Consider the following 144,179-nt stretch of genomic DNA (forward strand, 5'->3'; position numbering starts at 1 on the left):
GACCTGGTCTATGACAGGGTCCCCCTAATCCCTGCCACCCTGACCTCCCCTATGACAGGGTCCACCTCCTCCCTGCCTCCCGACCCACTCTATGACAAGGTCCACCTAATCCCTGCCCCCCGCCCCCCTCTATGACCCCCTCTATGACAGAGTCTACCTAATCCCTCCTCCCCTGACACCCTCTATGACAGGGTCCACCTCCTCCCTGCCCCCCTGCCCTCCCCTATGACAGGGTCCACCTCCTCCTTCTGACCCCCTGACCCCCACTATGACAGGGTCACCTCCTCCCTGCCCCCTTATCCCCACCACGTGAGGATTCACCTCCCCCTCCAATGTATGCCTCATGGGCCTGCAGTTTCATGAGCCTGTAGTGCGCCTGGAAATAGCAAACTACTGTTTCCTCCTGACACTGCACTGACAGCTAGCTTCCTTCTGGCAGGAGCTCCCCATGGCCAGGTGAGTATTTGAGCTCCCATTAGGTGGAATATTCTCCAAGCTTGTTCAGAGGCCTTGGGCCAAGTGCTTTTCGAATCACACCACCTGGTCCTCCATGCATCCCCTTTAAGTCAAGAAATACTGTCTTCCTCAATGGATCAGAATTAATTTCCAGGATTGGAAACCAACCATTTTCATATAAAGCTTCAATAAGGGACGGAAGTTTCCATTGGAAGAAGATGCTGACCAAGAGCTTTATTAATTTTTATTGGAGTGTATTTGCTTTACAATATTGTGTTATTTTCTGATGTACAGCAAAGTGAATCAGCTATACATATACATGTATCTCCTCTTTTTTGGATTTCCTTCCTATTTTGGTCACCACCTAGCACTGAGTAGAGTTCCCTCAAGAGCCTTAACTCTTAAATTGGGCATGGGAGGATGGAGTGGTCCAGACACTGATCTCTTCTTCCTCCTACTCCTCCTCCTCTTTTTTAAAAATTGAAGTCTAGTTGATTTATAATGTTGTGTTACCTTCAGGTGTACAGCAAAGTGATTCAGTTATACACATGTATCTCTATCCTTTTTCAGATTCTTTTCCCTTATAGTTTATTACAGAATATTTTGTATAGTTTCCTGGGCTATACAGTAGGTCCTTGTTAGTTATCTATTTAATATATATTTGTGTGTACCTGTTACCACTAATTTATCCCTCCCCATTCTTTCCCTTTTGGTAACCATAGATTTGTTTTCTATGTCTGTGAGTCTGTTTCTGTTTTGTAGATAAGTTCCTTTGTATCATTTTTTCAGATTCCACATGTAAGTGATATCATGGTATTTGTCTTTCTCTGTCTTACTTCACTTAGTATGATAATGTCTCAGGTCTATCCATGTTGCTGCAAATGGCATTATTTCATTCTTTTTTATGGCTGAATACTATTTTGTTGTATATATGTACCACATCTTCTTTATCCATTCATCTGTTGATTGACATTTAGGTTGTTTCCACGTCTTGGCTGTTGTAAAGAGTACTGCAGTGGACACTGAGGTGCATGTATCTTTATGAATTAAAGTTTTTATCTTTTCCAGATATATGCCCAGGAGTGGGATTGCTGAGTCATATGGTAGTTCTATTTTTAGGTTTTTTAAGGAACCTCCATACTGTTCTCCATAGTGGCTGCACCAGTTTACATTTCCACCAGCAGTGTAGAAGAGTTCCCTTTTCTCCACACCCTCTCCAGCATTCATTATTTGTAGACTTTTTGATGATGGCCCTTCTGACTGGAGTGAGGTGACACCTCATTGTAGTTTTGATTTGCATCTCTCTGATAATTAGTGATGTTGAGCATTTTTTCATGTGCTTGTTGGACATCCTTTGGTTTCTTTGGAGTAATGTCTATTTAGAACTTCTGCCCATTTTTTAATTGGGTTATTATTATTTTTGCAATTGAGCTGTATGAGCTGTTGATATATCAATATTTTGGAAATTAATCCATTGTTGGTTACATCATTTGCAAATGATATTTGCAAATATTTCTCACATTCTGTAGGTTGTTTTTTTTTGTTTATGGTTTCCTTTGCTGTGCAAAAGCTTTTAAGTTTAATTCAGTCCCATTTGTTTGTTTTTGTTTTCATTACTCTAGGAGGTGGATCCAAAAAGATACTCTACTTATGTCCTGTATAAAGTATCCAGTCTTACATTTAGGTCTTTAATCTATTTTGAGCTTATTTTTGTATATGGTGTTAGAGAATGTTGTAATTTCATTCTTTTACATGTAGCTGTCCAGTTTTCCCAGCACCATTTATTGAAGAGGCTGTCTTTTCTCCATTGTATGCTCTTGCCTCCTTTGTCATAGATTAGGTGACCATATGTGCATGGGTTTATCTCTGGGATTTCTATCCTGTTCCATTGATCTGTATTTCTGGTTTTGTGCCAGTACCATACTGTCTTGATTACTGTAGCTTGGTAGTATAGTCTGAAGTCAGGGAGCCTGATTCCTCCAGCTCCATTTTTCTTAAGATTGCTTTGGCTATTCAGGGTCTTTTGTGTCTCCATACAAGCTAAAATTTTTTCGTTCTGGTTCTGTGAAAAATGCCATTGGTAATTTGATAGAGATTGCACTGAATCTGTAGATTTCCTTGGATAGTATAGTCATTTTGACAATATTGACAATATTAACTCTTCCAATCCAAGAACATAGTATATCTTTCCATCTATTTATTTCGTCTTTGATTTCTTTCATCAGCATCTCACAGTTTTCAGAGTACAGGTCTATTTCCTCCTTAGGTAGGTTTATTCTTAGGTATTTCATTCACTTGGATGCCATGGTAAGTGGGATTGTTTCCTTAATTTCTCCTTCTGGTCTTGTTTTAAGTGTATAGAAATGCAACAGATTTCTGTGTATTAATTTTGTATCTGCAACTTTACTGAATTCATTGATGAACTCTAGTAGTTTTCTGGTTGCACCTTTAGGATTTTCTATGTATAGTATCATGTCATCTGCAAACAGTGACAGATTTACTTCTTCTTTTCCAATTTGGATTCCCTTTCTTTCTTTTTCTTCTGATTGCCATGGCTAGGACTTCCAAAACTATATTGAGGAAAAGTGGCGAGAGTGGACATCCTTGTCTTGTTCCTGATCTTAGAGGAAATGCTTTCAGCTTTTCACTGTTGACTATGATGTGTGCTGTGGGTTTGTAATATATGGCCTTTATTATGTTGAGGTAGGTTCCCTCTAAGCCCACTTTCTGGAGAGTTGTTATCATCAATGGGTGTTGAAACTTGTCGAGAGCTTTTTCTGCATCTATTGAGATGATCATATGGTTTTTATTCTTCAATTTGTTGTGGTGTATCATCACCCTGAGTTGTGGATACTGAAAAATCCTGCAGCCTTGGGATAAATCCCACTTGATCATGGTGTATGATCCTTTTAATGTGTTGTTGGGTTCCGTTTGCTAGTATTTTGTTGAGTGTTTTCTGCATCTATGTTCGTCAGTGATATTCACCTGTAATTTTCTCTTTTTGTGGTATCTTTGGTTTTGGTATCAGGGTGATGGTGGCCTCATAGAATGAGTTTGGGAGTGTTCCTTCCTCTACAATTTTTGGAAGAGTTTTTGAAGGATACGTGTTAATTCTTCTCTAAATGTTTGATAGAATTTGGCTGTGAAGCCATCTGGTCATGGACTTTTGTCTGGAGTTTTTTAATCAGTTTCAATTTCAGTACTTGTGATTGGTCTGTTCATATTTTCTATTTCTTCCAGATTCAGTCTTCGGAGATTGTACCTTTCTAAGAATTTGTCCGTTTCTTCTAGGTTGTCCATTTTATTGGCAGTCTCTTATGATCCTTTGTATTTCTGTGGTATCCATTGTAACGTCTCCCTTTTCATTTCTAATTTTATTGATTTGAGCCCTCTCCCTCTTTTTCTTGATGAGCCTGGCTAAAGGTTTATCAATTTTATCTTCTCAAAGAACCAGCTTTTTAGTTTTATTGATCTTTTCTGTTGTTTTCTTAGTCTCTATGTCATTTATTTCTAGTCCGACCTTTATGATTTCTTTCCTTCTACTAACTTTAGGTTTTATTTTTTCCTCTTTCTCTAGGTGCTTTAGGTGTAAGGTTAGGTTAAGATTTTTCTTCTTTCCTGAGGTAAGACTGTATTGCTATAAACTTCCCTCTTAGAACTGCATTTGCTGTGTCTCAGGTTTTGGATCATCGTGTTTTCATTGTCATCTGTCTCTAGGTATTTCTTGATTTCCTCTTTGATTTCTTCAGTGATCCATTGGTAGTTTAGTAACATTGTTTAGCCTCCATGTGTTTGTGTTTTTTAGTTTTTTTCTTGTAGTAGATTTCTAATCTCATAGTGTTGTGGTCGGAAAAGATGCTTGATATGATTTCAATTTTCTTAAATTTACTGAGGCTCGCTTTGTGGTCCAGCATGTGATCAATCCTGGAGAATGTTCTGTGTGCACTTGAGAAGAAAGTGTATTCTGCTTTCAGATGGAAGTTCTATAAACATCAATTAAGTACATCTGGTCTAATGTGTCATTTAAGGCCTATGTTTCCTTATTTTCTGTCTGGATGATCTGTCCATTGATGAAAGTGGGGTGTTAAAGTCCCCCACTGTTATTGTGTTACTGTCAATTTCTCCTTTTATGGCTGTTAGCATTTGCCTTATATATTAAGGTGCTCCTGTGCTGTGTGCATATGTATTTACAGTTGTTATGTCTTCTTCTTGGATTGATCCCTTGATCATTATGTAGTGTGCTTCCTTGTCTCTGGTAACATTGTTTTAAAGTCTATTTTATCTGATATGAGTATTGCTACTCCAGCTTTCTTTTGATTTCCATTTGCATGGAATGCCTTTTTCCATCCCCTCTCAGTCTGTATGTGTCCCTAGATCTGAAGTGGGTCTCGTAGGCAGCATATATACTGTCTTGTTTTTGTATCCATTCAGCCAATCTATTTCTTTTGGTTGGAGCATTTAATCTGTTTACTTTTAAGGTGATTATCAATATATATGTTCTTATTACCATTTTGTTAATTGTCTTGTCTTTGGAGGTGTTTTTTCTTCCCTTCTCTTTTGTTCTCTTGTGATTTGATGACCAACTTTAGTGTTGTGTTTGGATTTTTTTTGTGTGTGTATCATCTATTATAGATTTTGGGTTTGCAGTTACCATGAAGTTTTGATATTGCAGTCTGTAGATAAACAGGATTGTTTTAAGTTGCTGGTCTTTTAATTTCAGATGCATTTCCAATATCCTGTATTTGTGGTCTCCTCTTGTCATGATTGCTAGTTTTGATATATTTGTGTGTGGATGATTTCCTACCTGTACTGTATGTTTGCCTTTACCAGTGAACTTTTCCATTCATAGTTTTCTTGTTTCTAGTTGTGTCCTTTTCTTTTGTGCCTAAAGAACTTCCTTTAGCATTTGTTGCGAAGCTGGTCTGGTGGTCCTGAATTCTCTTAGCTTTGGCTTGTCTGTAAATCTTTCGCTTTCTCTGTTTAATCTGAATGAGAGCCTTGCTGGGTAGAGTATTCTTGGTTTAGGTTCTTCCCTTTCATCACTTTAAATACATCATGCCACTCCTTTCTGGTATGCAGCGTTTCTGCTGAGAAATCAGCTGATAACTGATAACCTTATAGGAATTCCCTTGTATGTTACTTGTTGCTTTTACCTTGTTGCTTTTAATATTTTTACTTTGTCTTTAATCTTTGTCAATTTGATTACTATGTGTCTCAATGTGTTTTCCTCCTTGGGCTTATCCTGCCTGGGACTCTCTGTGCTTCCTGGACTTTGATGACTGTTTCCTTTCCCATGTTAAGAGAATTTTTCAGCTATTATCACTTCAAATATTTTCTCAGGTCCTCTCTCTCTTCTCCTGGGACCCCTAAGTGCAAATGTTGGTATATCTAATGTTGTCCCAGAGGTGTCTTAAACTGTCCTCTTTTTCATTCTTTTTTCTTTATTCTGTTCTGCAGCACTGATTTCCGCCATTCTGTCTTCCAGGTCACTTATCCATTCTTCTGCCTCAGTTATTTGCTATTGATTCCTTCTAGTGTATTTTTCATTTCAGTTATTGTACTGTTTGTCTGTTTTTTAGTTCTTCTAGATCTTTGTCATACATTTCTTCTGTCTTCTTAATCTGTGCCTCCATTCTTTTTTCCGAGATCTTGGATCATCTTTACTATCATTTCTTTGACTTCTTTTTCAGGTAGATGGCCACTTCATCTAGTTGTTCTTCTGGGGTTTTATCTTGTTCCTTCATCTGGGACATATTTCTCTGCCATCTCATCTTGTCTCATTTTCTGTGATTGTGGTTTCTGTTCTGCAGGTTGTAGCGTTGTAGTTCTTGCTTCTGCTGTCTGCCCCATGGTGGAGGAGGCTGTCTAAGAGGCTTCTGCAGGCTTCCTGGTGCCTCCATTTAATGTATTATGTTAAGCCTTAAATGTGCCATTTTACTTTTTGTTTTCTGCTTGTCTTTTGTTTCTATTTTTTCCTCCCTTCACGTAGTTTAAATTAAAAAAATAATCTTTTTTTTTTTTTTTAGAATTCTGTTTGGGCATTGGTACAGATTTTTAGTGGATGCTCCAGGTATTACAGTATATATACACATAACTTCTCAAAATCTACTGGTGTCAAGTTTTACCAGTTTGGAAACATTACTTTTACTCTTCCATATCTATAATATAGTTATTTTATTTCATTTATATACATTAAAACCCATAAAACATAATTTTTGCATCAACCATCAAATATAATTTAGAAAACTTTGAGAGGAGAAAGAAAACCCATTATATTTACCCATATTTTTGCTCTTTCCTTGTTCTTTTTTCCTTTCTGATGTCCCAAGTTTCCATATTTTAGTGTTTCCTTTTTGTTTAGAGAATTTTACTTTAGTCATACTTCTAAGGTAGGTCTGCTGGTGAAAACTTTTCAGTTTTACTTCATATGAGAATGTCTTGATTTCCCCTCCATTTCTGAAGGATATTTTCGTGGGATATAGAATTCTGGATTGACAGTTCTTTTAGCCCATGAAAAATGTGCCACGTACTTCTGGGGCCCTGGTTTCTGAGGAACTTGCTGCCATTCTGATTGTTTTGAATCTGGAGATCATGTGTCATTTCCCTCTGGCTACTTCTGAGATTCTTTTCTTACAGCTTTAGTTTTGAGTTTAACTATGACGTCTTGGTGTGGATTTCTTTGGTTTTATCTCATTTGGGGTTCACTCAGCATTTTGAATCTGAACCTTTATGTTGCTTTGCCAAATTCAGGAAACTGTCAGCCCTTTTCCTAGGAATACTTTTTTCAGCTCCCCCCTCTCTTCCTTGTTCCATGAGTATATTTTATGAAAACTGGGGGGAAGAAAGTCGAAGGAGAGAATCTCAGAGGAATTCTAGATATTCCTATATTCCAGAAATAGCATGTAACGAGGTAAGAGAATTCTGGAGCCTGGGGCTTTGGGGCTCTCCCTACCTGTACTGCACAGCTGAGCTCCACCAAACTCCCTCCATGCCTACGCTCTTTCCTCAGTGCCTGGCCATCACCGTTAGTGGTTCCCAAACAAGTTTCCATTCACCCCCTCTCAGTAAATGGTGTCACTTAGTTCAGGCCCAAATAATGACAACTAAATATAAGAAGGCATCCTGAGTCCTCTCCTTCTCACACACCATGCCCACTCTAGCATCGACCTTCAGTTCCAGAATCTTTTGGGGACCTTAGCACAACAAATAAAACAAAACCACAGCTTCCTTGGTCTGACCCCACAGATTCTGATTGGAAAAACATGTCCAATTAAAAAAATAGATAGCCCTAGGAGATTTAGAAGGACAGACAGGCAAGCCTAGTTTTTACCCTGGTTAGTATGGAAACGAGCACAGTGCCCCGTTTGATGCTTTTATCCCCTTGGTGTCCTTGCAGCATTTGTCACTACCACATGGAGCCAACTGACTCGAAAATGTGTAGCTTTAACTTCCTATGTGTTCTTCCATTTGTTATAAAAGGAATTTAAAAACCCTACCAGTAAGCCCTACCACTAAACCTTGAAAGAATTCTTAGTGAAAATGAAAGCTCTCAGTTTCTACTCCACAGGTCACTAACGACACTTCCTTTTCTCCATCTGATCCGTGCTTCCAGGGGAGGACACACAATGATTCTAACCCTGGGTGAGACCTGAAAATCTCTCCACACTGCAGTGAACACTGTTTGCACAGATTCAGCCCCAGCAGCACAGAAATGTTTCCACTATCCACTCATCAAGTTACATATTATACCAACCTGGATAGTTACCGAATTTTCTTTAAAATTAAATTCTCCAATATTTTTCTTAGCCATCCGATGATGCACCATGCAAAGCAGAAAGCCAACCTTTAAAACTGAGTTTCAATATTTTATTAAAATAGCATATTTAACCACTGTTAACCAAGAATATGTTAACTTCCCACCCCCACCATATGCAGCACAACACAGTAGTGATTGATTTCAAATATCCTGGATTGTGATAACAGAAACATTTCAAAGTCAAGTCTGCAACTAAAAACTAGACCTTGGAAAAATTCTGAATTAGAAGAAACATAAAGCTCTCAAACAGAATTTTTTTATCTGCCTGAGAATTAATGCGGTATGCCACCTACCTACCTGACAATACTGCTGGTCTGCTTTTTCTCCTCTGTGCATAGTATAACGTCTCATTTATAAGTACCCACTTTATAAATAAATTGGCATTTAATCACCCCATTTAATGTTCCTTTTCAGCTTCACAAAGAAACCAGTAAATAAAACTGTCGATGACAGTCACGACATAGGCTCTCACGGCAAGGTAAAAAATTTGAAAATACACAGAGATGCATCAATGCTATTTTACATAAAAAGACAGATTTAAAAAGTGCAAGGCAAAATCTGCAGTTTTTTTAGGGGAGTTTTTAGGCACATCCATTTCTTAAAGCAAGCTTCAGAATGAATTCCAGTTTGTTCTTCATGATACCTGTTTAAGTAAGTCTTTCTTTAAAAAAAAAAAAAATACATCTTGTCAAGTGTGAAACAGGGCATCTCCTGTCCCAAAAGGCGAGGTTTTCAGTTATGGCGTGTCCGTCCTTTTTTTATTCTTGCGGGCTTTGGTTTGGGGATGTACTGATTATTTGCCTGATACTCGAGTTCTTTCCGGAAGTAGTGAATTGCTTTGTTTAACCCTTCCTCCAGTGGGACCTATTTAAAGAGAGAGCGAGAATGAGGGGCACAGCCGGGTCCCCCGAGGCTGTCTGCGCCTGTGCACCCCGACAGACTGCACTTGAAGAAGCTGCAGCCCCAGAGACCCACACTTCCTTGTGCAGGTTAGGAGTCTGTTCCAGTTTGAATCAGTCACAAAAGGCACCCTTAAAATAATGCCCGCGTGCGCCCTTCTCTCAGAAGTCTCCATGGAGGAAGATGCTTGGAAGCATCTGTATCCAATCCACATGGCTGATTCTCTGGGTGACACTTACTCTCTGTACTTTCACCCCCGGAGACCTACAAGGGACCCATGACCTGGGAAGCCTCATAATTTAGAGCTGCCCTGCAGCAAACAGGAAACAGAAACCGAATCAGCTGACATGATCTCTAAACTGAAACCTGGAGAAAAGGAATGCAGCAGCCACGCCCAGCCCCGGGGGCGGGGGGGACCATCAGCCTGGGGGACAGGCATCCCCAGTGAGGCCACACCAACTAGCCTGATGGACTCCAAGGGCAACAGAAAGGAGGGGAGGCCCACCGTTTCCCCCCTTCAGCCTCTCACACTCCCACCCTGCTCCACCTGCGTGGGAACTGGGGTGGATGAGCTCGCCCACATCACAGGCATCATGGCCGGCCCTGCACATCCATGACACCCTGGCTAAGTAGATGGAGGCCGAGCAGGGCTACCTGGGACCAAGCCATTTCCTGTAACAGAGAATAAGGGACACAGGCTACAAGCCCTGTGTGGGCCTGGAGAGGACACTGCTGGGGCCACCCAAGCCCCCAGGCCACCCCACGTGGCAGCACCCCCAAGGAACAGACAAGGTGTGGGGGGGGAGGCCTCCACAGGGCAGTGGGGCACCCCCGGGACCTGACCCCCACTTACCACGGGCTCCCACCCCAGCATCAGCTTCGCTTTCTTGATGTCTGGTTTCCTTTTCTGGGGGTCATCCTGGGCTTCGGAGAGAAACTGAATTTCACTCCCACTGCCTGTGTTGTTGATAAAAAAAAAAAGGTAAGAAGAGAATCAGGAACCACTGGGATGCGACTCACCACATACATCAAAGTCAAGGCCCACTAGTGCAGGTATACAGGTGCAGAGGGAGTGCTGTGTCCCAAGTCACCTCCCACACCACCCCCCACCCCGGGACTGTGCTGCTGGCTGCACAGCACTTGGCAAGGGCAGGACACCAGCCTGAGCCACCCTGAGGGGAAGGAGAGGGCAGGCCCCACGCACACCATCCCCCTCAGCAACACAGCCTTGTGCCCATTGCTGCCAGGGGGGCTGTGACCCTGCTGCCCCGACAAGCCCCCCCACAGGTGTTCACGCCCTGTGGGAGCCCCTCACCTGCAGCCAGGCTCCGTTCAGCCCGTCTAACAGGCAGAGTGCCGGGGAGTGACCGTCAGCCAGCCCAGGCTGACACCTTACAAGGGCCTGCCACCTACGCCCTGCTGGAGCCACCCTGCTGGACAGACCTCAAGCAGAAGGACAGAAGCCTGGCCGGTCCGGCTTCTTAGGACCAACAGAATGAAGCCAGCCCAGTGACCAGGCCTGCAGAGGGAGCCCCTAGCCCTGGTCACAGAATCTGGAGCGAATAAAACAGCTGCTGTCTGAAGCCAGTGGTCTGGGTTGATGTGTTGCACAATCATCCACCCAGGCTTCAGACAAACTTCTCAACTTCAACGTGAGCACGACCACCTGAGGAGTCTGGCAAAACGCAGATTCTGATCCGGGAGACATGGGCAGGGGGTGTGATTCTGCATTTCTAACAAGTGCCTGTGCTGTGGTTTTCATCCCAGGAGGACCATCCCGTTCTGTCCGACTGTCCAGGCTGGACAGTGCCAGGAAGGACAACTGCAGAGAATCCAGCCTGCTAAGCATAGGGTCTAGACAGGCCCACATCATGCTCGCCTGGTCTAGCCAACCCCACTCCAATCTGGTTGTGTCTGGACTCTGATTTCTTGATCAACCCTGGGAAGCAGACACCCCCCCAACCCGAGCCCCAGGAACCTGACCCTGTGACCAAGGGCACAGCTCGTAGACACCAGCAGCCCATGGCTGGCTGAAAACGCACAGACTTCTCATGGCTTAAGAGCACGCCCTCTCGGGGGCCACGCCCAGTGTCCACACTGCCTGCAACTCCCCGCGGCCAGGTTGGCCAGAACCGCACATGGAACCTAAAACTCACCACCAGATTCCACCAGAATCACACAAGCCCTGGTGTCGCTCTCCTGCTCCCTGAAATCCTGTGCTTGGCCCAGCTGGCGTCCGGAACCAGACAGTGGTCACCTGGGCAGAACTGCCGACCACAATCACGTCTCGAGCACAGACGTACCATTTCTGCTCCACACAGACCTTCTGTCACAAGGGTGAACAAAGCTGGGCCCCTCCCCGCACCCCTTCATCTTTCCGTCACTTAGAATCACAAAACGGTGAGGCACTCCTGATCGAGTTCTGCTTTTCATCCAATTCAATTAGCGTGTATTAATTACCCACCGTCCAGGCGAGGCATTATTAACCGACAGGGTAAGCGCGGCCGGTCACACGCAGGAAGGCCTCTGTCCTACTTACCAACGAGGTTTTTAATTAGCTGAGCGAATTCCAGGATCGTATGTTCTTCTGGGTTCCCCTAAGGAAGAAAGGTCCCTGGTTAGAGATGTAAACGCGACAGCAACGCCACGCCCTCCCGCACCACATGCACGCCGTCCCTGACGCCGGGGGTGGGGGGGTCAGCAGACGCCCGCCTGTGTAGCAGCGCATCAGGGTGCTGTGTCCCCTGGCCCAGGTATGGGATGGTTTCCAGGTACTGTAGGCTCAGTGTTGCTCTGCAGGAAAGCCTGGCTCTGCGAGCTCAGCTCTCCCAGGACACTCTTGCTTCCCCCTGGGGGCGCCGTGCTCGCCCCCTCGGTAATGAAGACGCGTGAGCCTTGACAGGAGTCCCAACAGACGCGAAACGCGCTCGCAGGGGGGCCCTGGGCAGCCCGTGTGAGAGACAGGATGTGGCTCTATGGCGGGCTTACTTTGGGGGGCCTCTGAACGCCCCCCTCCTCTTCCTGCCACGGTACCTTCCAGAAGCCACGGCCCCTCCCCTCCCCGAGCCTGCTCGTCCCTTGAGAGAGCACCATGAAGTCTGGCAACTGTACGTCCCAACACTCTTCGTCCCCAATCTCCTGGTTTCGTCTGAGACCAAAGGTAAAAGAGGCAAGTAGGGACCCTAGGCCTAATTATGAGCACCCCGGGGCTACCGGCAGACACGCCCCTGAAACAAGACAGGTTTCTACAGGAGCTGGACACTCCTGCACGGCCCCGTGCAGAGGGGCAAGAATGACGCGGCTTAAGACGTGCACTTGGAAGGGCGAGAGGTGAAAACACAGGGTAAGGGCGGTGAAGGCTCAAGATGAAGTGAGGACCACGAGACAGGGCTTATGCTGTTTAACCGCCTGTTTCTTCGAAAATGCATGAAAACAGCGCTGGCTGGGTGCTTCCGGCCGCCAGTAGTCGGTACCCATGAATTGGTCAAAGTTCCCACAGGGAGTGACCTCTCCAGGGCCCGTCCTTTGCTGTTGGTAGAAACTGCCGCCCAACCCAGGAGAAATGCACGTTCCGGAGCGTGCTTCAGACTGCTGGCCGTGAAGAAAAGTACAAGGAACGGTTTGCGAGTGAAGTGCTTTCAAGTAACTAGCAGGCACGTCCACACCTGTGAGCTTAGCCCCTCCTAGGGAGGGGAGGTGGCCAAGGAGACCGAGGTGGTGAGAGGGGAGGGGCTCCCCCGATGAGCAGAGTGGGGGGGGGGCCTCAGGTCAGCTACCATCGGCAGATGCGGACCGTCTAGAATGACAGGCAGTCTACACTGGACACCTCACATTTTAAACGGGATGGAATGAAACCTTTCAGGAGACAGTGACCGCAAGGGTCAGAGGGCTGTAGCCCAACCTGACCCCTGGAAGAGCTGGAGAGGAGCCTGGGGAAGCTGTCACGTCACAGGGGCGCAGGCCAGCTCTGGGGGCGTCCCCACGGAGAAGGCAGGACAGCGGGCGGGCACCCCCAGGACGAGGTTTTACCTCTCAACAGAAGGAAAAACGTTCTGCCAGGGAGAACCGGCCAAACTGCTCTGCAAAGAAACACATCCCCTCTAGCGCCAAGAGTGAGCGAGGCTGGACCAGAGGTCAGGCCAAGCCAGCTCCCGATCCCTCCCGGGAGCATCTGGGCTGCAGGAAGTGAGGGAGGAAGCGGCGCGAAGCGGGTCTGGGCGCTCACAGACGTGACAGTGAGGGACACTGTCCTCGCCACTCCGTCGTCTACAGCCCCAGAGAGCAAGCCTTACCGAGACCAACTGCACATTCAGTGATGGACAGAGGACCCACAGAACGTCACCTACAACCACCAAAGGCTTCACGAATTTCTAGACCCGGCCCTTCCGCTGGATGGAGCAGGGTTACTTTATCATGTAGCTCAGCCACGTGTCCCACATCTTACTTCTTTGTGGACTCCTGTCTTGTTCTATTCCGTGTATCTCCCTCTAGTACTGGGCAAGCAACAGACAGGCACGTGCCCTGAGCGTGCTGCCGGCGAACGAGCCAAGCAGGAACCGGCCCGCTGGGGAGGAAGTGGGTGGAGGGAGGGACTCACCAGGTTGACGGGGCTGCTGACGTTGCTGTTCATGAGTGCCACGAGGCCATTCACCAGGTCGCTGGAAGAGAGGGGAGGCTGCTCAGGTGCCCGCCGAGGCCCGCAGGTGCCGAGCAGCGGACACAAGCTGGCCACCTCCCGGAAAGAAACCAAAACCTCCGTGGGAGCCTGGACGTCAAAATAAAACCCTGCACATAAGAGGGCACAGATGGAATGACGTGGCGTCTGGGATCTGCCTTCTGTGGGAGCGTGTAGGCAGATGGCTGAGCAGGATGGAAGCTGAGTGATGGGCTGAGTTCCCTACTATGTATATTTCTGAAATCCTTCGGCAATTAGAAAATGAAAATAAAGTAGGCACACATCCAAAAAAAGATGGCGTGTATGCAAGTTTCTGAGCAAAGTCCATGTTTAACGGGAACCCAGGTAGCCGGCCCATATGGAAAAGCAGATGGTTTTTAAAAAAATACCGTCTCCTGCAATGGAAGAACTCCAGTATGTAAGTCTCATACTGGCAAATCACAGGGAAAGCCAGACAGCCCTGAGTGTTGAAACCAGCTCCCTGGACCTCCAGCCCCTCACCTCCCTCCAGGAACCCCCACACCCGATGGGACGGGCGGGGGCGTCTGGGTGTTGCAGACAGATGGCGAGTGAGCGGGCCGTGAGGGTGATGGTCAAGAGGCAAACTTCTGCTTACCAAGGTTTGGTTCTTATTTTCAGAAGCGTTAAAGGGTGGTTCTGTCAAAAAAAAGTGACTTCGTAAAAATGACACCTGGCTGCTACACGAGCACTTTTACTAAGTCACTTTCACCAGCTGTGTCTCACGAGGCCGGGAGGGTTCTTTCTGCTCCGGGGATGCAAATGCGGCCGTCTGGAACCCTCTCCCCTCCTCCGCAGTAACCAGCGAGGAGCAGGTTACTGTGCTAAACTTCCAAAAGAAAACCTCAGGTTTTGCTTTCCTTTTCACTGAGAAACAATTCGGGGGGGTGGGGGGAGCGGTATTTAGCAAACAAATGATTTTCTGGGTTTTTGCTTTCAACCAATGGGCATTTTATAGAAACACGCCTAAAGTCCGTTCTGCTCTCACGGATCAAGCACAGATGCAAAGAACCGCTGACTTCAGATGATTCCTCGCTTCTAGAAACTGGCAAAAAGCCCCTTCATCACTATGGCCATTAACGACCACATCCCAACACGTCCTCTGACAGCAGACGTCTCTGCATATTTGGAAAAGACGTTAACATGTGCCATTCAGTAGCATCCACAAACATTTTTAATGCGGGGGGTCCATATTAAGCTGGCAGGTGATGGGCACTTATGTAATCATCCTGAGGGGGAGGGGCATGCACCTTTTATGCAAAAAACTGGCAACTTTTAATGCCAAAAGTGCACAGATCACATCCATTTAACCTGAAGCTCTTTTAAAGTGTCATTTTGACAAAGTGACTTTTTAAGACAACAAAGCATGCCTCCGTGATGGGGTGAGGACGTACCCTGGCCATGAGAGCGCACCAAGCACCGTCATGCCAGGACGTCAGCACACACGCCACCCAGAGACCGCAACGGTCACCCAGAAACGGTGCAACGCTGCCACAGGGCAACTGTGGATTTTGGAGATGGGTAATTTAGTTCAGTAAGTACAGATCTGAACATTGTGCATTTTTAACTGTGAAGTAAAAGAGCCTCAGTTTCTACAAAATAGCTTGTTTAAAACAGCCCAGCATTGGTAAGTTAACTCTCTGGGCCAAGCCTTGAACAATGGAGACCGAAAGCCGGGAAAACTCCTTCCCTGAGTCTGGTGAAGTCGGGGAGCCTCAGCACGTCAGAGCCCACTAACTCGAGATGTGAGACCAGCAGACAGCACGGCCTCACGAAGAGAGGATTTGCCCGAAGGGCCCCCAACACCACTTCTAGTGACACCACTGAGGTCCCTTCCAGGGTGCACCCTGGCATCTGGGTCAGTGATGGGGCGCGTGGACCACGCAGGCCGGCCAGCGAGGCACGTCCTGTCAGGGATGGAATGCAGCCTGTGCATCGCTCGATGCCTAAAGGATTTTAATCACCAGCATAAAACAAGCACCTGAGAGGCTACTTTAAATGAATTTTGTATCTATCTGATGCCTTTGAAATAGTAAGAACGGGTTGTAACTGATGCCCCTTTCACTGCACACTCTCTCGAATACTCCACGAGGTGGTACGGCTGGAGGAGTCTGGGGGCCTTGATGAGGCTGTTGGAGGAGATTCAACGTGACTAAGACATCAAGACCCCCCCGACCTCGAGAAAGTGCACAGATCGGGGCCAGGTGAGGGCAGGCGGGGTGGACACGTGTCACGATGAAAAGATGGTACCCGAGCGCAGGATCCCAGGAGCACGGTCCCCACACAGACACGGGCCGCAATCGCTTCCTTGCAGCGCACAGCTCCCGGGTGAAGTGCTCTGACATGAGAACAGGCAGGCTAGCTCCTGGCTGAATCCCTTCTTAGACTATTTGGGCAACAAAGTGGGCCAGTGACATGATGGTCCCAGGCTTTTGCCCTGCTGGGCAAGATACTAACCGATGGGGAGAGAAAAACCACTGTTCCTTATAAGACACTTACTCAGCTTTCTTTTGGACTAAATGTGAAAATTCACAAACACTTATAGGAAAAAAAAAATCTACAGTGGTTGTGTTTAATTTTTTTTTTTTCTTTTAAACCAGGCAAAAATCGGTGTGGTTGCTCGGGCCGAGGTGGGGTGGGAGCCCCCCAGGACCTGCCACCACTTCGCCTGACAGCATCCCGCAGGCACCAGGGACAGCATTTTCTGATGGACAGGCACTCCAGGGTATTTGTACTGAAAAGTGCAAATATACGGTCCCAAAACATACAACTAGATTTCCCAATGATTTAGGTAGGACACCACAAACCTATGCAGAATTCACCACTGTGCCACGTGGGAAATATTTTGGTAGATGTAACTGCTCAGATAATAACTCTTCTCTCAGAACCCAAACCGCACTTTAAAACTTGCCACCAACTGAACTAGCCGACAAAAAACTAGACTGAGGAGGACTACCAAGAAAACAGTAAATATGACCGTGCGAGACTATTCAACAAAGTTCTTAAGATATTTTTATCTGCATTTGGTTTGGGCACCAGATTTGTCAGCATTAGGCCACTTGACCTCTCAATGATGACAACCCCGTCCACCCCAGAAGGCGCGTCTAAAGGGACTGATTTCGGCATCTGCAGGTGTGCTGTGTACCTGAGGCCGTCACCTCAGTGGCCTGAACTGGAGGCCCTGGGTGACCCTCGGGGCCGGCAGGTTGGCCGACAAGACACTAGGTGGCAGCAGGAGACCAGCACATCCGACCTCTATTGGCAGAGAAGCGGGAGGGGGGGGCGCCCGCGGGAAGAGCAGAACTAACTGTCAACCCAGCTGCTTCACCGGAATGAAAACAGCAAAACGAACAAGTGACCCAGATGGGGCTGGACGGCCCTTGCCCGCCTGGGGGTCTTACCTGACGTACTGGAAGGCCCTTGTCTGCGACCCGGATCCGTACACCTGGGGGGAGACCACACGGAGGGTCCCGGAACCGCGGACTGCACGGGAGCCTTCAACCACCAGGGGCGTAGCCTGACCTCAGCCCTGACAACGCCAGGGTCCGGCCGTGCCAGGCCCTCCACCAGGCCCAGGGCCTCACCCAGGGGCACCCTGAGGCGCCCTGTGGACAGAGACGCCCCTGGGCACAGTCATGGGCCAAGAGCACGGTGGGAGAGGCCTTTGCAGGCAGGCCCTGAGCCCGAGGCACCAGGGTGTCTGCAGCTTGGGGAGCAGGGTGACATGAGCCCTGTCCAGGGTCACGGCTCCCGTGTGTTCCCTCCACGCACCGCCCCCTCCCTCCCAGGGCAGCGGGGACTTCCGACTTCAGGGCAGGCCCCCCCAACCCCGCGCCCGCCCGCCACCCACCGTGAGCGGCTCCCCCTGCAGCGCCTGCAGGATGAAGTTGCTGACCACCCGGCCGTCGTTCATGTGCATTCGGGGTCCGAAAGTGTTGAATATCCTGGCCACGCGCACCTCCACGCCTTCCTGCAACACAGAGGAGGGTGAGCCCTGCGGCCCCGGCGCCCTGCATGTACCTCTGCTCTTCCTTCCAGATGCAGGCGCTTCTCCGTCCTGATGAGATGCTCTGTTCTCTGTAAACAAATCTGGAGGCTGCAAGTTACACCAAACTCACATGAGCCCCGATTCCCACCACCTTCAGGCCCCCGGCATGAAACGTGCTGCAGAAACCTGAGAGACAGTTAAAACAGTGCAAGGGGTTAATGATGGGTATACATTTTTTCCCCAGTAAGTAAATATCTACTTTCTTAACTGGGACCGTGCTATGCATCTCTTTCATCATCTCTTTCACATAATATTTTGTATAAATTTATCACTCAACAGAGATTTAAATGTTAGTGAATGTTTAATGGCTGATTTGAAGAAAAACAAGAGAGCACTTTGTCCTGGGAAAAGAGGGGCAGGTGAGCGTTCCGGAAGGGCTACATTGTACCTACTACACATCCCCAATCTGTTCTGCTGGAAAACTCATCCGTTCAGTGAAAAACCAAAGACAATCTGGCACCTGATACAGGCTATATATAGCTAAACAGCCTGGGATGATGCCAACGTACATTGTTTACAAAAACGGGTGTTCCAGACCTTCCCAGACTTTCCCACTTGTACTTTTAATGTTTCCATTTTTATTACAATAAACATCTCTTACTTTTGTAATCGGGGAAAGCATATTTTCAAACATGTAGTCAAGGAAAGTATATTTTTTTAAACCCCAAAAGCCTTCTGCAAATTATCTTGTTTAATTATCAATTTCACAGACTGCTTTGTCAGTGATAAGAAGTTAAATGTTTCTATCACACTCTGAATCAGCGGACTCTTACAGCAATCCATCACCCATCAGACAACAGGAGCGCATTTCCGGGTGTCAGAGGGCTGGGGGGGTGGGCTGTGAGCCCCGGGGCTCAGTGGCCAGGCCGCGCCGTCTGTCTCTCCTCACCGGGAAAGTGGGAGAGGGCGGGGCTCGCATGCAAGTCAGCCTCAGCACAGGCCCGGTGATGACAGCTTAGCTGCTGCCGGGGTCCTGCCAGTCGGTACAGTTCTTTCCTGACTCTACGTATCACAGCCGGTACAGGCTGGGAACCTGAGGGACCCGTAGCCAATGGGGCTGATTTAGCACAAAATTTCTCCACCGTAAGTACGGCGAGTGAACGGCTGTGGGCTGCGGCATCCCTAGGGCCCCACCAGGCCTCCCAGTGGCTGGAGCTGCCAGCCACCTCTGCCCCCAGCGGCCTCATCTAGGTCTCCACGTGTGCCAACGTGCAGTGGCTGGCAGGTGTGGATCCAGCGCACAGTTAGCTTTCAGAAACCGGAGCTGCCACATTTCTGCCAAGCCCCAGCAATATGCCATCAAGCCTTCCCATGGGCATTCAGACTCCTAGGCCTAAGATGTGAGCTATAATTCCAGGTCCAGGAATAAACCAACCCTGTTCTCTACTGAACTGACCAGGTAGCATTTCAAAAACGGGGGGCTGGGGCAGGGAGGGGCAGAGATGCTGCTCTCACTAGAAAACAACTCCCAAGTTCCGCCTGCATTTACTTGTTAAGATGAGAAAATCCCAAGTGGGTGAAGGTGGCTTTATTCCAAGAAGAGATGAAAAGCTCAGCACATTCGCAGCGGTCAGGCCATGTGCTGGCAGGGCGCTTGGGGGGCTGTGCTTTGCTCCCTCCCCGCCCCCCCAGGAACGCTGGGCTCTGCACACATGAACTGCAGCACAGAGGGAACTGGCTGTGTGACCTGTCCACCTGGGTCCGGGGCCTCAGGGGACGGGCAGCTCCTCCCAACTACCAGGTGCGCTGACACGTGCTTCCCAGGAGCCCCGGCTCTCAAGCTCATTCACACCCTCTCCGCTGTGCCAGGCCTACCCTCAGGGAGGCGCCCAGCACACGTTCGCCTGCAGGGAGCAGGACACCCAGAGAGCGGGAAGCCCCCAGAGATGGCAGGCCCCCAGGAGAAGGACATGCCATCCCTAAAGTAAGGGGGTCACACAGCCCCGAAGGCCGAACCACACGATCCCCCCCGGCTTCGCATAAACATACCTTCGTGGGGTCCACTCCCCGCCTGGGGACGAGACCGAGGCCATTACAGAAGGAAGAGCTCAGCTGCTGAGCAAGATGCCCGAAGGTGCAGAGAAGTTCCCGTTCACGCTCGGTGGTGGCAGAGGGAGGCCACACAGGTTTGGGGACAGCGGGATGCCTGCCTGGCAACTGCCCTCAACGGTCCCGCCAGACCCTTAACATTCAGACCAGAGTGGTCACTAGGCCCAGGTCACGCCCAGGCTCAGCGCACGGCCAGTGGGGAGTGGGCACCAGAAACAGGCCTGCACTGGGGGTTCCAGGCCACGGGCTTAATTAGCCCCTTGGGGTGAACCCCGCTCATTGGACAACCATCCTTTAGCTGGTTGCTGAACACTTTTTTGTTAACTAAGGTATAATATGCATACCAGGCATTTAAGTATTCTAATGCCAGAAAATAAAACAAAACCATACCCTCAAGGCCCTGGACTAGAGGGTTTCTGAGTTTCCTTTCTTTCTGCTCTGCGGTCTGTGTTTTTAGGAATGGCGGCCTGTTTCGCAGACCCAGCCCCGTGGGTGGGGCTCAGACCCCTGAGGGTCAGACGCAGGCGGGGCCATGAGCTCCAAAGCACACAAGCGCTGACCGCAGCCTTCTGGACAAGTCTGCACGTTTACGAAACCACCACGTCCAAGGGCTCGGACGAGCCCAATGTAACTTCTCTGACAAGTTCAAGTGTTCCTGAAAGATGCGATGCCCTTTGATCCCAACTGCCAGCTCAATCCAGCCCCTGGAAGAAGACTCCAGGGAGCCCCTCTTTATGTAAGAAACGTGCCCTGAAACGTACCTGCGATAGATTTTCCTGGGAAATCAAATTCTATTTTGAATACATTTTAGGATATTTAATTCACTACAACAAACCCAGAAGAGAATCCTTTAAAATCTTTTATAAAATGTGTATTCATCCCTGGATTTATCTTGTTTATATTCTCAATCCTTATATATTAGATTTATTCAGAGAAAGATACATCCACATACCATATATGGTCTTTTCAATAAAATGATGATTTATGCTTAAGAGGGGACATGCCTTTATGTATTAAAAAAATTAAATTATTAAAATAATTAACTGAAAATATGCCAAAGGCATTCTATTCCACCTGGTTCATCATTTTACTGGCCATTATTTTTTCATTTGCCTCCAGATAGCAAAAACTAACACCCAAAGTTTTGAAGCAGGAGAGCTGGAATACTGAAAATCAGTCGCTCTGCTGTTTGAACTCCAAAGATGGTCTGATCTGCCCCAGACCGGGCTGTGCCCACAGGGGCCAGCCCAGTGTGGCAGGAGGGGCTCTGACTCACCCCCTGCCACAGCTAATGTAAAATCCCAAGTGAAAGAATTGCCCTATTTTTCCCTTCCGTTTATCTCTGAATGGGACCATGGGTGGTAGTATTTTTTCCTTTTTGCTTCTCTGTGTTTTCTTATTTTCTATCCTGGCAAAGCAACCTGCAGTACGAGAATCCCAACACCCCTCAACTGTGTGGTGTCTGCCCTGTGGACAGAGAGAGAAGATGCCCACGGTTCCCTCCCCTCAGCATGACTCGGACAAACGAGGGACAGCGAGCACAGGTACACTGTTTAGACCCAGCTGTGGTCACAGTCTTGGACCCACAGCTCTCCCTAGAAGGGGACACAGTACGTGTAACGTGAATAACAAGGCATGCGAGGTTTGAAGCTCACGCTGGGCCTTCTTCAAGGCCACGCAGAACCGGGCGAGACCACAGGGACCTCCACCCAGGCCCAGGCACCCAGCCCTGCTGTGCTGCATCAGCCCATTGGCCTTGCAGCCACCAGAACCAGACAGGACTCCGCCAGCCACAGGGCCAGAGGCATGGTCACTCCCAGACCTAAGGGCCAGACGGCAGGAGTGGGTGAGGGACTGTGGGGAGAGCGGGACCCACACCTGCCTCCAAGGCCACAGGGGCAGGCCTTCCACGGTGCATTTCCAGATGCCCGGACAGCACTGCTCACCTGGGCAGATGGGAGTCCTGGGGCAGGTGTGCTGAGCAGAATGCACAGGTTACACGGTGCTGCTGGCCTAGACCCGAGCTTCACAAAAGGTGCCGAGCCTGTGTCCGAAAGCAACCCTCGGACCTGACACTGTGACGGGGAGCAGTCTGTGCACTGTCCCCAGTGAGAAGCCCACTGTCACCCTAACCACCAGATGACTTTTGCACACAGGTGACATCATCTGCTGGGGCCCCTGGTGGGAAGCCCAGGCAGACGGCCCCTGCAGCAGAGGCATTCTGCAGCGGGCGCCACCCTCCCGACGGCCACTGCGGGCCGGCTGCACACGGGGCTCCTAGAAGATACATTACGGGGAGCACCATCTATGCGTGCCTCTCCCGAGACCTGTGTGAGCAGAAATGCACACGCTGACAGTCCCCAGGTGTGGAGGGAGCTGTGATCCTGCGCTCACGAGTTGGACGGCACTTACAGATCCCGGGTCAGCACATGCGCAGTGGAACCCACACCCTGGGTCCTGGCATCTAGTCAGTGCTCAATAAATGTTGGCTACGCTGTTACTAAACACCACAGTTATCATGAGCTCATACCTTAAGGGAATATGAATACTTGTTAGTAAGTTACACTACTCATCACTTAATAAGAACTAAAAATTCAATAAAAAATGTCCTACTTGCCCGCCAGCTTTACCTACACAAAAACTCACTAATACACCCACAGACTGAAAGCAAAACAGCCGAGAACCCTATTGATTTATGTCCCCTCACACACTCCAGTTAGTTTTCTCAGGCACCAACGTATACAGAGGCTGTTCTGTGTACCTGGGAGACCATCTTATTCAACTTTTGGGTCAAGATATTCTGGGCTCCAAAATGATATAGTTTGTCCTTTCTAAAACTGATTAAAATAAATGGATACTACAAGCCAACTGCCCAAAGTGGCTTAGAAAACAATCAGTCCTACTCCTGGCCAAGAAATAAGGCAGAAAAACCTAAATATCAATAGCTGCACCTCAGCACAAGATTATTTTGTGGGTCGTCAATATTGGTATTTCATTAAAAATATAAGAGAAAAAAGTCTTTGCCAACTGCCCTCCAAAAAACAAACAAGGCGCTCAGTGCCCCCAGCCCAGCCACGAGCTCTCAGCACTGGGTACCCAGGCAGGGTCTCCCATCACACAAAGTCCGTGGCCAGCTGACCTCCGAGCTGGCCGGCAGGAGGAACCCTCGGCCTGAGAAGGCTGCTCCAGGATGGACACTTGCTCGTCTCTGGGTCCCAGAGTGTGGCCACCACGCCTGTCAGCAGCCTGTCCTGGAACCAGCCCCGTTCACGGTTATTCACCTACACGTCTCTCCAAGGGCGTGTCTGTGAGGGTCCCAGAGCTGGTCAAGCACAATGGATGGCCTGGCTGGGCCCCATCTGGACGTCTGACTGGCCCCTGCACAGCCCTCAGGCAGGCAGGACAAGGCCCTGTGACCAATGGGTCACGTCTCCAGAGTAGACAGTGGGGAGCCAGGTGGGATCCCAGACCCCCGCCTCTCGGCTGTAGGCTCTACCTGCTCCAGCGTGGAGGTGAGCAAATCTGTAACTTGGAAAGATCCACAGGCAAGCCCCAGCACAGCCATGATTAAGGAAGCAGGGAATCAGAGTAAGTATAAATAACCATCCCTGAAGAGACCTATATTAAAGCCAAAATGAATTATACTCATTAGAAAACAGAAAGAAAGGTAAAAGTTAAAAAAAAAAAAAATTCCACCGATTCGGAGGCTTCGGGAAAACAGAGGAACTTATTAACTGCTGGTGGGTGAGCAAGCATAAGGCTGGTCCCAGTCACTCAAGGGTATTCCAAACCTAAGGCTTCAGCCCTGGAAATCATTTTTCAAAAAAGGAGACACATGGGGAAAGCTGCTGATGGCACCATTAATTTATGACAGTGGGAAACTGGGGAAACACCCACCCCCGGGCAGGGTCAGTCACGGTGCTTTATTCCAGCACAGTCCTGGTCTACACTGCCAGCTCCAGAGCTGGGTTGGATACCTGCTTCATGTAGGCGTAGCACATGGTCTCGGCGACACGCTTGCCTTCGTCGTAGCAGGCTCGAGGTCCTATGGGATTCACGTGGCCCCAGTATTCCTCGGTTTGAGGGTGGACTTCAGGGTCTGCGGGGGTGGGGAACAATAAGGAAGTGCTTTCAGAGTCTCCCTTTGTTCATGTTCATACACTTTACGAACAGGGGATACTGATGGTGCAAAAGGGAGCTTGGGAAAGACCAAGGTGAACATCTCACCTGGAGAGATACCTATCAGAGGAGCACCTTCAGCGCCCCTCGGTCCACCTCTAGTCCAGCGGGACACGCTATCCTGACCGCTCGTATCAGTGATGAGTTTTTACGGGAAAAAAAATTAATGAAAAGAGCAAAGTCTCTCGATTTTAAGTCTCCCCCCTCCCGTAAACTGTTCTTAACTTTTAGATTACTATACAGACTAAATTAAACATCTATGTGAAAAGACATAGGGTCCAGTTTCACATTTATAAAATATAGAATTTTATAAAGCATGGATTTATTGAAAACATTTTAAGAGCCTCTCTCTGGAACAGAATGGCTTTCACCTGTGCTGTCACCAGAACCACCTGACAGCCTCAGTGACACACCTGAGGACCTGGTCGGCCCTGGTCCTCTAAGCACAAGCATGCAATGCAAAGAGCTCTTTCCCCAGCACGCACTGTGTACTTCCCAACGCCTGTTTTTTTGGTGTGTAAACCAATCACACTTTAAGATGTACCAGAGGAATGGACTATTTAAAGAAACCTAGTCACAAATTATTATTTTTAAAAATATTATCTTGACTTTTTAAAAATTTTTGGCTGCGTTGGGTCTTTGTTGCTGTGCGCAGGCTTTCTCTAGTTGCGGCGAGTGGGGGCTACTCTTCATTGCAGTGCGCGGGCTTCTCATTGCAGTGGCTTCTCTTGTTGCAGAGAACGGGCTCTAGGCACGCGGGCTTCAGTAGTTGTGGCACATGAGCTCAGTAGTTGTGGCTCACGGACTTAGATGCTCTGCAGCGTGTGGTATCTTCCCGGACCAGGGCTGGAACCCCCATCCCCTGCATTGGCAGGCAGATTCCTAACCACTGCATGCACCACCAGGGAAGTCCCTAGTTACAAATTCTTTTTTTTAACACAAGTGCATTTTTGGAATCAATTAATACCTGATTTATCCAGTACAGCAGGAATTTTACACAACTCTGCTATAAAATGCATAAATCTTTGCCAAGAAACCTGGATAAGGTTCACCAGCCCCACGTTACAATTCCTTTCTGCTTATGTCAGAGCTGAAGCTCGTGGGCATAACGGGACGTGAGCCGGGACAGGACAGGACCCAGACCTCTGCAGCTGCCGCTGTGCTTCAAGTTCCCTGAGAAGCAGAACAGCTCAGAGGCAAACAGGCCCCGAGAGAAGAAAACCAGCGACGGGACTTCACATGGATGTGCTGATGACGCAAAACCTCTTCGGGGATTTCTGCCGAGGGCTGGGCAAGCTGGACTCCCAGAGGGAGACCCTGAACGTGGCAAAGGACCAGAAAGAGAAGGGTGGGCACAGGCACCACCCCTCGACTGGTACTGTCCGGGCGGACAAGCCCGAGGTTCACGACACACAAGACCACCTTGCTACGGCAGAAGCGTGGTGCAGAGGGACACCTCGTCTGGACTCTGTGTCCCCCGTTCAGCATCGGGAAGGCCGGCAGACCAGGCACGGAACCCACGGGAGGTGGGTGCCTGCAGACCGGGGCTGGCGGGGCCTCCGTGAGTTACCCCGACGTCACTCACAAGCCCTGAAGACCGCGAGCTGCCGTCAGAGATGCAATGCTGAGTTGGGGGGGTGGGGGGGGCATGGGAAAGACGTCAGGGGCCTGGACGGGTGCCGCCAGCGCTCTGAGACGGTGACAAGGATGCGGCCCCGACAGCGTCAGCACTGATGCTGCTGGGACATGTAACACAATGGGCCGCCCGGTGCCACTCGGGGACCCGCTGGGCCTCTGCAGAGGCTGGAAGTGGGGAGCAGGGGGATGGGGAATAAAGGTCCCCCTGCCTGCCCCGCTCCCAGGGCCAAGGGGGAGCAGGTGAGAGGGGGCGGTGGGTGCTTTGCTTTCCCACGGGGGTGGCAAAGAGCAGAACTGCATCAGTAGAATTGCTGCCTCTATGGGTTTTTTCCATCTGGTTCCCTTATTTATTTATTTTTTTAAAGGCATCTCTTCCCATGTTGCTTTCTCACTTCCTTTCCGCGACAGTAACGCAAGGAGAAAATCGCATCGCATTAGCATCTGGCTTCTGCTGCGTCCACTAAGCAGTTCTCCAGAACCCTGCGCCCAGCTGGCGGGGCTGAGCAGGAAGCCCCGTGAGTGGACAGGTGGTCCTCAGCCCTCTCCGGATGCTCACTGCCTCAAGGCCTGTGGAGGGCAAAGCAGGCGCCTGGGTTTTCTGGCTCCACCTACTTAAGACTCTTCCAGAACCCATCCTCCTACAGGTGAGGCAACCAGCCCACATCTCCCCACCGAGCAGGCTCTAAAGCCGACCCCCCTGAGCTCCCGGCGGGGTTGGGGGACCCTGCTCTCACTGGAGCAAATGCTCCAGCTAAACTGGCAAAGTCCCCAAGGATCTGACTTCTGGGGCACCTGTGGAGCAAAGACACTTTTGTGGATTGGTAAGTGGCGGATGCTCTCGGGCAAAGTGACAGGACACCATCCTCAGGGGGTGGTCCTTCAGCAGGAGAGAAAGGCTCGCCCCAGCCGGAGGAGGGAGCTCCTTGCTGCCATCTGCTGGAGAGCAAGAGCCAGCCGGGCCTTCCTGGAAATGGAGTCCAGACTCACTGGTCCCTTCTCCGCCTGAGATGGGATGCAACCATCCAGGGGGCCGGAGCGACACCCACTCACCTCCGTACACCTCCGAGGTGGAGGCCAGGAGCAGACGGGCTCCGACTCGCTTTGCCAGCCCTGCAGAGAGACACACACCAGGACACCGTCACCTTCAGGGAACAAGGAAAACACATGTGCACACGCTCATTTCTGTAGCCAATTTAAGCATTTTTTGAGTATTAACTGTATCTGATCATCCATGCATCTTCAGTTACCCACTCTTATTGCATCTACTTTGGAACCAAAAATTAAAATAGTAAGGAAAGCACGAATGAACCTCCAGAAGCACAGTATTTAGCTGGACACTCGTAACTATAAGCAGGGCCAAATGCAGAGTCTGTGGGTTTATTGTTAAGTCATGACTTGAGTAGTTTCATAAAGATTCCTTCGCCCGAACATACCACCCGGTATTTCATCAGGTAACTCCGCCCCACCCCCGCAGGGAGAAGGCAAGACCCCTCGAACCTCAGCCCCCCCGCAATGGCCCCCTCAATGGTCGGCCTCCCGCCCCCACTCCCCACACGCCCCAGGCATCTCCGACTGCCCCCGAGCCCATCTCCTGTCCGGGCACCTCCGTCCCGCACCCTCCCTCCTTTGAGGTCCGGCTTCCAGAGCATCTTCTCCAGAGCAACTGGCCACATCCTCGTCCTGCTCTGAACCCTTTCCGGGGTCACCCCCCTCCATGTAGAACGGACTAGAGCGTCGTCACCTGCGGTGCTCAGGTAAGTCCTCCAGATGCTCTCACAGTCCCAACACAGCAGGCCCTGCCCCAGAGAAACCCACTGCCTGCACTCCACCCCCTGCTTCCCAAACGACTCCCCCACGGAGCCTCTGTGCACAAACGCCACGGGATGAAGGCCTGGCCGTGCCACTCGCCAGGCACTGCTCAGGGCAGAGGGCCAACTTGGGCCGTCAGGTGCACCGGAGGGAGAGGCTCAGGGCGCATGCCAGCTGCGGGCATCCCGGGGGTGTCGGGGGGCGAGACAGAAGGGTCCCAGCCTGAGCGTATAGGAGCACCTGGCGGAGCCCTGAGGATGCACAGCAAGAACAGAGAACAGCGCTGGCAGAGGTGCAGACGCCGCGACGAGCTTGAGGAAGACAACGGCAAGAGGGCTGCAGCTGAAGTGGAATCACAGGCTCCCGGCACTGCAGGCCCAGCTCCCGTGTTCCCACACCAGAGATGCCGGCCAGGCGGACCCCGCCAGACCCACTGCTGCACAGAGGCGGTGGGAGTCACAAAGGATCCTGAGATCTTTTTTTTTTTTTTAATTAAACTTCCAATGTGAGAAAAGCGTAGATTCAAATGCAGTTGTTACAAGTAATCCAGACAGATGCCCTTTGCCTGGTTTCCCCAACGGTAACAATGTGTAAGACCAGCACATCATCACAGCCAGGATACTGACAGGGATACAGTCACAGAACACCCCTCACCACGAGGCCCCCTCCTGGGGCGAGGCCGGTGTTTGCACTGAAACGACAAGGTTTCACCAAGACACAGCCACGCTCAGGGCCGGCAGGGGGTGACGCCGCAGAGGGAGGGCCCCCCAGGCTCAGAGCACCCGCCCCAAGTGCGGAAGAGCTAGTGACACTGCACCCATCTCAGAAAACCGAGTCCCACTGGGTCTCCTTCCAGCCTGGCCACTGTCCCCCTGCAGCCTTTGTCCATGTCGCCCCTGGAAGACCCTTCCCCACACCCCCTTCGCTCGTGGTTCCAGCCCCAGCCCGAGCCTCCCTGCCCCGGAGCTCTAAGGGCACTTGAGGGCGCCTGTTCTGGGAACCTGTCCGTCCCCCACGGTCACCAAGGCCCTGAGTGTAATCCTCATCTGAGCGCCCCGAGTGGACGGGACGGGTGGGAGGCAAGTCGTCTTTCTAAACAACTCCGTGCACATGAGGCTGTCCCCGCACTACCTCTAGCTCTGTGTGGAGGAGGGGCTGGGCGGCTGGAGAGAGGGGGCAGGCGCTTGCAGTGCCAAGAACGGGGCATCTCCACCAGGCGCACCTGTGAGCAGAATCGGGCTCTGTTCCGTCTGCAGGCCGACGCCCTCTCTGGATCAGAGGAATCACCCTTCACTTCCTGCACAGCCTGCTCCCCCGAGGGCTTAGTGTAAGAGACTGAGCTCCCATCCCCACAGCTCTTCACACCTGTCTCCCAGCTTCGCTCAAACTAAAATGCAGTGCTATTTCCCAAACCCATTTACGGAACCTGTCTTAAATGTTCCTTTATTAAATCCACTTTTTACTTGACATTTAAAGAAGTGGTTCCTCTCTTCCACTTTGCACCTAACTAAAACCCCTGGTTTTCTAAACCTGTGGGAACTGAAGCGCCTGATTTCAATCATCCACGTGTACACGGCCCAGACTCTGGCTCTCAGGCCAGCTGTCTGTGGACTCGCACGTGTGGCCACCTGGGACGGTGCTCACGCTCTCATCTCCCACTTCCAGGGCGAGTCCTGCAGTCGGTCCAGAGCCAAGAGCTCAGTTTCCACCACCCCATGAGAGGTGCGCTCCCCATCCTCCCAGGGGCAGCACCCAAACCGCGTGGGCTCAGTCCACCCGCCCCATCTCGGATCAGAGCCGCTGAGGCACACATGCCACGAGTCCCGGAAAGCACAGGAGGGGAGGGTGGCTGCTCGGGAGCCGGGGGATGTCACTATCGACCCCCATGACAAGTTCTGATGGCAAATCAAGTCACACCAAGGGCACGGACGGAGACCAAGATCAAACTGGAACAGTCAGTGACCGACGCTGGACCAAGACACCCCGACAGCAGCTGCAAAATAAGGGAGGCCAACTCACCCAGCATGTTGAGAGTCCCGATGGTGTTGGTCTTCAGCGTCTTGATGGGGTTGTACATGTAGTTGGGTGGTGAGGCTGGAGAGGCCAGGTGGTAGATCTGGTCCACTGTGGGGGGCAAAACCACGCCTGTTACGTCCGCGGAAAACACTGAACAACTGAACTCCTAAGAATCAGATCGTGTAATACAGGTGTACGTGTCTTCCGCTGAAATTCTAGTTGTCACGTTTCCTTCTTCTTACAAACTAGTTTACATGTGCGATAGGAAGAACTTTAAACAAAAATAGAAAGTCTCATTAATCTGGAACAAAAACATGCTGGCCCCTGACGTGGCCTGTTCTCCTCTAATCAGAAACGGTCTGATTACCAAGCTGATTGCTTTCTGAGAAGATCTGTCCCAGATAAAGCATTCAAATCAGAAGGCAGACTGCTTCTTCAGACAGAGTTAAGCATGAATATTAAAATAAACATTTTAAATTTATAAAACAAAGCTGACACGAAGTGCACAAAAGTGTGGGAGAAGAGAGCCTTTTGCTCTGTTTTTATTTATCCTGCGTATAAACAACAGACCCAGAGGTGACGGTCGGAGGGTGGTTTTTAAGGCCACTAACGGCGAAATGTCTGGATTCCGCACAACTCCCCTGGTGCACACGTGACCACTTTAATGTCACCACCTGCGACCCTCACTCCCCAGGGTCAGGCGACCCCTGCCCCACAGCAGAGGCCGGCAGGGCCGTGTCCCCTGGGGGAGCCATCCCTGCAGACACAGTGTCTGTGATGCCACCCACTGCGCTACAGTCAAGAAAAACCACCCCCGCCGAGGCCAGCCAGGGGACGGGGTCCAAGACACCACTGCCAGTGGGACCCTCCCTCCCACATGGCTCGGCCCTGACATGAGTGCCTGCAGGGACCCTGCCCCTCCACCCCTTGTCCCCTTGCCCCCCAACCCTCTTCCCAGCCAGGACCACTGCTGTCCTTTGAGGTCAGGGCACATCAGGAGCCAGGTTTCAGAGATGATGGGTGGAACAGGCAAACTTGAAAAAAAAGGTCCCCATGATGAATTCTGCAGTATGACGTTCTCAGAGACCAGCCCCCGACCAAACATTGCCCAATCTCCCCACATCACACACCGCCTGTCCCCCTGAAAGTCTTCTGTCACCCCCGGGGCGGCGTGGGCATCAGTGCAGTGCCATCCGGGACCCAGGGCTGTTTCCCGACACATCCACCCCAGGGTGAGCAGCGGACGATGCTTTCTCATCCTCAGACCAGGAGAGCCTAGTATTCTAGGCGGGGGCTTGGTCTCCACTCAACTCACCCCAACGATCACGGTCTTTCAAGCCCTAGGGCATCTGGGGACGGAGGACACGTGAGCCACCAGGACCCGGATGGTTCTGTGCACACGGCGTCTTTGGGAAGGGGTTCTAGGTGAAGACAGACTCATGGTATAACCTGGTAACTACGGTTTTTCCTATACCGGGACCATACACCACAGGAGGCAAGAACTACGTGTGCAAGGCTGCAGGTCCTATCTTCTCGGTGTTTACTGACGTGGCTTCTTGCTTTGCTAAGAGCTTTCCAGCAAACTCCTGATGGGATTTTTATTTTTTTAAGTCTTCTTATTTTAAAAACAATACTCTGCAACATCATCTCCATCAAAATCTCAACAGCATTTTTTTGCAGAAACAGAAAATAATTCATATGGAATCTCAAGAGTCCAAATAATCAAAACAATTTTGAAAAACAAAAGTTGGAGGACTCCCATTTCCTGATTTCAAAACATATTACAAAGCTACAGTAACAAAACAGTGTGTTACTGGCATCAAGACATAAAGATCAATGGAACAGAATAGACAGCCCACAAACAAACCCTTCTGTGTATGATCACACAATCTCTGACAAGGGTGCTGAACCACTCAATGGAGAAAGGACAGTCTCTTTAGCAAATGGTGTTGGGAAAATTAGATATCCACATGCAAAAGAATAAGACTGGACCCTTATCTTACACCACACACAAAAATCAACTCAAAATGGATTAAGTACCTAAGTATAAGACCTAAAGTAATAAAACTCCTAGAAGAAAACATAGCTGGAAAGCTGCATGACACTGAATTTGGCCAAGATTTCTTGGATGTGACACCAAAAGCAAAGGCAACAAACGCAAAAATAGACAAGTGAGACTACATCAAACTTAACTTCTGGCAAGATCAAAGGGCACGATCACCAAAGCAAAAAGGCAACCTACAGAATGGGAGAAAACACTTGCAAATCACATATGTGATAAGCTAATATCCAGAATATATAAAGAACTCCTACAAATGAAAAATAACCAAATTAAAAAATGGCAAAGCACTGAATATACAGTTCTCCAAAGATGATATACAAATGGCCAACAAGTGTATGAAAAAATGCCCAATGTCACTTATCAGAAACATGCAAATCAAAACCACAATGGGTATTACCTCACACCCATCAGATGACTACTTCAAAAAAACAAAAAAGGAACAGAAAGTAACAAACGTTGTTGTCAAGGATGTGGAGAAATTGGAACCCTTGTGCGCTGCCGGTGGGAATGTAAATGCTGCAGCCACTGTGGAAGACAGTATGACATTTCCTCAAAATATTAAAAATAGAATTAATATATAAGACATTTCGCTTCTGGACATATAGCCAAAGGAATTAAAAAGCAGAGTCTCAAAGAGATATTTGCACACCCATGTTCACGACAGCATCATTCACAATAGCCAAGACATGGAAGCCGCCCAAGTGTTCACAGGCAGATGGACCAATAAACAAAATGAGGCAAATCCAAACAGTGGAATATTATTCAGTCTTAAAGTGGAAGAAAATTCTGACACGTTACAAGACAGATGAACTTTAAGGACATTACTCCAAGTGAAATAAGCCAGTCACAAAAAGACAAATGCTCTATGATTCTATTACGCACACGAGGTCCCTAGAGCAGTCAGATTCACAGAGACAGCAAGTACCAACAATTTGCTGGGGGCTGGGGGAGGAGCTTACTGTTTGGTGGGTACAGGGTTTCAGTTTTGCAGGATGAAAAAGTTCTGGAGCTCTAGTTCACAACAACATACTTCACACTGCTGGTTAGTGCACTTAAACATGGTGACAAAGGTAAAAACAGAAAAAGAGGCTTAGGAGCAGTGAAAGCAAACCCAAAAAGAGGATCAGTGCCTTTACCAAAGCGGAGGTGGAAATGAATAGTTTTGGTTGCATGTGTTCCCCTCACTTTCTACCCCCAACCCTGCCAGCCTGCAGAGGATTCTCCTCAGTCCTCTCTCTGCAATCAGAGCCCCCCAGGGAAGCTTCTGAATGAAAGGTGCCCGGACCCCTGGCATCCTGCCGCAGACGCTCCAGGCGGGGAGACTCTGGACCTTTACTTACACGCGTATATTTATGTATTTTGTAAAACCACGTTTTAAAACTACTGGGTTGATTTAAAAATGGAACCCATGCTGTTCAGAGAATAATCCTTTTTCAAGAAACTAAAAAAACACAAAACCTTTTAAAATGGTTTACAGTCTGTCGATATGGAAATTCACTGAAGGGGTCGACCTTATTAAGAGGAAAATCCTGTGACTGCTTTCTGACCCCCAGAAGTTTTTCGGAGTTGACACACAGATTTAAAAAAAAAAAAAAAAAAACAACAACAACAACAAAAAAAAAACCAGAAGTTCTATGCAAATTGTAAATTAACAAGATAGTTCTCACAGAATCCCATCAACCTCAGCTGACAGCTAACTTTTCCAGCTGACAGCTCTGTAGGTAAGAGGCTGGATCAGTTCCCACCCACCTGCTAAAAGGCCCAGGGGCTGCAGGGAGTCCCAGCAGCCCAGGGACACCTCATCATTCCCCACCGCTGCCCGAGCAAGTGGGGCTGCGCTGGGCTCCAGATGGGCCTGCAGAGCGAGGACCACGGCGTGGAGCCTGCTCAGCACCCCTCCCGGTTCACAGACCCCCAGCAGGGCTGCAGACGGCGTCAATCAAGGCATATGGGCTGTGACCTCCTGGCACAAATGCTTCACCACTGGTTTCACACTTGAGGCGACAACATATACAGTGGGAAAAAAAAGGAAACGGCATCAAAGACAGAGGAAAAAGGGCAACTTCAGAGAGCGAAGTTCAAACATGAGCATCCTCGCGTGCATCCTCATCCTCATCCTCACCCACGCCAGTGCGAGCCCGGCGTCAGGGCGTATGGCCAGGACCTCACATGGTCACCGCTGGCGGCCTGGACCTCGGGTTCCCAATCCCTCCTCCTGCCTCAGCAAGGGCTCCACACACGTCCTTCCTCGCGATTTATCCACATATGGCCCCACTCTCTGCAGGACGGCAGCCTAGAGCATGTGCAAATGTAGATTCCCAGGCAGACCCAGGAAACCTGCAACTGGAAACATCCCCTGCACGGCGGGGCTGACGTGGGAGCAGCGCTCAGTGGGGTCGGCCAGTGTCGAAACGGACTGCACACTGGGGGCTTATTTCATCCGAAGGCCGTTCCATCTGGTCTGTCGTGTTTTCCATCATCTGACAGCTTAGCCCAGCGGCTGTCCCCACCCACCGCAGCTGGAAGGACTAAGACACGCCCTGTAAGACCATTCCTTACATTGATTGAAACAGCGCCTCTTTCCTACGAGGCTGTCCTGCCTGCCAACAGTAAGGACAGCAGCTCCAGTGCCCGTCCCAGGAGGACACAGCGCCAGTCCCTGACAGAGTCTTCTGGAAGGAATTACGACGAGGAGAGTGGGGCAACTTCAGAACAAGCGTAAAGGATCAGCCACAAGAGGTGCTCAGAAAATATGAAGAAACGTTAACAACAGAGCAGCAGGGTGAGCCCTCACAGCCCAGGAAAAAAGCCCTCAAAGCCTGCCAACTGCACAGCACAAACTGCACCAAAAATGAGCATGATGTTCAAGCATCCCAGCTGGGGGAGGAAGAACGGCACGGCCATTCGTGCTGGCCGTCGGCCGCCAAGTGACCCTCCGGAGGCCCTGTCCCATTTACAAGGCTGAGTGCAGGAACCACAGCTGGGAAAAGAGGAACCTTGAGAAATGAGCCTGAAAGAGCTCAAATTAATGAGAGACTGAACAGTAAAGCAAATGCGTGTTCTCCTTTTTCACATGATTTCCTTAAATAGGTTCAAAGCAGCATCCTGGCAGGTCTGGGCATGTAATTTTTATGTTGGGGAGAGGATGGGCCCAGGGTGGGGTGGCCGCAGCATGCTGGCCCCCCTGTGAATTCTGATACAGAAAAATCAACAAGATTCAGAGCAATATAGAAAATGCTACTTTCTCTACCCACAGGGGAGAATTATGAATACCTAGATATGTTTAACTGGGTCACATAAAGAAACTGCAGATGGGGCTTCCCTGGTGGCGCAGTGGTTGAGAGTCCGCCTGCTGATGCAGGGGACACGGGTTCGTGCCCCAGTCCGGGAAGATCCCACATGCCGCGGAGCAGCTGGGCCCGTGAGCCATGGCCGCTGAGCCTGCGCGTCTGGAGCCTGTGCTCCGCAACGGGAGAGGCCACAACAGTGAGAGGCCCGTGTACCACAAAAAAAAAAAAAAAAAGGAAGAAAGAAACTGCAGATGAACAAAGAAATGCTAAGAGCAGTTTCCTGAAGGTGAGTTGGGACCTGGGAAGACTGGAGACGGAGGCAAAAGACTTTTTACGGAATATCTTTTTAATTAAAAAAAAAAAACCCATATAATTATACTGCCTATTAAGCATATGTTTAATCTAAAAAAGATCACATTTAAAGAAATGACTGGATGTTAACAAGAACAGCATTTCTGGGTATTCCTCCTCTAAAATTCTCTTCTTTTTTATCCTTTTCCAAATTTTCTGTAGCATGCATGTATTACTTTTATCATCAGGAAACAATCGTCTTTTGAAAAGAGAAAAAAATTAAGATTCTCTTCCATGTTATTCTTTATCAAATACATAAACACGAAACCCAGTTCTTTCATTTAGTTCACAATATTTTTAAATTTCTCTTGAGATTTCTTCTTTGACTCGTGTTATTTAGAAGTATGTTGTTTAATCTCCAAATACTTTGTGGTTTTCCATCTATCTTTCTGTTATTGATTTCTAGTTTAATTCCATTGTGATCTGGAAGTACATTTATATAATTTTTATTCAATTGTTTTCTACTCTAGTAATAAACTTAAAAGGTTGTCAAGGTGTAGGTGTACTTTCTGGGCCAGAATGTGGTCAGTCTTGGTAGATGCTCCACGTAGCTTGAGAAGAATGTGTTCTGTTGGATGAACTAGTCTGTACACGTCTATCACATGCTGTTGATCAACGTTGTTGTGAGAAACCATGTCCTCACTGATCTTCTGCCTGCTGGACCTGTCCATTCTGACGGGCGTGTCGAAGTCCCCAGCTATGACGGTGGTTCACCCCCTCCTCCGTTCATTCCATCAGTTCTGAGCTCTGTGAAGTGCATATACAGGGAGGACCGTGACGTCCTCCTGGAGAACTGACGCTACGTCAGGATGCGCTGGCTTTACCGTGGTAACTTGCCTTGCTCTGTGGTCTAGCTGGTCTGAAGTGAAGACAGCGACCCCAGCTTTCTTCCGATTCGTGTCGGCATGCTTCACCTCTCTCCATCCCTTTAATCTATCTGTATCTTTATATACAGTGTGGGTTTCCTGCAGAAAACGGAGAGTTGGGTCTTGCTGTTTTTTAACCTCTATGACGATCTGTTTTTCAACTGGTGTATTTAGAGCATTCATGTTTAAAGTGATTATCAATAGACTTGGATTAATATCTACTATATTTCCAGCTATTTTCTACTCATTTCCTTGTTCTTGTCTTCCACTCCTCCTCTGTCTTCTCTCATTTTATCTGAGCACTGCAGATGATCCCGTTTTCTCTCATCTGTTGGCATATTAATTATACCTTTTAAAAAATCCCTTTAGCGGTTGCCCTATAATTTACCATATACGACTGACCTACAGGCAATGAGGTGCCTCATATAACAGAGTATTCCCAACTCCTCCTCTGTCTCTGGTGACACTGCTGTCATTCTTTCATTTATCATGAGCAGTAATCACCCGAGAGCTGCTATTATTATCCTGAACAAACTGTTACCTGTTAGATTAAGAAAAAGAAAAACAGAAGTTTTAATTTTACCATCACTTATTCCTCCTCTAAAATTCCTTCTTCCTCTATGCAGATCCGAGTTTCACATCTGCATCATTTTCCTTCTGTAAAGGACTTCTTGGAACACTTCCTGCAAAGCATGTCTACAGGGGACAGATTCCTCAAAGTCTTTATTTCTCCTTCACACTCGAAGGATAAATTCGCAGGATGCTGAATTCTAGGTTGGTGGGGTTTTTCTTTCAATTATTTAAATATCTCCCTCCACTCTTCTTTGCACGGTTCCTGAAGATAAGTCTGCATGATCCTCATCCTTGTTCTTCTATGGGTGAGGTGTGACCTGCACCCGTCTCAGCTTCTTTCAAGGTTTTCTCTTCATCAGTAATTTTCTACAAGTTGAATGTGTAGATTTTGGGGGCATATCCTGCCTGGTGTTCTCCAAGCTCCCTTGGCCCCTGGCGTAGTCCGTGTCACTAACTTTGTTAGATTCTCAGCCATCCTTACGTCACATGTTTCTCCCGTTCCCTCCTTTCTTCTCCTCTGGGAATCTCCGTGTGTACATTACACCTTCTGTAATCTGCCTCCAGTTCTTGGATATTCCGCTCTGGATTTTTCCTCTTTTTTCTCTTTGTTCTTGACTTTGGGAAGTTTTCACTGACACACTTTCAAGCTCCCTGTCCTTCTCCTCGGCTGAGACGAGCCCATCGAAGGCCCTCTTCATTTCTTGCACAATGCTTTCTATTTCGGGCATTTCCCTTTGATTCTGAGAGTTTCCACCTCTCAGCTTCCATTACCCACCTATCTCTGCAGAGTCTGCTTTTCCCACCAGCATCCTTTGCACGTTGAGCATAGTTACTGAAACGGCCCTCGTGGTAACTCCAAGTCTCTGCCACGTCTGTCCAGGTCTGATGTTTGCTCCACCTCTGCAGACTGTGTTCGTGCCCTGGAACACGCCTGCAGTTCTTCGCTGAAAGGCACACATGCTGCACCAGGGCTGGGAGATAACCGGCCTCCGGCACGAGGTTTGAGCTCACTGGCTGGATGCAGGCTGCACTCGGTGTGCTCTGCAGCCCTCGGGGTCAGAGGCTGTACTTCCACCCCGTGCCCCTGCTTGGTGTCCCCAGCTGTCCCCGGGTTTCTCTAGAGACCCCTCCTTAACTGGGCCTGGGCCTGTGCTTCCTCTGCTTCTTGTCACCCTCGGGGTCTCCACTGAAGGCCGGGGAGCCCCCAGGTCCCAGGCCCGCATCTCCTCTTTGGCAGGCAGGCCCTGGGGGAAGTCCCCCTGAGAGGCCTTTGGGGGAAAACAGGGTGCTCTGGGCGGATTTCAGGAAGGCTCACTTCCCCTCCCCCAGCTGGAAAGCTGATCGTCACGGAGAACCTCGTGGGGCTCCTGGAGGTGAAGCTCACTACGGGGCCCCCAACCCCCAGAACCGGGGCCCGGACTCATGGCCCGTCCACGCTGTCCCTGCCCGTGGGCAGCTCCCACCCGCCCGCAGCTGCTTCCGCCCCAGTCAGGGTTCTGTGTCCACCACCATCTCCAGCTCCCAGGTGGCAGTTTGCCCCGTGACCTCCGCTCCCTGCTGGAGCCAAGAAGGGCCGCGGGTCATCAGCTTGCTCATCTTCCCTGTTGTGAGGACGGGAGAGACTGTTCCGGGGTCCCGACAGGTCAGAACAGAGACCTGAAGTCCATCCAGCCACCTGCGAAGACGAAGATGGGTGCTACCTGCTCCCTTCTGCTCTGAGAGCCCGGTCACTGCCTGCTGTCCTGTGCTTCCCCGGGGCCCCCTCCCCAGACAGACGCCTGCCTGCGTCCATGGAGCAGTCTTGGGCCGCAGCTCAGCGATCACCACCGTCCCGATGGCCTGGCGTCCACCCCACAGACTACACACACCCACTACCCGACCCCAGCTTCTCAGAAACCTCCCGGTGTCCTGAATGGGTGGGTGGGAAGAACAGGTAAATGTACCCCTTCCAGAGCCAGTTCGCAGGGTGGGTTCAACATCTGAAATTTAAACGCTGTGGTGGGTAAAATCCAGAGTTCTTTTAAAGCAACAGGAAATCCGATTAAGTTATTTCAATAATTACTTATGATTCCTTCCAAAGCAACGATTTTCTCCCCCAAACATCTAACCCAGACAACACAGAGGCCTCCATTGTAAGTCCCGTGACAACAATGCTTCCTGTCTGATCGTTTCATAATTAATTACACGAGGGGGCCCCTGGGGTCACGGTGCCACCTCAGCCCCGACGTGAGTTACCGCGCTCACAGCTAATCTTCCACATCGACCACCACATCCTGAGCCCAGACAACAGTCACTTTCCCACTGGAAATACGGAAAGAGAATAAACCATGATGGCTACACTTTGAAAACAACAAGAGGAAGAGGCGTGTGCTGAGGAGAACTTAGTGAAGCTCTGCTGAGATGCTGCCAGGTCAGGTGACACCACTGCTGCCACGTTAAAACCCACACCTGTCAGCCCGGGAAACAAATAGACCAACACAATCCCGCAAAACACTTGCCAAAGCAGAAAGACATTCCTGCTGTGCTGTAAATATCAGATCAACTAAGGCTGCTTCTATTAGGAAAAAGGTACCCACAGAGAGTAAACACCGAGGGTTTGTACTTTGTTACACACTCTCACCACGCAAAGCGGGGGGGCGGGGAGTGAATAATTCATGCCATCGAGCTAAGTTCAGCTGTGACCGGGACCTCAGTGGGTAGGAGGGATCACCACATTTGAAAAGCACAGCTGCCCCCGAACCACGGCCCTTCCACGCGAGGAGCTCAGGGTCTGGCAGGCATCGCGGGAGAGTGAGGAGGAGGCCGGGACGGGCGGGAGTGATCTGGCACTTGGAAGAAGCCCGTGCACTCCAGGGGGCGGGGGGGTGAGGGGCAGGGAGAGTCCATGCAGAGTGTGAGTGAGTGTGAGTGTGTGTGTGCGTGCGCGCACGCGCTCTCCGTGGAGTCCAGCGCCAGAAGCGGCCTAGAACAGCTGTGGTGTCAGAGCTCAAAGCACACAACTGAGTTACCACTGCTGCTCAATTTGGTTGTCGACCTAAAAAGCAAAAGCCAGAAGGGGGCGGCGGTTTACTAAACAGGCACCAAAGGAGTTACATCCTCATGATGAAGAACTATTTGGATTTCCTCTGGGAATTAACACGTTAGAAAGTCTAACCTTTTTAGTAACCAAAAACATGTACACCAAACCATGGGTTTCCTACCAAATTAACGAACTACTTTTGTGAGTCGTTTTTTAAGGTAACGCTCAAGGCTACTAATGTATTAGTGAAACAGACACCACCAAACAACGAAGGAGACTTCCTAGGGTTTAGCACAATTCACGTTTGGACTCTTTACCAAGGATGTAAAACTCGAAGATATTTATAATGAAGCACTGGAGACCTTTAAATAAGGGGAAATTTACAGAAACTGCAGCGTATCGGTACAAGAGCACTGCTCAGTCAGTACACGAGCTCTGCAAGGTTCCTTTTATGGACGGGGAGGAGGCCCATGATGTGGCGGCCGTGGGAAAAGCAGAGCCAGCTACCCCTGCAGTGTGTGTACAGCCTCATCAGCCCCACAGCTGGGCAGCCGCCTGGCTCCAGGTTGCACGCACCAAGTGCAGGTGGGTGCAGCCTCCCACCCTCAGGGCTGCAGCCAGAGCAAGTGAGGATGCACGTGAGGTGCACATCTTCTGGGGGCCACCATCCAACCCACCAGCGCCCCCCAAACCTAATTCCTTTAGGGTGGCAGAGTTACCCGAGGGCTCTGAACTCTGACACGGGGTGTTTCACTATGAGCCCAGCATCCTCCATCAGCCAGCTCCCTGGAGACTAGAAGTGACTCCCCCAGCCGGCAGGCATCAGACTGTGAGGCCACCAGGACCGGGGGGCCCTGATCGAGCCCCCTCAACAGCCCACGAGGCTCGAATGCGGGGCTGCCACGTGACAGCAAATCCAGACACCCCCGTCCCGGCTGTTCTCCATCACAGGGGCCAGGGTGGTGCCTGGGACGCGGTGAGACCATTTCCAAAACAAGACAGGGACTCAGCATGGCCAAGGCAGCCGGCGTCCCGGGGCTGCCGCCCCGTCGAGCCTGCCCGCCTGCCCACCCACCTGGCACCAACCGGCACGGGGCGGTCCTCGCTCACCTTCGATGTACAGAGGCTCCACCACGTCGTGGTTGATGAGCTCGAAGTTCTCATGGCCGATCCAGTGCTCCACGTTCCTCTTCCTGCCCGTGAAGAAGTTGTCCACCACGGTCACCTCGTGCCCGTCCATCATGAGCTTGTCTGTGAGGTGGGAACCCACGAAGCCCGCGCCTCCGGTGACCTGCGTGCAGACAGCAGGGGAGCGTGCAGTGAGCACCCGTGCGAGTGAGGGGTCCTGGTGCAGCCTCCACTGAACACAGGATGGGGCGGGAAGGGGACCAGGAAGGTTTCAAAGCGCGTCTCTTCTCACTCCAGAGCAGGGAGTCGCACCTTCCGAAACTTCTAAGCAGCCTGCAAATCTAAACCGCCGCCACTAGATAACACAGGAAAACAGTAGTTACGAGTTTCAAAATCTGACGTTATTAAAAGGTCCTTGTTTTACAGTGGATGGGATACTGAGCATCACTTATGTGGTTCTAATACTTTTAGCATCACTTTTAAAAAAAATGATCAGCAACATGCATCTGTTCAGTGAACTACCAAAAAAAAAGGATGTGATACTGAAACTGGACTCAAAAACCTCATGAAGGGGTGGGAGGGAGACGCAAGAGGGAGGAGATATGGGGATATATGTGTAGCTGATTCACTTTGTTATACAACAGAAACTAACACACTATTGTAAAGCAATTATACTCCAATAAAGATGTTAAAAAATAAAACTAAAAAAAATTTTTTTAAACTAAAATAAAATGGGAAATGATGAGTAAAACAGAAAAAAGAAAAAAAAGCCTCATGAAGAACTAGTATCTTCCAAACTGTTTATAAGAACAAATTAATAAGCCGTAGACACTGTGTGCAGACCAAGGCCCTAAATGATTAAGTTCCACTCTTTGGTTACCTAGTGTCAGCGACCCAGCCAAACAGAAGTAAGGCAGCTCTGAGGGCCCCACGAGGGGAAGGAGATCACCACTGATGTGCTTCTAAAACTTAAACCCACCCAATGTGTAAAGGCAATTATGACTGGAAAAAAATTAAACTAATAAAAAGACGTGATTCAAATTAAACAGTGTCAGCGGAGGGGGCTGGATAAAGCGTATTTTGTTTTTGGAGGACAGGAGCGAAAAGAATAAACCCAGAAGACAGACGTGGGATGGGAAACTCTATTCTCTGCCTGTCCTGCTCTCCCCTCCCCTCTGCCTGCTGCTCCTTCAAACTTCACACTCCCGTCACCCGCCTGTTCCAAACTGAAAAACAGTAGAAAAAACATCCACTCCTTTTTTTTTTTTTTTGTGGTACACGGGCCTCTCACTGTTGTGGCCTCTCCTGTTGCGGAGCACAGGCTCCGGACACGCAGGCTCAGCGGCCATGGCTCACGGGCCCAGCCGCTCCGCGGCATGTGGGATCTTCCCGGACCGGGGCACGACCCCGTGTCCCCTGCGTCGGCAGGCGGGCTCTCAACCACTGCGCCACCAGGGAAGCCCCACCCACTCCTTTTAACCTAAAGAAAAAACACCTTAACCTCTAGGTCTATGGTTTTAAAACATTTAACCTGCCATGAAGTCCCCTGTTCACATAAAATCTGATGTGTAATTCCCATGTTTATCGCAGGCAGGAGCGGAGCAGCCTGGGGGAGAAAAGGCAGATTGGGGGAGGGGGCGGGTAAGACCAGCCCAAGAAGAGCCATCCGTCCACCACCACCGAGATGTATGTGCTCGGAGGAAAACACAAATACAGACACTTAGAACGTGCACGGCTGAGAAGCCCTGATGCCCGACAGTTTCCTATCAGCTGCATCCATTCTTTATCGGGAGGCCCATTTTCTAAACCCCTTTGCTTTAGGGATGCGAACTGACATCTGGGGGGGTGGAGTTTTGGGCCAAGATCCCCAGATCACCGGAATGACGCAATCAGCCCAGCTGTCCTAATTTCATATTCTCTCCACCACCTGTCGACTTGTCTGGTGTGTGTTTTATCTTAGCGCTCCTACGCGTTACCTGTACGCCTGAATGATGATTTGAAAAAATAATTTTCTGGAAAAATAACTGGGTTTCCAATCTGGCTCACCACTAGTGTTTACCTCACGGGGCAAGATTTCATTTTATCTTACCTTTGTTTTATTGCATTTTCCCACAGTTTTTAAATCAGAAAAATTACATCTTTTTTTTCTTACAAATTTTATTTTGTATGTCTCAAATTGTGGACATTATATGAATATTTCTGCAAAAAAATACATCTTTTCAGAAGAAATTTAACCCCTCTTAATGTAACTCTATTATCTATATGCAAATGTTTCCTAAAATAAGATGTTCAGTAGCTTGCTAACTTTATCTCTGCATCTATAACTGGTGAGGCCTGGGAGCCAGCAGAAATGCAGGGCATTAAATCATACACAATAGCTTCCAACACTTCACTAATCTCAGTGGTGACAAAATTGCTGGAAGCACCTTAGCCTTTCTTAAAATAGATTAAAAAAATTTTTTTTCTTAAATAATTCCTTTCTATCTAAAATACTTAAGATTTATGTAACCTAGCCGGGTGGTTATAAAATGTTTCTCGGGCTTCCCTGGCGGCACAGTGGTTAAGAATCCGCCTGCCTATGCAGGGGACACGGGTTCGAGCCTTGGTCTGGGAAGACCCCACATGCTGCGGAGCAACTAAGCCCGTGTACCACAACTACTGAGCCTGCGCTCGAGAGTCCATGAGCCACAACTACTGAGCCCGCGTGCCACAACTACTGAAGCCTGCGCGCCTAGAGCCCGAGCTCTGCACAAGAGAAGCCACCGCAACGAGAAGCCCATGCACCGCAATGAAGAGTAGCCCCCGCTCGCTGCAACTAGAGAAAGCCTGCGCACAGCAATGAAGACCCAACACAGCCAAAAATGAAAAGATAAGCAAATAAATTTTTTAAAATTAAAAAAAGAAAACCAAAATAAAATAAAATGTTTCTCCTAATCTATTTCACCCCTTTAGGAAAGCATTTCAAAAAGAAACAAAACGGGCAGAAGCTTAGCACTCAGGCAGCCTCCTCAGGAAAATGACCGCTGAACGCAGGCCTTTGAGTAACAGGGAGCTGACGGGGGGAAGAGTAGACACAGGCCTCGTACACGGAACAGATCAGGCCGTGCACAGCTTTGCTTGGCTCTGCAGTCCGTGACCTCTGCCCCGTGTGCTGCTTGCTCTTGTCGGGGCCAACAGGCAGCTAGCGGGTCCAGCTCAGGGCAGCACGCAATCTCATGCTGCCCCGTCCATCAGCAAAAAGAAAAAGAAAAAGGATGTCTTTCAGAACAAAACTCTTCTTTGTGCGAAGGCGTCAACAATTACTGAAAAGGCTTTAAGTTTCAGCAACCATATGCCAGCCTTGGGCACCAAATGACTCGGAGATGTGACTTAACCTATGAGGCGGTAGATGAGTCAAAAACACTAGGCTCATGGATTGTGGTTATGCGTGAAGTGAAAAAAATTCGACAGTGCCCAGAATCACAGGAAAACCATCCCACGTGGAAATGACAAGAACCCTAGCAAGGCCGTGTAGGGTTTGTACATTTGCGCAGAGCCTCAGATTTTCTGATCACTCTGACGTGTGGCCGCAGGGAGATTAGGAAAATCAGCTTTTCTCTTCACTGATATATTTCTCAATTCATGCCTAAATACTTACACATTTTTGATGTGATGGAAATAACCCAAAAGATGGGTACACAACTGGCTTTAGAGTCTACTCAGGGTGAGGTTTAGTAGCCACCCAAAAGGGCAAGAGACTTCCTGTAACTTCTAGAAGGGAGATTTTGTGGGGGAAACAGTTTAACACTGATTCACAAGTGTTATTCTGGTGTTTGGGATGCACGATCCTACACTGGAGATGACGGCCAAGAACAGACACCCCTGTGTCCTAACCACTGATATGCCAAGGTCACAGATATACCAGGAGCTCCACAGACCTAGTGAAACAAGACAACCACAACAGGAGAAAATTAATTCAAAAGCCAATATTTAAGTCTCTGGATTTTGTCCTTAGGGCATACAGCAGATACGGAAACATTTATCCATGAAAATCTGCCAAAATTTAATAAGAACCGTGAGAGTCTGGACACCTGAGCCCCAGCTCACTCTGTCCTCCCACCCTCCTCCCAGGGCAGAGCCGGTGAGAGTGTCAGGTGTGGCCAAAAATAGGGGCTCCCAGTGAAAGATGTAGCATCTCCCCAGGAAGGGCAGGGCCCCCGCATTTCACATTTCTCGTCCCCTTTGGCCTGGACTCCTGACCCCCGAGCCTGCTGGTCGAGCGCTCCCTTCCCCCAACCAGCTCCCACCCCCAACTCAGAGCAGAAGCTCCGCCCCAGGCATGGAAGTCTGTAACTGATCAGGCGCCACTCATCTCCCTAAAGGAACTGACTTTACTTGGAAGAGACAGTGGGGAAGTTCAAGCATAAGGGGGATCAGGGTGGCAAGCAGTAAGGAGGAGGCTGGCAGCTCTATGATAACAGCTGGTTTAGAAGACGGAACCGGGGAGAGACCCAAAAGCCTTCCCGGGTCAGAACAAACCTCCAAGACTGGGCTCAAATCTCCCTCTGCAAAGGGGCCAGAATTTAATTAGGTAAAACTGAGGAGCAATTTATAATGCAAAGCTCTGATGAAAGGAGAGATCACCCTACCGGCCAGTTATCAGAGCCTACCACACAAGGCACACAGCTCAACAGAGCCATCGGGGAAGGAGACCATGACAAGGGCCCTGCTGGAACCACCGTCATCCAGGTGACCGGGTCCACTCCCGAGGCTGCAGCCTCTGAGGAGCGGCCACCAGACCTTCACACTCCAAGGGAAACAGACGTCACCAAAGTAGACCAGCCAGGCCACCGAACAAATAAATAAGCAAACCAAAATAAAACAGGCCTCGGGGAAGTGGGGGATCAGGATCCAGAGCTGCTGCAATGAACTACCCAAAATGTCTAGTTTTCTACCAAAAATGTGGAGATGTGCAAAGCAACAGTTGCATGTGACTCATGAACAGGAAAGCAACCAGGCAACAAAACTGCCTGTGGGACCCAGGTGACAGATTCGACAGTCTCCAAAGCAGCCACCACAAATATATATACTCAAAGAAGTGGAGGAAACCAGATTAAGGAATTAAAGAGAGACAAAAAAGAGAAAAGTTATAAGACAGAAACAGATGGAAATTCTATGCTGACAAGCACAGAAACCAAAAAGAAAAGTGGACCAGAGAGATTTGACAATCTTCTGGACCTGGCAGAAGCACAAATCGGCCAACTTGACGCTGGACCAAAGGGGGCTTATGCACCGTGAAGAACAGAGAGAAAGGGCTTCCCTGGTGGCACAGTGGTTAAGAATCCGCCTGCCAATGCAGGGGACACGGGTTTGAGCCCTGGTCCGGGAAGATCCCACATGCTGTGGAGCAACTAAGCCCGTGCGCCACAACTACTGAGCCTGTGCGCCTAGGGCCTGTGCGCCACAAGAGGAGCCACCACAGTGACCTCTCACTGTGCGTGGCATGCACAAGCCACGCACTTCAACGAAGAGTAGCCCCCGCTCGCCACAGCTAGAGAAAGCCCACATGCAGCAAAGAAGACCCAATGCAGCCAAAAATAAATAAATAATTTTTAAAAAGAGAGAGAGAAAATAAGGGAGGGTGAATAGAGCCTCTGACATACATGAGACGCCAATAACCAACCCAACATGCATGTAATGGGAAAAAGGAAGAAAGAGGAACAGAAAAATGCTCAAGGAAATAATGGCTGAAACTCCCCAAAACTGATGAAACACAGTAATCTACACTTCAAGAAGCTCCACTAACTCCACGTAGGAAAATGTAAACACAGGTAGATGCACACAGACACGTCACACTACAAATGATTAAAACCAGAGACAAAGATGAAGTCTGAAAGCAGGTGCACTGGGTTGAATACTGTCCTGCAAAATGTATGTCCTTCTGGGAACCTCAGAACATGATCTTATTTGGAAACGGGGCTATTGCAGGTGTAATTAGTTCAGGTGAGGTCAGAGTGGATCAGGGTGGACCGTGAGTCCAGCGTGAGACATGGGGAGAGAAGCGCTTGGTGATGGAGGCAAAGGCTGGGGTGATGCCCCACAAGGTAGGGCTTCAGGGACTACTGGCCGCACCAGAGTGCAGAGAAAGGCTGGGAACGACTCCCGCCAGAGCCTCCAGACAGAGCACAGCCCTGCCGACAACTTGGATTTACACTTCCAGCATCCAGAACTGGGAGCTCCTGTTGTTCTGAGCTACGGGGTTGGTGGAATTATTACAGCAGCCGCAGGAAACTGAACAAGAGGAAAACAGAATGACCCCTGAAGTGCAGGGAACCCCAGTGTGACTCACAGCTGACGTTTCATAACAAATGATGGAGAAAGCAGTAGAGAGCAACTACAGCCAAGAATCTTACAGACACCAAAGGTAACTTACAGAGATAAAAAACAGAGAGAGGTAAGAAGTGAGAGAATTCATTGCTATCAGACCTGCCATACAAGAAATACTAAATTCTTCAGGCAGAAGGCAGATGATACTGGGGGGTGGGGGGAGAATAAAGTAATTGAGTAACTATAGAAGGCAATATAATTGCATTTTTTTCCTTTTCCTCTTAATTGCTTTAAATTTAAAGACCAAACTACTTAGCACAACAATGTGGACACACTTAAAGCCAAAGAACTATACACTTAACAATGATTAAAATAATAAATTTTATGTTATATATATTTTACCACAACAAAAAAGAAAAAGCCACTTGAACAAAATAATATATATAATTATATTATTTATCCTTATAGAATACAGAAATATATTTGACAACAATAGTGCAAAGAAGGTAGGTGAGAGCTAAGTTGTTTGCAGTAAGGAAATGACACCAAAGTTAACTCAAACCCCCAGGAACAAATGAAGGTTGATAAAAATGTTATAAAAAGGTTAATGTAACAAATTCCATAAATATATCCTTTCTCTGCTTTATTCACTCAGCTTATTTAAAAGATATAAACTTGTATAAAGTAATAATCATAACAGTGTGTTGGGTTTGTAACACGGATAGAAATAATACACAGAACTAATGTGGGGGGCATTTCTACGCCTCACTGGACCACAGTATAAACCTGGAGCAGAGTCATGAGTTAGGGCGTATGTGGTGAGCACTAGAGCAACCAGGAACAAAATAAAATTTTGAAATACAGTAAAAAAAAAAAAAAAAAAAAAAAAACTTTAAAGGAATTCCAATGTTATACAAGAGAAGATTCACTTAATGCAAAAGAAAACAGTAATGGAGAACAGAGGAACAAAGATGTGAGGCAAACAGAAAACAAAATGAAGTGGCAAAAATAAAAATCAACTATGTCGAAAATAATATTAAATATGAATGGATTAAACAATTACTCAAAAGGCAGAACAGTAGAAAAAATAAGATCCAACCACACACTGTCTAACAAGGACACTGTCGACTCAAAGATATAACGCGCTGAATGTGAAAATATAAAACACAGCATAGAAACAACAATAATAAAGACAGAGTGGCTACAATGCTATCAGACAAAATAAACTTTAAAACAAAAAATGTTCACAGATAAAGAGGGGGCATTTTATAAGGATAAAAGGGTCGATCCATCAAGTGGATATAACAGTTACAAACATTTATGCACCTACAACAGAGACCCAAAATACATGAAGTGAAGTTGAAACAATCAGAAGGGGAAACAGAATTCAACAACAAAAACGGCAAACAACAATACCTCATCCTCGATACTGGACAGAACTATGCAGCAGGTTAACAAGGGAATAAAACACTTGTAAAGCATGATAAGCCACCTGGACCAAACAGATACCTATGGAACACTCCACTCAACAGCAGCATAATACACAGTCCTTTTAAGAGCACATGAAATATTCTCCAGGAGAGACTATATCCTAGGCCATAAAACAAGCCTCAACAAATTTAAAAGGATTCAGATCATACAAGGTATGTTCTCTGACTACAAAGGAATGAAATTAGATATCAATAACAAAGACATCTGAGAAATTCACAAGTATGTAGAAATTAAATGACACACTCCCAAGTAACTAATGGATCAAAGAATAAATTATAAGGGAAATTAGAAAATACTTTGAAATGAATGACAATGAAGAAACAGCATTCCCAAAACTTAGGGTATGCAGCTAAAGCAGTGAAATTCCTAGAAAGATACAAACTACCAAAACTAACTCAGGAAGAAACAGAAAACTGCATAGGTTTGTAACAAGAGATTGAATTAAGCCTAAGTGCAGATGCCTTCTCTGGTGAACTTCACCAAACATTTAAAGAAGACTTACAGTTGACTTTCAAACAACTCAGGGGTCAGGGGTGCCAACTATCACACGGTGGGAAATCCAAGATAACTTTACAGTCAGTCCTCCACATTTGTGGTTCCACATCTGCAGATTCAACCAACCAGATTGTGTAGTATGGACTGCACTGTGTCTTTTTTTTTAAATAAATTTATGTATTTATTTATTTATTTTTCTTGGTTGCAGTGGGTCTTCATTGCTGCGTGTTGGCTTTGTCTAGTTGTGGCAAGCGGGGGCTACTCTTCATTGCGATGCGCAGGCTTCTCATTGCGGTGGCTTCTCTTGTTGTGGAACACGGGCTCCAGGTGTGTGGGCTTCAGAAATTGTGGCACGTGGGCTCAGTAGTTGTGTCTCGTGGGCTCTAGAGTGCAGGCTCAGTAGTTGCGGTGCACGGGCTTAGTTGCTCCATGGCATGTGGGATCTTCCCAGACCAGGGCTCGAACCCATGTCCCCTGCATTGGCAGGTGGACTCTTAACCACTGCGCCACCAGGAAAGTCCCTGTAGTGTGTCTTTACTGAAAAAAATCCACATATAAGTGCACTGGCACCATTCAAACCCATGTTGTTCAAGGGTCAACTGTAATGCCAGATCTTCAAAGTCTTCCCAAAGAGTAGAAGAGGAAAAAACACTGCCCCATTTATCCTACAAGGCCATTATTACTCTGATACAAAAACCAGAAGACCTCATAAGAAAGGTAAATTCAAGACCAATATCTCTTATAAACATAGACATAAAAATCCTCAACAAAATATTAGCAAATCAAATCCAGCAATATATAAAAAAGGATTATACACGGTAATCAGCTGGGATTTATCACAGGTATGCAAGGTTGGTTGCAAAATGAAAAACTAGGAAGAGAAGGGAACTTCCTCCACCTGATGAAAGGCATCTCTGAAAACCCACAGCTAACAGGGCCCTTGATGGTGAAAGGCTGAAACCTTTCCCCTGAGATCAGGAACAAGATAAGGACGTCTGCTCCGCCCACTTCTGTTCAACACTGTACTAGAGCGTCCAGCCAAGACAATTAGGCAAGAAGGTGAAATACAAAGCATCCATATTGAAAAGGCAAAAGCTAAACCACCTATAATTACAAATACCATGACCTGCATGAAAACCCTAAGGAATCCACTTAAAACTATTAGAACTCACCAACGAGTTGAGCAAGGTTGCAGGACATTAAGACAAAAATCAATTGTTTCTATTTACCAAGAGAATATGCAATATAAAAATGAAACTGGCAAAACAATTCAATTTATACTAGCATCAAAAAGAATAAGACACTTAGAATAAATTTAACAAAGACAGTACAAAATTTGTATTCTGAAAACTACCCAAAAAAAAAGTTAAAAGAAACTACTGAAGACCTAAATAAATGGAAAGACACTCCATGTTCAAGAACCGGAAGACAATACTGTTAAGATGGCAATACTGCCCAAACTGACCTACAGATTCCACGTGTCTCTGTAAGAATCTCAGCTGGCTTCTTTGGAGAAACTGACAGGCTGGTCTTAAAATTCACAAGGAACTATAATGGGTCCAGAACAGTCAAAATGATCTTGAAGAACAAAGGTGGAGGACCCACAATTCCCAGTTTCAAAACTTACTGCAAAGCTACAGTAATCAATGCACTGGGGTACTGGCACAAGGATAGGCATATAGATGAACAGACAGAATTGAGAGTCCAGAAATAAACATTCACATTTATGGTCAGTTCATTTTTGACAAGGGTGGCAAGACAATTCAACAGGCCATGATTAGTCTTGTCAGCCAACAGTGCTGGACCACTAGGCAGCCACATGCAAAAGGACGGAAGACCCTTATCTAAATCCACGTATAAAAATGAACACAAAATGGATCAGAGACCTAGATGTAAGATACTAAAGCTGTAAAACTCTTAGAAAAAAACATGGCAAATCTTTGTGACCTTGGATTAGGCAGTGACGTCTTCTTCTTTTTTTTAAAATAAATTTATTTATTTATTTATTTATTTATTTATTTATGGCTGCTTTGGGTCTTCATTGCTGCCCACATGCTTTCTCTAGTTGCGGTGAGCAGGGGCTACTCTTTGTTGTGGTGCGTGGACTTCTCATTGCGGTGGCTTCTCTTGTTGCAGGGCACGGGCTCTAGGTGCGTGGGCTTCAGGAGCTGTGGCACGCGGGCTCAGTAGTTGTGGCTCACGGACTCTAGAGCACAGGCTCAGCAGTTGTGGTGCACGGGCTTCTCGTAGTGGTGGCTTCTCTTGTTGCGGAGCACAGGCTCTAGGTGCACGGGCTTCAGTAGCTGTGGCGCACAGGCTTAGGTGCTCCACGGCATGTGGGTTCTTCCTGGACCAGGGCTCGAACCCATGTTCTCTGCATTGGCAGGTGAATTCTTAACCACTGCACCACCAGGGAAGACCCTAGGCTATGACTTCTTAAATGTGACACCAAAGCACAAGGAACAAAAGAAAAAATAAGCTTCATCGATATTTAAAACTTCAAAGAGTACCATCAAGAAGGCAAAAAGACAACCCACAGAATGGGAAAAAAATACTTGCAAATCAAGTATCTGATAAGAAACTTAGATCTAGGATAAAGAACTCAATAATGAAAAGAAAAAGAACCCAATTTTAAAATGGGCTAAGTGTCCGAGTCGACATTTCTCCATGGAAGATACAGAAATGGCCAATAAGCCAATGAAAAGATGCTCAACATCGTCAGCCATCAGGAAACTCAAATCAAAACCACAGTGAGAGAGCACTTCACACCTACGAGCAGGGCTACAAACAAAGACCTATCACGACAAGTGTTGACAAGGACGTGGAGAATCGGACTCCTCGTACACTGCTGCGTTTCATGGGATGTGAAATGGTGCAGCCGATGTGGCAAACAGTCTGGCAGTTTCTCCAAAGTTTAAAGAGCTGCCACATGACTCATAGGATAAATGGATAAATAAAATGTGTCCTATCCATACAATGGAATATTATTTGGTAATAAAAAGATATGAAGTACAGATAAATGCTGCAACATGAATAAATCTTAAAAACATGCCAGCTAGTCACAAAAGGCCAAACAGTGCATTATTCCACCTGTATGAATACCCAGAATTGGCTAATGTCCACAGACAGAAAGTAAATTCGTGGTTGCCTAGGGGTGGAGGGGCTGCGGAAATGGGGAGTGACTGCTCAGAGGCTCAGGGTTTCTTTTGGGATGAAATGTTCTGAAATCGATGATGGCTGCACAACCCTGTGAATGTACTAAAAATGACTGAATTGTACACTTTAGGGGGTGAGTTGCACAGTACATGAATTATATCTCAACAAAGCTGGCACTTTTACAAAATGCAAAGGCGCCGATCTCTCTGGACACACTCTGCTGCATGGCACGCACATGGGGTCCTTTCACCGGTGAATTTGTACTCGCGTTTAACAAGCAGACCACTAGCCGAGGAAGCCCCCGGTGTATTTATCAAGGTGGTGTGTGAACCAGCAAAGGGTTTAAAAACCACTGCTCTGGAAAGTTTCACATTTCTTCAGAAAGTTACACACAGGGTCACCATACAACTTGGTAATTCCTCTCCTAGGTGTACATATACCCCAAAGGAGAGGAAACCTAGGCCCATAGAACCTTGTACCCAGCCGTATGTTCACAACAGCATTAATTCACAATAACCTCAAAGGAGAAACAACCAACCCCAAATGCCCATCAACTGACGACTGGATAACCAAAGTGTGGTATGACCACACAGTGGAATATTATTCAGCTCTAAAAAGGAATGAAGCCCGGATTCGTCTACAGCACAGACGAACCTTGGAAACATTGAAGTTTAAGAGAAAGACCACACATTTTATCGTTTGAAATGCCCCAAACAGGCAAATCCATAGAGATGGAAAGTCGTTCCCGTGGTTGCCAGGAGCTGGGGGTGCAGGGGGATGCGATGGGAAATGACTGCTGATGGCTATGGGGTTTCTTTGGGTGATAAAATGTTCTGGAATTAGGATGTGGAGCTGGTGCAGGACTCTGTGAACAAACCATAAACAACTGTATACGCTGAACTGTATACACTGTACCGGTGACTTTTATGGGTTGTGAATTACACTTCCATTTAAAAAGCAAATTTCTTGATTACAAATATGAATCAGATGTGTAAACTTACCAAAATTCTTTTACGGTCCTTTTCTGATAAAAATTTTACAGGCGGGTATTTCTGGGTGAAGCTGTATAACATAAAGAGATTATAAAACAAAGAGTCAAACATCTCATGTGAGTATTTTCTCTACTTGCCACCAATACAAATGCCGGATTGGAGAACCGCTACTATCTGCTCCCCTCTCTTCTCCAAAAGAGGGTTGCGGCAACCAAGCAAGCACTGGTTAATCTTGAGTTCAAGATCAACCTGGTCCTTGTTTACAATCAAACAGGTGTGACATGTGATGCTGTCCCTGGACAGGGAAAACGTCAGGAAGTACCAGCCACCGGCAGCCAGAGCTGAACACAAAACACGGGAGGGGGTGGCGTTCTCGAGATGCCATGCCCAGGCCTGGGAGGAAGAAATCGGCTGTGTGGAGTCACAGACCTGACCCTGCCGACTGTACCCCCAAGAGGAAGAGAAGGTGTTAAGTAAGACTCTTCCCCTGTTTGGGCAGTTTCACAACTCCAGCCTCCCCTACCCAGCTGGGGGCCCTGGACACAGCGACTGGGGATCAGCCCTTTCTGCCCACCATGGTCCGTCTGAACCCGTCTGGGGTCTCACCTTATCTTTCAATGCCTCTTGACCCCAATCAAGGTGCCACCAGTCCCCAACCCACATGGATGTTCCAGGACTGGGGCAGCATAAAAGACATATAAAGTTTCAAAAGAGAGTTGATAAATAGAGACTTGAAATATCCACTCTTAAAGTGATCCGGTCAGAAACAAAAGGGCTTTTTAAAAAATGTGGAGAGAGCAGCTCTAAATTTTTTTTTTTTTTTTTTCTTGCAGTACGCGGGCCTCTCACTGTTGTGGCCTCTCCCGCTGCGGAGCACAGGCTCCGGACGCACAGGCTCAGCGGCCATGGCTCACGGGCCCAGCCGCTCCGCGGCACGCGGGATCCTCCCGGACCGGGGCACGAACCTGCGTCCCCCGCATCGGCAGGTGGACTCCCAACCACTGCGCCACCAGGGAAGCCCTAAAGTTATTACTTTAACTGCAGATGTGCTGGGCGGGGGCCCTGTCATCATCCGCTGCACGCCGCAGCCGGGACGTGGAATGCACCTCCTTACAGTGGCTGAACTGAACGGAGCAGGACAGGTCCTCAGACAGAAGACCTTGAAGCAGGTGCTTCTCGTCTCCTGAAGGAGTGAAGCTCGCTGACAACAGAGCTGGGCGGGTTGGCAGTGCACGTGATCCCCGCCACCCAGTAGGAGCTTCCAGACTCTCAAAAGGTCAAGTTCGCCATGCAGACGCCCAACACAGGCAGGCAGCTGGGAGACGCCCAGGGGATGGTGAGAATGCCAGCCTTCCCGTGTCAGTTCTGTGACCCTGTCCACACCCCTGGGGCAAGACCCCCAGGCGCTCTGGGCACCTCGGGCTTCCTGCTCCCTCGAGCCAGAGGGCTGCCCGCAAGCTGTCCTGGAACCCGGCCACCACAGCAAGCGCTTGATGAAGCGGCGCCAGGGAGGATGACAAAGCAAGCACTGGCCGGGGCAGCCTCCCACCTGCCCGGTACCCCGTTCTCCGAGGGCCCGACACCCCTGCTCCAGCCTCAGTCTGAGCTCCCAGTATCCACGGGCCCAGGTGACTCAGCTCCATCCCACCCTCCCCGCGCTGCCCACCAGCCCGCTTCTCCTCCAGGCCGTCCTGACGCCTCCCTTCCCTCACCCACCCACCGAGAGTTCATCCCCTCCAGGCTCAAGGGTTTTAGAGAGAGTCACGGGGAGTGGGGGGCCAGGGCCGCACCCTGGGAATGAAGTGGGCGGAGGGAACACAGGACAAGACTCGTGCATCCAGGAAGAGGTGACCAATTTGTCCACTGAAACCGATTTTCATCCAAGTGGTGAGCTTGGAACAGTGCCTTGCACGAAAGCTTAACATGAAACCAGATACGCTATTTACACCAGGCAGGAAGAGCAAATGGTTTTCTTATAGGAAATATACTTAAAAGAAATAAAACTGAAGCAGACACAGCTGCCTGACACACAGTCACTGGTGCAGGATGACTAAGAAAACCACTTCAAACAGTGTGTGTTAATAAGCCCTTGATTTAAGAAACGCAACGCTGGCTGCTTTCGTGCCCTGTTTCTCTTCGACGTGTAACAACCAAGTTTCAGATTCCACATGGGTGATCATGTTACTGAACGTTTAAAAAATGATCTCACGGCCCTCGTTCCTCACTTTGAGGACTCAGGGCACAAAGCTCTAGGTGGGAGCCAGGTTCCTCCTGGGTGTGCACCCCCAGGCTGTGGTGACAGCCAGGTGACCCAGCTGGCCGTGCGAGGGGGGGCTGGCTCAGCCCCGAGCCCCAAGCTGGGTGGACAGGGCAAGGGCGAGGTGTGGGCTTCTTTAAGGCCAGGGCCCCTTTAAAATCCTACCCAGGTGTCGCTCACCCACGTATTTGTGTGTTCAGGCACCTTTTCCGGAGCACCTGTTCCAGGCCACGCCCTGCGCTGGGGACACAGCAGCCATGGGGCAGGGTAGGGAGGCCGCCCACCTGAAGCCTGCAGTTCTGAGGGAGACGCGGCAAGCAGGCAGAAGGAAGCGTGAACTCAGTAACGGGCCTTTCCTTACCCCCCAGATGGACCCCATGGTCACTAGTGATCCCATTCCACAATCTAACCCTCCTCTTTGTTAGGAGAGCCTAGGTACTTTTACTCAGAATTTCAATTAGCATTATTACCTGCTATCTATTCAAAGAATGTTTAAAGATGTGGAGATGGAATGAAACAGCATGCGATCCAACTATTACGAACTGCAGCGTGAGGTTAGGAGGACCCAAAGACCACAGAGTCACAACACCGTCAATCCACTAGGCTTCAATAAAAAAATTAAAAAGAAAGAAAGAAAGAAAGAAAGAAAAGAAATCAAACTCGCCTGTACATTAGAATGACTTGGGGAGATGTGCAAACTCCCAAAGCCCAGTCTGCATGCTAGGCCAATAAGAGCATCATTGCAGGGAGTGGGGCCCAGGTGTCAGTACTCTCTAAAAACAAAACAAAACACGGCAGAGTCCACGACCCAGGCTGCTAGGACGGCACTGACCCCTGTGCCTCCCTGTGTAAATTGCTGCTGACCTGTCAACTGTGTCCTTATTTCTTGGGGCCCCTCTGCCCCCAAGTGACGTATACGTGATCACATATTTCCTCCCAGTGACATTCTTATGCTGCCGGGGTCAGAATGGCTATGTAAACATTCCTATCTCACAAAGTCAGGAGGAATGAAACTAGACTGAGCTCCTCCAACTTCCACAAGGTCGCGTCCGCACCTGACCTTCTGACTCACCCAGTAACCAGGGCCCAGCTGTCGCCTGACTGGCTCACCCACTGGAGGGACAGGACCCTTTCAGGCTGAGTCACAGCAAAGCAGCCCCGAGGGGCGAGCACACACCCTCGGTGCCCAGCTTACAGGGAACTCTCACGGTTTCACAGGAATGAGTTACCAGAAAACTATTTAAGATTACAGTCATACGTGTGCTTCTCTTCCCGAGTTAAAAGGAACAAGAACATCACAGAAGTACCAAAGGGAACTGTATAATTCTCATAATTCAGGAGATCCTGTGTGTAAAGCCACTGCCTTAGAAAAGTTACCGAAATGATTCACTTTCTTTTCATAAGAAAGTTAATGCTATTCTCTAAAGAAAATGATCACTGGTGGGCAGATTTTTTCTTTCTTTTTCAGCCAAGGTAAAACTTGTGGTGGATTACTTCTTACTGTAAACAATTTATTTTTTAAAAAGCTTCAATTAACATTCCTCAAATTACAGCAGTCCTATCAAAGGCAGGATTTCTGGTTCCCATCCAATGAAATGTTACAGGCAGTGTCATTTCAGCACCGAATAGTGGCAAGAGAGATTAAAGCACAAATAACAGCCTTCTATTCGTGATGGAATCAGTTAAAAAAACAAGGAACGTTTGCTCCAGTTAAGAATTGATAGCTTGCTGACTGCACAGGACTATCAGCTGAGGGCAGGAAGAGAGCGAACGAACACATCGAGTTTGATGAGTTTTCTCCATCCTCCTTTCTCCTTGATCATTTAATGAAAACACCGAGATCAAACAAAATTGCTCTCCATTTCTTCCTTCTTATTCTAGACTTGATAACAGGCTCACACAAGGCTAAGCACATCGTCCAAACACGTCCCAGGGGAAAAAAATATATACCAACTTTAATGAATGAATGTCTTCATTTTTCTTTTTTAAAGCTCTTAAGACCCAACCGTTACTCCAGACACTTGGGAGTTTGCTACACACACTCAAGGGAGAGGTCCCCGTGCCCGAGGCCAAGACAGAGATGGAGCCAAGACAAAGCATGAGCAGGACCCAGGACCTTCCTTTGGAAATCGATTCAAGTAAGAGTGTCCACGATCTAATACCGTTCTTCCCTCCCAGCCACTTCACCTGGACTCAGTTCTGGAAGCTTCCCGATGTACTGTCAGTAGGGGGACAAAAGCAAATGAATGACTGAATGGGATGATCACAGGCTCCCCATCCCTTACGTCCCATGGTGCTTCCATGTGGTCCTGGGTTCCAGGCCCAACATATGGCATTCCTACTTTGGAATCCTCTGAGACTGGTCAACAGGTGCTAGAAACCATCTGACCACCTGCTGGAGCCAAAAGAGGGCAGACGTGGCCTCAAACTGTGTGCCACGAATTTGCAGGAACTGAGAAATCCGCAGGGCTTGGGAAAGGAAGGTTGCAACACCCCTAGATCCTTCCTTCTACCAACATTCAGACTATTTGGGAATTTTATTGGCGGGGGGACCAATGACACTGATGTGGACATTTGTCTGAATCATCACAGGTTGCAGAAATCAAACTGACAGAGGGCCTTAGAGGAAAGGCTTTCCCATAGGATCTGGGGTCGGGCTTCAGGAAGACTCCTGAAAAACATCAATTAACTTTGTGTCTCCACACAACTAGGGCACCTACCAGGCACCAGTGGGGGACCACGGACACCTAAGGGGGCAGGAGGAACCCCCAGCGACTAGCTTGCGGGATCTCAGTTCCCAGCCCAGAGGCTGGGCCCAAGCTCCTGTGGTGGGAGCTCCGAGTCCAAACCGCTGGACTAACAGAGAACCTCAGACCCCAGGGAGTATCAACTGGAGTGAGGCCTCCCAGAGGATCTCATCTCAGCACCAAGACCCAGCTCTATCCAACTGCCTGCAAACTCCAGTGCTGGACACCTCGGGCCAAACAACCACTAAGACAGGTATACAACCCCACCCATCAAAAAAAAAAAAAAAAAAAAAGACAAAAAATATGTCACAGACGAAGGAGCAAGGTAAAAACCTACAAGACCAAATAAATGAAGACGAAATAGGCAACCTTCCTGAAAAAGAATTCAGAGTAATGACAGTAAAGATGATCCCCAAATCTCAGAAACAGAATGAGGAAAATACAAGAAACATTTTACAAGGATCTAGAAGAACTAAAGAGCAAACGAACAGGGATGAACAACACAATAACTGAAATTAAAAATACTCTAGAAGGAATCAATAGCAGAATAACTGAGACAGAAGAATGGATAAGTGAGCTGGAAGATAAAATACTGGAAATAACTACCGTAGAGCAGAATAAAGACAAAAGAATGAAGAGACTTGAGGACAGTCTCAGAGACCTCTAGGACAATATTAAACGCACCAACATTCGAATTACGGGGTCCCAGAAGAAGAGAAAAGGAAAGGGTCTGAGAAAATATCTGAAGAGATTATAGTTGAAAACTTCCCTAACATGGGAAAGGAAATAGCCAATCAAGTCCAGGAAGCGCAGAGAGTCCATACAGGATAAACCCAAAGAGAAATACACCAAAACACATATTAATCAAACTATCAATAGTTAAACACAAAGAAAAAATATTAAAAGCAGCAAGGGAAAAGCAACAAATAACACACAAGGGAATCCTCATAAGGTTAACAGTTGATCTTTCAGCAGAAACTCTGCAAGCCAGAAGGGAGTGGCAGGACATATTTAAAGTGATGAAAGGGAAAAACCTACAATGAAGATTACTCTACCCAGCAAGGATGCCATTCAGATTTGAAGGAGAAATTAAAACCTTTACAGACAAGGAAAAGTTAAGAGACTTCAGCACCACCAAACCAGCTTTACAACAAATGCTAAAGGAACTTCTCTACACAGGAAACAAAAGAGAAGTAAAAGACCTACAAAAACAAAACCAAAACAATTAAGAAAATGGTAATAGGAACATACATATCAATAATTACCTTTAATGTAAATGGATTAAATGCTCCAACCAAAAGACATAGACTGGCTAAATGGATACAAAAATAAGACCCATATATATGTTGCTTACAAGAGACCCACTTCAGACCTAGGGACACATACAGACTGAAAGTGAGGGGATGGAAAAAGATATTCCATGCAAATGGAAATCGAAAGCTGGAGTAGCAATACTCAGACAAAATAGACTTTAAAATAAAGACTATTATAAGAGACAAAGAAGGACACTACATAATGTTCAAGGAATCAATCCAAGAAGATATAATAATTGTAAATATTTATGCACCCAACACAGGAGCACCTCAATACATAAGGCAAATATTAACAGCCATAAAAGGGGAAAGCAACAGTAACACAATCATAGTAGGAGACTTGAACACCCCACTTTCACCAATGGACAGAACAGCCAAAATGAAAATAAATAAGGAAACACAAGCTTCAATTAATTGATATTTATAGGACATTCCATCCAAAAACAACAGAATACACTTTGTTCTCAAGTGCTCATGAAACATTCCCCAGGACAGACCATATCTTGGGTCACAAATCAAGCCGTGGTAAATTTTAGAAAACTGAAATCGTATCAAGTATCTTTTCTGACCACAATGCTATGAGACTAAACATCAATTACAGGAAAAAAACTGTAAAAGATACAAACACATGGAGGCTAAACACTACAATACTAAATAACCAAGCGATCACTGAGGAGGAAATCAAAAAATACCTAGAAACAAATGACAATGAAAATATGATGATGCAAAACCTATGGGATGCAGCAAAAGCAGTTCTGAGAGGGAAGTTTATAGCAAACAATCCTACCTCAAGAAACAAGAAAAATCTCAAATAAACAACCTAACCTTACACTTAAAGCAATTAGAGAAAGAAGAACAAAAAAACCCCAAAGTTAGCAGAAGGAAAGAAATCATAAAGATCAGTTCAGAAATAAATGAAAAAGAAATGAGGGAAACAACAGCAGAGATCAATAAAACTAAAAGCTGGTTCATTGAGAAGATAAACAAAATTGATAAACCATTAGCCAGACTCATCAAGAAAAAAAGGGAGAAGACTCAAATCAACAGAACTAGGAATGAAAAAGAAGTAACAACTGACACTGCACAAATACAAAAGGATCATGAGAGATTACTACAAGCAACTATATGTTGATAAAATGGACAACCTGGAAGAAATGGACAAATTCATAGAAAAGCACAACCTCCTGAGACTGAACCAGGAAGCAATACAAAATATAAACAAACCAATCACAGCACTGAAACAGAAACTGTGATTAAAAATCTGCCAACAAACAAAAGTCCAGGACCAGATGGCTTCACGGGCGAATTCTATCAAACATTTAGAGAAAAGCTAACGCCTATCCTTCTCAAACTCTTCCAAAATATAGCAGAGGGAGGAACACTTCCAAACTCATTCTACAAGGCCACCATCACCGTGATACCAAAACCAGACAAAGTTGTCACAAAGAAAGAAAACTACAGGCCAATATCACTGATGAACATAGATGCAAAAATCCTCAACAAAATACTAGCAAACAGAATCTAACAGCACATTAAAAGGATCATACCCCATGATAAAGTGGGGTTTACCCCAGGAATGCAAGGATTCTTTAATATACGCAAATCTATGTGTTATACCATATTAACAAATTGAAGGATAAAAACCATATGATCATCTCAACAGATGCAGAAAAAGCTTGACAAAATTCAACACTCATTTATGATAAAACTCTCCAGAAAGTGGGCATAGAGGGAACTTACCTCAACATAATAAAGGCCATATATGACAAACCCACAGCCAACATCGTCCTCAATGGTGAAAAACTGAAACCATTTCCTCTAAGATCAGGAACAATGCAAGGCTATCCACTCTCATCACTATTATTCAACATAGTTTTGGAAGTTTTAGCCACAGCAATCAGAGAAGAAAAAGAAATAAAAGGAATACAAATCGGAAAAGAAGTAAAACTGTCACTGTCTGCAAATGACATGATACTATACACAGAGAATCCTGAAGATGCTAACAGAAAAGTACTAGAGCTAATCAATGAATTTGGTAAAGTAGCAGGATACAAAATTAATGCACAGAAATCTCTTGCATTCCTATACACTAATGATGAAAAATCTGAAAGAGAAATGAAGGAAACACTCTCATTTACCACTGCAACAAAAAGAATAAAATATCTAGGAATAAACCTACCTAAGGAGAAAAAAGACTTGTATGGAGAAAACTATAAGACACTGATGAAAGAAATGAAAGATGATACAAACAGATGGAGAGATATGCCACGTTCTTGGATTGGAAGAATCAACATTGTGAAAATGACTATACTACCCAAAGCAGTCTACAGATTCAGTGCAATCCTTATCAAACTACCACTGGCATTTTTCACAGAACTAGAACAAAAAATTTCACAATTTGTATGGAAACACAAAAGACCCTGAATAGCCAAAGCAATCCTGAGAGAGAAAAATGGAGCTGGAGGAATCAGGCTCCCAGATTTCAGACTATAGTACAAAGCTACAGTAATCAAGACAGTATGGTACTGGCACTAAAACAGAAATACAGAACAATGGAACAGGACAGAAAGCCCAGAGATAAACCCATGCACATATGGTCACCTTACCTTTGATAAAGGAGGCAAGAGTATACAACAGAGAAAAGACAGCCACTTCAACAAGTGGTGCTGGGAAAACTGGACAGCTACATGCAGAAGAATGAAATTAGAACAATTCCTAACGCCATACACAAAAATAAACTCAAAATGGATTAAAGACCTAAATGTAAAGCCAGACACTATAAAACTCTTAGAGGAAAACATAGGCAGAATACTCTATGACATAAATAACACCAAGATCTTTTTTGTTCCACTTCCTATAGTAATGTAAATAAAAACAATAAACAAATGAGACCTAATGAAACTTAAAAGCTTTTGCACAGGGGCTTCCCTGGTGGTGCAGTGGTTGAGAGTCCTCCCGCCAATGCAGGGAACACGGGTTCGTGCCCCGGTCTGGGAAGATCCCACATGCTGTGGAGCGGCTAGGCCCGTGAGCCACGGCCGCTGAGCCTGCGCGTCCGGAGCCTGTGCTCTGCAACGGGAGAGGCCACAACAGTGAGAGGCCCGCGTACCACAAAAAATGCTTTTGCACAGCAAAGGAAACTACAAACAAGATGAAAAGACAACCCTCAGAATGGGAGAAAATATTTGCAAACGAAGTAACTGACAAAGGATCAATCTCAAAAATACACAAACAGCTCATGCAACTCAGTATCAAAAAAACAAACAACCCGGGCTTCCCTGGTGGTGCAGTGGTTGAGAGTCCACCTGCTGATGCAGGGGACACGGGTTCACGTCCCAGTCCAGGAAGATCCCACATGCCGCGGAGCGGCTGGGCCCGTGAGCCATGGCCGTGAAGCCTGCGTGTCTGGAGCCTGTGCTCCGCAATGGGAGAGGCCACAACAGTGAGAGGCCCGTGTACCGCAAAACAAACAAACAAACAAAAAAACCCAATCCAAAAATGGGCAGAAGACCTATATGGACATTTCTCCAAAGAAGATATACAGATTGCCAACAAACACATGAAAGGATGCTCAACATCACTAATCATTAGAGAAATGCAAATCAAAACTACAGTGTGGTATCACCTCACACCGGTCAGAATGGCCATCATCAAAAAATCTACAAACAGGGGCTTCCCTGGTGGCGCAGTGGTTGGGGGTCCGCCTGCCGATGCGGGGGACGCGGGTTCGTGTCCCGGTCTGGGAGGATCCCGCATGCCGCGGAGTGGCTGGGTCCGTGGGCCATGGCCGCTGAGCCTTGCGCGTCCGGAGCCTGTGCTCCGCGGCGGGAGAGGCCACAGCAGTGAGAGGCCCGCGTACCACAAAAAAAAAAAAAAAAAAAAAAAAATCTACAAACAATAAATGCTGGAGAGAGTGTGGAGAAAAGGGAACCCTCCTGCACTGTTGATGAGAATGTAAACTGATACGGCCACTATGGAGAATAGTATGGAGGTTCCTTAAAAAACTAAAAGTAGAACTACCATACGACCCAGCAATCCCACTACTGGGCATATATCCTGAGAAAACCATCATTCAAAAAGAGTCACGCACCACAATGTTCACTGCAGCTCTACCTACAATAGCCAGGACATGGAAGCAACCTAAGGGTCCATCGACAGATGAACGGATAAAGAAGATGTGTCACATATATACAATGGAATATTACTCAGCCATAAAAAGAAATGAATTTGAGTTATTTGTAGTGAGTTGGATGGACCTAGAGTCTGTCATACAGAGTGAAGTAAGGCAGAAAGAGAAAAACAAATACCGTATGCTAACACATATACATAGAATCTTAAAAAAAAGGTTCTAAAGAACCTAGGGGCAGGACAGGAATAAACACGCAGATGTAGAGAATGGAGTTGACACGGGGAGGAGGAAGGGTAAGCTGGGACGAAGTGAGAGAGTGGCATGGACATAGATACACTACCAAACGTAAGGTAGATAGCTAGTGGGAAGCAGCCGCAGAGCACAGGGAGATCAGCTCGGTGCTTTGTGACCACCTAGAGGGGTGGGATAGGGAGGGTGGGAGGCAGACACAAGAGAGAGGGGATACGGGGATATACGTATGCATATAGCTAATTCACTCTGTATACAGCATAAACTAACACAACATTGTAAAGCAATTATACTCCAATAAAGATGTTAAAAAAATCATTTAAATAAATTTTTTTTCTGGAGAGAGCCCATAGCTTCCATCAGAAATAGTTTTTAATAAGCAAAGGAAAAAAAGATTTAAAAACAATGCATCCGAATTTTAGAGTAAAAATTGACGTTCTCATGGAAAAGTCCCTGTCTTGAAAGTGCCTTGTATCTTTGAAATTACAGAGTTAATTACTCAGCTGAGATGAACTGACATTAGATATTGACCTTCTAAGGTCAGTAAGATATAAGTATTTTCTTAGACACAAAAGAAAAGGTACACATACCTTTTTTCCAAATCTCTGATTTTCTCTCTTAGTGGTTCAACAATCTAAAACAAAAATAACCAGTATCAGTTTTCAAGCAGAAACCCAGTCCTCCGCCACATGCACCCATTCTGATGTTCCAGACGGACAGGACATGATGTGAAACAGATTATAATTCCTTCTACGATTCACCTCCAGCCTGAGGTTAAGACCCCGTGACTCACAATCCTAGAATCGAGATACTGAACCGCGTGTTGGAATCTCTCACTCCAGAGATGCCTAAGCTCTCAGGAAATTCACCTTTTTCCTTCCCGACCTCACGGGCAACATCAAAGGTGGTTCAGGCTCGTGAAAACAGGTGATCACCACCCCCGCTTCTCTTCAGGTGAGAGAGAGGACCCCTGGGGGCTGCCCCCGGTGTGTCGCCTGCCATCAGCACAGCGCCTGCGTCGCACACCGTGTGTCCACAGCATTCGCGGGCCAGGGCCGGGCTGCACAGGATGACCGGTATGTGCCTCCAAATCACAGTGAGCGGCCCCCAGCCCTCCCACAGCCCATATTACAACAGTCTGTCTGCACCGACACTGGACTAAAACACGAGCAATTATTTTAACCAGAAGGTGTGAAGTGGGCTAGAGTTGCCGGCTTTCAGTGAGGCAGGCCGCAGCCTCCCCTCCGCTCGTGCGCCCACCCTGCTCGGTGTGTCCGCTTGTGCGCCCGCCCTGCTCTGTGTGTCCGCTTGTGCGCCCGCCCTGCTCTGTGTGTCCGCTCGTGCGCCCACCCTGCTCTGTGTGTCCGCTTGTGCGTCCACCCTGCTCTGTGTGTCCCCGGGTCCTCGCAAACGAGTCGGGCCGTGTTTCCTGTTGGCACCTGCTCAGGTGAGTGGAGGGCGGCCCCTGCCCCCATCCCTGGTGAAGGTCCTCACTGCCGTTCCTCTAAGGAAGCCTGGAAAGGCTCCCCTGAAAAGTCACATAAGAGCGTAAATCCATCTTGCCTGTAGGGCAGAATTTAACAGACTGCACCTTTACAAATGGACAAATGCTGACACAGAGGTGCGGCCACAGCCTAATAAACAGAAAGTCTCTTCTTAAATGAGGGAATGATTTCTTGCGAGATGGTTTCAGAATCACAGGTCGGGATCAAGTGGCCACAATAAAGATACCAGCGCAAGCAAAGGAACTAAGTGGACAAATGAGCAGGAAAAGGAGGGGCAGAGTTTGGAAAAGAGACTAACCTCTTCAATCTTGCTTTCAATCTTGAGTTCACCATTTTCCTGGATGGACCTGTTGAGGAGAAAACTACAAAACTGAGACCAGTTGAAAGACTTTGTGACTCCCAGGTGTATTTCTGAACAAATCACCACAACACAGGCCAAAGGCTGCATGTTGCCCCCTCCCTCCCTGAGGACCCGTCCCGGGCACCAACCCCCCAGGATGGCGAGGGAGGAGGGGGCTGGAGGTAGCCCCTCAGCCCCGTACCCCAGGCTCACCGCCACCTTACGGGGCGCTTCTGTTCAACTAAGACCATCTCACTTTCACACTCCACCAAACAAGGGATTGTAAATTAGAGGCAGGAAGCGTGTCTATAGGGAGTACAAGTTTCTCTGCTGGGCTTTCCTGGGATTTAATGCAAAATGGAGTTTTTCCAAGTGCAAAGACAGAGCTCCTTTAACGGGGCCTGAGCAGCCCTCCAGCCACACACAGGGGCCTCTGTCAGGAGACACACACCAGCCCCGGCGGGAGGAACTGGGTCAACACGGCCCCAGCCGCCCTGCAAACCCCGCGGGACGTGAAGAGCCCTGTGGGGGCAGAGCGACCCTCCCCGGCTGCCCGCAGCTGCGCCGACTTCCCAAACCTGCTGTCACCGCGGTGCGACTGCTGCTCTTTGATTGTCACACCAAGAAATACAAAGTGGAGGGGATTTTTCTTTAAATGTAAAACTGTACTCAGGGCACCAACTTTGTTTTTACAGTGAATACAGTAATACTTATTACTTTCGCTGATTTTTTTTTTTTTTAAGAATACTGACACAAGGATTTGACTTTTACAAGTGGCCCTCATGCTCTGCTGAGCAACACAAACAATGCTCACTCAGGCCAGAAGGTCCCCGGGCCCTCCCTCCCCTGGGACGGACAGTGGTCTCAAGCATCCATTGGTCTGCTCCTGGGGGTGAGGGCAGCCTCGGTTTCCCTAAGAGGCTTTGGAAAGGTGCCCCTGAGTGCTTTGCTCAAGCCGCCCAGAAATGCCATTTACATTTCAGGAGCCTGAAAGCTCAGGTCCACCCTCTTCTGTCTACAAGGCCAGGGAGGCCTGAGGCGGGCACCACCAAGGAGCCGCCACGGCTGCCTCGAGATGAGCCGCCACGGCTGCCTCGAGATTCACCGTCACATCTGAGCTGGACTGGGGTCAGCGTGATAACCAGCTGCGTCCTCCAGAGCACCCCAGGAGAGAAGACGAGCTGGACGTGTGAACAGCAAGAAGCTCAGTTCCGCTTTTACGTCGTCCTCAATCAGCCCATGACATCATGGTGTATATGTATAACCATGAAATGTATCCTTTCAACCCAAACATAACAGCCGAGTTATGAAAAACAATTACCTCATATTAACCAAGTTGCCCCAAATAGCTGTAAGAGAAAGAAAAAGGAAAAGTCAATATTTAAATTCACAACATTCAAGGACTCCAACTAATATAATATTAATTTTTAACCAATATCTTAAAGTTGCCTATGAAAACTGTAGCTCACGAAGACAATAAAATGCACACTTTCAAAATAATAAGTCCTGGGGCTTCCCTGATGGCGCAGTGGTTGAACGTCCGCCTGCCGATGCAGGGGACATTGGTTCGTGCCCCGGTCTGGGAAGATCCCACATGCCGTGGAGCGGCTGGTCCCGTGAGCCATGGCCGCTGAGCCTGCGCGTCCGGAGCCTGTGCTCCGCAACGAGACAGGCCCCAACAGTGAGAGGCCCACATACCGCAAAAAAAAAAAAAAAAAAATAATAATAATAATAATAATAATAAGTCCTGGGACTTCCCTGGAGGTCCAGCGGTTAGGACTCTGTGCTTCCACTGCAGGGGGTGCAGGTTCGATCCCTGGTCGGGGCACCAAGACCCTGCATGCTGCACGGTGCGGCCAAGAACACATACATACATACCTACATAAATAAAATAATAAGTGCAACTAAACATAAGCGAAAAGATGACCCTATATACCCCTAACTCTGGCATAACCTTTTGGGGCCTGGAGTGCCATGGTGCACATGTGCTTTGATATGCAGTACGTCCCCAGCCTTTGAGGAAGAGCCAGTCATGGGAATCAAAGAACTGAAAGAATAAAAGAGATCCCAGGGCTCAGTCCAACCCCTCCCCTCCAATGTTGACGAGACCGAGACTCAGAGAAGTAGAGGATGGCCTGACCCTGTGGCCGTCCTCTCTCTCAGCCCTCACCCAGCTCCCCTACATCACAGCCTCATCTGCTGGGCCACCTCCTTGACGGCAGACACCTGAGTAACCGTGTCTAAACCAGTCCGGCTGCCGCAGTGGATTTTACCAGGGGTGACTTTACAGACACACTAGATCACGACACGCACTTGAAGTTACTGACCAGAGGGTACCTCACAGAGAGATGCCCACGTTTAGAGAACGGTGTCGCTAAGGCTCTGTCCGCATCCCGACACGGCCCCCACGTGACCACGCCCCCAGTGATGCACACCTCTCGAGGCCAGGAGCGCTCAGGTGCTACCAGACTCTGGGGAAAGTAGGGACCAAATACACACACACCCTGGAGTCTGGGGCTGGCAATTCTGTGAGCTTGGGAAAGCCCTGAGGTGAGGGGCGACACTAGGCATGTTCTCACTGCATCTGCCGATCCCCAGCAGGGGGTTAATAAACGTTTACTGCAGAGTTCTCAGTGTCCAAAATCATGCTCCTCGCAAGAGATCCCCATTGTGAACAAGGGGCATGATGAAACCATAAAAGCACAGCCCTCTTCAAATACAAGAAGAAACTATGATCGAAAAGATAAGCAATAAATTAGTAGAAAGTGGCAAGTAAGCAAGAAATGGGAGAAATTAAAATGAGGCTGTACTATATTCATTACTCATTACAAAACAAAGAATGTTTGTGCCTTTGGACCATGTGATCTTACTTCTGAGGATTATCCTCAGGAAATAAGTATACACACAAGAAAGCTGCCTTCACAAGTCACAGCCTTAATTAAAGAAAAAAAGAATAAACCAAAATACATTACAATTGGGGAACTATTACATAAATTATGATATAGCCATTCACGTGATGAAATCATAAAGTCATTAAATATGACTAACAATTATCAAAAAAGCGATAACAGGTGTTGGTGAGGGTGCGGAGGAAAGGGAACCCTGGTTCTCTCACTGTTGGTGGGAATGCAAACTGGTGCAGCCGCTACGGAAAATGGTACAGAGGTTCCTCAAAAAATTAAAAACAGAACTACCACGATCCAGCAATTCCACTCCAGGGTATTTATCCAAAGGCAATGAGAACACTAATTCCAAAGGATACATGTACCTCTATGTTCACCGCAGCACTATTCACAATAGCCAGGATACAGAAGCAAGCTGAGTGTCCACTGACGGATGAATGGGTAAAGAAGGTATGGTGCATATACGCGACGGAATATGATTCAGCCGTAAAAAGATGGAAATGATGCCGTTTGCGGCAACATTGCTGGATCCTCAAGGCATTACACCGAGTGAAATGTCAGAGAAAGACAAATACCGTAGGATCTCACTTACATGCAGAATCTAAAAACAAACAACAAAAACCCAAGCTCACAGGTACAGAGAACAGATCAGCGGTTGCCAGACGTGGGAGGTGGGAGGTGAGGGATGGGTGGTGTGAAGTGCGGTTAAAATAAGTCCTGGGGATGTCGTGTACAGCATGTGACTGTAGTCAACAACACTGTCCTGAGTATTTGAAGGAAGCTGCTAAGACAGTGAGTCTTCAAAGATCTCATCACGCATGCACACAAATCTGTAACTGTGTGGTGACGGATGTTAAGTAAACTTATGGTGATCATTTTCCAATACACACGCACACTGAATCATCACAGGTACACGTGAAACTAGTAAAACGTTATATGTCAATTACATCTCAATAAAAATACGGCAACAAAACCATGCTGCAACCTGATAATGCAGGTGTGACAGCCCCAGACAAGAAAATATATCTGCTACTAAAAATTACACAGAAAAAAAAAGACCATCTGAAGACGCCAAAATACTGAGTTCAAGTGCTGATGTGACTAGTTTTTCCTTGTATCTATGTGCTTACCTTGCTTTGTAAAAAGAACGGAAAACATTCTTGAGCGCCTGCTAAGCTGCATGCCCCCTGTCCCCAGTCTCTATCTGGGTCACTGCTCACCTGGGATGCCAGGTGTCCGTGAACCAGGAGGTGCAGACCCTGCGACACTTGTCTTCACTGTGGACCTGAAATGAGTACCTTGTCTCATTCCGGCTTTAGGATTAGCTCCTCGTCAAAACAGCCCAGAAGCGTCCCCCTCTCTCTGTGCCAGGGAACTAACTGCACGCGAGAATGACCCAGCCCTAAGGTGCTTTCCGAGTGGTGACAGCCTTTTGACCATCTTCCCAAATCCTCCCTCGGTTATTAGTTTATTCCGTTTTCTCCTTCTTAACCTCTTCTTGAATCTGTTGAAAATGTCTATTTTGGAGACATTTCTCGGTCCTCCTGTGGTCACCTAGACCACCTGAGAGCAGGTAAGGCTGCCATCCCTCCCGGGAAGTAGACACACAGTCTCCCGAGTCATCCCCCCGCCCCACCAGGGCTCTGCTTCATTGTCTCTCCCTCGGGAAGCGTGGGTGGCCCTGGGATCTGCTGGGGAAGACGCGCACCGAAGGAGCTTCACCGCCCTTTACAAACGGATAATGCGGACGGTGGGAGGGAAATGCCCCTTCGCGGGCACCCGGACACGCGCCCTCCTCCCCAGCTGCTCTTCCCCGCCCACCCCAGGGCTTCGTGACCCCCCCCTCCTCACCATCGGACCTCCTTGCAGCCCCCTGCTCCCACAGGACTCCGCACCTCCTCACCACTTCAGCTGCCTTTACAGGGGTCTCCGGGCACCTCGGCTGGGCACTCCATTCACGGGACAGCCCCCACCTCCCCGCTGCAGGGGATGCTGTGGCCCCCTGTGTGGCCATGGTGACCACGGCACACCTCTTTTTAATTGGCGGCTTATGGTGGGTCTCCCTGCAAGAGCAGGAGTTTCCTTATTCACACTCAAAACACCAAGCACGGGCGGGCCAGGCACCAAAACCAGCCCAACGGAGGTCAGGGAATGTTTTTCCTTTCTTACAAACATCACTTGCTTAGTCCTTTTTATCTTTAGAAGCAAAGCCACCTTCTGGGCTCAGAAGGAGATGGATGCCCTGGGAGGAGAACGGCAGCAGAGGTCCCTGGGGAGGGAAGACGAGGCTGCGGGTCAGGGTGGGCCTCAGGGGCTGTGTTCCTGACAAGCTCCCCCGAGGATTCTGCCCATGAACCGGATGTGGGCACCACTGCTTCCCCTTTGGTAGCTGGCCCCTGGTTAGCAGGTGACCAGCATCACTCAGTGTGGGGAAGGCAGCAGGGTTTCAGCACCAGAGGAAGCAGGGGTGTGAGGGGCAGACGGGCAGGGGAGAAGTGAGCTAAAAGCAGAGGACGGGGCGTCAGGATGGGCCGGGAGGCCAGGGCGGGTGTGACACAGGTGCTGTCACAGGCTAAGAGCTGGGGGGCGGCTGCGGGAGGGATAACGGCTGGGACAAGCGCACTCTCGGCTCCCCCTCCATCCCACAGTGACGGGGAGAGGTGTCTAACCGGGGGCAGGAACGGAGGCCTGGGGCAGGAGGCCGGTGGCCCCAGCCTGGGTCTCGGGACAAGGCCAAGGTGGCGCAGGGACTCGGTGGCGCTGGAATGACCCCAGGGCCCTTCCAGGGGCCTCCCGGGCTCACCGTTTCCAAGCCCAAGGTCACGCTGTCACTCCCACGTCACAGCTGAAGACCAGAGCCAAGAGGAGCACCTGTGACCTGTCAGGTCACCCCACAGCCGTGTGACAGGGCCATGCGGGGGTCTCGTTCCCAGGCCTGCATGGCCCGTCTAGGGCCCGGGCTCATCCCCACTCCCACGGAGACAGGTGCCTTGTTTTCCCCAAACCAGGCTGCTAAGCTCATTCCCCCCAGACGCCCGTGGGACACGTGATCAAACCCAAACTGAGCATCGAGACCTCGTGAAATCCTCAGGGCCACGCAGCCCACTGATCGAGGAAGATGCTCCACCTGCGCAGGTAAGAAACGCTTCATCCAGAGGTGGATTCACAATGGAAACCCGTGCCGCCCAGGCTCCTGGGCTCATCCGAACCACGCACCGTCTGCAGAGAAAGTTCCAGGACGCTGCAGTGCGGTGCCTTCCCCTGGCCGCCCCTGCTCCTCTCGGGTCCTGAGACGGGGCTCATCAGAGGCCAGGCCCAGCCCGTCCGCCGCACTCCGCAGCGTCAGCGTGATGTTCAGAGACCGAGAACCTCCCTGGTGCCACAGGTGACACATCCCATCAGAGGAGGGGTCCTGGCCCTCCCCACAGTCTGGGCAGCCGGTCAGAACCAGCGTGCACGTGGGCCTCGGTTGCTGAAACACCGGATCCTGCAGCCCAGGGCCAGCCAGCAGGACCGCGAACGCCCGAGGGCAGACAGGTCACCCACGGGGGCTCCAACAACCACGCCGGCCAAGCTGTCCTCAGGGGCAGACTTGCCAGCCGAGTCTCCGGGAAGGGGACCCTCCAGCCCCGCTGTGTGAGTCCCAACCGTCAGGCTAGACGCCACCAGAGAACAGACTCTGCTTTTCAAATTCCCACCCCACAGACCCATGAGCGTGGTGAAACAGCCGCTGCTCTGTGCCAGCAAGTCCTGAAGTGATCGGTCACGCAGCGAAACAACCAGAACCAGAGCACCGACAGGTGCTTTAATCTCCCATCGACCCAGGATCCGGGCAAAGTTCCTCCCGCCTGGGCAGAAAGGGTGGCTGAGGTCCCAGGGGCCCCCATCCCTACCATGTAGGCTGCCTGCCTTGTGTGATCACAGCATCAAACGCGCCCAGGAAAGAGGAGCCCTGCTCACCTCCCACGAACCCTGACAACTCCAGCCTCCGAGGAACAGATATAGACCCTGCGGTGGCTCAACTGAAGGCCTTCAAAGCAGACAAGGACACGCATCCTAAACCGATCAGACGGTTCACATCACAAGATACGATTCTGTTTAAAATTCTCCAGGTAAGGCAGGGGGCTGTCAGAGGAGGGAGGTTCCCCGCCTCCAGGTCTCCCTAAAACCATCAGGTGCTAAGGGTCAGGCAGCACCACACACGAAGGACAGCAGCCACGGAATGGGGAGCCCTCCTGCCCCCCGACCTGAGGAGAGCTGGCCCAGAACCCTGCCCCACCGGCCCGACCTGCGTTCGTGCCAGCGGTTACACAGAATGGAAGCTGCCCGGATGAGGCGGTCTGGGGAGCCCCGGCAGGCTGGCGGCTGGCGTCCTTCCCAGGCCCCGTGAGGAGGCCCTGCGCCAGCCCTGCTTCCCTCCCGAGACGCCTCCTCCAGGACAGCCTCCGGGATGAGCCCCAGCACAAGCCCTCCAGCTCCCCACCCCGCAGCCTCCAGAGTCCCAGCTGGCGGGTCCCAAAATTCAGCATAGAACACCTTTAAGTGACTCACACCTTCCCAGAGACTCTCCTAAGAAAGCTGCACCAACATTTCCATGGGAATAATTTTTGCCCCAAAGTGGTTAAAAACGCAAGAAACTGTGGGCGTTAATAACATCGGTCCCGTTAGAAAGTCTTTACGTGTAAAAATGTCACTTATTAACTGAGATGAGAGACTTAGTAGAATCCATTTCTGCTTGTTCACACTAGACACACGTTCAAAACTTCACGCAGGTGTATTTACGCAGAAGACAGTCTGAGAAACATGAGGAAGGCCTTTCTAGGCTCTGGTATTACTGCAATTTCCACAGTCCGCAGGGAGAAAGTCTGAAATAAGTTCCCTCAGGTCTGCAGGGGAGCCGAAGTGTCACGTCCGTCCAGGTAGGGCAGCACCACACTTGCAAAGTGCAGGGTGACCAGTGAGATCCCCGAGCCGGTCAGGCAGTAGAGACCCCAAACCCAATTGTCACCTCGAGGACTCCCCACTGTTTGAGGAGCCTGGAGAGGGGACAGCCCCTGGCCCCCGGGACCCTCGAGGTAGACAGGGCAGAGGCTCATTCGGACCAGAGCTACACAGCGTTTCCCCGGAAGCCCGTCGGAAATGCAGATTCTCAGGCCCCAACAGGGCTCCCCAATCAGAAACTCAGGGGATGGGGAGCCATCGGGGTTTAAAAAGTGCTCCGGCCGATCTCCCCTCAAGCTGAGAGCCCACCTCTGTTCCCCTCCCTGCTCAAGGCCTCCGAAGGCTCTGCGTTCTAAGACAACCGTTAAACAACTTCTTTACAAAACAGAAACAGACTCTCAGACACACAAAATAAACTTAGTTACCAAAGGGGGAAAGGGGGGAGGGACAAATTAGGAGTTTAGGATGAACATATACACACTACTGTATACAAAATCGGTAACCAACAAGGACCTACCATATAGCACAGGGGACTATATTCGATACCTCGTAATAACCTACAATGGAAAAGAATCTGAAAAGGATATATGTATACGTATAATTGAATCCCTTTGCTGTACACCTGAAACTAACACAATACTGTAAATCAACTGTACTCCGATATAAAATTAAAATTAAACTAAAATAAAAACCAAACCGATGTCACAAGAGCCCTGCCGCCTCTCCTGCTGTGATGGGCACAGCTCTGGGCGCCCCTCCCCCCAGGTGGCCGGCAGACCCTCGCGCTCCTGCCCCAGCGAGTCCCTCGAGCCCACGGCCCGGCCCCGTGCCGGCCCCCTCGTCAGGCTCCGGCCAGCGCAGGACGCGCGGCTGCTCTTGCTCTTCCGTGTCCGCCCTCTCACGCGGCACTCCCGCCTTCTCTCCAGGTGACTCGTCGCCGTCCCGCCCCTGCTCCGATTCCAAGTCTCCACACCACTCCCATCGCCCACTCCGGTGATTGTGACCCATGCGTATTACACGTACTCTATTATGTTCATCCCACACGGACAAAGGCAGGAAACGGAAGAGGATGAAGGGAGACGTGTATGCACACACGGAAGTTCCAGCGTGCGGGGTTCCGCGGGGTGCCCCCCTCAAAGTCAGCCCCACGGGACACCCCGGCCGACCCCCGCCCCGCAGGGCTCCGTCCCTGCGGCAGGGCTCCCCCCGCCCCACCAGGCTCACACCTGCCAGCCCACGCCCAGCAGGCTGGAGCCCAGGGAGGGTGCAGAGCTGCGGGCGACACCCAGCCACAGGCCCGGGTGGGGGGCAACGCAGGTGGCTCTTGGCCCCGAGTCTGAGCATCTGGGGCAGGTGGATCACATCCTGGCTCCTCAGCTGCACGGCTCTCCTCCAACAACAGCTCCTCTCGCTGAAGGGTTCCCACCGGGGCAGACCTCCAGCGCTGCCTCCTGGCCCCGAGGGCCCCCAGTCCCTGCACCTGTCACCTCCGCCCTAGGCTCCGGGGTCCAACCCCGTGCACCTCTCCACCCGCTGACCCCCCGGGCCTCCAGGGCACCGCGCCCCTCACAGCCCAAGCCTCGCACCTCCCACCAAACACCTGGACCACGTTCTTAAGAACCACGTGGGCAAACGGAAAAATCGTCCTAAGATGTGTTTCCACCCCCAGAGCACAGCTGACCCCAGCGTGTGGGGTTTCCACACCACCAACCAGCGCTCCGGCCCCCTGGACGCCAACGAGCCGCCCTGAGCGCAGACCCCGCAGGTGAGGGGCTCAGGCCCACAGGACAGCGCACTTCACCACTGCCAGGCCTGGGGCCACCTGTGCTTCTCACCAACTAACTGGCTGCAAGTCAGGGCTCCACAACCCCCTCCTTGGGTTTGATAATTTGCTAGAAAGGCTCACAGGACTGAGAGAGACAGTCTCCTTACGATGACCGGTTTATCAGGAAGGATGCAGCTCAGGAACAGACGAACGGATACTCTTGGAGGGAGGGACCAGAGCCTCCACGGCCTCTCCGGGCACCGCCCTCCCAGCTCCCCACCCAGCGAGGAGCCCACCACACCTCACTGCTGAGGACTTCTTACAAAGCTCCATCTCCAGCCCCCAACCCCCTTCCCGGAGGTGGCGGGGTGAGGCTGACAGTGACCTGTCCCGTCCCAGGCCAATCTAGGGCCCACCCTGAGTCACCCACAAGCAAAAACTCGGGGTGATCAAAAGGGGCATCTTAGGAACAATAGAAGACACCCCTATGGCTCAGGAAACCCCAAGGGTTTTAGGAGTTCTGTGCCAGAAACGGGGACCAAGACCACAGATATCTTCCTCGGAACCACTCGAGGCCTGAGAAAACAGCCGCAGCTTACCTCACAAAGGACAGCTAACACCCCCAATGTGTTCAGAGCTCTTAAAAATGAGGGGAAAGACGACCAAAAAGTCAACAGAAAAATGGGCAAAAGCTGAACAGTTCTCGAAAAAAGATACATTAGCATCCTTTAACACTTGAAAAGATGCGTGACGTCACTCCTATGAAGAGGATGCACACTGAAGCAGGAGAGACCACTTCTGCCTGGTGAGTTGTCCACAAGCTCTGATGGGGGTGTGGGGAAGACAGCTGTTCTGGGGCATGGCTCGGGGGACCACACGCACAAGCTTACTCACTGCAGCAGTATTTCCAAGAGCAGAGTATCTGAAACAAGGAAAATGCCTTGCTCAGGAGCCTGGTCACGAAGAACGCAGGGCACACACACAGGAGAGATACACAGAGCAAAGGTGAGCTCCACACGCTGATAGCAGAGCCTTCCAAGAAATACTGTGAAGGAAAGCAAAAGAGGGCAAAACGGTCTATGTGATTCACCACCTTCTGGTAACAATGAGTAGCAGGTGTCTGTATACACACAGCCTAATGCCTGGATTTGCAAAAAGAAACCAAAGATGCATAAAATGGACTAACAACAGTGGGAAGAGGGTGGAGGCCAGCGATTGCAGCAAGACACGTCTGCACATAGCTTTTTATTCAGTTTGACTTCTGAACCACGGAAATGGCTTACACACTTTAACAATCAGAAAGAAAAAAGAAATCCTAAAATAAACGGAGCACAAACAGAAAAAAAAAATAAACCTGACTTGTATCAGGCATAGAAAAACATGTTTCATGGAGCTTTTGAACACAATAACTGTACACCCTGAGTGAGATAGATTCTAAGGACAAAAAGAACTACAGAGAAATTCTGAATTTTCTTAAGCTTGTCGTTGGTACTGGTAAGGAGGCAATGATTCTGAAACTGGTGTGGCTGGTAGTACAGAGCAAATGAGTTGTTCCTGATGTCAGAAACAAGATTTTCGTAGTGGGAGGGAGGAAATGGCAATATGGGAAGTGGGCAGGGGAGGAAGAACCCCATTCTGATTTAAACTGGGGGCATCGGCATAAACTCACAACTGGAAAAAATCCGTACCTGTCCTGGCTCTGTCCACGGCCAAGAGCTGGAAGCAAGGACACCTCGGTGAGTGCTCAGACCCTGAGTTCTAATCCACACTCTCCACTGAAAGGAAGCAGGGCTCCTTGGAGAAATGGCTGATTCCAGGTTTGGGGCACAGAAAACACAAGATGAGCCTGGAGCATCTGGAGATCAAGGAAGTGCTCAAAGATAGGGAGAACCTCTAGTCCACAGTGACTTCAAAAAAAAAAAAAGAGGGGTATAAATTGATGGTGGTCCTCAAAATATGTTCACATCCTAATTCCGAGAACCTGGGAATCTAACCTTACTTGGAAAAAGGGTCTTAGCAGGTGTAATAAAGGATCTTGAGACCAAAAGACCACCTTAGATTATCCAGCTGAGCCCTCGAACCCGTGACCAGTGACCTTATAAGGGACAGAGGGACCTGACAGACAGCAGGGGAGGGGCCACGGGACCAGCACCGGGAATGAAGCACCCGCAGCCTGAAGGTGCCTTCAGGGGACCACCGCGGCCCTGCCGACACCTCGATTTCTGACTCCGGCCCCCAGAATCGTGGGAGGATCAATTTCCCTTGTTTTAAAGCCACCTAGTTCCTAGCAATTTATTACAGCAGCCCCCAGAAAGCTAAGGGGGGGAGGGGGAGGGAGAGGGGGAGAGGGAGGGGGAGAGGGAGAGAGGGAGGGAGGGAGAGAGGGAGGGAGAGAGGGAGGGAGAGAGGGAGGGAGAGAGGGAGGGAGAGAGGGAGGAGGGGGAGGGAGGGGGAGGGAGGGGGAGGGAGGGGGAGGGAGGGAGGGGGAGGGAGGGGAGGGAGGGAGAGAAAGGGAGGGAGGGAGGGAGAGAAAGGGAGGGAGGGAGGGAGGGAGGGGGAGAGAGGGGGAGAGAGGGGGGAGGAGAGGGGGAAGAGAGGGGGGAGGAGAGGGGGAGGAGAGGGGGAGGAGAGGGGGAGGAGAGGGGGAGGAGAGGGGGAGGAGAGGGGGAGGAGAGGGGGAGGAGAGGGGGAGGAGAGGGGGAGGGGGGAGAGGGGGAGGGAGGGAGGGAGGGAAAGGGAAGGAGGGAGGGAGGGAGAGAGGAAGAGAGAGGGAGGAGAGGGAGGAAGGGAGGGGAGGGAGTGGGGGGAGAGAGAGAGGGAGGGAGGGAGAGAGAGAGAGGGAAGGAGGGAGGGAGAGAGAGGGAAGGAGGGAGGAAGGGAAGGAGAAGGAGAGAGGGGCAGGCCTCGGTCTCTCTGTCCAGAAGAACGCCAGTTAATAAACAGAGGAGGATTTACAGAATTAGAAAGTTGCCGTTTTGGGGATCCCCAATATAAAACTGATCCAGGCGAGGACTGGCAATGGATGCTGAGCGCACTGGCTTGTAAGTCTCAGAGAACGCCTGGCTGGGTCCTGGGAAAACGGATCCTGGAAATCAAGTGGCCGGCAGCCAGCCCCTCCCGGCATCAAACTCAGCACTGATAGTGGACAAGCCTGATGTAATGCAAATGGACCAGCGTTATCATAAAAATATTTACCTGAGTTTAATCCTGAGGAAACAATCAGGTAAGTCCAGAAGGTTGGACGTTTCTAAAGGACAACCAGCCTATGCTTTTAAAAGGTAAATGTCATGAAAAAACAAGAGTTAGAGGCATAACAGAAGTGTAAACCCTGACGGGATCCTAGATTAAAAAAAAAAACAAAAAACAGAAAAGGCTATAAGGACATTTATGGTACCACGGGGGCAGGCGGAGGGAATTCAAATATGGACTGCATATCAGATGATACTATTTGTTAATTTTTAGACTATGATAATGGTGATCAGATTACATAGAAAATGCAGATCTTAGGAGACACATGTTGAAGTATTTAAACATGAAGTATTACTATGTCTACAACTTTCAAATATTTCAACAAAGGAGTATATGTAAAAATGAAAAGAATGAGCAAATGTGGGGAAAAAAAAGAACTGGCATATGTAGGCCGAGGGTTATTTAGGTGCTTGCTGAATTATTTTTTCAATACAATAGAAATTAGGTGTGGAAATTCTTACAGTAGATATCGAGGGTCAAAACAATTTCCAGGTTGCCCCTCCCGGCCACCAAGAAGGTGGGGGGAGATTCTAGCCTCCTATTTCTGTGTCTGGAGGGACCCTGGGAACCTGCGGTAACAAGCATAGTGACCCCTGGGCTCAGGGGAATCCGGAAGCACCACTTACACAAGTTCGCCTGTTTTCCCCTTTTTTCCCCCTTTTCCCCCAGGAGTCCACTGGCATCACCAGCACCTGTCTGCTGAGTGACTTAGCGATCGCCAATGATGCAGGGCTAATCAGACCAAGGGCAAAACTACTCTCACAGAAGTCCCAGCTCAGAGAAGCTTGATGTCTGTTATCACACGTGCAGACCTATCACACGTGCAGAGCTAACACATGTAAAACATGCTTGCACGTGGTTTTCAGGGGTGATTTAGTGTCTTTTTGGTGGAATAACAGGGACAGGGCAGGAAAGCACCACAAATACGGTGTCCTCCCAACAAAACCCAGGACACACCCAAACCTACGTGAGCGCTGTTACTGTCACAACTCGGGTTTTCCAGAGCTGAAGGAGTGCCTCTGAAATGTCAGAAAGCAAGCTTCGCCTCTGTTCTGTTGTTTTGGGTATAAACCCAAGGTGCACGGGGATGGGGACAAGCGCTTCTGGGAGGTGAAGAAGAAGGAAGAGGGCAGGGGAACCAAGAGAATGGGGAGCCGGGGGCGGGTCGCGTGGACAAGGCTGGAGAAGAGCCCTGCCTGCTGCACAGGGACCTGGGGCACGCTGCCGGCTCCAGCCCCGCCCGGTCCATCTCTGCAGAGGGGAGGGCAGAGGGTCTGCGGCACGGGGCCCCGTCAGCTGGGGGACGATCAGGGTACCATTCAGCCCCGCCCCGGCTCCCTGGGATGCCCGGGAGAGCCGGCACTGCTGCCCGGAGGGTGCTGAGCGCTCCACCAACCAGTGAGGCAGCTGAGGGTCCATGGGGCAGCCGGGGGGCCCCCACCCGCCCAAGATCGATCGTGCAAACAGAGCAGACGGCCCAGCGTCCCGGGAAAGCCTCCAAGGAAAAAGGAAGCCACCGGGGGAAGAGACCCTCCAGGGGAAGAAAAGTGAGCAAACGACCACCGTGCAGAGGAGACCCTGACAAAGACCACGCTCTTTGGTTCTTTAAATTCAGGGAGAAAGAGAACGCTCATAAACAAAAAATGAACATAAATGTTCTCAATCACTAAAAGAGTTAGATGACAAAGTTTCCAAAAAGTAGGACAAAAGTCTAAAATGACAGAAGAGACGAAAGGAAGAGGACTAGACCAGGCCACCGCACACCCGCAGGGTGGTGCTCCAAAGGACAGTTCGGAAGGTTCCCAGAACCGCAGAGCGAGGGTCCTGGGCGGCCAGGCTTGGAAGCACCCGGCACGTGGGCACACGTCACCGGCCGGGTGCGCATCCCTGGGTGGGCTGGTACGCAGGTGCCCCTGAGCCCCCGCGGCACGGAGGCCTCACTCTGGAAGGGGGACTTCACATGCTGAGAACAGTGGTCCTGAAGGAGGCCAGTTATCAACCGCACGTCCACAAATGCACACTCGGGGCACACCCAAGTGCGGAGGGGCCGAGCCGAGGTGTGCCGTGGAGGATGGCGCCAGGGGCAGGAGAAGGGCAGGGCCTGGCATCTCCCGGGAGAAACCAAGTCACAGAGAGACGGGAGCTGGCTTGAGCCTCGGCACCAGGACCCAGAAGGGATGGAGCCTCACCACCCACCTGTCAATTAAATGTGAAGACAGAGAAGACGCGGCCAACGCCTGCCAGTGCTCCTCCCTGACCTCCAGCTGAAATGAGGCGGTGGCCATCTGGGGATAGGATCTCCAGGCCAACGGGGCTGAGGCCAGGGGCACGAGGTCCGAAGGCCCCTCCTCAGGGAGCTCGGGAGGCTGCTCAGCGTCTTGGGGGAGAAAGACATGAGCGACAAAGCTTGCAGTCTAACAAGTATAGGGCCTGGAGAGTGGAGTCATTAGCTCCGGGAAAAAGAAAAGGTGAGTTCACAGGCTCAGGTGAACAACATTTAGTCATGCGTGTAAACACTAAGTGCTGAGCTACTTAAAATCACAGCAGATGCGTGGGTTGGTGGGGGGGAAGCAAGGAGAAAAAACAGTCTTCTAAAGAAGAAAGCCACTAGGTAGTATCTAGAATTCTATGGCACAAGGACAAACACCAAAATCATCAGCTCAAAGAAGTGAAGTGCTTGCCTCCGGGTAGAGGAAAACAGTGCCTGGGGACACCAACAAACCCGGCAAAGGCTATGTGACTTTTTAAACTCTAGCCCTGTCAAAAACACTAAAGGTAATTCCAGCTGAGTCTCTGCCTAGGGATCTACCTAGCAGGTTGGCATGACTTTCAGACCTCTGAGCTCTTCCAAGAAGCTAACAGCACTGATCTAAGTGCTACAAGGGCTGAAATCCCCGTTACCGAGAAGAAAACACATGCATGGAGAAGAACCTCAGTGCAGTGCAAGCTGGCCCATGCTCAGCCCCTGGGCCTGGACTGAAGAATTATATGCCAGCAAGGAAGCTGGGCCCGCATGGGCACAAGAGCATTTCCAGAAGGGGCTGTGTGTCATCTGGGAGCAGGGGCGTTTTCTCAAACAAAAGGGAAAGATAATTAACAAGGAGAGCAGAGACTAGACGTCACAGGCATCATGGCTCACGGACACCTTCAATGTCCTCGGACGCTGTCAGTCGGGAGCCACAATGTCATGCTTTTCCCTGCAAAGTGCCCGGGGACTTAGCAACCCTGCTTGTTACCAGCACTGTCTCCACCCTAGTCTAAAACCTCACAGCTAAATTCACCCATGTCGGGAGCTGGCACGAGGCCTCCGCCAGGCCTGCCTGCTCCAACCCGCCTGCCAGGGCAGCCTCGTAGCTGCTTCGTGTCCATACTCCAGCCACACCGCAGTTCTCCACATTCAAAGGACATGCCCTGCTCTTGGCTGCCACAGGACCTCCGCACATGCTGCTCCCTGGGAACCAACCCCTCCTCCGCCTGCCTAGTCACTCCTACACACACTTCACTTCCCAGCACAAGCTCCCGTGCATTCCCTCCCTTCCTTCCTACCTGTTCATAATTTAACCCTCATTTGGGCAAGCATCTAATTCGTGGCCAACTCAACTCACTTGCTTAGGCCACAGGTTCTAAAGTGGGGTCCCCAGACCACACCAACAGTATCTGAGGTGAAGCTGTTAGAAATGCAAATGGCTGGGCCACACCCCAGACCTACTGAATCAGAAACTTGAGGAGGGAGGCGGCAACCTGTGTTCTGAAAACCCTCCAGGTGATTCTGACACACAGAGCAGTTTGAGAAACACTGCCCAGGTGTTTTGCACTCCTTGGGGTCCCCTGGGACTAAGCACAGGGACAAGCAGCAGTAAGGGCTGAACAGACAAAGGTAAGGGCTCAGTAGGATTTCCTGGTCTACAGAATTGTGAATGGCATTCCACAACCCCCTACCTTCAGAAGACCCAAAATCGACAGGGAGTTTGCTGCAGCCCTGGGTTCTAGCCCCAGCTCCCCGGCCTTGCCGGGCTCTGGTCTTGGTCTCCATAGGTTATCATCTGTGTGGTCATCAGTAAATCTGCCTGATTTCTCTTGGCCTTAACAGACTCACCTCTAGAATGGGAATAACGATAGTACCTACTTCCTAGGATTGTTGAGATAGTTACAGGACACAATGAAACAGCCTCACGCACCTATGGGGAAGCTCACAGACAATTTAGATATGATAATTATTGTCCTAACGACAGTTATACAACTTCAAGCGGTCTTTCCCCTGGGTTCTCGGCTGTCTCACTGAAGACTGAAAAGCTTCAGACTAGCTCTTCCTCCTTTGAAGACTACTCCCAACTAACTGCCCCCAGCTGGGCTGCAGCAGACAGGCTGGGTCTCAATCACCCGCATCTTCCTAGAGCTCAACTGAAATCACCTTGCCGAGCCTCCCTCACCTCGGGAGTCAGATCTTGGTAACTCAACCGGTGAGCAGGTGTTTCGTTTCAGCGTGTTATCACTCTCGTGGCTAGGATTCAAACAAGCTCACTTGGTCCAATTTTGGTACTTAGGGAAGTATTAATAACAGCAATGAAAATACATTCCCATCGAATTTTTTTTTTTAAAGGGACAGCTTCTGCCTCTAAGAAACCAGAGGGTCTACCCTCTGCCTGAAAAGTGCCCCTCCTGCCCTAGGTCCGGCAGCCGCGGTTGAGTGATGACGGGAGGACCACACAAGCTGGAGCGGCGCCGGGATCCCCGGGGCTGCGCCTCCGTGCTGGGCCGACCGGCACCCGCACCCTCCGATACTGGGCGCAGAGACCCCTGGGCATCCGAACACCTAGGCGCCAAGACCCCGGGCGCGGACACCTGGGCGGGGGCACCCCCGGACGTCCAGGAACCTGGGCGCCAAGATCCCGGGCGCGGGGACCCCCGGGCGTCGGAACCCTGGGCTCGGCCGCGGGCCGGCGGGGTCCAGCGACACTGGGCTCCCCTGCAGCCAAACGCGGAGTAATTTTCCTAAGAGCAGGCAGCAAGCGCGGGGGCTCTGCCAGGCGACAGCATTCGCACCCCCTAGTCCAGCCCGGCGACGCGGCACGCTCGGGAACCGCTGCCCGCAGCCCCGCGTGCGGCGGGGCAGCCGGGCCAAGGGTCCGCGCCTCCTGTCCGGCCGGCGGCCGCGCGCGCAGAGCGGGAGGGAGGGAAGGAGAGAGCAGGCCGGGGGCGGGAAGAAATAGCCGGCGCACTCACAGGCCACGTAGGCGAGCAGCGCGATGCCCAGCAGCAGCTTCATCCTCCTGCGGCTGACGGCAGACGCGAGGCGCAGGAGCGCCTGGCTCAGCATCCCGGGCCGCGCGCTGCGGCCGCTGGGCTTCTTGAGCGGCTGAGGCGGGGGCGGCCCGAAGGCCCCGCCCCGCGCCCGCTTCCTGCCGGCGGGGCCCGCGCGCATGCGCCGCGCCCGCCACGCCCCGCCCCGCAGGCGCAGTGCGGCGGCTCCGGCGGGCGGTGCGTGCGCGTGCGCGGTCCCAAGCGCTAGTCTTGGGCCGCCGTGGGCGGTGTGCTTCCGACCCCTATCCGAGCGCTCGGGGCGGACTCGGGGATGGGCAGGTGTTTGGAGTTCTTTACCGCTTCCCTCTGAAAGCTGACTGTTCTCTCGGCTTCTGTAGCTGGAATAGTGGCAGCGACAACGATTAGTCCCCTAAATATCGATGAAGTCCAGACCCCTTGCCTTTTTCCTTCTGATCGGCTGGAAGATCTTTCTTTTAAAAATAAGGAGTTTACATGCAGCTCAATGTCAAAAAATCAAACAACCCAATCCAAAAATGGGCAGAAGACCTAAGCAGACATTTCTCCAAAGAAGACATGCAGATTGCCAACAAACACATGAAAGGATGCTCAGCATCACTAATCATTAGAGAAATGCAAATCAAAACTAGAGTGAGGTATCACCTCACACCGGTCAGAATGGCCATCAACAAAAAATCTACAAACAATAAATGCTGGAGAGGGTGTGGAGAAAAGGGAACCCTCTCGCACTGTCGGTGGGAATGTAAATTGATACAGCCACTATGGAGAACAGTATGGAGGTTCCTTAAAGAACTAAAAGTAGAGCTACCATACGACCCAGCAATCCCACTACTGGGCATATACCCTGAGCATATCATATACTATAATTCAAAAAGAGTCATGTACCACATTACAGCACTATTTACAATAGCCAGGACATGGACGCGACCTAAGTTTCCATCGACAGATGAATGGATAAAGATGTGGCACATATATACAGTGGAATATTACTCAGCCATAAAAAGAAACGAAATTGAGTTATTTGTAGTGAGGTGGATGGACCTAGAGTCTGTCATACAGAGTGAAGTAAGTCAGAAAGAGAAAAACAAATACCGTATGCTAACACATATATATGGAATCTTAAAAAAATGTTCTGAAGAACCTAGGGACAGGACAGGAATAAAGATGCAGACGTAGAGCATGGACTTGAGGATACGGGGAGGGGGAAATGTAAGGTGGGACGAAGTGTGCGAGTGGCATGGACATATATACACTACCAAATATAAAATAGGTAGCTAGTGGGAAGCAGCCGCCCAGGAGAATCAGAGCGGCCGGCAGCGCCTCTCACCTCTGGGAATGCCAGGTTCTTTTGCTAAACTTAATCGAATACCCTTCTTCAGCTTTGTTGTGAACCTCCAAGAAAAACACCACAACTAGCAATAAGGCAGTAATTGGTTACATCTTTTGAACCACTCAGCACAAATGCTGTGACTCTGATTCTAATACAACCTTCCCAATCCCAGGTCTGCCCATTAGCCGTGGAGAGTCATTGAGTTGGAGGAAACTTGTTAAGCCCCTCCCTGAGGATGGTGCCCACACCTGGACTGGCCACCTGTCAGGACACCCAGCCCTCCACCCTCCCCAAACCCCAGCCCCACCTCTGCAGTATCCAAGGAGAATGCCAGGTGACACTTCCTTTGGAGGCAGAGACACCTGGATAGACTGCCAGAGCACACCAGCCTGGGACAAATCGCTTTTTGTCTGAGAGTCTTAGTTTCCTCATCATTAACATCTTGAGTTTGGGTTAAATCTATGATTTCTGCAAAGAAGTGTCTAGAGCAGGGAGTGCCCTGAGCTCCTAGGCTCCTATGATTCCATGATTTTTATTTTTTAATTTTATTTATTTATTTTGTGGCCACACCACAAGGCTTGTGGGATCTTAGTTGCCCAACCAGGGATGGAACCCGGGTCCTGTGCAGTGAAACCAAGGAGTCCTAACCACTGGACCTCCAGGAGATTCCCCCATGATTTTGATTTTGATTTCATTTATTCTTATTTACCATGATCACTTTAATTTTTTTAAATTTTTTAGTTTATACTGGAGCACAGTTGATTCACAATGTTGTGTTAGTCTCAGGAGTATGGCAAAGTGATTTGCTTGTAGGTATTCATGTATCTATTCTTTTTCAGATTCTTTTCCCATATAGGTTATTACAGGGTATTGAGTATAGTTCCCTGTGCTGTACAGTAGGAATTTCATGATTTTTAGATAAAAGGTGACGAGCAGAGATGTGAGAAAAGATTTTGACACTTGCCCTAAGGCAAACTCTGATAGAAGCTGTATGTGGGTTCCAAGCATGTTGGGTTGTAGGTGAAATTTTCTTGGTAGGTATTTATTAGTTCAAGCAGCCCAGAAATTGTGAAATACATGCTATCTCTGTACAGAACTCCCTAAACCCAGCAGTCCTACCTGAGCGTTTTTTTTCAGCCACCAGACACTGCTGCCAATGTCTCCAACCCCGAAGGATTCAGTATATGGAAATACCATCAGCAGCAGCAGTTAGAGTAGCCACTGCTGTCTTATTACCACCCAGGAGGCTGTGGGTGTGTAGCCCAAGACACTGATTTCCAGCTCAACCAAAGCCAGAATCGGGGATTAATCAACAGCAAGTGTGCGCAGAGGGAAGGCCTGAGGGGAGGGAGGTGCCATGGAGACACCGCAGGCTCAACAGGGAAACCCGTGGGCTTAGGCAGGTCACTTCCCGGTGCTTCCCTTCCCTCTCCTGCTGCCCACACCCTCTGCCCCAGTAGGTTCTGGGCTCATGTCCCCTCCCTGCCTCACCCTTGCTATCAGCTACTCCATTTTTTCAATGGATATGTTAACAAGAATATTTTCAACCATGACTAGTTACAAGGCAGTGTTCTTGACACTTGGGATGATTAAAAAATGAATCATAATAGGGCTCCTGTCCTAGAGTGTTAAAAGCCTAAGACAGATAGAAAACTGCAGTCTAGGGACTTTCCCTGGTGGCGCAGTCGTTAAGAATCTGCTTGCCAATGCAGGGGACAGGGTTCAAGCCCTGGTCCGGGAAGATCCCACATGCTACAGAGCAACTAAGCCTGTGCGCCACAACTACTGAGCCCGTGCGCCACAACTACTGAGCCCGCATACCACAACTACTGAAGCCCATGCGCCTAGAGCCCGTGCTCCGCAACAAGAGAAGCCACCGCAGTGAGAAGCCCGCGTCCCAGCTCGCTGCAAAGAAGACCCAATGCAGCCAAAACAAAAACAAAAACCTGGCATCTATTAAACTTCTAACACGAGCCAGGGACTGTTGTGGGAGATGCTTTCACGTGTTATATCACCGAATTCTGTAACAGCCCCAAGATACAGGGTTGCTGATGCTGCCGTGTTTAATAGACAGGAAACAAGCTCTGAAAGTTGTCAGTGTCCAAGCAGCTGAGAGTGTGGGAGTGGGAGCGGTTCAACCTGTGCCTTCCCCTGGGAGGAGAGCGAAGGCCCACAGAAGCAACCATATTTCGTGGTAGAAAGCGGTGCCGGGGCAGGGGTGTAGGTCAGATGGGTCGCTAAGGCATTTCACAGGAGAGAGGCATCGCTCCCAGGGAGCGTGGTGTGCCCCGTCGTTTGGCTGATACAGCTACAGGCTCACAAAGTTGTCCACTCTCCCTCTGGGGGTGTTTATCCCATGGGAATGAGCAATTGCTACAGATCAGGGCTTGTTTTGTTTTGTTTGTTTACCAGTACACCTCCCCTTCCAGGTGAGAACGGCAAGCAGAAGGCTCTGCAGAGCAGGCCCTACGTGAGCTGAATTTCAAAGCAGGAGTAAGGTACACACACAGTGGGCAGAGGTGCTGGGGAGGGAGAGGATTCCAGGGCACAGCGGGGATCCTGTTTGGCTGGAGAAGCCTGGGGAGAAGAGAAGGTGTAGGTAATGTTGGAAAGGAAAGATTCTGAAAGGCCTTGAGGGTTAGTACAAACCTAGAGTCAGCCGTGCCTGCCCTTGTCAGGGGTTACTATCTCACCCTCTGGTCTCTGTTTTATCTGCTGGGGCTGGAGGGGGGTTACGGGGGCAGGAGGTGGTCCACACTGCATCTTCCAGCTCCCTGGCAGGACCCGCAATAGTCAGCCCTGGTGGAAGGTGAGCCGGAAGAAGAGACAGCTTCTGCTTCTGGCTGGTCCAGCATGGCCACGGCTAGTGGTTGCTGGAAGTTGCTAGCACTGGCCATTTGCTAGTGAGGGTGGGGGGATTCCAGGCCCCAGCAGCCCAAGGTGAGGAGGCATCTTTTCAAAGATCTGCCCCCCGGAATCAAGCCTCTTTTCTGGGCTGCCCACAAGCTGACCGCCAGGGGCATCCCCAGCTTCTGACCGCTGGGCATCACCCGTTCTTCCTGCTTCTCCAGAATCCCTCCTCTGTGCTCTTCTCAACCCTGCGACAGCCCTGAGCCCAAACTCCCATACTGAATGCCATCTGTTTGAAAGACTCAGAGTAGTTTTCCTGACTAGACCTGGGCCAACACATCTTCCTCTAAGCAGTCTGAGAAAGAGGAACTGGTCTCAGGTTAGCCCCTGAGCTGCCCATCATGAAGCTGCTGCCGGCGCTGCTGCAGGTCACCGCTGTGCTCCTGCTGGGTCCCCAGCCGTAGTGCCTGCACTGGAGTCCCATTCTAGAGGGTGTGACTCCCATGGGTCTCAGGAGGTGGGCCTCATGGCCCTATTGCTTTGTTTCCCAGTCCACTGTCACACCCAGATGAGACAGTGCATTAGGCCAGGGGTCCTCAACCCCCGGGATCTAATGCCGGATGATCTGAGGTGGAGATGATGTAATAATAATAGAAATAAAGTGCACAACAGATGTGATGCAATTGAATCATCCCTAAGCCATCCCCCGCCCCGTGTCCTTGGAAAAACTGTCTTTCACGAAGACGGTCCCCGGTGCCAAAAAGGTTGGGGACCACTACATTAGACCTTATCTCTGGCTTGGGACACGGGAGGGTTTAACATCCCAGCAATGAAAATAACTCAAAATCGCATCGCTACATTCCCATTTCGGAGTCTATTTTGAAAAAGCAGTTTATTTGGGGACTTCCCTGGCAGTCAGTGGTTTAGATTCCGTGCTTTCACTGCAGGGGGCGTGGGTTCGATCCCTGGTTGGGGAACAAGGATCCTGCATACCCTGTGGCGCAGCCAAAAAAAAAAAAAAAACACTTTATTTTTAAGAAGTTTTAGATTTGCAGAAAAATTGAGAAGATAGTCCAGAGAGTTCCTATAGAGCCCCACCCATTTCCCCCTATTATTAGCATCTTGCATTCGAATAGGATTTTTGTCACTTCCTATCAAGGCTTCATACTGTCAGCATGACCTGTGGCTGTTGACATTGACCTTGATCTCCTGGCTGAGGTCGAGTCTATCAGGTGTTCCTCTTTTTTCCCCTTTCCGTCTGTCCTCCTTGGAAGGAAGTCACAGAGCACAGCCCTCAGTAAGGAATGGGGCGTTCTGCTCCATCTCCTTGAGGCTGTGGTGTCTATAAATCACTTGGAATTCTTCATGAGGGGAGATTTGTCTCTTCTCCCCCAGTTATTTAGTCACTTACACATTGGTATCAGTATGGACTCATGGATATTGATTTTATACTTTGAGGTATAAGGCCGCACTACTTAATTCTCTTGCTCCAATTATTCCAGCTTGAGCACTGGGAACTCCAGTGCCCCCACTGATGTACCCTCATCATTGTAGTTGTGGATTTTTTTTTTTTGAGCATTTCCTACTGCAGGCTCATGCGGTGTGTTTCCTACCTCAGCCCTAGAGACCCTGTTTCTCCAAGGAGCCCCGGTTCCTTCTGCTGGAGAGCAGTCTAGACACCGAGATCTGGGGCCCCGTGTGCTCACAGCCTGGGTGTTGCTGTGTCTGGGCCTTTGCAGCCGACAGAGTGGAGATGTGTGTGTACACGACCCTGTGCATAGACACATGTTACTACAGGTAGTGATCTGTGTCTAAACAGGAGTCCACCCTGATGTCTCCAGCTGTGCTCATTGCCACGTTGGTCTTGCTGAGCTGTGACTCATACTCCAGCAGCGAGAAACCTGGCCGCACCATCCAACATCCATTTAAGTAATTGTCCGGTTTCAGTACACGGTACACATGCAGGAGTTCTGTGACCTCCTAGTTGCTGGCCATCTGTGCAGGCGTCCGTCCCTCCCCACCCTGGCGTGCACGCACACACACACACACACACCCCTTTCCTCTCCTGTGTCCTCTGCTCTCGCACCTCCCCAGCCCCTGCTCCACCTCAGTCCTGGAATTCCTGTTTATTTCTATGCTGTGCACTTTATTTCCCCTCTTAGCTAGCGGGCCCATCGTCCTCATGTAAACCTGCTAATAAAAGTGTCTTTCTGAGCAAATATAGTTCCCTCCCTAAGAAATACTCTGGTGTCACCCTTAAAATATCTTCTTAAGCCTGATCAGAATAAGCATCTGGACTTTTAGATAGTGGGAGTGACTGTCCACCCCCGGGCAGCAGCCCCCATAGTCCAGGCAGGCTTCCTGGCGGTGGTGTCTGGAGTGAGAACAGTCACAGGAGAGGCACCTGGCGTAGAAGTCCGGTACAGCAGTCCAGGTGGGCAGGAACAGGAAAATGCTAGCAGCCCTGGTGGAAAGGGCATGCAGACACAGTTGAGGATTATTTCAGAAGTAGAACAATCGAAGTTCTAGTTGACTGTAGACAGCAAAGGGGAAAGGATTCATCTGTAGGACTCTGGAGTCACATGCCAGGTGACAGGTCCTCCTGAGGTGTTGCTCAATGAGACTGAAGGTATTTTTCCTCCCAGGTGTTTGTGTTTTAATGAGACCCTGGACAAGGGTTCAAGCTGGCACAGAGGTTTCAGATGCACACCAATCAGGCAGGAATGTAGCAGATGTCTGGAGCTCTGAGTTTGGAAAGGCTCCTGCATCCAGACGCAGCAGGAAGAGTGCTGTGATGTTGGTGATACCTGCATGGTTCTCGGGGGAGGACAGGGCCTGGGAGGCCTGTGACTCTCGGTTGTCCTGGTTCTATCTGCAAGTTCCTTCCAGTTCAGGAATTTTGTGCTGAATTTCAAGTACGAAACCCTGCTATTGGAGGAAAGGCCCCCGTAACGTAGCCTGCAGGCAGCTCATTTCTTGTCTTGTCTCAGGCCGGTCCTGTGTCCCAGACCAAAAGAACCAGGAGCTAGACAAGGCACTGGAGGAGGTTCTGGTAACAGTAGGGCCTCAGAACCAACCTGGGCTCTGCTCAGAGCGCTGTTGGACCAGCAACAGCAAAGCAATCGGTTAATTGTGGATTAGGCATAACCACTACTAAGCCGTGCTTTTCAGACCTTATGATACTTTAAGTCGTGCAGAAGGAGGCTTAAAATGACATTTTTTAGGCACAAAGAGCAGTCAGGAGAGAAGAACATTCTGTGTGCATGCATGTGTGTGCATGCCAGTATGCACATGCAAGGGGTCTTCAGAAGTAGAGTTAGGTCACATGGCCTTTTGGTTGGAAGCAGAAAAAGGCTCCCCTTCCTTAATACCCCTGACTTCCATCTATAAGGAGGTTATCAGAGTAATTATATAAATTTATGTTCTCTATGATATTGTGCCTTTAATCAGTGCACAACCTGCACAACTGTACATGACATACATGGCCAGGACTAAGGTGTTGGATGTAGTGATGCAGTGAGAAGGTAGGGGAGAAGACAGCAAGAAAACAGCTTCTCTGTATGCATCTGGAGCCATGGAGTTATAACAACTGGACTTTCTCTAACTGGGTTTTCTGGTGTGTAACCAATTATTGCCTACTAAGGGTCTGCAAGCAGGCATGCAGCTGATGCATGAAAAAACTTACATAAAATGGTCTACATCCCACATCTTCCACTTCCACTTTGCTGTCAGGACCCCAAGTCCAGGCAGTGGCAGGGAAGTTGGGATGTGACTGAAGTAAGGCGCAGAGGTGGTACAGCTGTGAAAGCATGCCATGACTGCAGAGTGATGTTACTGGCAAAGTAGGTGTGAAGAGAAGTCCATGGATGTTTGAGAAGGTGATCATTTTGAAGGGCAACATGGAAACAATCGGTTACTTTACTGTCCTCCTCAGATATGGCCTTATGATTGCTTTTAAATTACCAACGTAAGGGGAAAGCAGAGATCTTGGGATGGTAGCAAATCTCCATCAGGAGGTCATGTGCAGAACTCAAGGCCAGGATGGGGGAATTTTCAAATGTTAATGGGGCAAAGCTAAGGCATTTTAGCAGAGTAAAACATGAAGTAGGGAGGAAGACAGGCAGAAGATTCAGAGCAAGTAGACGTCAGTTTATTCATTTTAAAGATAGTGAGCCTGGTGTAACATACAGGTTCAAGGTGAAGCATGAGGACACAGCAGCTCAGGAAAGCCAATGCCTTTCTTTCTTCCTTCACATCCCAGAAGAGGCTGGTCCTGAATGAAGGCTTGATGTGCTTAAGGGAGATCTTTGTTGGAGAAAACAACATTCAAAAGAGATATCCCTGGGTGAATTTCTAAACAAAATTAAAATAACACTACCTGAGTGGGTAAACACAATGTGGTCTCTCCATACAATGGAATATTATTCAGCCATAAAAAGGAAGGAAGTTCTGACAAAGGCTACAACATGGATGAGCCTTGAGGACATTATGCTGAGTGAAATAAGCCAGACACCAAAGGACAAAGACTGTAGGATTCCATTTATATGAGGAACCTAGAATAGACGAATTCAGAGAGACAGAAAGTAGAAGAGTGGGTGCCAGAAGCTGCGGGAGAGAGGAATGAGGAATTACCATTTACAGGGGACAAGGTCGTTAAGGAAGATAGAAAGTTCTGGAGATGGATGGTGGTGATAGTTGTTTAACAATGCAAATGTACTTAATGCCACTGAATGATCTACTTAAAAATGCTTAAATTTCGTGTTATATTTTACCATAAAAAAAGAGGATCACTCCTACTTTTCATCTTCACTCTACAGTGATAAGTGGTCGAACTTCTTCGACTTGTAACTATGTAACAAAAATGTTAATCTTCTAATGTGGTATTCTCTCCAGCTTCATTGAATGTATGCTAACAGTAAAAAGTAATAAAGTCACTCACATGCATTTCCTAGAATTTTATATAAAATGATATCATACAGTATATTCCCTGCTCTGTCTGGCTTTATTTAGCATAGTTCTTTTGAGATTTATCCGTGAGGTTACCTGGCAGGTCCTTGGTTATGGAGGAGCAGATATGAGACATTTCGTGGGGGGCAGAAGGGAGTGATCAGAGAAAAGTTTTGGGGGCCACAGATATGTTCCTTATTTTAACTGTGGTGATGATTTCATGTGTAAGTGTATGTATCTCTCACAATGTCTTGTTTAAATATATGCAGTTTATTGTATGTCAGTTATACCTCAATAAAGCTGCTGAATATTGGGGGAAAAAAGTAATAAAGTAACACTAAAATATCCAGCAAAGTCTTTTCAAAGGTGTCTGTCAAAATCTCCCAAGGGAAATTTTTCTGAATTATTTTATCAAGTGGAGGTGGTCATTTATTTTTGATTTGCAGAAATGAAAGCAATGTTATAACTATAAAGAAACAAGGGCCTTGTATAACAGACCATAAGACTACAGCACCCTGTACACAGTTTGTGTGGGCTGCTTCTTAGAAGTTTGATTTAATTGGCTTAATAACGTTTATGAAGCTTCACAGAGTGTAAAGGTCTGTGTGTGTCTGATTAAATTGTGGTCCCTTTCATGGAGGTTCCCCCTGCCATCCTTACCACAGCATCTTTTTTTTTTTTGAAAATAAGAGACAGGCACATTATTGTGACTTATGTCCCAAAATACAGTAAGTCACAAGTGTGAAGCGTGACTACACGATGACAGCGGTAACACCCAGGATTTTTATGATCTGCCTACTCCTGTGTCCTCTTCTGCTGAGGAGGGAGATGTGACCCAGCATGTAAGCGTGTTTTATAAAACAGAGACCTCGGCACCCCCAGGCCAAGGACGGCCATAGCCACACTGCGAGCGTGGCGGGAAGGGCCTGATACTGTATTTAGGACTGGAGGTCAGATGACCCCAGGTTCCAGTTCTGGCCTCACCACTGATGAGACTCTGGATGTATTACTTCACCTCCTTGAGCCTCCGTCTGTACAATGGGTTGAATAACACACACATTTCAGGGTTGCTGTCAGGATTCGGGATAATATATGTAAAATAGAACAGTGCCTGTTTTATCTCAGAATAGCTGTTACACCAATAAATAGACACTGGCAAAACGTGTGCTTTTTCAAAAGTTTTATATTGATGCTATATTGAGAGTATCCATAACTAGCCATTAACATTATTGGTTGATTTCAATACATTCCTTCACATCTGGATTTGTTAACTCTTTGAACTTTTCTGATAATTGTCTCTCAATTTTTAGCATTTTCAGAGACATGAATATCATACAGAAAATGTTATGTGAAGGTCTGCTGACAGTTGCCTTCACTAGTGAAGAAAAGGGGAGTTCTGATTTTAGAATGTGTTATGCCACTTTATAAGGACTGTCGTGACTTAGTTGTCAGTGCCCCAAAAAAGTCAGTTGCCAAGAGAAACGTGATGTAGACTCTGGTCACTCCATCAGATTAGGGAGCCCTCAGGGCGGTGTCACTAAAGACATGCCTCTCTCAGCATTTGAGAAACAGAGGTTTTCACTCCATCTGAGGACACTGGCAATTGATCAATGCAGTTTATTGTTAGGAAAGTTATGTTGCAAATGATGAAAATCAACCCAGTCTGTCCCCAAGAGAAGGATGCTGGAACGGTTCACAAAATCAAAGGGAGGACAATAAAACTGGGGCCTCACTAACTGTCTCTGATACGCACACACGCGTGTATGCACACACACACACACACGTTCTAATTCTCTCTTGTGCTGAACAGAACTCCCCCTGAAGGTGGGTCATGTGGTCCCAGCAGTTCCAGGATTACAGGACAGGCTCAACCAGCAGCAGCCTGCTGATCTGCTTTTGTGTGGCCTCCAAGTGGAGAACGGTTTCACATCTGAAAGGGTTAAAAAAATCAATATTCCCAATCCACAGGAAAGCAAGGGGCAGAAGAATTAGAACATGTAAAACAAAATGTCTCATCGATCAGAATTTCTGCACAAATATGCGATAAGCCTGCCAAGTAAGTTTCCTAATGGCTCATTGGTTAAACAAAGACAACTATTTACCAAGGATGAGTTAATTAAATCATATTTTATTGCAGCAGCTAAAGAGATGTGTCCAGAGAAAATAAACATATTTAAAGCTATTCACCTGTTGGTGAGAAATGATTCCTCACAGAGCTGGGGACGTTGGAAGTAACATCAGTAGTCGATTTGTCAAAAAGACAAATGATTTCATGTGGTTTTCTTTTGCTCTTGAGGAATCAACAAATGTTACTGGTACGGCTCAGCTGTCGTTTATTAGGAAAATCAATGGTGAGTTTGGGGGTAAATGAAGAATCGGCTCTGTGAATCATCTGTGTGGAAGAGCCGGGGGTGAGAATATTTCGAAAGAAGTTGAGAAAACACTGACTCAGTATAACCCAAACAGGAATCTGTTAAGATGTGTTACATGTGATGGTGGTGTAAACGTGTGGAGCAGAAAAACAGCTTAGTTAGACAAATTTAAAAAGCTTGTGAAAATGTAAAGTGTTTAAAGCCTATGGTTACTCACTGTATTTTTCATTAGTAGGTACTTGGTGGAAAATTTGTGAACATATATGTGCTATTGAAGCAATGGTGTCAACAGAGGACTTCAATCACTCTATTGAGCTTAAGCATGATCAGTTTCATGAATTTTTGTCTGAAATAGAAGCTGAATATCCTGAATGGCCCTACTGAACAGCAGTTCAGTGGCTTGGCAGTGGTAAAGTTCTACTGCGATGTGTTGAGCTCAGGGCTGAGATTGAATTTCTGAACAAAACAACCTACACTTAATCCCCATTATCAAACATTGAATATCAGCAGAAAATTAACTTCTGCTGTAGACTTGATTATGTTTATTAATGAATTCATCCTAAAATTAGAAGGCAAAACAACACTTACATGCCAAACAAACCATGGTAAAGCCATTCCAATAACCAATAATGTTTAAACCACACATAACATCAAGCTGCTTTGTACACTTCTCACGCTGTCAAAAGTTAAAATAAGAAATGAGAAATGATATCTCTGTTCTCCTGTGAATTTGCAGTGCATATATATATTTGAACTCAAATTACACTTTTAGCAGTGTTTATCAGACCTTCCAGAGAGAAGAGAGAGAAATGGGTGGAAGTAGTGTTTAAAGAAATCATGTCTCATAATTCTTCAGAATAAAAAAAATAATGAGTACACATGTAAACAAAACCAAAAAAAAAAAAAATCCATACTAAGACACACCTACTAAAGAACCTGTGAAACATCAATTCCAAAGAGAAACTTCTAGATGCTACAAAAGGTAAAAGACATAGCAAGTTTAAAAGAATAACAATTAGGTTAAGAGTAAACATCTCAACTACAAAAAATAGAAGTCAAAAGAAAATGGGACAATTTCAAAGTACTAAGGAAAAATAATAGTCAACCTTGACTTCTATACCTAGCTGGCTGTCATTCAGAGGGACGAATGAAGACATTCCCAACATACAAATACTGAGTTTGCTACTCACAGACTGACACCAAGACTAGCTGGAAAAGATTGGAGAAACAGGTTCTGTGGGAAGAAGGGAAAAATTTGATTTTGGACATATTGAGTTTGAGACATGCACCCAGTGGAAGGTGTCCAGTGGGTGATAAGAGTTAGAATCTGGAGCTCAGAAGAGCTGCCAGAGATGAAAACACAGGTTTGATGTTCGGCTGAATTTAATGATGGCAAAGCTATGGATGCATGTTACTTTGCTCAGGGAGACAGACTGGAGCGAGAATAAAGAAGGACTAAAGACAGGACTCTGGAAAGGAAGAGTAGAGGAAGCAGAGAGTGGAATTGCTGGAACCAAGAGCAGAGTGAATAGGAAGATGGAAACTGGTCAGCAGCACCGGATGCTACAGAGAAGTCAGACAAGAAGGTGGGAAGAGGTTTTGGGTTCAGCATTAGGTCTCTACTGACAGTCTTACCTCAAAACCCAACTCTGTTCCATTCCTCTTGTTCTTAAAGACCTCCTGGGTTTTTTTTTTCACTAAATAATAACTTGATTCAATCAGGGTGCAACCAGAAAAACAGAAACTACTCAAAAAAGTTGGGGGGGAGGGATTTTTTCCAGTTTTATTGAGAAATAATTGACATATATTATCAAAATATTTTAGATCCAGCAAATTCTGGGGAAGATAATACAGAAAGTTTATAATTCTGGTGATGACTGGGATGGTGAGGCACCCCAGTGATTGGCAAGGGTGAAAAATCACTCCCCACCGCCCTGCATGGGCTGAATGCTTGTGTCCCCGTAAAATTCATATGTTGAAGCCTAAATCCCCAATGTGATGGTATTAGGAGGTGAGGCCTTTGGTAAGTAATTAAGTCATGAGGGTGGAGCCCTCATGAATGGGATTAGTGCCCTTATAAGAGGCTGAAACAACCAGTTCTCTTTTTCTGCCTTTGGAGGATGCAGCAAGAAGATGCAGCCTGCAGCCTGGAAGAAGGTCCTCACCAGAACTCAAGAGTGCTGGCTCCCTGATCTTGGACTTCCAGCTCCAGAACTGGGAGAGATAGATAAATGTCTGTTGTTTATAAGCACCCAGTCGCTGGTACTTTGTTATAGCATCCCCAGCTTACTAAGACACCCTCCTTGTCTAAAGGACAAAGTCAGGAGCCCCTGTTACCAGAGCCCAGAATCCAGGGTCTCTGGCAGATGCTGTGAGGCACTACCTTCCTGTCCAGCGGAAGCTGGGGCCATGGGAGAAACAACTGCTGCTGGAGCTGAGAAAGGGATGCACACACCCGGCCTCTCTTCCTGCTGTGTCTCCTGGCAAACCCAGCTGGAGGCCAGCTGGCCTGGAGCTGGGAGATGCAGGCTGCATGCACAGTGCCCTGTGTGGTACTGAACGGAGCAGGGGAATGGCTAGCAATGGATATGAGAGCAAAGAGACCAGGCCCCCAACCCCTGTGCACTTTATCTGCTTTTCTCCCTCCTACTTCTCTCATTAACCCAACGCCAATCACACGGAACCACTGTTCTCTCGGTCCTCTCAGAGTTGACTGACACGATGCTCTGAGTTAATACTCTGCTCTTTTCTTTGCCCTTTGAAATCCGTCATTATCTACAATGCCCAGCTCAAATTCTACTTCTTTTATGAGAGTTTTCATGATCCCCTGGTTAGAAATCATCCCTTTATGCTTTGCATTTTCTTAACATTTTATGTCTAGATCTCTTATGGTGTTTATATATAGAAACTCAATTGTAATGATTAAGTTCACATATTTTTTCTACTAATAGACTGAGATTCTTGAGGGCGGGGACACATCTTCCTTGTTTTCTGTTTTTCTTGGTGCCTTGGTCACCACAGGCATTCAGCAAATTTGTTGGGTGGTAGAATCAATGCAGATAAGAAGCACCGTCATTTGTATGGGTTAAAATGACCCCACAATTCAAAAATAAAATGCCAATGCGTATTATAAGGAGGGGACTTATACACATTATAAACCTAGAGACACCAGATTATATTATTGCACAGAAGAGGCTGTACCTTTTCTTCCTAAAGACAATACCTCCAGCTCTGTGTGATTGCCTTCTGGTGTCTCTATTTTATTTTGATGGCTTCCCCATTGCTTGGTCCGTAATTTGATACTTGCTTCAATTGAAAGGGAAACTGCTGATGATGACGATGGTCATAATGAGTTATTCAGAGTTTTATTTAGATTTTTGAGAACCATCCATGTAGGTTTTCAACTTGCAGCACATCTCCTGAGGCATTTCTAAAACAATACCCCTCCACCCAGAGATTTAAATTGAGTTGCTCTGGGGTCGGCCCAGGCAGCTCTAATATGTAATCAACCATTGGGATTCTAGACTTTTTTTAGAAGGAATACAATATATGTTCTCATGCAGCTGTCTGGCCATTTATTTATTTATTTATTTATTTTTGGCTGTGTTGGGTCTTCGTTGCTGCACGTGGGCTTTCTTTTTAGTTGTGGCGAGCACAGGCTACTCTTCGTTGCGGTGCGCAGGCCTCTCATTAAGGTGGATTCTCTTGTTGCAGAGCACAGGCTGTAGGTGCGTGTGCTTCAGTAGTTGTGGCACATGGGCTTAGTAGTTGTGGCTCAAGGGCTCTAGAGTGCAGGCTCAGTAGTTGTGGCACATGGGCTTAGTTGCTCCGCAGCATGTGGGATCTTCCCAAGCCAGGGCTCGAACCTGTGTCCCCTGTATTGGCAGGCAGATTCTTAACCACTGTGCCACCAGGGAAGCCTCCTGACCTTTTATAAGTAAAAGATAGGGAATCAGACAACTCCATGGGTTCAGATCAAGGACTTTGGACAAATTACCTGGTTCCTCAGTTTCCTCTTACTTTAAATGGGATCAATCATCATACCTGCCGCACGGAGTTGTTTTATAGGTTAAATGAGTTCGTACATGTAAAACACTTAGAAAAGTGCCTGGTGTATTAAAATGCTCAATTATATAAGATGTTATCCCAAGCCATTTGTTTTCAATACAACCATTGAATCCCTAGCAGTGAGGAGGGTATGCTGATATAAAATTGTTAACTTCTATAACCTTTCATTGTGTCCTTGTGATGCTCAAACAAGAAAATATACCATATATTCCCCAATATAAGGCAAAAGTTTTTCCTCCCTAAAGCTCACTCCTCAGGAGTCACCTTATATTTAAGGCAGTACAAAGATTCATCAAATGGGATGCAATCTCAGCTTATTTTGAACACTATTTAAGCTTGAAAGGGCCTGAAAGTATCCTAGTTTGGGATGCTTATAGAGGTCACCTGAGGAATCATTTATTTAAAGACAAAAGAAGAGACCCCCAGCAGACTGATATTAGTGTGAAGGCAAGACCTGCCCGTGCAGCTACTGAACGTCACTGCACACAGGCTTTTTACAGATCAGTTAAGAAAGGAATAGTGTAATTATTTAAATTACAGAGATCACGTCAAGGATGAACAAAAAAACAAGCAACTATCTTAGTTATTGATAAGAACGGATATTTGTGAAGGGGGCTGATTTTTCCACTGGCAGTGTATATACTGTTCAGAAACTTCCAGATCTCAGTTTAGTCAAGAACTGAAAGTTAGGAGCTCTGGAAAATTGTTTTAGAGGCTCAGAATTGACTCTGGTGGTGATAGAGGCAGGTATGTCGAATACCACATGAAGAGTTTGGATAGAAGTAATGAAGTAATGAAAGGCTGGAAAAATTATCTCTAAATTTATGTATTACTGAATGTGTTTCATAACACGTATTACAGCTAAATAAGTTAACTATTATGAGTAGACATTTGATCAAATCTACATTTACATTCCTAAAAGTTTCTATACTCAAGTTGCCTACGGGATGAACAAAAGATACTGGGTAAATATGAAAAGAGTTGAGCACAGGACCTGGTGCTTAGCCAGTGGCAATAAATGTTTCTTTGTTTTGAATAGAAATCTTGCTTCCTCAGACCCACGTACACCCTGGTCTTTGAAGAAGAGAAGAAGGAACACCAACTCCTGCTTTTGCAGGTGGGCATCACAGCGGCTGCCCCCGGAGCCGTGGTCTTTGACCCTGTGGGCGATGCTTCGTTACTGTTGCAGATCAGGAGGGGAGGAATTGGGACTTGCAAAACCAGCGTGAAGCCAGGGGCCTGTGAGATGCACCTCCCCCTGCATGGCAGACGTCCAGGGAAAGAACCAGAGGGAGAAACAAGAACACAAAGCAACGAAGAGGGTTTGGGCCTCTTGATTTCTGCATTCTCATTCCCAGGGCCTGTTCCCTGCAGGGCCTTCCCTCCAAGCAGAGACCTGGCCTGGATCTGAGGCCAGGGGCACGAGGCCGGGGGCCTGGGGGAACCCTGACCCTGTGTGCCCCTCTCCATCTGACCGCACAAGGACCAGACCGGCACTCGTGGTCTTCCTCCAGTCTCGTCTCACCGTGGCCTTAACTGGTGCACAACGGAGTGGAGAGTCACCGTTTTACCTTTGGAACTTGCTGAGGAGACAACAACACTGAGAACACACTCAGGGGTGCAGCCCCCCTCCCCCATGCCTACAAGTGCATTACTGAAGGAACACGGAGCTGGGGCTGGGACTGGGTTTCCTGGGAGTCAGCGTGGGCTGTGAAGCGGTCTGTTCACTCAAGGCCACAGGAGTACCAAAAACCCTAGGGATTGGGCAGGGCTGAGAGCCCCAGAGCACAGCTGGGACCGCCCTGCCAAGCCAGACAAGGATCCAGGGGACGGTCCCAGCCACAGGGATAAGTGGGGAAGCCGGTGACAGGGCCAGGAGGGGCCGGAGAGGGCCAGACTGTGAGCGTGTGTCCGGGGATGTAGGAGCGGGTTCTGGGGAACTTGCCTCGTTCCCTGCTGGTGTCTGAGGTTGGCTTTCATGGGCGAGCAGGGTCCCTGGAGAGTGTGGGCTGAGGCAGACAAAGGGGCCAAGGACCTTGAAGGTTATGGTAGATCTCAGCTTGTTACTGAGTCCAACCTCATCCTGCTCACCACACAACAGGCTGATACATAGAGAGACAAGCTATCGGGGCATTGAATGATGACTTTATTCAGAAAGCCAGGGGACTGAGAAGATGGTGGACTAGTGTCCCAAAGAAGCATCTTCTCTGAGTTAGAATCCAGGCTTCTTTTATATCAAAAGGGGAGGGGTGTGGCTGGCTGTTGCAGACTTCTTGGTGTTGGAATCCTTTGTTCTTGCAGCTGTCCATGTAGGTCAGGTCACGATGTTCCTGTAAACCTCCAGCGGGACAAATGTTATTCTCTGCTCTGCAACTTTTTATCTCTCTATGAATGGAAAAGTGTTGTAGCTTTTTAAAGTCAGAGCCTTGAGAATGGGCTATGCTGTATATTTCAGACTACAGGCCACGGTTCTTAACTTGTAGCAAAAGCAATAGAATACAAAGTGTTAAAGTAAAAGAAACAGATCCAACATGAGGTCAGATATGTTCTTCCCTGTTACAATGCGACAGCTTTTCTGGTCGTCACCTCCCTGGTCCACCTGGCTGACGTGCCCCGGAGCATCTGAACAGAGGGTTTCACTGGCAATCAGCTAAGACCAGGTTGAGAAGTAGATCACCCTGCTGGGACTAGTAATTTCTGAAGTGCTTAATTCCAGGCTTCTGTAGAACTTGAAGGATCTGCAAGGAGAAAATACAAGGACCTGTGCGTTGAGCTATTGTTGGTGAGCAGTGGAGGAGAGAGAAAGAAGCTGCCTTCCGTTACTCCTTAAGCCTCTCCCTCTGCATCCTTTTGCTTCACGGAAGCATAAACTGTGATTCGTATATCTGACCGTCGTCTCTCTGCTAGGGCCAGATTTCTGATGAGCAGGTAATGAATTCCAGTTGTTAACGTGCGTGCCAGCTGGAGTGTGAATGTCCAGTGAATACTTATCGACCAACTGACTCTGGGGAAGTGGGTGATACAGGCAAATTACGTTTTCAATTTGTTATTTTGTGAAGTTTGCATTAGCCTTTAAAGAGGTTGATTTCTCTGGGGTGTGTTGAGTAATTAACTTCCCATCAGCAAAGAAAAAAGTAGCTGTCAGATGTACAACATCACGATTCACAAAGTCTGCTTTTGACAATGGTTATTATCAGGCAACTGAGAGGCAGACACCTTGCGTTTTAAATAGGCACCTTATCTACTATAAATCTGTTCATTATTAGAAGTCCAATTAATTTTTAATCACTCTAACTACACGGTTACGTAGTGATACCGGATGATTTTAAGAGTGAAAACTCAAAAGCCTTGGAAAAAAAAACAAAAACAAAAAAACCCGTTAATAGCCCGTCTTTGGTTCTTCCTTTCCCAGGAGGAGAAGCTAAACCTATTTGAAATGGAAAGAAGATTTCTGGAGCTGTTTGGAAAAGATGTTGGAAAAGATGGTGCATTGCCTAGCCCCTTAATCAGTATCTAAATTGCAAATTAGTATCATATATCACCCTTTATTGGAGGGGGACAGCCTTGTAAACTATGCTTGGCCAAGTGGATTTACATAATATCTGCCTCTCTTCGTTCCTTTAGCCAAATACCAATTATGTTTGGAGTGGGCTGCTGAAAACGTGCTTCAGGACATCACTTCCGGCTCACCTAGACACAATTTTGCTTTTTATTTTTTATTTTTTAATTTTTTTTTTTGCGGTACACGGGCCTCTCACTGCCGTGGCCTCTCCCGTTGCGGAGCACAGGCTCCGGATGCGCAGGCTCAGCGGCCATGGCTCACGGGCCCAGCCACTCCGTGGCATGTGGGATCCTCCCGGACCGGGGCACGAACCCGTGTCCCTTGCATCGGCAGGCGGACTCTCAACTACTGCGCCACCAGGGAAGCCCAATTTTGCTTTTTAAATTAAAAACAATTTTTAAAAAAGAAAAGCTGTTGGGAAATTTACTGTGCATAGGGCAATACTTTCAATACTTTCCTCAGGATTAGGTAGAAACAATACTGCCATTTTCTTTAGTGATTGCCTCAGTGTTTTAAAGCAAGATAGAGCACTTTGATGAGCAGAGGTGGCACATCTGTTGGCGGACTGTTTGAAGTGGCGGAGGAATGGTCCCCACTTGCCCACGCTCGTGCAGGAACTGGCATCAGAATCACCTTCCTGCTGAGTCCTACTTAATCTCTCCTGCTCACCAGGGGGATGATGCAGAGAAAACGGCCTCCTCTCCAGGAAAACCTCAGCTCCTTGGACAGGCTGAGCTAGAAAAAGCACAAAACCTCAACAAGGGAAAATGAATTCATGGAAATCAGGCATTTGAGAACCGGAGGGGGTCATCCTGAGTCATCCAGGAGAAGGGATTAAAACCTGGAAGGACCGATCGTAAAAGGATTCTTCAAGAGATGAGTTTTGACTTGGAATTTAAAAAAAAATTACAGGACATAGTATGACTGAAAGGACAAGGGGAAGAAAGAGGCACTTTAAACCTTTTTTTTTTTTTTGCTGCGCCGTGTGGCTTGTGGGATCCCAGTTCCCCAACCAGGGATTGAACCCGGGCCCTCGGTAGTGAAAGCACAGAGTCCTAACCACTGGATCGCCAGGGAATTCCCCGGAGGCACTTTCGAATGTGATACAAAGCTATGCAGAGCTGGAATGTATGCTGGCTCTTCTTTCCCTAGGATCTCTGCTTTTAAAAAATTGCAAATAATTTTAGACCTTTAAATCAAAACCTTTGAAACAATTCCAGTCAGGAGGCATCCATCATCTCCCAGGAGGAACTGTTTGCATGCTCTGTCAGCTTCCCTCTCTGTTCTCCTACACAGATGCTGCAAGCACAGGCATGTTCCATGATGCTGATGGCTTGTTCCTACCTGTTTGTATTTTGGGGCACACAGGGATACCTTGTCCCCTAGTTTAGCTGTAAATGTTTTCTATGGGTTTCTCATTTTGATATCTAGTTGCTCTGTGTCTATGACCACTGTCCTTCTCCCACCCTCACCCCATTTAAGGAACTAGCTCACCACCCCCCTCAGGGAGCAAGTAAGGGCACCCGTTACTTGTTTTCTCTCCCTGGTGCTATAGCACGAGTCCCAGTAAAGCCTTGCCTGCATTATTCATCTGGGATCAATTTCTGTTGATTAAAGGGTCAAGGACCCAGGTTGGTAACACTTTGCTTTGTAGTAAGTGTTGAAATTGAGCAGTGTAAGTCCTCCTACTTTGTTCTTCTTTTAAAAGATTATTTTGGGGGCTTCCCTGGTGGCACCGTGGTTGGGAGTCCGCCTGCCGATGCAGGGGACGCGGGTTCGTGTCCCGGTCCTGGGGGGATCCCACGTGCCGCGGAGCGGCTGGGCCCGTGAGCCATTGTCACTGAGCCTGTGCGTCCGCCTGTGCTCCACGGCGGGAGAGGCCACAACAGTGAGAGGCCCGCGTACCGCAAAAAAAAAAAAAAAAAAAAAGATTTTTTTGGCTATTCTGGATCCATTGTCATTCCATAAGAATTTTAGAATCAGTTTATCAATTCTACAAGAAGTCAGCTAAGATTCTGATAGGACTTGCATTTAATCTGTAAATCAGTCTGAGGAATATTGCCATCTTAACAAGTCTTTGGATCCAAGAACAGGGGATCTTTCTCCAATTATTTAGATAACATTACTTAATTTGTTTCATAGTTTTTAGCATATAAGTTTGTACTTCTTTTTAAAAACTTATTTCTAAGTATTCTTTCTGTTATTCTCTTTGATGCTATTGTAAATGAAATTTTTTTTTCAATTTCATTTTTGGATTGTCCTGAAAGTTCTTCAAAAATGCTTTTTGTTATTGCAAATTTCAAACATATGCAAAAGTTCATCATCAGCTTCAGCAATTATCAAGTCATGGCTGATCTGCTTTCATTTTTATCCCACCCACTCTTTCCACCCTTAATTTCAGAGCATATTTTAGACATGGTAGCGTTTCATTTATAAATATTTCAGACTGTATCTTTAAAAGATAAAGATCTTTAAAAAAATCACTACAATATTATTATAACACTTAAAATTTTAACATTAATCTCTATATCATCATACATCTAAGCAGTTAATTCTCTCTATTTTTCTAAGAGTACCTTCATCCTTATATATGTATTTTTTTCTGTTTCACTACATAAGTAACTGAAAACTGCTTAAGGAAAAGTATTATGTGATTAAATGTCTGTTGAAAGAATGCTTCACAGAGTTTTCATTCACTTTTGAAGATTTGCTTAGAATTTACCAACCAACCGATCAATCAACCGACTCAGGAGTAAAAAGAGTGAAAGGAGACAATGACATGAGGCCACATCTATTTTAACCTGACACATTTTGTTAGAAATTCCATCAGATTAACTGCCCAAAATATACAGGAAAACCACCAGACTGTTTTGGGGGGGCGTGGCCTATATGATTTTAAATTAAAGAAATACTTTTCCCCCTAAGTTGTCCTATAAGATGATTTAGCCCAGGAGAAAATATAGCTACATCTTGGTACAATTTCTGTAGATTTGGATCAGACTCACATTACTGCTCAGGTCTTCTGAAGTCAAGGAGTTTCATTAGTGACTTGTTTTTGTTTTGAGAACCGCATATTACAAGGTTGTTTGTAAGTTTCCATTTCCTCCACTTTGTGCCTGGTTCCTGCGTCAGACACAATCAAATTATGTCTAGACAAAATATTAAATTATGTCTAACTCGGCTTCCCTTTGGCCCGAGTTTTGTCTAAGGTTTGTGTGCATTGTCGTGGCGAGATTACTCGGAAGATTGTATAAACTCAACTCAGAGGTGTGGCTCCCTTCTAAACATTTTCATGGGAGCATCAAAACTGTAGTGATGCTTTGCTGATGATCTGAGGGTCCTGCTGGTGATGCTGCTGATGAGATATTAACAGATCTTCCTGCAAACCTCCAATCTTACTAACGCTGGGAAAATTTCTTGGATACCAAGTATATATCATCTTTGAAGTAAGAGAAAAGAATTGATTTCACCATTCCTCTGGAAGTCAAAATTTGGGGTGTTCTTATCTTTCTCTTGTATAGAAAACTCAGGAAGAATTTTGACCTGAGGTGAGGGGGCAACAGTTCACAGTGGGGAGGGGAGATTCTGCCTTCCTAGGGATGGATCGCATTATTCTTCATGAAGCGCCTACTGTGACCACCCCCCCACCCTGGGACTTGCAGAATACAGAAGAGAACAAAACTCAGCAATTCTGGGCTTCCTGTTAGTCTCTATAATTATTTTTACTTGATTGCTCAGTTGTCCCTTGCAGCTCCTCAGCTTACTGGTTCTGCCGTAACCCACGCTGGCCTCATGTTGCATTTACTGTGACAGTCTGTATGTCAAAACCCCAACAGTTTCTTTTTTTTTTTCTTTAAAGAAGATGTTGGGGGTAGGAGTTTTATTAATTAATTAATTTATTTTTGCTGTGTTGGGTCTTCATTTCTGTGCGAGGGCTTTCTCTAGTTGTGGCAAGCGGGGGCCACTCTTCATCGCAGTGCGCGGGCCTCTCACTATGGCAGCATCTCTTGTTGCGGAGCACAGGCTCCAGACGCGCAGGCTCAGTAGTTGTGGCTCACGGGTCTAGTTGCTCCTCGGCATGTGGGATCTTCCCAGACCAGGGCTCGAACCCGTGTCCCCTGCATTAGCAGGCAGATTCTCAACCACTGCGCCACCAGGGAAGCCCCCCCAACAGTTTCTGAGAGAACATCCCCAGTTGACAGGTGCGTACTTTCCTTTTCTTCCAGCTTTTCTGTGGCGTAATTGACATCACGTGTGTGTTCATCAACCGAGGGCCGGGAATTCCGAGCACTGCAGACTCCCGACCAGTCCCCTCTGTGGTCTCCCCACCTCAGCCAGGCGGCCCAGGGCCCAGAAGGATGGTGGACAGGCCGCTCCCCACACTGGTCCCCACCCCAGAGTGAGTTCCAGGCCCACCGGGTAAAGAAGAGGAGGTCAGCAAAGGGCAGAGGCCGAGGAAGGAAGAAGGAATCGGAGCCGCTGGGCAGACGGGCTGGGGAGCTCTCTCAGCCCTTCCCTCTCGGGGGGGAGGGCTAAGTGCCCCAAATCCAACCCCACAAGCAGGGTCCCCGTGGTCCTTTCTGTCCCTGGGAGGCCCTCTCCCCGATGGTACCAGGCTCTAAGAGGAAAGTGTGGACTTGGACACAGAAGGCCTGGGGTCCAATCCTGACCCGCTGTTTGGAGCAGCCTGGCCTCGGGCAGCGTACTCCACGTCCCCGAGCTTCAGTGACAGCTCCACAAGGGGCTGCGGAAAAGATTACGGGGCCCAGTGCCCAGCGCCCTGGTGCAGGCCCAGGGGCTTCTCAGGACAGCGACGAGCAGCAGGAGTCTCTGCCTGACGTCTAGACCCCCTGAGCTCTGTGGATCAGACACACAGACAACAATTTGTGACCCTCGGACTGCCTGGCACACAAGGGGACCCCCATGGTCGGTGCTGAAGGGACACAGCTGTCAAACCAGCCGTGAAGGCGACGTGACCAGCCAGCCGTGCGCCCGTGCTGGGACTCCAGCCGCTGCGGTCGCTCTGTGCCAGCACGGCTGGTCCATCGAGCCTCTGCCCTGGGCACGGCAGCTGCCGCTTCTGTTTGCACGAGGAGCATAGAGAACACGCTCACTGACAGTGCTGTGGACCGGATTGTGTACCCCGTCACACTCCGATGTGGAAGCCCTAGCCCCCCACCTCAGAATGTGACTGTAGTTGGTTATAAGGCCTCTAAGGGGTGATTAAGTTAAAATGAGCTCATTAGTGACTACGGTTAATGATACTATATTTTATACCTGGAAGTTGCTAACAGAGTAGATTTTTCTTTTAAGGATTAAAATTTTTTTTTAATTTTAATTTTTTAAAATTAATGTATTAATTAATTAATTAATTTTTGGCTGCGTTGGGTCTTTGTTGCAGTCCGCGGGCTTCTCACTGCGGTGGCTTCTCTTGTCGTGGAGCACGGGCTCTAAGCGCGTGGGCTTCAGTAGTTGTGGTTCACGGGCTCAGTAGTTGTGGTGCACGGACTTAGTTGCTCCACGGCATGTGGGATCTTCCCGGACCAGGGCTCACACCCGTGTCCCCTGCATTGGCAGGTGGATTCTTAACCACTGTGCCACCAGGGAAGCCCCATTTCTTGCTTTGGATCTGGCAACAGTAACACCCTAACCTGCTAATTCCATCTGCAAAGTCTGCAAAGTGTCCTAAACTGCCCAGTCACCGAATCACCCCGATCACGTCATGTGTTCAAATACAGGGAAAAGCTAAATACAATATTTTGTTCACTCTTCTCAAAATAGCAGCAGAATAACAACCCACACCCCCAGATAAGTGCCTTTAATAATGCCTTAAAGAGACTACAGGATTAAACATTTAGCTGCTACCCTCTGGGCAACTCTTAGAAACACACACACTGCAGGATTTCATCTCCTCCCATTTCCCCACGTCTGACTCTATCCCACTCCAAGCATCAGGTGGCTGATGTCAGATGGATGAATAGTTCCAGGCAGTCATGGGGGTGGCAGCGATGAGTGAGGCTGGAACTGGGCACGGTGGCTGAGCTCTTCCAAGAAAATCAGCATAAAATATAAGGCAGCGACTTGCTCGGCAACCAGAGAAGATCACAGGAGCGTCTGACAGCTTCTCCTGCTCAGAAATTGCTGCGCAGCTGGGGCAACTGGCGCCGAGCCCCTCAGGGGTCTCCTGGGGTCATGCTTCCCTCCCACCCTGGTCTGGGGAGATTTTCCCAAGTTCAGTGTGTACAGCATTTCAGAACCAGTTCCAACAATGAGAGGGATTTAAGACAACCTGAAATCAACAGAATAAATCAGCATTCCTCATAAATGGAGTCACTTAGCTAAGACCTACATCACCAAACTGAGACCTCATTACAGTTTCCACCCTCCCAGAAATGGAATCTTAACCCTGTGGGTCAGGAACCGCCTGACCAGCACTGGTCAGCTGCCTGGTAGACTCCTGCCGTCCTTCCCCTACAGGAAAGGGACCCTGTAATAACCAACCCGCTCTGTCCAGCGTCACTTCCTTGTCCCTGCTCCCTTCTGACGATGAAAGTCCTTCATCTGTCCAGCTGCTCGAGGCTCCTCTCTATCTGCAGATGGGACGCTGCCCAATTCATGAACCGCTGAATAAAGCCAATAAGATCATTAACACTTACTCAGTTGAATTTTTAACACTCAATATAGACAGACATGTAGACAGGTAGAGGGGATGGATGGATGGATGGATGGATGGATGGATGGATGGAGAGATGATAGATGGATAGACAGACAGACAGGACAGGATGTACATGTAAACCTTCAGATCACCATGGGCTGGGGAGGAGAAAGGAAGGGAGTAGAAGGCACTGGAGAAGCATGGGGAGGAGGTGGGGAAACGACTGGGTGTGAAGCAGGTCCTGTGAACCGCTGAGCTGCCTTGGGATTTAGTAAAAGCACTGAGGTCTACTTCAATCATCAGATGTTACGTTTTACTCAACAATATAGTTTTCTCTAGTTAATAGTAAGTATCTCGATTCTGCAAGACATACAGACTTGGAGGACCGATAGAATAGACATCCAGCCTGAGATTATGAAACAAAACGGCACAAAGACAATGGGCTCTGGATCCCACCGCCTTGCGCTCCTCTGAGCTGCGTTGCGCTCCTTCCCCGGCCCCTCTGAGCTCCACTGGCCGCTCTCTAGAATCCAGTGTTTATAACTGCACATCCTTACTCCTCAGTACTTTTCTATGTGTCCATATACAATGTAGAGTATTCCCCTGCATGTTTTCAGGCTTTGGCATGAATAATATACTTCATGCCTTCTTCTGCAACATTTCATCTTATTTCAGCATATAATTGGGATTTAGTCATGCTTCTTCTGTCTCGCTGTGGCTCATTATTTTCATGGATGTGTAGCATCACACGAGATGAACGAACCACAGTTATTTATTCTCCTGCTGATGGCAACTTGGGTCGTTTCCACATTTTAAGCTCTTGTAAACATTGTTGAAATAAACATTCTTCCATATAGTTCTGTTAGCATATGTGTGAACATTTCTCCAGGGTAGGAAAGCAGGATTGGAATTTCTGGGTCGAATAACAACGTAATTTTTCTATTCTCTCCTTGTGATAATTCTCTTGATTGATCTGTATATCAACCAAAAAAAGATTGTTATGGAACAGAGATAAAAAATGTCTAATTCAACAGTTCATTTAATTCATTATAGAGACTGCCCATCCTTGTTTCCATGTGAAGAACTGTGAGATTGGAAATCCTTTGACTTATAAAGTCTACTAGGACTCGATTGGACTATACTGTGTTTTTTGGATACGAGGTAAAACATGAAATCCTCCTATGCTTTTTTATTGTCTGACACATGTAAGCCAATCATTTTATTCCCGGACAAGCTGTCATTTAAGTATAAAGTTTACGTGACAAACTCAGAATTCACGCACCAGCCTTCATGCACTGGAGGCCATAGCTAGGACCCTGCTGGGTGACTGAGTTCAACTTACATTAACTTTCAAGTCATTTTGTCTGTAAAAGTAAGAAATGCTTAATTTAGTGGCGAATGATCAGAGACCTGACATACAATAACTTCCCTGACAGAAAAAAAAAAAAAAAGGAAAAAAGAAACAGGAGAATTAAGTCCAATGATGATAACACTTCTCTAAGTATCTAACTCCCAGTCTTTTTTTTTTTTTTTTTTTGGCGGGGTTGGATCGTCATTGCCGCGTGCGGGCTTTCTCTAGTTGCAGCAAGCGGGCTTCTCATTGTGGTGGCCTCTCTTTTGCGGAGCACAGGCTCTAAGCACGCGGGCTTCCATAGTTGCGACACATGGGCTCAGTAGTTGTGGCTGAGATCTAGAGCGCAGGCCCAGTAGTTGTGGTGCACGGGCTTAGTTGCTCCACGGCATGTGGGATCTTCCTAGACCAGGGCTCGAACCCGTGTCCCCTGCATTGGCAGGTGGATTCTTAACGCTGCATCACTAGGGAAGCCCTAACTTCTGGTCTTGAAGGAAACTTCACGCTGACACTGCCTAGGATCACAACACTCTGTTGATTCACTGGTAATTGGCCCATGCCCCTTTCTTGACCATCTGCTAAATACCCACAGTTTCTTTTTTTTTTAATTTTATTGAAGTATAGTTGATTTATAATGTTGTGTTAATTTCTGCTGTACAGCAAAATGATTCATTTTTACATATGTATATATATTCTTTTTCATATTCTTTTCCATTATAGTTTATCACAGGATATTGAATATAGTTCTCTGTTGTTTAGCCATCTGTATAATAATAGTTTGCATTTGCTAACCACAAACTCCCAATCCCATCCCCCTTGGCAACCACAAGTCTGTCCTCTGTGTCTGTGAGTCTGTTTCTGTTTCGTTCATTCGTATCATTTTTTTAGATCCCACATATAAGTGATATTATATGATATTTGTCGTTCTCTTTCTGACTTACTTCACTTAGTATGATCATTTCTAGGTCCATCCATGTTGCTGCAAATGGCATTATTTCGTTCTTTTTTATGGCTGAGTAATATTTCATTGTATATATGTACCACATCTTCATTATCCATTCACCTATTGATGGACATTTATGTTGCTTCCATGTCCTGGCTACTGTAAAGAGTGCTGCTATGAACATAGGGGTGCATGTATCGTTTCAAATTATAGTTGCGTCTGAATACCCACAATTTCGTGAGGAAGACAGTAATTTCCCCAGACTTTCTCGGCTCTCCTGACTCCTCTTGTGCAAAGCCCTGCTCCTGAAGCAGCCTGCGGAGGTATCTCTGGGACCCTTGGCCCCGGCACAAGCCAGCTAGACCTGCGTCTGCCCTCGCCTGATCCCCCAGGCCAGGTTCCAGCTTGTTAGCAGTTACTTTGCTGCTGCTGTTTTTTGTTATGTTTTGTTTTGTTTTTGCGGTACGCGGGTCTCTCACTGTTGTGGCCTCTCCCATTGCGGAGCACAGGCTCCGGATGTGCAGGCTCAGCAGCCATGGCTCATGGGCCCAGCCACTCCGCGACATGTGGGATCTTTCTGGTCCGGGGCACGAACCCTTGTCCCCTGCATCGGCAGGCGGACTCTCAACCACTGCGCCACCAGGGAAGGCCCAAAACAAAACTTTTAATGGAACTCTGTTACTCAAGCTCATACTGCTCGCCACAGGACAGGCCAATAATCAAGAGACGAGTTGCTAGGCAAAGAATAACGACTTCCTTCAGAGAGCCCCCAAACCCAGAAGATGGTGGACTCGTGCCCCCAAAGAACCGTCTTGCCTGAGTCAGAATTCAGGCTCTTTTATACTAAAGGGGGCGGGACTAAAGCCAAGCACTTCCTGGTTCCCCTCAGGCTCCAGAGGGGAGGTGTTAATTTCTCCCTCCTGCAGTCACTCACAGGTGGGCCTGCTCAGGAGGTTTCCTGGGAGCTAAACACAGGTATTTTAGCTGAATGCTCATTACCTGGGAGGCAGGGGTCCGAGATGGGCCATTGTGTGCAATTTAAGCTTATAGGCAACATCCCTTTAGTGATTAACTTGTAAGAGAATACAAAATGTTCTCCCCTATTACAACCCCATGTTATATTAAAATGTAAAGTAGTACAACTGATGTGGAAAACATGTGTGGTGATTCCTCGAAAAATTAAACAGTTACCATATGATCTAATAAGTCCACTTCTGGGTATATCTACAAAAGAATTGAACGTGGGGACATGAAGAGATGTTTACAGACCCACTGAACTATACATCTCAAAATGCTTCAAATGATGGATTTTATGTTGTGTACATTTTACCACAAAGTTTTAAAAGTTGTAAGGATTCCAAAGGATTGTCCACAAACACTGGTCTCCTGATGCTGGTAGGTACTTCCCACCAAACCCAGGGGTTGATCATCTGCAGCTTGTGAATGAGGATGTGTTTCAGAGACTATATGCAAAATCACGTATCATTTTTCTGAGAAGGCTTCCATCAGGCTGTCAGAGGGTCTGTGACCCACACGAGTTCAAGACCCATTCTGAGGGCCCCTCCCCTCTGCAGGTGTCACCTCCCCACTTTCCTCCCCTCCCTCTACCCACCCCCAGGACACTTTTCTCTTTCATTCACTCAGATTGTTTAAACACGATGCAGTGTATATTCTTAAATCTTTCTTGAACTCATTAGACAAGGTTTAACTTTTTTTAAGACAAGTGAGTCTCTGAAATCAACCAAACTTCAGTGTTTTTTCTATTACCCTTTTTCTCCTGCCTGACAATATTAAACAGGTCCACCTCTGGCTCGGGATGTGGGACAGCAAATTTGCAAACCCATGTGGATGCTTAATCCTCCAAACCGTGTTCTGTGACCTTAAATAATTTCCAGCTAAATTTTCTTGCTGTTTTTGTTTGTTTGTTTGTTTGTTTTGCGGTACGTGGGCCTCTCACTGTTGTGGCCTCTCCCGTTGCGGAGCACAGGCTACGGACATGCAGGCTCAGCGGCCATGGCTCACGGGCCCAGCTGCTCCGTGACATGTGGGATCTTCCCGGACTGGGGCACGAACCCGTGTCCCCTGCATTGGCAGGTGGACTCTCAACCACTGCGCCACCTGGGAAGCCCACTGCTGCTGTTTTTGACCAAAGCCCCAGTGTCCTTTGGGAGCATGTGCAAGTATCTTTTCCTTCCATATGAAATCGTTTTTATCCAAGGAGACTCCCCGCAACACAATCACTGGATTCCAAACAAACGAATGTATCCCTCGCTCTAATCCTCCTCCATGGGAGCAGCACTTCTCTGTTTTCTCCTCTTATCTCTGTGTACTTTCCTTGTCTTTTTTAGGTTTAACGTATGTTTTGAATCTTGTAGTCTATTTTGATCCCTTCTATATAAAAGAACGTGTTTTATAATTCTTAATAACTAATACATTGAGTCAAATAAGATGAGATGTTAAAAGATTTCTGAGGCAAGCTCTACTATTCCAGGTTTCTATCTACCTTTGTACTCTCCAGTTTTTACAAACCAGTGACATCTGTGCTAAGATGTTACCAATGAAACTAATCCTGAACATTGAGCAAAGTGTATCAAACTGAAAATGTGCTTGGCGTTTACTGGGGGCTCATGCCAGGCCTTTCAAAAATTTATTTGCCTGTCTTTTCTGTTAGAGCTGCAAAAAGAGGAATCCAGACAAACCATTAGGCTGGTAATATGAGCTACGTGACAAGCTCTCCATATGGACCCATATTAGCTGCTAATAGTGAGTAGCTCTGAAAAAGATGAGGCCATCACAGAGCTCTCTGCTCAGTGCGTCCCTCTGATTTATGGCTGTGCCGACCTTGATGCGGATAATGGTACAGCTTCCATCTCTGAGATTGCCTTCAAGGGGTCCAAAGTGCTTTGCTAATGTCTTCTTATCGATTTTCATGTCTCTGAGGCAGGGTTTTGAAGGTACCAGAGGGAAAGGTGAATAGCCAAGCCAAGCTATTCAAAGTCAGTGAGAAACCCAGCTCAAGTCCCACAGCCCAGCCACGAGGGGCTCCTTCCCAGCCGTGGTCCTGACCATCTTCGCTTCTTCCTCGAGCAAGAAGAGGCTTTGCAAAATGAGGAGCTCAGACTCTTTACACAGGGCAGGGTTTCTCTATGCCTTCAGTTTGTTCAGTCCCCAAACCCATTTTATTATTATTATTTTAATAAATTTATTTATTTATTTTATTTTTGGCTGCATTGGGTCTTTGTTGCTGCATGCGGGCTTTCTCTAGCTGCGGCGAGCGGGGGCTACTCTTCATTGCAGCGCGCAGGCTTCTCATTGCAGTGGTTTCTCTTGTTGCGGAGCATGGGATCTAGGCACGCAGGCTTCAGTAGTCGTGGCACGCGAGCTCAGTAGTTGTGGCTCATGGGCTTCGTTGTTCCGCGGCATATCGGATCTTCCTGGACCAGGGCTCGAACCCGTGTTCCCTGCATTGGCAGGTGGAGTCTTAGCCACCGGACCACCAGGGAAGTCCCCCCAAACCCATTTTAAATGGCTGTTACTTCCTTTGGAGGATTATCCTGGTGAAGGATTTCTCTACAGGGGAAAAAGATTTCCCACTATCCAGACTCCTTTCTTTTATCTACAACACAGTGGAGAACGGCAGACACTGAAATGCATGAGAGATTTTTATAAAAAAGAAGAAAAAGAGGACAGGAAGTTTTTTAGAAATCCCAAAGGAAATACTTCCTTCACTTTAATCAGCTTAAAATATACACATCTTTGCCCTCTCCGAACAAATTAGAAGCAAAAAAGCCTAAAGCGTTTAGCTTCCTGACCTGATAAACAGTTGGTTTTCCTGAGACTGGAACACAGCTCAGTAAGGGTCTCCAGGTGCGGCCGCGTGGAGGAGCGAAGCAGAGGCGGGTCGGAATGGACCTTTCCACACACCAGCTGCTGTGCTGCCAGAACCTGGCTTCTGGGAGGCTGGGTAGCCTTGACCCGAGAGGCCCATGCAGCCTCCAAGGAAGCAGAAAGCCCTGCATCACACTCAGCTGCCACCATCAGGACCAGAAATTCTTTGCTGTGGAGGGGATGGGGATGGGGGGCATCCTGGGCTCTGAGAATATTTAGCGGCATCTGTGGTGTCTCCTCACAGATGCCAGAAGACCCCCTCCTGGGTCTGCCGGGCGACCATGTCTCCAGACGTTGCTGGGTGTCTCCTAATAGAGAAGCACTGTCCTTTATCAACCTCTCTGAAGGGTCAAGAACTAGACGTCCCAAGAGTTGGCTGTTGTCAAACGTCACCAAGAACACTGTCGCTCCGTGTGAGCTGACCCAGCACATCAGGAGAAACTCAAGATGCCACCAGATCCACAAGATTCGCCCTTCCCTGCAGCTCTCTGCACACGCACCCGGAAGCAGCTGCTCTGACACCCTTTCCAGGGAAAGCTGGACGCCTTTCAAATGAAAACACCTGCTTCACTACCAAAGGCTTGAAAGATGAAGAACATGGCCTCCTAATTACAGGTGGAGGGAAGGAAAACTTTGCCCTCTTCCGTTCTTGGTTCTTTGGCTGGTCTAATAACTAAATTGACTTAAGACAGATTAACAGGAGAAAAACAAATTTAATTTTGTACATACAAGAGCTCATAAAAAATAAGAGATTCAAAGAAGTGACCAAAGCGGGTAGCTTTGATACCTTCAGACAAAGAAACAATACATCTGTGAAGAACTGACCAGACAAAAGGGATTTGGGGTTGGTGTAGTAATTAAGGAGGAGTAACAAGGTCTAGTCTGCACAGCCTTCTCAGCCCTAAAAGCCTCATCTCTGGCGATAAGAATGTCTTTCGGGCTTCCCTGGTGGTGCAGTAGTTGAGAGTCCGCCTGCCGATGCAAGGGACACGGGTTCGTGCCCCAGTTCAGGAAGATCCCGCATGCCGCAGAGCGGCTGGGCCTGTGAGCCATGGCCATTGAACCTGCGCGTCCAGAGCCTGTGCTCCACAACGGGAGAGGCTGCAACAGTGAGGGGCCCGTGTACCGCAGAAAAAAAAAAAAAAAGAATGTCTTTCTACCTTCTTGCACAGGGAGAGCACCTTCACACGGGAGATTTATTTTCTGTTTTCAGGGGGACAAAGTGGGTCAGAGTGTTCTTATACCAGCTGTTTCTTAAGTAACTTTAATTAAAAAAATAACCAATATGCCAAAATGGCCTATTTTGGAGTGGCATAGTCTGTTCCCCTACACAGGTGTTATTAAGAAGTCACTGAAAAGTTACACTTAGCAATCAGTTTTAAGTCGCTTTGCCCTTAAAAATGCATTAGTATTGGACTTCCCTGGTGGCACAGTGGTTAAGAATCCGCCTGCCAATGCAGGGGACACGGGCCCGAACTCTGGTTGGGGAAGATCCCACATGCCGCGGAGCAACTAAGCCAGTGCGCCACAACCACTGAGCCCGTGTGCCGCAACTACTGAAGCCTGTGCGCCTAGAGCCCGTGCTCCGCAACAAGAGGAGCCACCGCAGTGAGAAGCCCGCGCACCACGACGAAGAGTAGCCCCCGCTCGCCGCAACTAGAGAAAGCCAGCACGCAGCAACGAAGACCCAACGCAGCCAAAAATAAATAAATAAAATAAATAAATTTATTTTAAAAAGTGTATTAGGATTGTACGAAGGCTTAGTGATTACCCAAGCAAATTGACACACATTATAATCATGCTACCACACTGCATAATTACCTGTTGATGACTAAATAAGATCTCCAGTACAAGAGTAAACAAATTTCTTTGCATTTTAATATCTGACTGTTGGAAGTTTTTAAAAACATAAGTAGTCAATCATTAAGAGCTTTTTCAAAGTGACTGGACTTATTGTTTTACAAGCAGTGCTATTATCATTAATTTGACTGTTACAAGTATTAATTAATTTACCATTTCCTTTTCTTTGAAATGCTCAGCTTGGACAAAATGCAGCCCCAGTGAGTTGAGTCCGGTGGCTGCAGACAGATCTATCATTTATAGCAAAAACAACAAAGGCAGTATTTTCGGAGGGAAGTTGCCCGGCAGGACCCTGCTGGTAGAAACATTTTGATGCTGCATTAGTAAGAATATACAACCATACACAGTAGATCAAACATAGCCCTGCAGGAAACAATGGGACTGCAGGAAACATTTTTTAAACAGGATCAAAGAAAAGCTACAGGAGGCCAGGAGTTGAAGCCCAGAGCCTTAAAAGGAAACCTACAGTAAGTGAAGTATCAGCTATGTGCCATCACAAGGGCATTTCACCGGAAATCAGGAATTAACCAGCAGAGAAGGCTGCAGTGTGTATGCTTAACGGATTACAAGGAGAGACTCAGAGACCAGATTAGGATGTTTGTATGCTACTTGACAGTTATTGGTCGGGTTGTAGCATTTGTTCTGAGACTTGCTGGCATTGTAACAGAAACAGGGTAGTACTGTAGAACGGACACACCATAGCCCTCACCTGCCTTTTAACTAATAATTGCTACAGAGTCTACTTTCCAAAAAGAGATAGAGTGTGCTCATGGATTGGAAGGGTCAGTATTGTTCAAGGGTCTATTCTCCCAAATTGATCTAGAGATACAACATTACCCCAATCAATCTCCCAGCAGGCTGTTTCCTTTCTGATTTGGATGTATAGATGTGTGTGTGTGTGTGTGTGTGTAGGGGTGGATTTGGGAAGAGATTAGCCAGAGGACCTGACCTGTCTGGGTTTGATGAGGAAAAGTCTCCACTCTGCATTCTGGCTTCAAGGCAATCGCAACAGCATCATCGGGGGCTTCCCGACTGCAGGAAGAGGCACATCAAGGATGCTGCCAGCAAAGGTCAGAGAAGCTGACAGTAAAAGCATCAGCCTAAGCACCAGGAGTAGTGTCCAGTAAAGGACTGGAATTCCGCCACCTCCACCCACGGGAACTCCTGCAGGGCTGCTGTGCCCACCACGTTGGCGCCCGGGGAAAGATCTGCAAGCCGTGCCCATCCCACCAGCAGTTCCCGCCCCCCAGAGTGGGGACCCTGCTGCACTTCCCCTTCCAAACCTCACTCGTGTCTCATCCTCTGATTGTAACCCAGAGCCACACAGGCAGGGAAATGCCCCCGATCTCAGATGGGAGGGGTGGATGGGGTCAAATGACTACCAGCAATCCCACCAGGCACTTGTACGGTTTTACCAGATACATTTATAGGGTCAGAATCTGGATGCGTGGCCTCTTCTCCTATCATGTTACCACCCCGATTGCTCCCCAAGTTCATCCAGTTCCCACAGCGAGCATCCACTTGGGAGAAATTGCCTTGAACACAATTACTGAAAATGTGACCACAGTTCCTGTTAATTAACACCTCTTTCTTTTCATTTGAATAGAAATAGATTTCAGCAAATTGATGGGCATCTATTCAAATGAGTCACTAAAAGCCTGCTGTCAGCTGCTCACAAGGGTGATTGTAAATCACCCCGCTCATCGTGATTTATGATGGAGGAAAGCAGTGCACCTCATGTGCTATTTTCTTTCCAAGTGAGATGCATGGGGGCTTACCCTCAGGACCGGGTACCATACGTATCGTTTTGCCATCTCTCCCTTCCGGTAGCCTGAATTCTTCCCCCTCCCAGCTTAACAGAGCCTAGTTTTCTTCTGAGATGGGTAAAATGTGATTGACCCAAGGCACACTTGCACTTTCTCTTCAGGAACTGGTCCAGGCGACCCAATGAGCCTTGAGGGAATTGAGGGAGGTCAATGGGTGCTTCTCGGAAAGGTTTCCCTCGGTCATTAGAGAGGCCCAGGGAGGACAGCACCTCTCCTCCCAGCAGACATCATCCTGTCTGGATGTGGTACCCGGACAGCCATCATCATGGTGAAGCCGCGTGGGAAGTGGCATTGGGACAACGGCCAGGATGAGGGCAGCACAGAGAGGACAAGGCACCTGGCACCTGAGAACAGGACGGAGCCGCCGTGCCTGCCCTTTCTGCGGACTCGCAGGGACAGTGGACGCTCGATGTCTTTTGCTTTCCATCAGTGGGCCTGGGATTATTTGCATCCCAAACCATCTTACCTGATAACAGCTGCTCTTCTTAGAACGCTTAATTATGACCCTGGGTCTGCTTCGAAGTGAAATTTAACAATGCGAGCAGCAGGTCACGTTAAAATCTAGAGTTGCCGCCTGCATAACCTCTTTTCCGTTCCTTTATTAAATAATAGTGATAACCGATATTTCCATTCTGTTAGGACTAGTTGCTAACTTTAATCCATCCCCAATGGATTTGAATAAAAACTGGTAACGAAATCAGGAAATCAGCCACATTGGGTCCATCCATAAGGAATCTCATGAGCGGCGGGGCACATTTACATGGACTGGGTCACAAGGATTTTCCCACAGCAAGCTGGAAAACCTGCTACCCTTTGAACAGTTGGACACATTTTATTAGTTTTTATTGCTTTTATTGACTTTTTTTTTGCTTTTATGCTTCCGCAATTATAGGCTGCTTCAGTGATAAATATGTGAGATTTTTGCTTGAAAAAAGAAAAGAGTAGGCCTCTTTATTAAGGTAACTGTTATTGGCCGTTCATCTTACCCCCGAGAATACAGCATGTGATGGTTTGCATATGTACGTGCTTCATCAACATACGAATGCGTGAGGGAAAGACAAGCCCAGCTCTCTGGGTAGAGACAGGTTGTGGATTCTCCAGCCCCATCTCTGTGAGTTGGGGTTCAGCTCTGGGCTTGGCCCTTGGCCTTGACACTTACCAACCGTGAGATCTGGGAAGGGGACTGAAGGTCATCAGCAAGCTGGAGTTTCCTCATCTGTACAGTGAGGATAGTAGCAAATATTAAACAAGCTAATACCTGCTCCCTGCCCCTAGACACACACACACACACACACACACACACACACACACATGCATGCATGCAATAGTGATGATATCATAATCTCAGGTTCAAGAAACCCCATATTCCAACCTCAGCTACCTTGGGTTGCTTGTCCCCCCTCGGGGAGCAGAACAGAGGAGAGGGGTCTCTGCAGACCACAGGGCTGTGCCTTCAATTCCTCCCGCTCACGACTCCCTCTCCCCTCCCACAGGCCCCTGCACTGACATCAGGTGGAAGCCGACCTTGGGGACCACGCCGGTCACACTCCAGTGGGTCACACTGCCAACACCCACACCGGAAGAAACACACTTCGGTTGTGCTAGCCTGGCTGGGAAGAGCGACATCACAGGGTCAAGACAGAGTTGCTGTCGCCTGTTGCCCGGGAGCCCCATGTCAAGACCTGTCTAATGTGGTGACATTGAGATATTTCCACCTGAAGTGCCAACTTGAGTCATTTAAAGAATTTAGAGACCAGCAAGCTACTAACCCACAAATGATTAATGTAATCATTCAGTCAAGTCTGGAGATCGAAGGGTCATCTATTCTCTGCTGAGCTTACTCCTATACGAAATTATGAACCCCTTTTTTTCCTCCATGTCCTCTCCTCCATCTCTCAGACAGCTAGTGTGGAGCCATCACTGAGGTGTGGATTAAACTCAGAGTTTCTAGAATATTGCACTTCAAAACGTCTTGCTTTGGAATTTGGTTGGCAGTGACTTAGGAACAGCTGGCATCTGTACACTATTAATTATTTCCACTAAAGAACTAGGTGTATATTTCCATTTAGTCAAGCTCTCAGTGTCCTTCGATAGAGTTTTGCAGTGTTCTGCACGTACTGTACATCTTGTGCGTCTAAGTTTGTTGATGGGCAGACACTGGAGACAGCCCGTCCCACACTCTCTCCCTTGTAGCACGTTTCCTGTAAAGAGGGAAAGGCTGAAAACCATATTTTTCACACTCACGTAGTCAGGGTTCTGCAGGTGACTTGAATTCTACGGGGCAGAAGCAACTTGCTTTCGGGAGCAAGTCACACCTCTGAGACCCCAGTGCGGTCCTCGGGGCAGCTGCCCTACTAAAAGCAGCAGAAGATAACAATATAAGTTGATTGTCTAAAGATGGCCCTTAAGTAAGATAACTTTTACTGCGGGATTTGTGTGTTTGTTTTATTTGTGTGCAGGCGAGTTAAAGGTTTGTAATGTGCTTTTAGTTCCATGATTACCTTCATGATTTTGGACACACTGAGGTCTCTGCTTCTGATTCACAGCGTCAGACGGCATCTCCACTTCCGTCTCTGATGAAAACGACAACATTTTACCTTTACCCTTCCTCCTACGTTCTGTCCCACGTGTCTACAGCACTGCAGTCAGGTGAAATGTACTGCTCCGATGGGTAGAAAAAGTGGCTTCATCTTAAATACTGAGCTTATTTTATTCTGGAGTCTCTATTTCTATTCAGTAAGAAAACGATACTAATCACATAAAACTTCCAAAGCACAATATCCCAACCCCGTTATTCCCAAAGAATCTTAAATATGTCCATTGTGGGTGCCTTAGGCTGATCCAATTTAAAAGACTCTCTGTGGGGCATGGTTGCCAGATTCAGCAAATAAAATACAAGACATGCTTATTTGAATGGGACAGGGAATTCCCTGGCGGTCCAGTGATTAGGACTTGGCACTGTCACTGCCATAGCCCTGGGTTCAATCCCTGGTCAAGGAACTAAGATCCCATAAGCTGTGCAGTGTGGCCAAAAAAAGAAGAAGAAAAAAAAGAATGGGATATAACTACAGTAAGAAAAAAAAAAAAGAAAGAAAGGAAAAGAAAAAACATTGTTTACCTGAAATTTAAATTTAACTGAGCTTCCTGTGTTTCATCTAGCAACTCTTCTTTGGGGTAACAGAAGGTAAAAGTTTAACTCATCAAGAGCCTTCCCCTCTTGTCTTTGGGGGGTATCTGGGCCCTGGGGAGCCTTAAATTACATCTGTGGGGTCTGTAGGACTGTTGCTGGGTGGTGAGCAATCAGAATATTAATAACATTGGAGACAAATTTAGCTTCTTAAACAGAAGTGTTTTTTTTGTGGTCGTTGTTTTGTGTCAGGAAGGAAAGAATATTTTTTAACGAATTTAGTATAATTCATCCTCAATGGAGAAGTCATTCTGAGCGTGACAAAGCAGGAAACCATATCTTATTTTCCAAGTTTTGCAGGATAAACAGAAAGAATGCTGGCTTCCAGTTTCTGTGCTACACAGAGAGGGCTGGGGCCTGTCAATGTCACTTCAGCTCTAAATTCTGCGACTTTCTGACCGTTTGCTGCAAAATGAAGATCTTCAGTTTTTAAGGCAAACGCCTGTAAAATTAGAACAGCACGCTTTCAGTTGTACCTAAGTGCTTTAACATTTAAATAAAAATGCGTTTAACTCCATATACCCGTCTGTTGTAGATAAAACCCTTCAGAATCCCAAACATTTATTTTCTAGAGAACAGTGCTCTCCTCTTGTGATGTCTGTTTTGGTCTACGGCTGGCATAACAAACTACCCCAACGCTGGGTGGCCTCAAACAATCACCACAACCTGTATTTTGCTCTTGAAACTCCAGTTCGAGAAGGGATTATGGGAGGAGGGAGGGTCTTGAGTCCTTTCGACTTAGCAGCTGGGCAGTGTTAAAGCCTGAGACGCCCGCTGGGGCTGCTGGAGCTCAGGGCGGCTCCACGTGGCCTGAGGCTCTCAGGGTGACGGGTGTGGGCAACCAGAAGGGAGCCCTATCCCTTTCCATGACCTAATCTCTGAAATCCCGTGGGGTCATTTCTGTCACGTCCTATTCATCAAAGCTGCCACAAAGGCCCCCTTGGGATGCGGGGAGGGCACCTGGTGATGGAGGAGTGTCATCTAAAGAGACTGTGCCCGCCTGACGTGCACAGTGTAGGTCCACACGAATATCAATCCCACCAGCTGAGTGAATGAAGACTGAACATTCAACAATAAGAAAACAACAACCCAGTAAAAAGTTGGGAAAAGATTTGGACAGACACTTTGCCAAAGACGTAGAAGAGGTGGAGATAAGCCCAAAAAAAGATTATAAGTATCCTTAGTCATTAGGGAAATGCAAGTTAAAACTACCATGAGACGGCACTACGTCCCTTGAGAGTGGGGCATGTAAGGAGACCAAGTGCTGCCGAGGATGTGGCGTAGCTGGTGCTCTTGTATGTTCTGGCACGGCTGGAACGTGGTGAAACCATGCCAGAGAAGGGTTTGGCTGTTTTTCAACATGTTAAACATACACTTACGCATGACCCAGCCTCCACTCTTAGGTATTTAACCAAAGAGGTGGAAAAATCTGATTGAACGCACATCGGAGGTGGTGATGTTTTTACTGAGCATTGGCCTCAAACCTACAATTGCTTGTGTAATCGTTTCTATCAGCTACTGACAGCTGCACTCAAGCTTGTGTGTGGTCAGCTCACGGCCAGGACACTGGGTGGCCTCGTCCAAAGCCCCCTGGTATCCTGTATTTTATTGGGGAGTTCAGTTTGTCATCTTCAGTTATATCTTACCAACGTCATTCAGCTTTAAACCTTATCCACATCCCTACTCCTGGCTCTGTCCTATTTTGCCCTTTTCCATCTCTGGCACCGGCACTGTCCCTGGAAGAGCCCTTCCTGACCATCCGTCCCTCCCAGTCTTCCTGTCTGCCACACACCTTTGTTCCTAACCTCCACACACTTTGTGTGATGACGAGTCTCTTTTTTAAAAATTTATTATTTATTTTATTTATTTTTGGCTGCGTTGGGTCTTTGTTGCTGCATGTGGGCTTTCTCTAGTTGCGGTGAGTGGGGGCTACTCTTCGTTGAGGTGCGTGGGCTTCTCATTGCGGTGGCTTCTCTTGTTGTGGAGCACGGACTCCAGGCGCGCAGGCTCAGTAGTTGTGGCACACGGGCTTAGTTGCTCCACGGCATGTGGGATCTTCCCGGACCAGGGCTTGAACCCGTGTCCCCTGCATTGGCAGGCGGATTCTTAACCACTGCGCCACCAGGGAAGCCCCTGATAAAGTGTCTCTTGTCAGCACCTGGGCTGGCTAAGAGTACCCTAAGTTCATGAATATTTCTCACTTACGACTTGGGAACCAGAACTGTCCAAGTGAAGCATGACATCGCGGGCATGACCTCAGGATAAAATGATCGGCTTTATTTTTTCTGCTAAAGGGTTAAACGTTTCCAAGTTGGCAGTCAGCAGGTGGGCTGCTTCTCACTGTAACTTTCCTCCCAGAAGATTAATGCTAGAGCCACTTGTCTGTGAAGATACCTTTGAAGGGAAACAAATGAAAAAGTGGAAATACCAGTCCAATCTAATCTTATGAATCCAATGTGATGGAGAAATAACATCGGGAAAGCTGGGGAATGGATACACACTGCACAGATGCACAAATCATCTGAAATTGTGCTGTTGGGTTGGCCCATAAGAAAAGGCGGAACAGGGCTTCCTTGGTGGCGCAGTGGTTGAGAGTCTGCCTGCCAATGCAGGGGACACGGGTTCGAGCCCTGGTCTGGAAAGATCCCACGTGCCGCGGAGCAACTAAGCCCGTGAGCCACAACTACTGAGCCTGCGTGTCTGGAGCTTGTGCTCCGCAACAAGAGAGGCCGTGACAGTGAGAGGCCCGCGCACCGCGATGAAGAGTGGCCCCCACTTGCTGCAACTAGAGAAAGCCCTTGCACAGAAATGAAGACCCAACACGGCCAAAAATAAATAAATTAATGAATTAATTAATTTTTAAAAAAAGAAAAGGGGGAACAAATCTAACTATATTCTTATTGGGTGAGATAATACATGATATTTATCTTTCTGTGTACGGCCAACTCAAAGGGTTGCAAGACTCCTGCCCACTTTCCATTCTCTCCCGGACTTTGAAAAATAACTGTTCCTATGACCCGATCAGTACACCTATAAGGTGAGGGTTTCACCATTCAACTGCCACTCGGAAGAGTTCCTGAAACACGCTAGATGAACCCATGGCTGAGCCCCATCCCTCCTTCCCTCGCTTTCTTGCCCTCTGGGAGCTAGAAATTCCAGGATGTTGTCCTGCAGGTCACATCTGGACCAGAGCTCTGAACATGCAGGTTCTAGGCTAGACTCTGACTTTTACTGGAAAGTGATCTTGAGCGAGGCACCGTTTTCTTCTTTTGTATAATTGGGATCCGTGTAAATCTGGTTCTCAGCCAGCGGTGGGGGGCTGGGGGTGGATTTTGCCTCCCGGGAGCCATTTGGCAGCGTCTGAGTTTGAAGACATTTGGGGTTGTCACAGCTCTATGGGGAGGGTGCCACTGCATCTGGGGGGCAGAGACCAGGAAGCCGCTGGACACCCCACAAGCCGGGACAGCCCCTCACAACGGAGAACTATCCAGCCCCCAAGGCTAATCATGCTGAAATAACCTGGCGTAAGAGTCCATGATCATTTTTAAAATAGCGTAGCGAGAGGGAAGGGTGAACAGCTGTTATGTAGATACTTCAATCCTGTGCCAGATACGGAAATCCTGCTTGATTTAATTGTCATAAAGCTCTCCAAGTGTGGATGTTCGGGTCTCCGTCTTGCACATGAAGCATCTGCGGCTCAGAGAGGCTAAGTGACAGTCCTGTCACTAGAAACTGTTGCAGACTCGGAGCACTTTTTATTCACTTGAGGGAAAAAGGGTTTGAAGCACCCCTGCGTTGGGGGCTTTGTAGAGTCACAGGCTTCCCGGAGGCATCTCAGAGGCTCTGGGTCTGATGTCCTCATTTCCCAGATGAAGAAACTGAGGCTCAGAGGTTGACCCCGTCCCCCTGAGCCGGGGCCCAGCCCTCTGACCACACCCTGTGCAGGGGGATGGGCTGGGAACCAGGGCCCAGCAGGCAGAGTGGGTGCTTGGTCACCGGCCAGCAGATTCCCAGGTTTTTATTGTTAACCTGGAGATAATCATACTGACCACACATTTTTGTGAGGTTTAAATGAGAGAACGTATGAGGAATGCTGAACACAGGGTCTCCCTCCGGGGGGGTGGGGGGAGAACCGCCGACCACAGGACATTGAATTGGGCCCACCCACTCCATCACGTCCCTTTCCTTCCCCAAACCCTGTTAGCGGAATCTCCTGCCTTTTTTCCCCACAAATCCGAGTAGGACAGTCACTTGGGTGCTCCCCCACAAAAGGGCCACAGAGGTGGAGTCCCTCCCCTCCGGCATCTCCCCACATACCTGGGCAGCTGCCTGGGGCCTTTGGGGGATGACAGGAGGCGCTGGGGGAGGGGGGACTCCTTCTCTTCTTGAGGCTGGCGGGGAGGGGCTGGAAGGCCAGGGTGCTGGAGGATCATCGCAGCAATGCCAAAACTTACGAGTTGCCCCAGAAGTGGGCTGGGGAGGCCGACTGCAGGCCAGGTGCTGGAATCTTCCAGGAACCAGACCCGGTGACCTTGGTGGTGCTCCAACCCTAAGGGGCCCTAAGGGTCTGACGATGGAGCTTATTGCACGAGCTGCAAATCTTCTTCTTGGGGGCGGGGTCCCTGATGGACGGGAAAGGGGACCAAGACTGGAAAGGGACAAGGAGAGGCAACTAGGGTGACCGCCTCCTTCTAGCCCAAGGCAGGGTGGGGTGAGGACAAAGGCAGCTACCTGAGCTGAGGGGGGCGAGGGGCAGGACAGGTCACTTCTGGGGGGAGGAGTGCAGATTCGGGTCAGGCAAGAAGGTGACCGCATCATCCCCACAGATACTTATTTTGTTTTGTTTTGTTTTACTTTTACTTTTTATTTTATATTGGAGTATAGTTGATTAGCAATGTTGCGTTCATTTCAGGTATACAGAAGTGATTCAGTTATGGATACACATGCATCTATTCTTTTTCAAATTTTTTTCCCATTTAGATTATTACAGAGTATTGAGCAGAGTCCCCTGTGCTCTACAGTAGGCTCTTGTTGTTTATCTATTTTATATATGGTAGTGTGTATATGTCAATCCAAACTCCTAATTTATCCCCCCGTCAACTTTCCCCTTTGGTAACCATGAGTTCGTTCTCTAAGTCCCCACAGATATTTCTGATCTTCACAAAATGATAAGCATGCAGTTTATGAACATTTTGAGTTGGATTCATGTGGCATTTATACTAAACGAATGTTTGACTCATTTATTTCTTGCATACCTTACACTTTATGCTATTATATACTATACTGTACTAAGATGTTTTTATCGTTTTGGTATTGAGACATTTAAACTCTGGAAGTGCTGCTATTGGGTAAATTGCATGTGTGTCATTTCTTGTCTTCTTATGCAGGCCACTTGAGTGTTGCTTAAATAGCAAAGCCAGATGCAGATACTCAAGGTTTCTGTTTAGTTTCTTACTGTCGGACCAGCACTGCTGCCCCCTGCTGCTATGTGGGAAAACTGCAGCTACATCTCAGCATGAAACACTTCTGGGCACCTTCTTGGTCTGGGCTGCCTGGCCCCGCCTGTCCAACTTGCTACAACTCAGTGAAATGACCATGAAGACTAATAAACATCGTGTGTTCCTGCAGTTGGTAAAAGCAGGTGATTACTTATTAATTGACAACTCTAAGACAGTGAATTTCCCTCCAAATCCCACTGTCCCACTGCACAACTACAGGTGTGGGCAGAAAGATAAACATACAGATATTCCCAATGTCTGTGGCGTGTGAATTTGAGGTTGATTAGTGTGTATATTAAAGAACTTTCCACTTTCAGGGCTTAAAATGAGTTCACAAATAACTGTGAGGAAACATCAACAAACACATCAGTGGTTCTCAAAGGGGGTCCCTCACAGGCAGCATCAGTATCACCTGGCAGCTTGTTGCAAATGTGGATTCTTGCAACCTAGTGTCCATCGACGGATGAACGGATAAAGAAGATGTGAGATATATATACACACACACAATTTGCTCAGCCATAAAAAAGAATGAAATAATGCCATTTGTAGCAACATGGATGGACCTAGAGATTGTCATACTAAGTGAAATAAGTCAGAAAGAGAAAGACAAATACCATATGATATCACTTTGTGGAATCTAAAAAAATGATACAGATGACCTTATTTACAAAACAGAAACAGACTCACAGACATAGAAAACAAACTTATGGTTACCAAAGGGGAAGGGGATGGGGGAGGAGGGATAAATTGGGAGTTTGGGATTAACAGATACACACTACTATGTATAAAATAAACAACAAGGTCCTGCTCTATAGCACAGGGAACCATATTCAATATCCTGTGATAAACCATCATGGAAAAGAATACGAAAAAGAATATATATGTCTATGTATACACTTTGCTATACACCAGAACTTAACACAGCATTGTAAATTAACTATACTTCAATTTAAAAAAATGCAGACTCTCAAGGGCCACCCCTGACCCACAGGATCAGATACTCTTTTGGGGGTGTTCGGGGGGGGCAGCAATCCGAGTTTTAACAAAGCCTCCAGGTGACGCTGATGAATAAGTTAGCGAGACCCTGGTTAGAACCTCGACTCTCCAAGTGTGGTTCACAGGGTCGCCGTCACCTGGGCACCTGTGGGAACAGCATACTCTGGAGACCCGTCCTCAGATCTCCCGAATCAGAATCTGCAGTTTAACAGGATCCTTGGCTCTTTCAAGTTTGAAGGAACCACTTTTTTTTTTTTTTTAATGATAAAGATGGCAAATATTGTCCTTTGCCCAGCAAACAGCCATCCCTGTCCTCCTCTGCTATTAAGACCCCAATTTTGTATTGGGCAGGGCATGTGAGGGTGTCTTGGACATTTCAAGAAGAAACTTAAAATTATTTCCATTGCAAAATTTCTCTGCAAATTGCAGTTGCTGGCAAAAGCTTCTCTGGATGAAATGGGTGATGCACACACAACACACATGTTGGAAGAAGGGAAAATGAACCACTTCTTCCTCCTGCATCCCTGGGCTGGGAGGACAACTCTGTTTTTTGGCAATGAGCCAGGCACGGGGCCTCAGTCCCCCTTTCTCCCCAGCTCTCCTGAAAACATATGACATGACTGCAGTAGGAGGAAATTGTGCTATGTGAACAAGGTTTTAGCGACAGAGATTAAATCCAGACTTGGTCTCTCGAGAACTGTTTACCTCTCAGTGTTAACGCAGCTCTTATAACCCCCAAGCTACTTCACACTGGTGCTGTGAGCTCCATGTAAGATAATTTATGCAGGGCAAGTTTGCAGACAACTGCTATGGTCTGAATGTTTGTGTCCCCCTAAATCCTTATGTTGAAATTTGCCCCCAAGGTGATGGTGTTGGAGGTGGGGCCTTTGGGAGATGATTAGGTCATGAGGGTGGAACCCTCATGAAGGGGATTAGTGCCTTCATAAGAAGAGACACAGAGAGCTCCTGGTGCCTTCCACCCTGTAAGGACACAGGGAGAAGACGGCAACCTGGAAGAGGCCCTCGCAGACCAACTGGCACCCGGATCTCAGACGTCCAGACTCCAGAACTGGGAGCAATACACTTCTGTTGCTTGTGAGCACCAGCCTGTGGGATTCTGTTACAGCAGCCTGAATGGGGACTAAATCCTGCAAAGCAGCAATTAAACAAAATGAATTATAACTGCTACCGTTTTTACATTGACTTTTTTTTTTTAATTTTCAGCTGCGTTGGGTCTTTGCTGCTGCGCACAGGCTTTCTCTAGTTGTGGCGAGCAGGGGCTACTCTTCGTTGAGGTGTATGGGCTTCTCATTGCAGCGGCTTCTCTTGTTGCGGAGCACGGGCTCTAGGCGCATGGGCTTCAGTAGTTGTGGCACACGGGTTTAGTTGCTCCACAGCATGTGGGATCTTCCCGGACCAGGGCTTGAACCTGTGTTCCCTGAATTGACAGGCGGATTCTTAACCACCGCACCACCAGGGAAGCCCCTACATTGACAATTTTTTTTTTTTTTTTTCCCGTACACAGGCCTCTCACTGTTGTGGCCTCTCCCGTTGCGGAGCACAGGCTCCGGACGCTCAGGCTCAGCATCCATGGCTCACGGGCCCAGCTGCTCCACGGCCTGTGGGATCTTCCCGGACTGGGGCACGAACCCGTGTCCCCTGCATCGGCAGGCGGACTCTCAACCACTGCGCCACCAGGGAAGCCCTACCCTGACTTTTTAAAAATGCAATTTTGAAAATTTTACACCAATTAATTTTCTATAATAGGGAGCATCCATCAGTAAAGTTTATCAACTAGGGGCTCACATTTTAACTCTTTGACCTCAGGTCTCCTTGGTTTATTCTCTCACTGTCCCTTCAGGAGAAGAAAGTGTGTCTGGGTCTTCAAATACGTATGGAGTGCACACATCTTTTACTTCCTAGTGGTTGTCTAGCCCCTGGCTGGAAAAAACAATTGGTAGAATCACGGTTTCCAGCAGGAAATATTACTTCAATGCAGCCATGATTGATTGTGTCTCTCCTCCATGATGGGCACCATCACAGGCCCTGGGGATAGAAAGATGGATAAAATATGATAGCTTCCCTCAAAAAGCTCATAGACAGATGGGGGGGTGTCATAGACATTTATCAACAATAATAGCTTAGCTGCAAAGAAAGAGCCCTTGTCAGGGCTGGTCTTGGCAGATTCTCTCAGCATCTCCCATGGCTGTGTCCTCTCTTCCGCAGATTCTGTTCCAGACAGAACTCTGGGGAGATGGTGGGGCAGCTTGGTGGCTCAGGGCAGCTCAGGCGAAGATGTGCATCCAGCATCTCCAGGAGAACTAGGTGCTGAGAATCTCCCACCTGCCCCAGTAACTGTGCCTGGGGCCAGGGGGGGCCTCGGTCCTCGTCTGGAGGGAGCAGAGAGAAGGCAGAACAGTGCCGGGGAGGGTGGGCGCTGTCAGGGCGGGCAGAGCCAGACAGGGCACTGGGGGCATCTGCAAGGCCCTGTGAGGTGCTGAGAGGTCAGGGTCAGACACAGCAACGCTCCAAACCCTGAAAGGAAACTCCCTCCCAGACAGAGGTCTCCATGGGGAAAACTGCCAGTGGAGCCCAGTTAGAGGAAGCAGGGGTCCTGGTGACAAAGCAGAGGGAAGGTCAGACTGCGGTGGGCCGGGGGAGGGGGGGACGCAGAAGAGGCAGCGCTGGGAAAGCACAGGCCCTCCGTCTCGGCAAATCAGCAGAAGCTGGAGAGGCTGGCTCCCTGCCCCTGCCACAAGGATCGGGAGACTCTGTCTACTAAGACGACAACAACAAAAGCAACCGAAACGAAGCATGGTTGAACCCCTCCAAAGTTGTTGTAAGAAATGGAGAAGAGCCGAAATAAGACCCTCGTTTCAGAGGCCACAGAACCTCCTCCTTGGGAGCTGCAACCTCAGACGTTTAGGGACAAAGTGCTACCTGAAGCCTGGGAGTTGTGTCCAAGGATCCTGCAGAGAGAGCAGGCTGACCTGCTACCCAAGTCGGTCGTGGACGACAGGAGGGGTGAGACTGGGAGGTGGGCGGGTTTCCACCCTCGCTGGTAAATTCTGGCCGCTGCCCGGCACCCCTGCTCTGCGGCCCTGCCCCTGCCCGCCCCCTCCACCACCCCCCCACCGCCTCCGTGCTCACCTGTGCATTGTGGGCTCGTCTTCAGCCCTCCTTCCCCTCATTCCATAGAATCCAGCCATTTTCTTCCACTGAAGACCTCAAATCCTGCCCACACGCTCACCATCCCGAATCTTTGTTTTCGCCCGGAGGTTCCCCCAGAACTCTGCTTGTATAGTTACTTCCCAGCCCCTCGCGCCCCCGAAGTTCAGGGTGTCAGTGGCCAAACACACGTCTCCTCCTCAGATCGACCCCTCACGCACCATTTCCCGGAAGCATCTCAACCTTCACCTCTTGCCCAAGCCAGGAACTGAGCCACGTTCCGTGTCTGACTCTAGTTCGACAAACCAGATCGTGGCGCTCCCGGCACCTCAGAAGCAGCCCCTCCCCTCCCCCTCCCTCCGGTTCGCCCCCTGACCTTACAGTGGTCTTTACAGTGGTGCCCTGGGAACCTCTGACCTGGTCCTGGAAGACACGGATCCGGAGCTGGTCCACAGCAGACTGACTCTCCTTCCCTCCCCGTGCCCACCTGCCTGCCTCATCCCCTCCTGGCCTCTCCCCCCACCCCGACCCCCAGCACAATGGCAGCCTTTGAACCCCACTTCCTTGCTTTCACCCTCTGTTGCACATCCACCTCCACCCCTGGCCCCCTTCTAAACATCTTGCCTCTTTGATGGCAAAAGCCATGCACTTTTACCTCTGTTTCCTCAGCCTTGCGTGCGTGATGCTTGCTCAATATTTCTAAATGTGTTTGAAAAACCTCAGCAGGCTTGTGTCCATATTCAGAAAATATCACTTTTATTTACATGTATGCCTCTGTCGGCCTCTGTCACCAATTAGCAACCATTTTCAAAGTAAGATTCTTAAATTTCAGATCCAAATCAGGACCCACTACACAGCAAGCCCTATTACTTTCGTAGATTGTCTGTGTCCCTTGGCAATGAGAACAAGACAGAAGTTGTCTATCAGACGCATTATTGGAAGCTTTCTAATTTTCTTATGAAAAGGATCCATCAGTTGAGACGCTGAAATAGTGGAGGACTTTTTATGAGCAACGTATGAGAGAGTGTATAATTGGCTCCGGATTTATGGCCACATTATAATTGATATGACAATAGACACACCAGAGGGGTAGATGTGTTTGAAGCAGCAGCGGTCGTGAAACCAAAACAATGAGATGGATACTTTTGATCTCAAGCTGACTATGTCATAAACTCTGTTTAGAGATGATCCATTACCAGACCTCAGAAGGCAAACAATCAGAGAAATGTGCCTTATACTTTCAAAGGCGCTTGAGAAACTGACTCAGGTTGGACCACACAAAAAAAATTCATCCGATTACACCCACCATTTGCCAGTTTAGATGTTTAAACATTGTTAGCTTGATGGGGATACAGATATAGGGGCAGATCTGAATTCAGACTGAATCAGGGAAGTGAAAGTGTCTGCATAAACCACAGACTAAGTTATCAATGGTTCCTTTTTCATTCTGCACGTCATGTACAGGGTTTCCAGCCAGCCTGGATTTATGAAAACTCCCAGGCTGTGTGCAAAATAAGGAAGAAAGAAAGAGCAGCCCTCACACCACCCCTTGCTGGCACGTCCTGTGGATCATCTCCCGCCAGCATCCAGGGGTCAAAGCCCTGGCCAACGGGCACTGCTGGCTGGCCTAGCTGCCGGAAAGTACTTTCCCAATCTTCACCTCGGGGCCTGGTGAACTTGGCGACCCAGGGTCAAAGTTGTTGCTGGTGACGTCTGCTGCCCAAGGAGCAGAGTGGGAATTGCATAAACACATCTGAGCAGCTGTTCCTGAGACACAACGGCTCTGATCCCAAGGAGCCAGCAGAGGCCAGGCAGTGGTCTGTGTTTCCCCGGAGCCTGGGGCAGCTCTACATGCAGCCAAACCAACAGATTGACCACCAGCCCAGGTGCCATTTCTATAATCAGGATCACGGCGTGCAGTCTGCTTTTCCACCTGGGTGCACAGAGGATGCTGATGGTGCTGGTGGCCCCTCAGGTGTGGTCCTTCCCACGTATTCTGGAGGCTTCATACTGTAAGCACCTGGGGTTCTCCACTGAGGGGCTCCTTTGCCAGGCCCTGCTTGCTCAGAATGTTCCACAACACCGAGGAGTCGACACCAGCAGGAGCAACCATCGGCCAAGCTGACGAGAACCAAGGGTGAAATGCTGGTTCCCTGGGCCCTCAAGAGGCACGAGGCTGAGGTCTACTCCATGCCGTCTCCCGGGCCAGCAGGAGGGACCCCAGGTGTCCGCAGAGGGACCCGCTCGTGAGCTCACACGCTCTGGGCTCCCTTCAAACGGGTTTCATTTTCAGACCTGTTTAAAGATTTTCACATACAAATTCACAAATCAGAAAAAATTCTCTGTCAAACCACATATTCATTTTTTTTCTTGAAAATATGGTATCTGCAATACTAAGTTTAAGTACTCCTAGACAGGTTGTATTTAAACATAAATGCTCGTAATCTTAATACCTGATTCCCCCAAAGAACTGCAGCTTTTCTAGGTGCCCCCTCCGCTCAGTTATGAGGGTGACGTGGTCCCTTCAGCCAACGCATAACCTCAAGGACCTCCCGGCCCCCTTCTCTCTGCTGTTTACCTAGTGGATTCTGACCCTCTGAGCGACGTCATTTAGATCCCAGGAGGAAGGCTGGCTGAGAATCCCTGTCCTGCTTCAGGGCCAGGAGAGGGGAGGGAGGGAAAGAACAGAACAGAACGGAGAGTTCTCGCACCAGGGCTCACCCCCTCCTGAGTGTGTGTTTCCCTGATTCTGTCAAAACTTCACTCCAGGGAGGAAATGTTTGGGGTCTTCATCTAATTTCCATGGTGAGTGGCCTCCAGGAAGTTGCTGTTACCAAGGTTCTTTGGATCTTTGCACTGGTTTACGTAGACAGAGCTGCCGGGTCATTTCTGTCCTGTTTTGCTTCTTGATTGCCGCTTCAACCCAAATCCTGGATCCCGTGAAACAGGTCTTTGCCTTTGGAGATGCTTCGCTGTCACAACCTTCAGCAGGAGCTGCTTCCAGCATCCTGGCCCGTCTGTCACGTCTCTCTGCTGCAGGTTCTGGACGCCTGTAGAATCTCCTCAATGCCCTTCTGCCCAGCGGGGCTGCCTGTCCACAGCCCACAGCCAGCGCAGAAGTGGGCCCTTCGGTTCCTTTCGATTCGCTAATGAGAGAGAAACTCAAGTGGCATATTTGCTGGTGAGCCAGGATGGCAGGAGTTCTTTTTCAGCTGTTCCTGTCTATCAATCCACCCCGACCCCCGGCATCCTGCCTTTGTGCAGTCATTTTATCCAAATGTCCTTCCCCATATTTTACTTGGAGTGTGTATGAGAGACAGAGAGACAGCGAGCGAGGGAGCTTCCCTCACCATTTCGTTTCAGAACCGTGGCTTTTATGCTTCAACATAAACCCTACGCTGCTTGTTTACCTCTTCCATTTCCGCGCCCCCCCCCACCCCCGACTCGTGGCCTGCACAGCCCTATCTCTCATCATTGCTTCCTTTCCCTTTTCATCTGTAACTGTACTTTTCAGGCTGTCCGTGTGGATGGACAGAAAGAGGGGCCAGCACTGCAGGCGCAGGAAGGGTGGCCCCGGGTGTGGCCCCTGGTCCTCTGGTCCCTCTGCACCAAGCAGGTGGAAGGAAACCTCGGCCTCTGCCACGGCGTGTCCCGAGGTGCCCGTGGACACCACGCATGCTGCGTGGTCGTGGGGCTCTGCGGGGCCAGGCAGTGCAGACTGTGGAGCCGCTTTGGGAGCCCCCCGTGAATGACCCCATTGGGTGGGTGCAAACCCGCTAAGCAAACAGACCACAGCTCCCTCCCCGAACTTGAACGTGACTTGTGACCTGGGTTTGTAGGTATTGAGCGAATGGGCCAGCTGTGGGCAAGGAGGAAAGGCCCCCTCACCCGCGGCCGGGCTGCACCCAAGCCTGCCCGGGGGAGCGGAACCCTCACTTTCACCCTGAAGGCAGCCGCCGCGGCTCCGCGTCCCGGACAGAGAAAGCCGCGGGAGGTGCTGCCATCTGGAGTCCACACAAGGTAAGGCAGCCAAACCCGACCACCTAGATCGGAGTTTTTGTTGCCCCTTCCCTTGGGGCCAGCGTTGCCTTCTCGCTCCTTAGTCACCTTGTAATCCTGCGCTGGGCTGGCAGAAACTGCAGGAAGGGATTAAAGGAACTCAGAGGACCTCTGTCCTCAGCCCTCTGGTTGGATGATATTTATGCACGCGTCTGCCCCGCCCAGAAATCCTCTAACTGCAAGTAGAGAATAAATATTCTTATGTCAATTACACTATGCTCTACAGAGACCCACCGAATTAATGACTAAAAAGGGATGAGTTTCTCTGTGAAATGGATTTTAAGAAGGATAATTGCTGGGTCATTCGTTGTGTGCATTTAAAATGCTACTGTATTTTTTTCTCTATTTTTATTTTTTTAATGTAATTAAATTAATTTATTTTTTACACAGCAGGTTCTTACTAGTTATCTATTTTATACACATTAGTGTATATATGTCAATCCCAGTCTCCCGAAATGCTAGTATATTTTGACAAACTGAATTCCGAAGAGGTTGTGCTATTTACCTGTCAGTGTACAAGACTGTCTACTCTCCTTCATCCTTGAAAACACCGTGTGTCATCAAATATATTTTGATTTTGACTTGGATGTGTGAAAAATCATCTCTTATAAAAGCTCATGAATTTTACTTTATTTTTAAAAATTATAGTTGATTTACAGTATTAGATTAGTTTCAGGTGTACAACAGCATTAGTTTCAGGGGTTCAATATTTTTATAGATTATACTGCATTTAAAGTTATAAAATATTGGCTGTATTCCCTGTGCTGTACAATATATCCTTGTAGCTAATTTATTTTACATACAGTGGTTTGTGCCTCTTAATCCCCTCCCCCTATCTTGCCCCTGCCACCCCAGCTGGTAACCACTAGTTTGTTCCCCATATCTGTGAATAGTTCATGCATTTTAAATTGTGGAGTTGAAATTGCTTTTGATCTAAGAAGACTAATTTAAAGTCAATTATTCATTTGTTTATCTACTCAGGGTGATAGCCTATCATGTTTTTTCACTTGACTTTTAGTAGGTTCTGATTTTCTCTCTCTCTCTCTCTCTTTTTTTTTTTTTTTTTTTCGGTCTTGAAGGCATTTTAAAAGGATGCAGTTACATTTACCAAGCTTTTCCCTTATGGCTTTTGGCCTTGGCGGACTTGCCAATCTAGATAAAGTGGTAGTCAGAACACCTGGCATCTAGTTAATGACAAAAATAATTGGCTGAATGAAGTTTTCTGTGATAGCCCTGATTTATCATCATCCGGGGATTGGCAAGGATGCTTTCAGTATCAAGATGTAGCTGCAGCTGCTGAAACTAGAGGATTCTCTGTCCCCTCCCACACAGAAAAGGGGGCGTGGTTCTTCGGGCTGCTCCCGGGACTTGCCCTCTAGCCCCTGGTGCTTTAGCTCAGGCACCCTGCTTTCTTGGCCCCAAGGCAGCAGCCTCAGTTACAGGGGTCACATTCACACATGACGGTCCAGAGGAATTCCTTATGTATTCTGGACCTGAATCTTTTGTCAGGAATGTGCATTACAAATATATCTTTTCAATCTGTGCCTTATCCTTCAGCTTGTTTTGGTGTCTTTCTTTGAACAGATGTTTTTCATTTCAATGTACTCAGACTTATGTCTTCCTTTATGGTTCATTCTTTTTGTTTTGCCGTTTGAGACAACTCATTTCACTTTGGTTTTCTCTTTTTTATATTTCATCAATATCATTGCTGGTAGCAGAGGGAGTGGACCAAAACATGAATTTATTACTCCATCTGGACCCTCTAAATAACTCTTAAAGACATTTATCAAGGTCCAGAGGGACATGGGACAGTGGCTAAGGTAGAGTGAAGGTCATACCAGAGTGCTTTAAAAAAATAAGAAGCAGAAACTTACCAAAAGGCAGTGGAAAGGGCTTCCCTGGTGGCGCAGTGGTTGAGAGTCCGCCTGCCGATGCAGGGGACATGGGCTCGTGCCCCGGTCTGGGAAGATCCCACATGCCGCGGAGCAACTAAGCCCGTGTGCCACGACTACTGAGCCTGTGCTCTAGAGACTGCGAGCCACAACTACTGAGCCCACGTGCCGCAACTACTGAAGCCTGCATGCCTAGAGTCCGTGCTCTGCAACAAGAGAAGCCACTGCAATGAGAAGCCCACGCACCGCAACGAAGAGTAGCCCCCGCTCGCCACAGCTAGAGATAGCCTGGGTGCAGCAACGAAGACCCAGTGCAGCCAAAAATAAAAAATAAATAAATAAAATAAAACAAAAATAAAGCCAGTGGGTTGTGTCTGATTGAGATAAGAGGGTGGATTGCAGTAGAGAGTCTGCTGTTACATATAATCACACACGTAATCATGCTGTAGAGGACAAGGGTCCTGGAACGCTGGCTGCCAGAGTGAATGGCCAGGGGAGTCACTGGTCCCAGGTGGAAAGACGAGCAACATCCTTCCTGTTACCACAGGAGACGAAGCTGGGATGTATGAGGTGCAGCCGAGTTCCTGTGTGTGGCGTTAGGGAATGAGGCTGTCCTGCCTGATTCCTATTTGCTCTGTAAAATGAGAGGGTGCATCGTTGTTGAGCACGAAAGGCATTGGGATGAGAGAAGATGAGTCATTCCCCTCTTTTCAGAGAAAGTGGAGCAGCTGCATACACTGAGAAGGGGGACGAGCTGATCGGAGGAATCCGGTAGGGTTGCTGGGCAACACTGAGGACCACTTGAGGATCCCCTCAGGTCCCACCCCCTGATGGGCTGCCTACAGGCTTGGCACTGGCTGCCTTCTCAGTCCCCACCCACGAGGGAGCAGAATCTGAAATTCCACACATACGCTGGGGCTTATGGTCAGTGAGAGCGAGGCTTGGCGATGCAGCTGACTTAGGGTTCCTGTGATAGGGTGGTGGGTGGGTTTGGGCTGTCCCCCGAGGGATGGAGCCCACCTGGGGCCATAGCTACCTGGAGACTGTGCAGAGAGATGGTGCCACCTTCTGGGCCTCTCCCAATGGACTAAATGAATAGCTGTGCTTGGCCATTTAATTACCATTCAGATGTGACTTGGTCACCTTATCGGTTTTAAAAGAAAAATTAGTAACTATTTTTCTTAACTAAACTATTTTTTTTTTTTTTTTGCTTTATACGGGCCTCTCACTGTTGTGGCCTCTCCCGTTGCGGAGCACAGGCTCCGGACGCGCAGGCCCAGCGGCCATGGCTCACGGGCCCAGCCGCTCCACGGCATGTGGGATCTTCCCAGACCGGGGCACGAACCCGTGTCCCCTGCATCGGCAGGCGGACTCTCAACCACTGCGCCACCAGGGAAACCCTTAACTAAACTATTTTTTAGAGCAGTTTTAGGTTTACAGAAAATTAGGCAGAAAGTGCAGATATTTCTCATAGACACCCAGCCCAGTCCCGTAGGGGCCCCTATTATTAACATCTTGCATTTGTGCGATGTGTTTGTTAAAGTGGATAACCCAATATTGATATATTATTATTAGCTAAAGTCCGTAGTTGACATTAGGGTTCACTCTTTGTGCTGTACAGTCTATAGGTTTTGACAAGCGCATAATGTCACGTATCCACCATTACAGTATCATACAGTTCCCCCCCCCGGAGTGATTTTTTAAATTTATTTTTTATTTTTTTGATTTAATTTATTTTTTTAATTTATTTTTTATTTTTTATTTAATTTTATTTTTTTTTAATTGAAGTATAGTTGCTGTACAATATTATATAAATTACAGGTATACAATATAGCGGTTCACAATTTTTAAAGGTTATACTCCATTTATAGTTATTATAATATTGGCTATATTCTCCTATCCCCTGTATTGTACAAGATGTCTCTGTAGCTTATTTTCTACATAATAGTTTGTATAATTCCTTCCTTAAATATTTGGTAGAATTCACCAGTGAACCCATCTGGACCTTATGCTTTCTATGTTGAAAATGTATTAAATATATATATATATTTTTAAATAATATTTATGGTATTTTTTACTTTAAAAAAAATAAGTTTATTTATTTTTGGCTACATTGGGTCTTCATTGCTGAGCATGGGTTTTAGAGCAGGGGCTACTCTTCATTGTGGTGTGGACTTCTCATTGTGGTGTCTTCTCTTGTTGCGGAGCTCAGGCTCTAGGCACATGGGCTTCAGTAGTTGTGGAACGTGGGCTCAGTAGTTGTGGCTTGCGGGCTCCAGAGCGCAGGCTCAGCAGTTGTGGTGCATGGGCTTAGTTGCTCTGCAGCATGTGGCATCTTCCTGGACCAGGGCTCGGACCCGTGTCCCCTGCATTGCCAGACAGATTCTCAACCACTGTGCCACAAGGGAAGCCCCTGGGTAAAGTATTCTTGGTTGGGCCTTTTTCCCTTTCAGCCCTTTGAATATATTATTCTACTGTCTCCTGACTTGCAAAGTTTCTGCTGAGAAATCTGCTTGGGGGCTTATGAAGTTTCCCTTGTATATGAGGAATTTGTTTTCTTTTGCTGCTTCTACAATTCTTTGTCTTGATTTTATTATGCTATCTTGGAATAGGTCTTTTTGGGTTGAAACTTTTTGGGGAACTATGAGTGTCATGAACTTGGATGTCTGAATCTCTCCTCGGATTTGGGAAGTTCTCAGGAATTAATATTTAAATAAGCTTCCTGTTTGTTTATGCGTCTCCTCTCTTTCTGGGACTTCAGGAATGTGTGGGATGTTCTGCTTAATTTTCTCCCACAGTTCATGTATACTTTCTTCCCCCTTGTTCTTTCTTTTACTTTTCTTTGTTCTCTTCTGGCTGGATAATTTCCAGTGACCTGTCTTTAATTTCTCAGGTTCTGTCTTCTGCTTGATCAAGTCTGCTGTTGCTCCCTATTGCATTTTTTTTATTCACTGTATTCTCCAGCTCCAGAATTTCTGTTTACTTCTTTTTTATGATTTCTATCTTTCTGTTAAGTTTCTCATCTTGTTTGTGTATTGATTCCCCGATTTTATTGAACTGTCTTTTTGTGTTTTCTTGTAGCATACTGAGTTTCCTTAAAACAACCGTTTTGAATTATTTATCTGCCAGATCACAGATCTCCATTCCTTTAGGGATGGTTTCTGGAAAAATACTGTGTTTCTTTGGTGGTGTCATGTTTCCTTTTTTTTTTTTTCCGCATTCCTTGAAGTCTTGCACTGCTGTCTTTGCATTTGAAGGAGTCACCTCCTCCAATCTTTACTGACTGGCTTCAGAAGAGAAATACCTTCCATCAGTTCTGTTAGGGACTCTGAGACTTTCTCAGGTCTTTTCTGTAGATGTGCCTGCTCCACACTTCTTGTTCCATCTCAGAGGGAATTCTCGTGATTGTATTCTTTAGATCCTACAAAACCGAACTGGCTGCGTTCTCTCAGGTGGTGTTAAATGTTCAAGTCTGTGTGTTTTCTCCCAATCCTGCAGAGTCTGGCTGGCTTTCTGTGTGTGCTCCCTAGCTGTCTGCAAAAGCTCGTGCTTGCTACCCTTGGGGACATGAACAGGGAGCCAGCCTCCGGGTGTGGGTTTGTGTGGGTAAGGCACATGGAGTGCGAGGGCACTTGTGGACCAGCTGGGGGGACCTGCAGGCAAAGTATCCCCCGTGGCTCATGGGAAGGCTTCCTGTTGGAGTCGGCCAGGCAAAGAGTAGGGAGGGTCTGCACCCTCCTGACGCTCTCTGGGAGCTCTGGGTGCCGTTCTCCCAGCCTCTCTTCACCCCTGATCACGCAGCACACCTTGGTGTCTGCAAGGGACACACAAGAAAGAGACGGGCCCCTCTGGCTGTGCTGTGTGCACATGTGGAGCCCAGGCACTCACTCATATGCTCCCCTTCTCCCTTGGGAGAGAGCGTGCCACCTTGGGGAAGGGGTGATTTGGTAAAGTAAAACTGTTCCTCCTACTCAGTGTGCCCACTGTACCCAATTTTTGCACCAAGGGTGCACTGCTTCTCTGCCTGACTCCCACAAAGTTCCTGTCATCAGTGGGTAATTGTTACAGTTGGTGTTCTTTGGGGAGAAGATGTTAGAAAATGCCTACTCTGCCATTTTGATGATGTCCGTCTCCCATATATGCTTAGTCATTTCTTTTTTTAAAAATTTATTTATTTATTTATTTATTTTGGGCTGCGTTGGGTCCTCATTGCTGTGCACGCAGGCTTTCTCTAGCTGTGGCGACCGGGGGCTACTCTTGGTTGCGATGCGTGGGCTTCTCATTGCGGTGGCTTCTCTTGTTGCGGAGCACGGGCTCTAGGTGCATGGGCTTCAGTAGTTGTGGCACATGGGCTCAGTAGTTGTGGCTCGTGGGCTCTAGGGCGCAGGCTCAGTAGTTGTGGCACACAGGCTTAGTTGCTCCGCGGCATGTGGGATCTTCCCGGACGAGGGCTCAAACCCATGTCCCTGCATTGGCAGGCGGATTCTCAACCACTGTGCCACCAGGGAAGCCCTGCTTAGTCATTTTTAATATTCTCCTATGAGAAATAATGCCGTGATAAGCCCTGCGGTGTCTAGAGCCTTTCCCTGTATTTAGGGTTATTCCTCTAGAATATTTCCTGAAATGAAACGACTACGTGCAGAGGAAGAGCCGTTTTAAGGGTACTGGAATATCCTGCCATATCACTCTCCTAAAAGGTTGTGCCAGTTTTCAGCTCTGCTACCAAGAGGCAAACCTACTTCTTTCATTTTCCTCCTTATCACTGAGTATCACCTAAAAACATTTGCTAATCTTATGGGCAGTTTCCTTTATTTTCTGATTTCAAGTTTGATTTTCCTTAGCATCCCACTTGTCCCCAACTAGGCGAGCTTGCATATCCACACAGCACGGAGAAAGAACACTTCTCACTTTGCTTTTGTTTAGAAATTATTAAAAAAAAATTTTTTTAAACACACTCTGTGTTCCTTTCCCTGTGATGTATAAAACTATTTGTATACGCATTTTCAAATCAAAATCGTTAGATGATTATGTTGAAAATAAACAAATATTCAATCAGATGTCATTAGTATTCACAATGGAACAACCAGCATCTTCATGGTGAAACATTGAGATGCCCAACCTGCAGGGAGGAGATGGCACAGAGATAATTACTCAGAAACTAAGGGCACAGCATTTTCAAAGTCCCATAAAAAGCACATGTTTCTGCTTCCTGCACACCTATTTTCACTCATGCTTTCACAGTGAAAGAAGTTTACGGTGAGCCCCGAAGCAGCAAGGGCCAGATGTGTGAGACAATCGTTGCCTTAGCCTCTGGCTTGCCTGGAAGAATTGTAGTCGAGAAATGTCATTTGACAGACAGTCTGCAGTAGGAGGGAATAAGCTCAGCTCTTCTCTTTGGGTGTCCCCTGCCCCGGCGCCTTGGCCTTGGTATCTACACAACTGTGACCGGATATGTAATCTGGGGAAACAGGCCCTAGTAAGGATAAGCATATGCTAATGGTTTAAGCCCAAACAGTGTTTTTTTTGTTTTGTTTTCTGTTTCTGTAAATTGTCTCTTTTAAGCCTTGCACCAGTCTCTGGGGAAGAAGGAGCCTCGGAGGAGACAGGGGTGAACCCAGGACAGTCCCCTGGTTTGTGGTTATACAAGTTAAGCTCTTTAAACCCAGGGCTCTCGCCCTTCTGACCCCAGGAAGTCTGCCCTCTTTTCTCAAATAAG

At 48.2% G+C, this 144,179-nt stretch overlaps 1 protein-coding gene across 2 annotated transcripts; it reads right to left on the reverse strand.

Annotated features, from left to right (window-relative positions):
- Positions 1 to 8,308: 8,308 nt before the first annotated feature.
- On the reverse strand, positions 8,309 to 84,125 carry UXS1 (UDP-glucuronate decarboxylase 1). 2 transcript variants are annotated; one of them, XM_081253561.1, is made up of 15 exons: positions 83,955 to 84,125; positions 67,195 to 67,222; positions 65,832 to 65,880; positions 64,619 to 64,662; positions 53,343 to 53,403; positions 40,876 to 41,056; positions 29,608 to 29,712; positions 26,830 to 26,889; positions 23,940 to 24,061; positions 17,716 to 17,835; positions 17,267 to 17,310; positions 13,770 to 13,830; positions 11,712 to 11,769; positions 10,026 to 10,129; positions 8,309 to 9,136 (listed from the first exon to the last, which is right to left on the reverse strand). In XM_081253561.1, exons 1-15 carry the CDS (start codon positions 84,046 to 84,048, stop codon positions 9,005 to 9,007), a joined length of 1,263 nt encoding a protein of 420 aa, XP_081109687.1. In that variant the 5' UTR covers positions 84,049 to 84,125; the 3' UTR covers positions 8,309 to 9,004. The 2 variants fall into 2 exon arrangements, with proteins under 2 accessions (XP_081109687.1, XP_081109686.1); XM_081253560.1 differs by having other exon boundaries at positions 65,832 to 65,895.
- Positions 84,126 to 144,179: the final 60,054 nt, after the last annotated feature.

The sequence above is a fragment of the Mesoplodon bidens genome (assembly GCF_964165515.1).
Source record: "Mesoplodon bidens genome assembly, chromosome: 14".
Classification (NCBI taxonomy): Eukaryota; Metazoa; Chordata; class Mammalia; order Artiodactyla; family Ziphiidae; genus Mesoplodon; species Mesoplodon bidens.

What these genes read in the sequence shown, in the direction of transcription:
- UXS1 (XM_081253560.1), bottom strand. Translation starts at nt 84,048, where the DNA reads ATGCTGAGCCAGGCGCTCCTGCGCCTCGCGTCTGCCGTCAGCCGCAGG. An exon ending in CGGGACTCTCAACATGCTGG is followed by an intron (nt 26,890 to 29,607) that starts GTGAGTTGGCCT and finishes GTCTCTCTGCAG; the next exon opens with GGCTGGCAAAGCGAGTCGGA. An exon ending in AGGGCCTTCCAGTACGTCAG is followed by an intron (nt 13,831 to 17,266) that starts GTAAGACCCCCA and finishes CCTCTCTTCCAG; the next exon opens with CGACCTGGTGAATGGCCTCG.